Source organism: Leucopleurus acutus, assembly GCF_964270905.1.
Source record: "Leucopleurus acutus genome assembly, chromosome: 1".
Lineage (NCBI taxonomy): Eukaryota > Metazoa > Chordata > Mammalia > Artiodactyla > Delphinidae > Leucopleurus > Leucopleurus acutus.
Window position 1 is genome coordinate 26104359 of NC_139142.1, and position 144179 is coordinate 26248537.

The 144179-nt window shown below is 42.2% G+C and overlaps 2 protein-coding genes across 4 annotated transcripts; both read right to left on the reverse strand.

Moving 5' to 3' along the window:
* Positions 1-44755: 44755 nt before the first annotated feature.
* On the reverse strand, positions 44756-107439 carry GPATCH2L (G-patch domain containing 2 like). Of its 3 annotated transcripts, none has more exons than XM_082846003.1 (10): positions 107388-107439; positions 104310-104981; positions 88800-88864; positions 84209-84385; positions 82588-82667; positions 79235-79302; positions 78187-78241; positions 75964-76049; positions 59143-59249; positions 44756-46814 (listed from the first exon to the last, which is right to left on the reverse strand). In XM_082846003.1, exons 2-10 carry the CDS (start codon positions 104969-104971, stop codon positions 46654-46656), a joined length of 1461 nt encoding a protein of 486 aa, XP_082702129.1. In that variant the 5' UTR covers positions 104972-104981; positions 107388-107439; the 3' UTR covers positions 44756-46653. The 3 variants fall into 3 exon arrangements, with proteins under 3 accessions (XP_082702129.1, XP_082702130.1, XP_082702128.1); XM_082846004.1 differs by having other exon boundaries at positions 59155-59249; positions 107372-107423; XM_082846002.1 differs by having other exon boundaries at positions 107372-107423.
* Positions 96984-98784, reverse strand: LOC309958035 (small integral membrane protein 7-like; the record flags this gene model as incomplete). Its single annotated transcript, XM_082833644.1, has 2 exons — positions 96984-98317; positions 98696-98784. The coding sequence occupies 2 exons, from the start codon at positions 98782-98784 to the stop codon at positions 98137-98139; spliced, it is 270 nt and encodes an 89-aa protein (XP_082689770.1). The 3' UTR covers positions 96984-98136.
* Positions 107440-144179: the final 36740 nt, after the last annotated feature.

Genomic DNA, 144179 nt, shown 5'->3' on the forward strand with positions numbered 1-144179 from the left:
TTTCCTCTCGCTTTAGAAAATTACTGGACTCTGTGAGATGAACTGCTCACCCCTTTAGGAAGTCAATAACACTAATTAATTCATCATCTTTCTTGGATTCTTTGCCACTAAAGTGTGGTTAGAAACAAGTAGAAAGCTCCAACTGCAAGAAGCAAGAAGATAAAGATCTTCCGTGAAACACACTTTACAAAAACAAAAGGAGTCACTCAGATGATGGGAATAGAGATAGTATTAGGACTTTCAGAGTGAATATAGAAATGGTGACACTCCCCCTTCTTATTTCCCTTTCTCCAACTATAACTAACTCTGAGCGGTGAGCTCCAAGAAAACATAAAGCCAGCTATCTTCCTTCAGGTAGAGAAGTCCTTTTAGAGGAGGAGACAGTGACGCTAATTGCTTAATTGATGCTCTATCTTTTCCCTAGACTGCAAAGGCACCCTTGCCATTGAGTATGTGAGAAGTGGACATGCACAGTTAAGGTGAAGGCTTTGACCAAGGGCTCTTAGTCCCAGCACCCTCTCTGCCTCAAGGTGTGTCAGTCCATCGGTGCTGGTTCTCTGAGCTATAGGCTTTCTCCACTTCTCTGAGGACTTGACTCTATCAAGACAGCTGCAACCTCTACTCAATTCTCTGCCTTCTCCCTCCAACTCCAAACGTTCTGATTCCCCATAGACTCTCACACCTCACCAGGTTTCTTCCAATCAAGCTTTGGGAGACCCCAAGCTCTTGGGAGGGTAGACGACATCAGAGTAGCAATTATAGCAAAGTTCACATTTCCCCCTGCCTGTGTAAGAAGTGGTTCTGTGTAAAAGTTCCATTTCTAGGGGAAGAAAGTATAACGGTGAGGTATTTGACAACTTCTAATGCTGTCATAACAGGTTGGGATGCTAAAATCTGCAGTTTGATAGAATATTCTTTAGCATTTCAGGGCAAAGAATAAAGACATGCCAACCACAGAAATAAAGCGGACTTTCTAAATTTGTCTATTTTTGTTCTAAGACCAAACTAGGTATGTCGACAAGTCAGTCACAGATCTGTCCATGCACTAAGCGTTTCCTCAGGTCCCGGTGGCCTTCCATTGCTTACTAGCGTGACAGGTTCCTGACACCTAGTTAACACATTAGGCAGGAAATCCTAAGCCTACTGGTAGCTAACATAGGATAACCACAGGTACACCTACCTTTCTAAAACTCAGTCAATAAACACATTTGTAAAAAATATTCCACAAAATGTAGACTGATCTGCAGGTTCCAGTGGAAAAACCCAACTACAAAGGTGTGTGCTCTTGTGCCTTCCTCGTGCTTCTAGCCTATTTAATATTTTCATGGTGAGCACAGAGGGGAAACTCATGTCTAATTCTGTCTTTTGATGTCCTGCAGGAGCTCAGGATGTGCAACTATCTTTCTAAGCCACCTTCACAAGCATACTCGTTTAAAAAATAATCAACTGGGAATCTGGTTAGAGTAACGTTTAGCAGTTGAGGGCTGAGAAAGGCAAACTGGAGATTAATACAAAATATATTAGGTAGCTAAAAAGGAGAGCAGTTGGACACCTGGGTATCTGAAGACCTCCTTTATTTTGAGAAATACATAAGACTTGTAGGATAACACACTTTCAAGTGGTGATTCAAATGGTATAATTCACCAAATTCACAAATGACAAGATCTGATCTGTGTTATGTTTTCTGATCTCTGTATGGTTCTGTATATCATACAGAGCTTTGAAATATATATATTTGGAACCAAACAACATAGAAACTGACTTCAGCTATAAATCAATTCCTGGCTTGCTGATTGCTTTTTAAGGAAATTATTTGACGATTAAGTGTATATATGAGCTATGAGAGGTGATTGAAAATCACCTAGAGAAGATGAGAAATAATCAGACAACGCGCTGACCTGGCCTCTCCCAACCTAGGCTACCTCTATCATCCCCGCTCACTCCACCGTAACACGCATGGTAACTGATCACCTCATACCTAAGTCTCAACCAAACTCACTCGGCTGCTGATACTGGGGTCTGCGGAGCCATAGCTAGCACTGCACTCCGAGCTCCTTTAGGGCGTGCCTCTTAACTCATCCCATATCACCCAAGTCCTGCAGGAAGATCTAAACATCTGCGCGAAGAGGACTGGGGCCTCCATTCCTATTTGCCGTATTAGTATAGGACCCTGGTTCTCAGAAGGTCTACGTCCCACTGTTGGGTTTTGTGGGGTCCCCTGTTGGGCTGAGAACTAGCATGAGTTCTTTCTTGGTTCTTTTCAGGGCAAATGATGAACAATTACAAAGACTTTTCTTTTTCATATGACTAAGGGGTTCTTACTAGTAACCTCTTAAGGAGGTTATTAAGGATTACTGAAACTTCACATTCATAAGCTTACATTAGCACATTCCCTGGGTTCACCAGGGACTTGCAGTCCTGGGTCTGCTATGCCATCTGGCATCTATGCAGTCCTGGGCCACACGGAGCAACTCCTGAACATGCATGCATAGACTCCAGGTTCCCACAGCTTTTGAAAAGGACAATTTATTATCAGTGTACTGTCAATCATCAGTGTTATCCTAAGTTGGTCAGGGTTTTTTTGTTTTTTCGTCCATACCATGCGGGATCTTAGTTCCCCGACCAGGGATCGAACCCATGCCCCCTGCATTGGGAGCATGGAATCTTAACCACTGCACCGTCAGGGAAGTCCCAAGTCAGGGTTTTTAATAGTCATCATTCTTTCCTTTAAATTATTAATGACTGTTTGTTTCGCTTCAACTTTATGAATTCTGTAGCATTTTCTGATACATATGTGCAGATCTACTTGGAATCTGTAGTTTTTTACTTGACTTCAATTACTTGACTTAAAGACCTGTAATTTTGCCATTCAATGTGAATCACCCATATTGCTTATGATAAAAGATAGATGGATAAATCCCCACCACACACACAATTTCATTGTAAGGGATCCTGGATTGCAATCACTGACTTTTTTTTTTACATTAGAAACTGAGAACAGGTAGGTGGTTAGCCAAAGTCACAGACTCTGGCCCTTTTCACGAGCACACAGGGTTCCTGGATACTAATAGCTTAATAAAGAAATTTAACATCTGTGGGAAATTATATGTTTCTTAGTGACATTAAATTTGCACGAGACCAATCAATATTGAAGCAAATCACAGTACACATCTTAGAGCTTTCCCGTGATTAAAAAAAAAAAAAAAATCACCCAACACCGTAATGTTTCCATTTATAGAAATTCTGAAAGTTGTTCCCAGTTTTGGGAGACAGTTCACAGAAGAGCCATACTAATATCACTGTGCAAACCAAGTCCTTTCTAAAGGTTGAATCAGAAAAAACATTCAGGAAAAGGTAGCTTGTTGAAACGAAAATGATTCTAAGAACATCAATAGGACCTCTAAGAGTCTTGGCCTGGCAACTTTTACTGGACTGTTCCCACACCAAAGATCTCGTTCCTCTTCTCCAAGTATCCTAACATGGCCCATTCTTCCCCATTCCAGCACTGCGGAAGAAAGATAAACTTTTTCTTCATTAACTCCCCTTCCTTACAAAGGCTTGATTCCATTTTGTCAACTACCACAAGAAAGAAGTTGTACCAACTTCTAGAATTCAGACAAAGGGCAACTGCAATACACTGATGGATGAATCCTTTGTTGACCCAAATTTCAAATGGGAATGGGTGCTCCCCAGCCACCCCCAGCTGACCTCACACCCTTTGTGATCCCAGCATAGCATAGCATGTATGACTGTTGGCTTACTAGGGTTATTATTACATTTAACTCTGTTATATACAGCATGGAGAGATGTAGATATAGATATACACATATATGTAATATATAATATTATATAATGATGCTTTGTTAAGTATCCATTATGTGCAAAGTAGGTTCTTTGAAGGTAGAAAGACAAGAGGGTGAGGAATGTGAGTAGATGACTAAGAAGACAACATCTGAAAAACCATTTGGCATTAGATATATATCAAAACTGAACACACACCTACTCTATGACCCATCAATTCAGTCCCTAGGTATGTGTACATACATTCACCAAAAGAATGTAGAAGAATATTCATAGCAACCCTATTTGTAACAGCTCCAAACTGGAAACAACTTAGATATCCATCAACAATAGAGTGAATGCATAAATTGTGGTATATTTAAACAATGGAATACTATCACAATGAGAATGAACAAGACTACTGATAGATATTACAACAAGTCGGATGAATCTCACAGATGTAATAATAAGCAAAAGAAGCCAGACCAAAACAGTAGCACTGTACGCTTCCATTTGCATGAAATTTAAAAACAGGCAAAACTGATCCATGTCATGAGAAGTAAGGATAGCGGTTACCCTTGAGAGGGGCTGATGATTAAAAGTGGGTAGGGAAAAGAATGAGAAACGGAAAGAGAAAAGTAAAAATGTTACTTTTATTTACTTTAAAAAAATAGGATATATTTAAGATGTACAGCATGATGTTTTGATATGCATGTACATAGTGAAATTATTACTATAGTCAAGCTAATTAACATATTCATCTCTTCACAAAGTTACCATTTTTTTTGGTACTGTATATGGCGAAAGCACCTGAAATCTACTCTCTTAGCAAATTTCTAGTATACAATGCAGTATTATTAACTGTAGTCATCATGTTGTACATTAAATCTCTAGACTTATTCATCTTACATAACTGCAACTTCGTACCCTTTAACCATCTCCCCTGTTTCCCCTACCTTCCCACCCCTGGTAACGATGTTTCTACTCTCTGCTTCTACGTATTCAACTTTTTAAGATTCCATATATGTGAGATCATGCAGTATTTTTCTTTCTGTCTCTGGCTTACTTAAATTAGCAAAATGTCCTCAAGTTTCACCCATGATGTAGCAAATGGATATGTATACATTTCTTTATCCACTCATCTGTTGATAGACACTAAGTTGTTTCCATGTCTTGGCTACTATGAATAATGCTGCAATGAACATGGGAGTGCACATATCTTTTTAAGGTACTGATTTCAGTTCCTTTTGGTATATACTCAGAAGAGGGATTGCTGGATCATCCGGCAGTTCTATTTTTAATTTTTTTGAGGAACCTCCATACTGTTTGCCATAATGACTGTACCAATTTATATTCCTATCAAGAATGTACAAGGACTCCATTTTCTTCACATCCTCACCAACACTTATCTTTTGTCTTTTTGATAATAGCCATCCTTACAGGTGTGAGGTGATAGTTCATTGTGGTTTTGATTTGCATTTCCCTGATGATTAGTGATGTTGAGCATTTTTCATATACCTGTTGGCCATTTGTAAGTCTTCTTCGTAAAAATGTCTATTAAGATCCTGTATGGTCAGGCCACTCAAGATGGCTGTTCTCTTGCTCTTTGTACATCCCCTGCTGGACCAGTCCTTGCTTCACCTATACCCTACCTACATAAACGCACTTGCCCCCTGCCCGAGCTAGTGATAGTTCTAATCCTTAGGCCAGAACGGCTCCACCGGCTAGTTTATTAAAGAGAAACATCTGACCTTGTGATGGTCGTTAACCTGAGGGGTTGTGAGGGATGGGCCCCAGCTGCTGGTTTCCCTGGTAACTGATGAGCCAACGTGATGTCAATTCCCCCTATAAATGGTAGCCTCTTTCCCCACCAAGTAGCAAAGATGGCTGCCATGGTCTGCTTGTCAGCTGCCGTTCACAGTGGGGTGTCACTCCAGGACCTTTTGCTGTGGACCAGTAAGATCCCCTGTCCAATAAACCGTTAATGTCTCATGTTCCTGTCTCCGGGCTCTTTCTTCAGTCTCCAGACTGGGCAGTTACAAGGCTTGCAGGCCCTCGGGTGCAGCCCAACAGTTGAAGAGCCAGCCAGGAGGCTGAGAAAACTCCTGTGAGCGCCAAGATGTCAGGAAATAAGGATGGGGAATGGAAAATTGCAGGGGTGATCCCGAGGTGGCCGTCCACTAGCCTGAGGGGCCCCGTGGCAGCCGACTGCCATGGGAGATGTCTTTCTCTTCCATTAGATTGATGATATCCTGTTAACCTTGGAATCTCTTACCAGTTTAAAAGTAACAGCCCCGTGCTTGTGGTTCCTCTGACCGCACGGGGATCCCTGGTGAATACAGGAAAAAACGCAAGGACCTGGATTATCTATCAGATACTTGGGTGTTGTCTGATCCTCCACCCCTAAACAGTTACAGACACAGGTTTTAGGGGTATTAACTCAGGGACAGACTTGTGACTTGGACGTGGCCAGTTACCTGGAAGGGTTTGCTTGGGGCCCGTGGCAACGGCAAACTAGTGAGAGTGTCCTTGGGCTCCTGATCCCAGCTACGGAAGCGGGCAGAGCAACCATATAGTGGGATGGACCAGCAGCCACATGCATCTACACAGCGTTACAGCAGGTGGGAGACCTTACAAGAGGCCTACCCGAGGCCTCGAGCAGCGCCCAACATCACCATTCAGGGTCTAGAACAGCTGTGCGTGATGTACAGGACCCCCACGGACATTGGACAGTGACCCAGGGATCCACTTTACCGGCCATGAAGTTCAGGAGTGGGCCGATAAAAATGACATACGCTGGCATTTCCACCTGCCCTACAACCCCGCTGCTGCCCGGCTAATTGGAAGGATGAACAGGCTACTTAAACAACAGCTGAGACGGGAAACCGCTCTCTCAACACAAGGACCAGGAAGCTAACTCGAGCCCTACGAACTATAACTGAATATCCCAGGAGCAATGGTCCCAGTGCCTACGCCGCGTTAACCCATTGGGGTGAGGTGTCACTCCAGGACCTTTTGCCTCGGACGTGTAAGATTCCCTGTCCAATAAATCGTTGATGCCTCTGTCGCTGTCTCTGGGTTCTTTCTTTGGTCTCAAGCCTGGGCAACTACAAGGCTTGCAGGCCCATGGGTGCAGCCCAACAAGTCCTTTGACAGTTTTTTAAATTGGGTTAGGGTTTTTTGCTATTGTTGTATGAGTTCCTTGTATTTTTTTGTATATTAACTCCTTATTAGATACATGGTTTGCAAATATTTTCTCCCAATACATAGGTTGCTTTTTCATTGTGTTGATTGTTTGCTGTGCAGATGTTTTTTAGTTTGATGCAGTCTCACTTGTTTATATTTGCTTTTGTTGCCTGAGCTTTTGATGTCATATTCAACAAATCATCACCAAGGCAATGTCAAGAAGCTTTTCCCCTATGTTTTCTTCTAGGAGTTTCACGGTTTCAGGTCTTTAATCCATTTTAAGTTGATCTGTTTATGATGCAAGATGAGTCTGATTTCATTCTCTTGCATGTAAATATCCAGTTTTCCCAGTACCATTTATTGAAGACATTATCCTTTCACCATTCTGTATTCTTGGTGCCCTTGTCAAAAATCCTTTGTATATGTTTGGGTTTATTTCTGGACTCTCAATTCTGTTCCATTGATCTACGTATCTGATTTTATGCAGTCCCATACTGTGTTTTGGTTTTGGTACAGTGATGGGTATGTATTTCTTTAGAAATCAGTACCTTTCATCAATGCAAATGAGACTATGTAGAAAGATATAAAGAGGGGGAAATATCAACAGAAATGATAAAATACTTAGGAATAAGATTACAAATGTTGTGTATGATCCTATAAAAGATGTAATACACTAGAAAGACACAATGACTGGAACCGGAATGATCTACCATTGTTGGGGAGGAAGAAATTTTCCTCTACCCTTCTAGGTTCTTCTGGCTGGTCTAAGAATTGACATGAGACAGATTAACAGAGAAAATCAAACTTTTACTAACATGTATACATGGGAGAAACCCAGAAAAACTGAGTAACTCACCAAAATGGCCTAAAACCTCACCTTTTAAATATCCTCTTCAGCTAAAGACAAAAGAGGATGTTGGGGGTAGTGATTTGGGACTTCAAAGTGGAGGAAGACAATTCACCTGGAGATGGAAAAGCAAGTGTTTGGTAAACATTTGCTGGGCCATGCCGAAGCAATAGGACAGAGTGGACCCTTAGCTATGAGTTTCCCCACCACACCTAGCCCGTATTTATTGCAGATATCTCTGGTGATAGAGGCTCTATTATAGGAATAGAGCTATCTAAATTCTTTAGGCACTTACAGGGAAAGTCAAAGTTTCTGAGTCTTTTGGGGGCTTGATTATTATTTTTTTAAGCTCAAAATAATCCACATGTCAAAGATATTTTGGGGTGGCAAACTTTGTTCCCCTACAGTCCCATCTTTGAAACCTCTTTAAGTTTCACTGTCCAGAAGATGAAATTGTTAGACTGTTCCATCTCATCAAATGGTCTGAATGCTGATAATAGGTCAGTACTGTTAAATTCATTTCAAGAGGCAGTACCATATTGGTTTTTTTTGGGGGGGGGGTATGCGGGCCTCTCACAGTTGTGGCCTCTCCCGTCGCGGAGCACAGGCTCCGGACGCGCAGGCTCAGCGGCCATGGCTCACGGGCCCAGCCGCTCTGCGACATGTGGGATCTTCCCGGACTGGGGCACGAACCCGTGTCCCCTGCATCAGCAGGCGTACTCTCAACCACTGCGCCACCAGGGAAGCCCCCATATTGTTTTGATTACTATATCTTTGTAATATAATTTGAAATCAGGAAGTATGATGCTAATCTAACCTTCTCAAGATTGCTTTTGGCTATTTGGGGTCTTTGTGGTTCCATACAAATTTTAGAATTGTTTTTTCCTACTTCTTTGACAAATGCTATTGGAATTTTGATAGGCATTGCATTGAATGTGTATGGACATGGGTAGTATGGACATTTTAAAAATATTCTTCCAATCCTTAAACCTGGGATATATTTTCATTTATTTGTACCTTCGATTTCTTTCAATGTTTTCTAATTTTCAGTGTACAGATTATTCCCCTCAGTTAACTTTATTCCTAAGTATTCTTTTTGATGCAGTTGTAAATGGGATTTTTTTTCCCCTTCTGGGAGAGATCATTGTTGGTGTAAAGAAACACAACTGATTTCTGTACTTTTTTATATCCTATAATTTTCCTGAATTCATTTATCCTAACAGTTTAATGGGATCCTTAGGGTTTTCTATATAAAGGATCATGTCATCTGCAGACAGGTAATTTCACTGCCTGATTTAGATGCACTTTATTTTTCTAGTCTGATTCCTCTTGCTAGTACTTCCAGTCTGATGTTGCTTAGAAGTGGCAAGAGTGGGCATCCCTGCTTTATACTGGACCTTACAGGAAAAGCTTTCAGTTTTCCCCATTGATTATGCATTTAGCTGTTCATAAATGGCCTTTTTTTGTGTTGAGGAAATTTCCTTCTGTATCTATTTTGTTGACAGTTTTTATCATGAACTTTGTTAAATGGTTCTTAATCTATTGAGATGACCATGTGGTTTTTCTTTCAGTCTGTTTATATAGTGTATCATATTGTTTAATTTGCATACATTAAACCAAACTTACATCCCAGGAATAAATCCCACTTTGTCATGGTGTATAATCTTTTTGATGTGGTGTTGAATTTAGTTTGCTAGTATTTTACTGAGGCTTTTTGCATCTATGTTCATCAGATATTGGTCTGTAGTTCTTGTGGTGTCTGTCTGGCTTTGGTATCAGAGTGATGTTTGCCTCATAAAATGAGTTTGGAAGTATTCCTTCTACCATCCCTTGTTTAAGAGTTTAAGAGTCTTAAACTATCTCTTAAACTCTCTTAAACTATCTCTTAAACTAACTCTTAAACTATCCCTTGTTTAAGAGTTTAAGAGGGATTGGTATTAATTCTTTGAATGTTTGGTAGAATTCAGCCATGAAGCTATCTGGTCCTGGGTTTTTTGAGAGTTTTTTGATTTCTACAATCTCCTTCTTTGTTGGTGTGTTCAGGCTTTCTATTTCTTCTTGATTCAGTTTATGTTTCTAGGAATTTATCCATTTCTTCTAAGTTAGCCAATTTGTTAGCATATAATTGTTCATAATAGTCCCTTGTACTCTTTATTTCTGAGGCATCTATTGTAATGTCTCCTCTTTCATTATGGATTGAGTCTTCTTTTTTTCTTAGTTAGATTAAAGGTTTTTCAATTTTGTTTTCAAAAAACCAACTTAGTTTTGTTCTATTACATTCTCTATTTGAGGATGCAAGGATAGTTTAAAGATGGAAATGAGATCTAGGGAATATTTTCAGGCTGGTGGGCAAAGGCGTGAAAGTGTGAAGAGTGTTCAGAGCAAAGCCAATAGTCCAACTGAGACTGTTTAGGGAAGTTATGGGAGATGACGTAGGAGGGTCTTGGTCACCTAACTGAAGAGTGAGCACCTAATCTGAGGTAATGAAGAGTCACTGAAAGTGTCTCAGAAGGAACGTGACAGGATCAGAGTCTCTGCAGCAGTGGTGTAAATGTTTGTCTTGTTGTGTATTCTCTATTACTATGTAACAAATTATCCCCAAACTTAGTGCCTCAAAACAACAAACTTTTCTTTTAATTGAAGTATAGTTGATTTACAACATTGTATTAGTTTCGGGTATACAGCAAAGTGATTCAGTTATATATTCTTTTTCACATTTGTCATGATGGTTTATTGCAGGATATTGAATATAGTTCACTGTGCTATACCCTGTAGAACCCTGTTATTTTATATACAGCAGTTTGTATCTGCTAATCCCAGACTCCTAATTTATCCCTCCCACCCCCTTTCCCCTTTGGTAACCATAAGTTTGTTTTCTATGTCTGTGAGTCTGTTTTCTGTTTCATAAATAAGTTCATTTGTGTCATATTTTAGATTCCATATATAAGTGATATATGGTATTTATCGTTCTCTTTTTGACTAAACTTCACTTAGTATGATAAACTCCAGTTGCATCCATGTTGCTGCAAATGGCATTATTTCATTCTTTTTTATGGCTGAGTAGTATTCCATTGTATATATACCACATCTTTATCCATTCATCTGTCGATGGACATTTAGGTTGCTTCCATGTCTTGGCTATTGTAAATAGTGCTGCAATGAACATTGGGGTACATGTATCTTTTTGAATTATGGTTTTCTCCAGATATATGCCCGGGAGTGGGATTGCTGGATCATATGGTAGCTCTATTTTTAGTTTTTTAAGGGACCTCCATGATGATTTACACAGAGGCTGCACCAATTCTCACCAACAGTGTAGGAGGGTTCCCTTTTCTCCACACCTTCTCCAACATTTATTATTTGTAGACTTTTTAATGCTGGCCATTCTGACCAGTATGAGGTGGTGCCTCATTGCAGTTTTTTTTTTTTTTTGCGGTACGCGGGCCTCTCACTAATGTGGCCTCTCCCGTTGGGGAGCACAGGTTCCGGATGTGCAGGCTCAGCGGCCATGGCTCACGGGCCCAGCCACTCCGCGGCATGTGGGATCTTCCCAGACTGGGGCATGAACCCGTGTCCCCTGCATCGGCAGGCGGACTCTCAACCACTGTGCCACCAGGGAAGCCCAAGAGCCTGGATCTTAACTCAGCAAGTTAAATCTTTTAGACTGCCACCTCTATTGACATATTTTCCACACATGTGGATAATGTTTATCTCATTTTCAGAACATTCTCAGGATCTGAGCGGCACCACACGGTGTTTTGCCCAAATGAGAACTGTGGAAAAGCCCAGTACTAGTCTGTAGAGAGCATGCATGCGCATGAAGTCTAAATTTGCTTCTCTGTGACTTCAGCAGGAGCTACTCTTAAACTTGCCCAGCCGAGGTCCTAGTTTGGGTCAAGAACAAAGCCAAAAGACAGAGGCTATTTTGGGCTAGTTTTGACTTTTTCATTTTGAAGATGAAAAAATGAGATGGGAACTCCCAGATGTACATGAACTGACTGTCCAACCTAGGATGGTTTAGGGGCAAGGAAGTTATTCTACAATAGTGGTTCTCAAAGCATGATCCTTAGACAAACAGTAACAGCACCACCTGGTAAAAACGCAAATTCTCAGACCCACCCAGACCTCCTGAGTCAAACTCTGGAGATGGGGCCCAGCAATCTGTGATCTAACAAGCCTTTTAGGAGATTCTGATACATGCTCAAGCTCTGGAAAAATTCTACCCCCAACTCACTGCATGTAATTTAACAATAACTTGGTAAAGAAGCGGACTAGACACTTGCATTCACTCTTGTGCAGGAGCACACAATGGCAGAAACACACCAGATCATGACACGTGGCACAGTGATACAGATAACCACTTAGAGTTAGCATCAGAGCCCAGGTTCCTTGATCCCAGAAAGTAGGAAATGTCTAGTCTTTCAAGAAGAATAAAGAGGTGTGGGGGAGGAAGAGAAAGAAGAAAAGGAGAGAGAGGAGGAAAGAAAATCATTATTTTAAACTTGATTCCATAAGACATCAATTCTTAAGACAGTCACAGAATTCAAACACTGGTGATCTTCAGACAGCCTTAAAGTTAAACATTTTCAATAATTGCTCCATGACACTCAGCATTATTGAGGGCATTGTTCACCTCTTTGAAAGAACAAACATCCCACCAGAGATGTGTCTGGTACTTCAGAACTTTCCCCCAAACAACTAGTTTGCTTTTATCTCATAGACACTGAGGAGGGAATCGTTGATTATGTTTCCTTCTTCCAGAAAACCCAGAATCAAATTAGCAAGTGCACATCAATCAGCCTCTGGTATAAGAGACTTGCATGGCTGCTTTATTTTCCCTGCCTTTATTTCTCCCACCTGATGCTCCTCCCTTACCTTCTACTTTGCTGTACTATTTGTATTTTTGTCAGACATCTCAAATCCTTTTAGGAACAAGACTGGCAATAAGAATTCAAAAGGCAGAGGGAGTCTTTTCCCAAGCAAACTGAAAACCTAGGAGGAGTGGCTGGGTGACAGCCATCGGCACAACAGGACCTTCCCTGATCCCTTTTGGCAGCGGTGGCCGCAGGCACTGCACTCGAGGTCAGCCTTTGAAAAAGCAGGAGCGAAGGGAGGGAAGAACAGCTGTTAGCAGCGGAAAAGCTCTGTGCAAGTTGTTTTCTAGGGTTAAGAAAGGGGGATAAGGAGAGGAAATCGAGGTCTGGCTTCTCCATCTTATGAAATGGACCTATTTCTGTCTTCCTTAGTCTTAAGGCTAAGTCAGCATTCACACAAGACTGGCACACCTGATGCTGGCCCCCCAGATCACAAGCATTTCTCCCTTTGGGTATAAGGAACCAGCTACAGATACAGACCACCTGACTCCACTCTGCACAGAGTTCCCAGGGAGACAGGCTGGCTTCAGGACAGGAAAGCAGAGACAATTAAGGGGATCTGGTTCAGGCTTATTGCAAAACTGAAAGAATGTTGTTTTGATTTCCTATCTAGTTTGGAACAGGTCAAGGGTATTTTCCCTGGGTAGCTACCTTGGAGGGACTTATTTTAGCTTCAAGGCAGGCTGACTGGAAAGGATTCAGGAGTCAGCCCCAGAACAGGGCAGTGGGGGCCGTCTGGAGCTGCCCACTCCACCAGCCAGCAGCGGCCCCCAGGAAAATTTCCATCAACCGCTCCATCAGAACTGCAGCGTCAACCTTGACCAGTCCCTTCTGAGCCCAGTTACATCCATAATGACACCTCTCCACCTTCCCCTTCCCCCAGGAGCGTGACAGATGAGAGGCTTCATGGAACAAGTCCCTGAGCTGTGATGGGAATCCGTCTCGCTCCACTGCAGGAAAAATATATATCCCTGAACAGCTGGGAGGGATTCTTTCATTATTCATCTGCGGTCTTACTGGTAGTCCTGACTTCCTCATTTTACAGGAAAAAATGAAACCAGATTGAATGGCATATTCTGACAACGCTTTTTTTAAACACCAGGCTGAATGGAATCTGGGAGGTGGCAGAGAGAGCACTAAGAACAGAGGGTTTGTGAAGCCCTGGGCTGGGCCGTGGAGACAAAGAGGAGAGCTGCCCCTGCAGGTGGAAGGCGAGGGAGCTTCCCAGGGTGGCCTGCGTGCACCATGAGCACACAGGGTCAGCTCAGGGCTGCATGTTTATGTCCCACTCAAAAGCTTTTTGTTGGGAGCAATTCACAGTCATCCAGAAATCAGACTGGGGAAGCTGTGTAGAGAGAAGGTAAATTATATCAAAGGCAGAGATATTCACAGGGTGAAGAAAGTGCAGGGCAGACACCCAAGGACCATACGCTCAGTGCTGTCCACATTAGAGCAAGCACCGGGCATACTGGGAAGGCGTAAACCCTTGGAGAGCTCTCATGAGGGTGCTTAGCCTCCAGAAGCTCACCCTAAGGTCACCGTAAGCGGGCTGAGAAGCGATCATGGGGGAAGGATGGCGGTGGTGGGGTAGGGCAGGGAGGCAAAGTTGTTGGAGTATAGTACAGTCGGCCTGGCTAGAAGGAGGACCTGGCCAGCTCAATCAGTGCCAATGTGGGTCACGAACCACCTCAAAGGCCATGGCAGTGGTGGTGATGTTCAACCACCTGGTCAATGGCTGGAAGACTCATTCAGCTAAAAGCAGAGTGTCTGACCAGTTCTTAACTAGCCTTCTGTATTATGCATAGGCTTAGCAAACACCCTCTGTATTCATTTTCTATGCCACTTAACTACCACAAAGTTAGCATCTTTAAAGACACATTTACGATCTATAGAGTAAATGTGCTCCTGCCTTTATTTCTCCCACCTGATGCCAGAGTGAGGGTTTTAGTTTCTTGCTGGAATCTGATGCCAGAGTGAAGCCTGCACACAGCTTAGCTGAGTTTCCTGCTGAAGGGTCTCACGCAGCTGCAATTCAGGTGTCAGCTGTGGCTGTGCTCTCACCAGAGGCTCAACTAAGAGACCTGCTTCCAAGCTCCTTCAGATTGTTAGCAGGTATCATTTCCTTGTAGGTGCCAGAGAGAGGGTTTTAGTTTCTTGCTGGAATCTACCCTCAGCTCCTAGAGACTGCCCACAGTCGCTTGCCACCTGAGCTGCTTCATGCAGGTTGCTTCTCCAAAGGCAGCAACAGGGAAGGAGTGGCAGGGGCAGAGGGAGACGGAGGGAGAGAGAAAGGAGTCTTACATAACATAGTCATGGGTGTGACATCCCATTGCCTTTGCCATATTCTAATTGTTAGAAGGAAGTCAGTCAAGAGGAGGGGGTTACCCAAAGGTGTAGACACCAGGAATACAGCCGTGAACAAGTCATGTCTTAGAGGGAGGTGGTGAAGGAGAGGAGGAAGAACAAAGTCATCTCTACGGGGGAGGCAGAGAGGGAGGAGGGTAAGAGAGAGCATTCATAAATTAAAGAACATATGTTAGATTAAAAAATGTATCTACAAATCTCAGTATCTGGACTTCATTTGGATCCTGGTGTTTCTAATGTTTTTTAAAAAAAACCCTGATAATTATGAAACAATTGGAAATTTGAATATCAACTGGATATTTGAAGACATTAAGAAATTATTAATTTTTGAAGTATAGTAATTGTATTTGTGGACTTTTAGTCGAGTCCTAGAAATTCATACTGAAATATGAAAGATAAAATGATACGGCTAAGAGGTTTTCTTTAAAAAACGATGAGAGTGAGAAGGTAGAGCTCTGAATGAGGTAGAAGACCCAGAGGCTGATGGTTGTGCTGGGATGATGGGCGCATGGGAATTCATTAAGCTGTTCTGTCAACATTTGTGTGTGCTCAAAATCCTGTATAATAAAAGCTTTAAAAATGAACATGAGGAGGGCTTCCGGGAAGATGGCGGAAGAGTAAGACGCGGAGATCACCTTCCTCCCCACAGATACACCAGAAATACGTCTACACGTGGAACAACTCCTACAGGACACCTACTGAACGCTGGCAGAAGACCTCAGACCTCCCAAAAGGCAAGGAACCCCCCACGTACCTTGGAAGGGCAAAAGAAAAAAGAAACAACAGAGACAAAAGAACAAGGACGGGACCCGCACCAGTGGGAGCGAGCTGTGAAGGAGGAAAGGTCTCCACACGCTAGAAGCCCCTTCGCGGGCGGAGACTGCGGGTGGCGGAGGGGGGAAGCTTTGGAGCCGCGGAGGAGAGCGCAGCAACAGGGGTGCGGAGGGCAAAGCGGAGAGATTCCCGCACAGTCAGGGCCGACCGGCACTCACCAGGCCGAGAGGCTTGTCTGCTCCCCCGCCGGGGCGGGCGGGCCTGGAGCTGAGGCTCGGGCTTCGGTCGGAGCGCCGGGAGAGGACTGGGGTTGGCGGCGTGAGCACAGCCTGCAGGGGGTTCGTGCACCACGGCTAGCCGGGAGGGAGTCCGGGGAAAAGTCTGGACCTGCCGAAGAGGCAAGAGACTTTTCTTCCCTCTTTGTTTCCTGGTGCGCGAGGAGGGGATTAACAGCGCTGCTTAAAGGAGCTCCAGAGACGGGGCACGAGCCGCGGCCATCAGCGCGGACCCCAGAGACGGGCATGAGACGCTAAGGCTGCTGCTGCCGCCACCAAGGGGCCTGTGTGCGAGCACAGGTCACTATCCACACCCCGCTTCCAGGGAGCCTGTGCAGCCCGCCAGTGCCAGGTTCCCGGGATCCAGGGACAACTCCCCCGGAAGAACGCACGGCGCGCCTCAGGCTGGTGCAACGTCACGCCGGCCTCTGCCGCCGCAGGCCCGCCCCGCACTCCGTGCCCCGCCCCCCCGGCCTGAGTGAGCCAGAGCCCCCGAATCAGCGGCTCCTTTAACCCCGTCTTGTCTGAGCGAAGAACAGGTGCCCTCCGGCGACCTACAGGCAAAGGCGGGGCCAGATCCAAAGCTGAACCCCGGGAGCTGTGAGAACAAAGAAGAGAAAGGGAAATCTCTCCCAGCAGCCTCAGAAGCAGCGGATTAAAGCTCCACAATCAACTTGATGTACCCTGCAGCTGTGGAATACATGAAGAGACAACGAATCATCCCAAATTGAGGAGGTGGACTTGAGAGCAAGATTTATGATTTTTTCCCCTTTTCCTCTTTTTGTGAGTGTGTATGTGTATGCTTCTGTGTGAGATTTTGTCTGTATAGCTTTGCTTCCACCATTTGTCCTAGGGTTCTATCCGTCCGTTTTTTTTGGTTGTTGTTTTTTTTGTTTTTTTTAAAACTTTTTTTCTCTTAATAATTATTTTTTGTTTTAATAACTTTATTATATTTTATCTTACTTTATTTTATTTTACCTTATCTTTTTTCCTTCCTTCCTTCCCTCCTTCCTTCCTTCCTCCCTCCCTCCCTCCTTTCTTTCTTCCTTTCTTTCTTTCTTTCTTTCTACGTCTACTAATTCTTTCTACTTTTTCTCCCTTTAATTCTGAGCCGTGTGGATGAAATGCTTTTGGTGCTGCAGCCAGGAGTCAGTGCTGTGCCTCTGAGGTGGGAGAACCAACTTCAGCACACTGGTCCACAAGAGACCTCCCAGCTCCACATAATATCAAATGGCGAAAATCTCCCAGAGATCTCCATCTCAACACCAGCACCCAGCTTCACTCAACGACCAGCAAGCTATAGTGCTGGACATCCTGTGCCAAACAACTAGCAAGACATGAACACAACCCCACCCATTAGCAGAGAGGCTGCCTATAATCATAATAAGGCCACAGACACCCCAAAATACACCACCAGACGTGGACCTGCCCACCAGAAAGACAAGATCCAGCCTCATCCACCAGAACACAGGAACTAGTCACCTCCACCAGGAAGCCTACACAACCCACTGAACCAACCTTAGCCACTGGGGACAGACATCAAAAACAAAGGGAACTACGAATGTGCAGCCTGCAAAAAGGAGACCCCAAACACAGTAAGATAAGCAAAATGAAAAGACAGAAAAACACACAGCAGATGAAGGAGCAAGATAAAAACCCACCAGACCTAACAAATGAAGAGGAAATAGGCAGTCAACCTGAAAAAGAATTCAGAATAATGATAGTAAAGATGATCCAAAATCTTGGAACTAGAATAGACAAAATGCAAGAAACATTTAACAAGGACCTAGAAGAACTAAAGATGAAACAAACAATGATGAACAACACAATAAATGAAATTAAAAATACTCTAGATGGGATCAATAGCAGAATAACTGAGGCAGAAGAACGGATAAGTGACCTGGAAGATAAAATAGTGGAAATAACTACTGCAGAGCAAAATAAAGAAAAAAGAATGAAAAGAACTGAGGACAGTCTCAGAGACCTCTAGGACAACATTAAATGCACCAACATTCAACTTATAGGTGTTCCAGAAGAAGAAGAGAAAAAGAAAGGGACTGAGAAAATATTTGAAGAGATTATAGTTGAAAACTTCCCTAATATGGGAAAGGAAATAGTTAATCAAGTCCAGGAAGCACAGAGAGTCCCATACAGGATAAATCCAAGGAGAAATATGCCAAGACACATATTAATCAAACTGTCAAAAATTAAATACAAAGAAAACATATTAAAAGCAGCAAGGGAAAAACAACAAATAACACACAGGGGAATCCCCATAAGGTTAACAGCTGATCTTTCAGCAGAAAGTCTGCAAGCCAGAAGGGACTGGCAGGACATATTTAAAGTGATGAAGGAGAAAAACCTGCAACCAAGATTACTCTACCCAGCAAGGATCTCATTCAGATTTGATGGAGAAATTAAAACCTTTACGGACAAGCAAAAGCTGAGAGAGTTCAGCACCACCAAACCAGCTTTACAACAACTGCTAAAGGAACTTCTCTAGGCAAGGAACACAAGAGAAGGAAAAGACCTACAATAACGAACCCAAAACAATTAAGAAAATGGGAATAGGAACATATATATCGATAATTACCTTAAATGTAAAGGGACTAAGTGCTCCCCCCAAAAGACACAGATTGGCTGAATGGATACAAAAACAAGACCCATATATTTGCTGTCTACAAGAGACCCACTTCAGACCTAGAGACACATACAGACTGAAAGTAAGGGGATGGAAAAAGATATTTCATGCAAATGGAAACCAAAAGAAAGCTGGAGTAGCAATTCTCATATCAGACAAAATAGACTTTAAAATAAAGACTATTAGAAGAGACAAAGAAGGACACTACATAATGATCAAGGGATCGATCCAAGAAGAAGATATAACAATTGTAAATATTTATGCACCCAACATAGGAGCACCTCAATACATAAGGCAAATACTAACAGCCATAAAAGGGGAAATTGACAGTAACACATTAATAGTAGGGGACTTTAACACCCCACTTTCACCAATGGACAGATCATCCAAAATGAAAATAAATAAGGAAACACAAGCTTTAAATGATACATTAAACAAGATGGACTTAATTGATATTTATAGGACATTCCATCCAAAAACAACAGAATACACATTTTTCTCAAGTGTTCATGGAACATTCTCCAGGGTAGAGCATATCTTGGGTCACAAATCAAGCCTTGGTAAATTTAAGAAAATTGAAATCGTATCAAGTATCTTTTCCAACCGCAACGCTATGAGACTAGATATCAATTACAGGAAAAGATCTGTAAAATATACAAACACATGGAGGCTAAACAATACACTACTTAAGAATGAAGTGATCACTGAAGAAATCAAAGAGGAAATCAAAAAATACCTAGAAACAAATGACAATGGAGACACGATGACCCAAAACCTATGGGATGCAGCAAAAGCAGTTCTAAGAGGGAAGTTTATAGCAATACAATCCTACCTTAAGAAACAGGAAACATCTCGAATAAACAACCTAACCTTGCACATAAAACAATTAGAGAAAGAAGAACAAAAATCCCCAAAGTTAGCAGAAGGAAAGAAATGATAAAAATCAGATCAGAAATAAATGAAAAAGAAATGAAGGAAACAATAGCAAATATCAATAAAACTAAAAGCTGGTTCTTTGAGAAGATAAACAAAATTGATAAACCATTAGCCAGATTCATCAAGAAAAAAAGGGAGAAGACTCAAATCAATAGAATTAGAAATGAAAAAGGAGAAGTAACAACTGACACTGCAGAAATACAAAAGATCATGAGAGATTACTACAAGCAACTCTATGTCAATAAAATGGACAACCTGGAAGAAATGGACAAATTCTTAGAAATGCACAACCTGCCAAGACTGAATCAGGAAGAAATAGAAAAGATGAACAGACCAATCAAAAGCACTGAAATTGAAACTACGATTAAAAATCTTCCAACAAACAAAAGCCCAGGACCAGATGTCTTCACAGGCGAATTCTATCAAACATTTAGAGAATAGCTAACACCTATCCTTCTCAAACTCTTCCAAAATACAGCAGAGGGAGGAACACTCCCAAACTCATTCTACGAGGCCACCATCACCCTGATACCAAAACCAGACAAGGATGTCACAAAGAAAGAAAACTACAGGCCAATATCACTGATGAACATAGATGCAAAAATCCTCAACAAAATACTAGCAAACAGAATCCAACAGCACATTAAATGGATCATACACCATGATCAAGTGGGGTTTATTCCAGGAATGCAAGGATTCTTCAATATACGCAAATCAATCAACGTGATACACCATATTAACAAATTGAAGGAGAAAAACCATATGAGCGTCTCAATAGATGCAGAGAAAGCTTTTGACAAAATTCAACACCCATTTATGATAAAAACCCTGCAGAAAGTAGGCATAGAGGGAACTTTCCTCAACATAATAAAGGCCATATATGACAAACCCACAGCCAACATCATCCTCAATGGTGAAAAACTGAAAGCATTTCCACTAAGATCAGGAACAAGACAAGGTTGCCCACTCTCACCACTCTTATTCAACATAGTTTTGGAAGTTTTAGCTGCAGCAATCAGAGAAGAAAAGGAAATAAAAGGAATCCAAATCAGAAAAGAAGAAGTAAAGCTGTCACTGTTTGCAGATGACATGATACTATACATAGAGAATCCTAAAGATGCTACCAGAAAACTACTAGAGCTAATCAATGAATTTGGTAAAGTAACAGGATACAAAATTAATGCACAGAAATCTCTGGCATTCCTATACACTAATGATGAGAAATCTGAAAGTGAAGTCAAGAAAACACTCCCATTTACCACTGCAACAAAACGAATAAAATATCTAGGAATAAACCTACCTACAGAGACAAAAGACCTGTATGCAGAAAATTATAAGACACTGATGAAAGAAATTAAAGATGATACAAAGAGATGGAGAGATATACCATGTTCTTGGATTGGAAGAATCAACATTGTGAAAATGACTCTACTACCCAAAGCAATCTACAGATTCAATGCAATCCCTATCAAACTACCACTGGCATTTTTCACAGAACTAGAACAAAAAATTTCACAATTTGTATGGAAACACAAAAGACCCCGAATAGCCAAAGCAATCTTGAGAAAGAAAAATGGAGCTGGAGGAATCAGGCTCCCTGACTTCAGACTATACTACAAAGCTACAGTAATCAAGACAGTATGGTACTGGCACAAAAACAGAAAGATCAATGGAACAGGATAGAAAGCCCAGAGATAAACCCACACACATATTGTCACCTTATCTTTGATAAAGGAGGCAGGAATGTACAGTGGAGAAAGGACAGCCTCTTAAATAAGTGGTGCTGGAAAAACTGGACAGGTACATGTAAAAGTATGAGATTAGAAAACTCCCTAACACCATACACAAAAATAAGCTCCAAATGGATTAAAGACCTAAATGTAAGGCCAGAAACTATCAAACTCTTAGAGGAAAACATAGGCAGAACACTCTATGACATAAATCACAGCAAGATCCTTTTTGACCCACCTCCTAGAGAAATGGAAATAAAAACAAAAATAAACAAATGGGACCTAATGAAACTTCAAAACTTTTGCACAGCAAAGGAAACCATAAACAAGACCAAAAGACAACCCTCAGAATGGGAGAAAGTATTTGCAAATGAAGCAACTGACAAGGGATTAATCTCCAAAATTTGTAAGCAGCTCATGCAGCTCAATAACAAAAAAACAAACAACCCATTCCAAAAATGGGCAGAAGAACTAAATACACATTTCTCCAAAGAAGATATACAGACTGCCAACAAACACATGAAAGAATGCTCAACATCATTAATCATTAGAGAAATGCAAATCAAAACTACAATGAGGTATCACCTCACAACGGTCAGAATGGCCATCATCAAAAAATCTAGAAACAATAAATGCTGGAGAGGGTGTGGAGCAAAGGGAACCCTCTTGCACTGTTGGTGGGAATGTAAATTGATACAGCCACTGTGGAGAACAGTATGGAGGTTCCTTAAAAAACTACAAATAGAACTACCATATGACCCTACAATCCCACTACTGGGCATATACTCTGAGAAAACCATAATTCAAAAAGAGTCATGTACCAAAATGTTCATTGCAGCTCTATTTACGATAGCCCAGAGATGGAAACAACCTAAGGGTCCATCATCGGATGAATGGATAAAGAAGATGTGGCACATATATACAATGGAATATTACTCAGCCATAAAAAGAAATGAAATTGAGCTATTTGTAATGAGGTGGATAGACCTAGAGTCTGTCATACAGAGTGAAGTAAGTGAGAAAGAGAAAGACAAATACCATATGCTAACACATATATTTGGAATTTAAGAAAAAAAAATGGCATGAAGAACCTAGGGGTAAGACAGGAATAAAGATGCAGACCTACTAGAGAATGGACTTGAGGATATGGGGAGGGGGAAGGGTAAGCTGTGACAAAGCGAGAGAGAGGCATGGACATATATACACTACCAAACGTAAGGTAGATAGCTAGTGGGAAGCAGCCGCATAGCACAGCGAGATCACCTTGGTGCTTTGTGACAGCCTGGAGGGGTGGGATAGGGAGGGTGGGAGGGAGGGAGACGCAAGAGGGAAGAGATATGGGAACATATGTATATGTATAACTGATTCACTTTGTTATAAAGCAGAAACTAACACACCATTGTAAAGCAATTATACTCCAATAAAGATGTAAAAAAAAAAAAAAGAAAAAAAAAAAGAAATATTATTAAAGACAGTTTATCTTCTATCACTTATCATATAATTCAGTTTTTAAACATAAAATTATAATTTAAATGAAAACTACAGTATTGAGAAGCATTATGAGGCAAACCACATTTCACAAGTTCTTTCAAGGAAATTAAAAATAAACCAGCTGTAAAAGTTTCAAAAAAAAAAAATGAACATGAGTATATACCCTTAGTAGTAATCTTAGATAAGCAAAAACCACGTGATACCACTTTGTGTCTATCTGATTGCCAGAAATATTTTTAAGTGACGATAGCCACTGCAAGTGAGGGTGTGATAAAACAGATACTCTGGTGTGTTCCTGGGTGGGGATGGAGAGGAGTGGAGTATAAATTGGTTCACTCTTCCAGAGTCATTTTGATAATATGTATCAAGTCTTATCCTTTGATCCAATTATTCCATTTCCAGGAATCTACCCTAAAGAAATAGCCCTCAAAATGGACAAAACTTATGCACAAAGATAGTCATTACAAGATGTATACCAAAGAGCAGTCCAGCCTTGGCCCTCAGCTATTGGGGGTGATCTCTAGGCCCTTAGAATGTCCCACCTGATAAGAGTGTCTTTGTTTACCTGTGGGCCTTGGCCACTGAACAGAGTCTAACACTATGATTTATGATGCGGGCTTTGGGCCATTGGTATCCACTCTGTGTCTGGATGGGCTGGAGACTAAAGGGGCAGTCACCCAGGGAGCCCTTGGATACGGCATATCTGTAATCTCTAGACATCAAGGCTCATGTGAGCTTCCCTGGTTGGCAGTGCTGGTGTCTGTTGTCACACATTGTTGCCAGAAAAGTAACCCTGTCTGTGACTCCATGGGAAGAGGACTGCTGGAAGCTCTTCCCTTGGCTGGTTTTAATCTGTATTCTTGAGCTGTAATAAACCATGACCACGAGTGTAATAGCTCCCAGTGAGTTCTGTGAGTCCTTCTAGTGAATTACAGAAACTCAAGGTGGTCTTGGGAACCCCTAAACTTACAATGGTGTCACAAGTGAGGGTGTTCATGTAAACTGTTTCCTAACTTTGCGGTTGGTGTCAGAAATTAGGATAGTCTTGTGGATTGCGCCCCTCCTCCAACCTCACATGGGATTATTTATAAAAGAAAAATTCCTGGGAATGACTTCAGTGTTCAATAATAGAAGACCTATGTTTCATGTATGCAATATTATGCAGGCATTAAATATAGCACTTATCAAGAACTCATATTGATAAGGGGGGGCGAATGTAACATGTCCAAAACTTTTGATGTACAGTATTTTTACTATACACATGTAGATTTTGAAATACAGGTAGAATAATGTGTACATGAATTATACCAAAATGCCAATGGGTAGCTGTTCTGGGGTGGTAAGATTGTGATTTTTTTTCTACTTCTCTAAACTTTTCAAATGGTCCACAGTATGCCAATAAGTATAACTTACTTTGATAATTAGAAATGTGTGTGTGTTTAGTCTCTAAATTTTAGCCATATTAGCAATGATTCCATAGCATGAGAAAGGTAGTTCATGACTGGGAAACTCTCAAAAGCTCAAACCTGACTATGTAACGAAAAATGTCACCAAAAGGAAAGAAAGGGAAATGGACTGTAAGAAAATCTAAGTAGCTGCAGGAGGAGCTCTGACAAGCTCAAATATAAACGGTAGAAAGAAGAAACACGATGGGGCTTCCCTGGTGGCGCAGTGGTTGGGAGTCTGCCTGCAGATGCAGGGAACACGGGTTCGTGCTCCGGTCCAGGAAGATCCCACATGCCGCGGAGCAACTAAGCCCGTGAGCCAGTGAGAGGCCCGCGTACCGCAAAAAAAAAAAAAAAAAAGAAGAAGAAGAAACACGAAACCAGGGACCTACATAACTCTGAGAACAGTGATGGGCAGAGTGCTATAGAAGAGAAGTTTGTGATGACAGGGTGATGTGTGTCTATAATGGGGGCTGTGGCCTGGTGAACCCTTAGGATCACTTCCAGATTAACACCAACAGCAGAGGCTTCAGTCCTTGAGTGGGGCAACAGGATCTTGAACTGACACAGTGCTCAAAACACTTTCCCCAATAACGCTTCTATCTTCATGCGCTTCTGTTCTTCATAATCTTGGCAGAGCAGAATGTGGAAAAAAAGTTAATAAGCAGATGGCTTTTGGCTAAAGAGTCAGAAGGCTGAAGCCAACAATGAGTGGAGACTTGTGAAACGAGTCAAGGGCATCAAAAATGGCTTCTGCTTTTTAAAGTTAAGTTTAGGGCAAGTCAAAGAAAAAGATGCCATGGGCACTGTTTAGGAATGGTAGTGATTTTTATCAGAAAGAAAGCAGAACTTCTACACCCCCTAATTTGCTTCCATCTTTTCTGTCAAATAAAATCTTTTACCATGAAATGGGTAACACAAATGTTTGATAAGAAAGAATTAAAGCCCTGAGTGAAGAGACTCACCTGTTTTCTAGCTACTCTAATGAATTAAAGTCGCTTACTTTGATGAATTACCCTCCTGGGTGCTGATAACTCTTGCAAATGGGATTGCTAAATTATTGTCAAGGATCTTGGAAGCAACCGGGAGAATAGAAGATTCTAGAAGATGAAGGTTGGAGCTTTTATAACAAACTGCCGCCTAGATATAATGCATTACATTTCACTCAGTATTTTCAGACGAATTATTGTTGGTCCTTTGCAACAAACAAGTGTAGTTGGATCAAATGAGAGAATAAATGGTAAATGATAAAGCCACATACAGAAGCTTGGAATCATAAGTGGGATGGCATCCATTTTACAGATGAGGATGCTGAGGTTCAAACAGATCTGCCAAGGGTCCCACTGATAGTTTATTTTGCAAATAAAGGGGATTATCACTGACACCCAAACAAGAGCATCAAATTCTAAATAAACTCCAAGCACTTAAAATACAAAATGGTGAACTGAGGGATGCTGTGTGGCTTCGTTTATAAATGCACATGCGTAACATCAGATTGACATCATTTCTATCTTTGCCATGATTAGTAGGCTCTTGGATATGGTATATCTGTAATTCAGCGAAAGATTTCCTGATCCCCTCCCTTCAGGCACAAGGCTGGGCTGTCCCTTAATGGATGTGGACGCATGTCAGAGCCATCGCCCAGGAAACCTGGAAAGTTGTGTTAATGGGGCCAGAAGCTGAATCAGGGAAAGCGGCGTCAGACCCTGGTAACAATCAAAGCCTGCACTTTATTTTTCTTAGTTATATTGCTATAAGCAATAGACTCCCTCATACATTTAAGGGGAACAGTGGGCTTCCCTGGGAAAGTAGTGGAGAACTCGCAGAATTGGTAGGAAGGTGGAGAGGCAGGGCAAGTACGCGCAGAACTCTCTTGTCAGGGCACTCCCACTGGCACGCATGGATCCGGTGTTGTCTCTGGGGGATGGGAGGCTGTCCTTGCTTCACTCACTTAAGATGGTTAGCAGTGGGACTCACTGTACCAAACTTCTATTTAGTAGTATGCCCATCCCTTGAGCTTAGGGAAGGGAAGGAGAGATTTCATCTAAACGTCATGAAGTGAGAGGAGGACAGATCCCCCTAAGGAGATCAGAGCTGTTGCTGGAAATACGGTGAATGAACTATGTTTGGACCCCTGGGGTAATCTGTTTCCAGGGTCTATGTTAACATGTGGAAGTACTTCAGCGAGGAAAGTATAAAAGAACTATACTTTATACCTCCACCTATAAAAGAGTTTAGGTAGGATTGAATGAGAGAATGCATAGCAAAGTGATTCATAAATGGAAAGGCACCATAAAAGGCTTAATATTATTAACAGGACGGGAGGAGCAAAAACTTCTCTGGTGCATTTTGAGAAGGAACAGAGCGTGTCCACCAGCCCCTTCTGGGCTCTCTTAAAGCCTGCCTGCCCACTGGGAGTCACCACCCTGTTATGTAGTAATTTGGTGGGGTGGGCTCTGTCCCTGCACTCCATTCTGTTAGAGAGTTGACATCTTGGTCTCCATCTCTCTGACAACTGGGTCTATCTCTCAGTTGGTTCCCAACTTGGGAAGGCAAATAGATCTTATCTCTATGCTTCCAACCCCATCAAACCCAATCTCAGTGAAATCAGAGGAGCCAGTGAGCAAGAAATATTGAAAGGGGCTGGTGGAAGGCAAGCTGGAACAGGTCCCCAGGGTGGGACACTCATGCTCATGGTGGCTTTATCCAGCTCTCACACTGGCTTGCATGAGCATGCAGCTGCTGAATGTTCCAGAATACACAGACACATGACAAGGAATTTCACAGTGCAGTGGATGAGATATCAGTATAAGAGTGGGTAACAGGGACTTCCCTGCTGGCACAGTGGTAAAGAATCTGCCTGCCAATGCAGGGGACACGGGTTCGAGCCCTGGTCTGGGAAGATCCCACATGCCACAGAGCAACTAAGCCCGTGCACCACAACTACTGAGCCTGTGCTCTAGAGCCCGAGAGGCACAACTACTGAGCCCACGTGCCTAGAGCCTGTGCTCCGCAACAAGAGAAGCCACCGCAGCAGGAAACCCGCACACTGCAACGAAGAGTAGCCCCCGCTCACTGCAACTAGAGAAAGCCCACGCACAGCAACGAAGACCCAACGCAGGCAAAATAAATAAATAAATAAATTTATTAAAAGAGTGGTTAACAGTATGGACTCAGTCAGAACACTTGGGTTCAAATCTTGGCTCTGCTCTGTGGTCTCAGGCAAGCTGACTAACCTCTTTGTGCCTCATCTGTTTAATGGGAATAATGACAGTACCTACCTCAGTAGGTTATTATGCAGATTAAATGAAACAAGTCTGGCACATAGTAAGGCTCAATAAGTAATCATCATCATTAAGAATATAGCATGTGCAACTAAGATTATCATACTGAGTGAAGTAAGTGAGAAAGAGAAAGACAAATACCATATGATGTCACTTACGTGTGGAATCTAAAGTATGACACAAACGAAACAAACAGAATCACAGACATAGAGAACAGACTGGTGGTTGCCAAAGGGGAGGGGGTTGGGGGAAAGAGGGGTTCCAAGGTCCTACTGTAGAGCACAGAGAACTATATTCAATATCCTATGATAAACCATAATGGAAAAGAATATTTTTTAAAAAAGAATGTATATATGTGTGTGTGTGTGTGTGTGTGTGTGTATAACTGAGTCACTTTGCTGTACAGCAGTAATTACCACAACATTGTGAATCAACTATACTTCAATTAAAAAATTAAATTTAAAAATACAGCATAGGGCTTCCCTGGTGGTGCAGTGGTTGAGAGTCCACCTGCCGATGCAGGGGACACGGGTTCGTGCCCCGGTCTGGGAGGATCCCACATGCCGCGGAGCGGCTGGGCCCATGAGCCATGGCCGCTGAGCCTGCGCGTCCGGAGCCTGTGTTCCGCAACGGGAGAGGCCACGACAGTGAGAGGCCCACGTAACCGCCAAAAAAAAAAAAAAAAAAAAAAAATACAGCATAGGTGCTAGTTTAATTAGCAGGATTAGCAACTACCACACCCAATGAGATTGCCTCAGAGATACTAATTAAAGAGAGGTTTTAAAAGGTTATTCAAGGACCCTGTCCTGGACCCCATCCTCTCATTTTTGCCAGTGTTGTAGACCAAGACAGAAAAGGTATGCTTATCATATTTCAGATTAACCAAAGCTGAGAATGAAGGTGCATGCTTGCAATGGCAGAATCTGATTCCAATTTTAAAGATCTTAAAAAGGTGGAGCAACAAACCAATCTAACAAGATAAAATGTAATAGTAATAGTGGTATTGTTCTTCATGTAGGTCCAAGTAAAATCAAGCCATACAGGTATAAGATAGAGAAGTGGCTTTGTAGCATGCATTAAAAATGCAAAGAGAGTTGAGTTTAGAGCTATCTTAACACAAGTCCAAAGGATGTCTTCCAAAGCCAGCTAAGTGACCCCAAGTATAGAAAATGGAAGGGGATGCTTCCCACTTATCTCTGGGCCGATGGTGGGGGATTAGGTGGGAGCAGGAAGGCTACCCAAGGAGTCTGAAAGGAGAAAGACTACTGGCATGCTTCCAAGCCAGAGTCTTTGATGAATAACCAGATATAAGGGTTAGATCTAAAGGAACTTAACAGGATTACTGGTGGGAAAGAATCAGAAGAGGTTGGGAACCAAGTGGGAACTGGATCTAAGTGAAAGCGGAGGGGCATCTGGAGAGGAAACTTTGAGTGCTGTCCACAAGCACCACAAAACAGATTTTGGTTAGTGTGAGAAAATACTTTCCAAGAGCTGAGCTTTCTGACAATGGATGGGCAACGCTGGGAGGCAGTAGTGTTCAGGCAACCATTGGGTTTATCAGGAAATTTATAGCAAATTCATACATCAGATGGGGAATAGGGCTGGAACGTAGATTTAAGTCCCTGTCAATTCTGAATTTCTGTGATTCTATCATGAAACGGTGAATACACAGCCTTGTTTTGACTGCAAGAACAACATCTATCATATTAGGGAACATCAATCCATTATGTAACCCAGAAATTAAAGTTCAGTAAAGTCACTCCTTAGCTGCCATGTTTGATAGTTAGCCAAGCTCCTGACACAAGAGTTCAAAGAAATTGAAGTCATGTTTTTTCTTGATGCCCACACAGAGTTTGCAATCACCTGGCTGCGAGCTGCAGCCCTCTGGATGGAAAGCATGTCTGAGTCAGTGCCTGTGACAGGAGACAGATGGGAGCTGGCCACATTACCCGTGGTCCCACATCCATTCCACCAAATGGAGAGACATGACAAGCCTTTTATTTTCAGGACAGAGCGCCATTGATTATTCCCTGTTAATGCTTCCCTGTTGATGGCGGGCAGGGACTAGAGGGAAATGGAAGGATGTGATATCCGGGCCCCCCAAAGGGAAAATCAATGTGATATGGTTTGCATTTCATCCTAGGATAACCTCTTTCTCTGAGTCCCAACCCACAGGCCACTGTTTCTCTCCACCAACTCCTCCAGACACTGTCATGTCCTTTCACACTCACCAAAGGACAGGGAGGCGGGGGAGAGGAGATAAGGAACGGGGCACCAGGAATTATTAAACTCTGCTTTCACTTTCTTTTAGGAATTTACACTCACTAAACAGGCTACAGGATACACGGAAACTTCCTCAGCAGGTTCAGATCAGAGGGGAAAAGCCAACTAAGTCGAAGAAACCCTTCTCTGACTTGTTACAGATGCATCCAGCAGTCAGCTAATCTCAAAAGATGACCTTGGAAAACTGACAACCTAGAAACTGCATATGCCCCCTGGCACAATGCTGAAACTTACAAGTTCAGAGAAAGAGGCAGAGACTTGTAATGTGGGGAGGTGAGAGGGAAGAAGCAACCTTTCTTTGTGTACACACACACACACACACACACACACACACAAATCAAACACCAAAGGTGTTTATGTTCCTGCCTCCCCAAAAGGAACTCAACATTTGAAACAAAATGCTTGAGAATCTTGGATTTAACAGAGGGGAATTTTTGTTCCTGTGGGGTCCAGGGGGAAGAGAAAGCAATACTACTTTATTATCTTTTTAAGTGGTAATGCAAACCAGTAATATCCTGATACCTAGCACTTGTACTCGCCTTCTGGTTCCAGACAGGGCTTTCTATTAGCATTTAACCTCCTCAGTGTTGCAGCCACATAGACCTATAAGGCAGTGTTGCTTCTGGAAAGCTCCAGGATTATCTACTGCTATTTTTCCCTTTCATGTAGGAATTGCCCCAGGAGATGTGAATAGACATTTTTACTCCACTTACTTTATTTCCCAGGGCCAGGAATCTTGGACCAAGCCCTCTGGCTGGGGGAGGCTGGACCAGGTGACCTCCAATGAGCTTTCCAACTCTCAGACTCTGTGTAGGGTCCCTGCGGTGATGACCGGAGTGTCCAGGACTAGGAGGCTGTTTTCTGCTTGTAGGTAGAATTGAGGAACTCATGTTTTACATACCTACACAATGTGGATACCAATTCCACTAGTTACATACAGTACTTTTCCCAATGCCTTTCTACATGTAGAGGATTATATCTGTGTTACAAAGATGAGCTACTTCTAAGTCTCTTAGAATAAAAGCATGTGTCCTAGCAGGAACATGATTCATTTTATGTTACTCAATTCACAAATGACTTGCAAGCGATCCACACCAGAGAGGCTGTGGATCACGCACCTCCTAGAATGGTCTTGAGGCAGCGTCTCCTCACATCCCTGGATTCACTCCCTACAGGAGTTCAGCTTCATGCCTTGGGTTCTACCCCCATTGGCTGGTCACCGTCACTTCTGCCTGAGTCCTTCTCCCCTGGGCTCTGGGGCTCTATCAGTCTCACTTCCCTGTTGCCTGGGCTCTTTCCTCTACTCCACACCGACCAGGCAGGTACTCAGGCCCTTTGAAGCTGGAGGGGGACGGTGGTAAAGACATCTGTGGGCAGCTGCTTAGTCCCACACCAGGGATATCCTACAGGGACAGCGACTATCCTAATCAGAAGAGATGATGGCCAGAAGACTGGGGACTGAGTCCCAGCATGGCCTTCGCTGTGGAAGATCTTTTTAAAACAACATGGAGGCGGCTTCCCTGGTGGCGCAGTGGTTGAGAGTCCGCCTGCCGATGCAGGGGACACGGGTTCATGCCCTGGTCCAGGAAGATCCCACATGCCATGGAGCGGCTGGGCCCGTGAGCCATGGCCGCTGAGCCTGCGCGTCCGGAGCCTGTGCTCCGCAATGGGAGAGGCCACAACAGTGAGAGGCCCGCGTACTGCAAAACAAAACAAAACAAAACAAAACATGGAGAATTATATATGGCCCCATGACCTATTCTGAAAGGAAATGCCAGGGCCTCTCAAGAATCCCCAGATGGCAGGGTGGGAGGACCCCTCAAGGCAGTCTAGGAGGGAGGGCCTCTGGGTAGTACTTCCTGCCCAGGTCCTGAGCTTCAAGGGAAAGTGGGGTCTACACATGCCCTGCCATGGCTCTCAGACGTGACCCTACACTCAAAAATACCCCTGCTCACAAACATTGTTTTTTGTTTTATTTTGTGTTGTTTTTATTGACTACAGCATACTTCCAGAAAAATGCACAATTGTAAGTCTACGGCTCAGTGAATCTTCACAAAGAGATCACACCCTCTAAACAAAGGCAAGAACACTGCTGAAACTTCCAGAGGCCTTCTGTCTCCTTCAGTTATACTCACACCTACAGGAAAGATTTCTAACAGCAAAGTTCGGTTTTGCTTGTTCTTAACCTTATGTAAATGGAATCATACAACACGTCCTCATGTACCTGGCTGCTTTGTTCAACATTACGTTTTCGAGCTTCATTCATGTTGCTGCGTGTAGTTTGTTAATCCTTGTTTCTATGTAGTATTCCACCGTATGACTATATCACAATATATGGATTCATTCTGTTGATGGACTTTTGTGTCATTTTCAGTTTTGCCTATGCTGTATAGGGCTGCTATGTGCGTGTGTTTTGGTGCACATATGTACACATTTCTATTTTGTATATACCTAAGAATGGTACTTCCGGGTGGCCAGGTTTGCATATGTTTAGCTTTAGTGGATATTGTCAAATAACTATCCAAGGCGGCTGTATATACACCCTTACCAGCAGTTTAGGGGAGTGTCTGTTGCTCCACATCCGTACCAGTACTCAGTGTTGTTAGTCTCTTTAACTTTAGCCAGTCTGTTGCGTGTGTATGTCTTTGTGGTTTTGATTTACATTTCATGAATGACTAATGATGTTTAACCCTCTGTCATACACTTATTGGCCATTTGGATATCTTCTTTTGTGATGTTTTGTACGAGTCATTTGCCTAGTATTAGATTATCTGTTTTAATTGATTTGTAGCCATTTCTAAAATAGATTCTGGATGCAAGTCTTGTCAGATGTTTGTATTGCAAGTATAATCGCCTACCCTGTGGCTGACTTTTTTACTCTTAATGAGGTTTTTGAATAGAAAATTTTAATTTTAATATAAACTAATGCATCGGTCTTTATTTTTCTGGGTAGTACTTTTTATTTTGCATAAGAAATATTTACCTACTTCAAGGTAATGAAGGTGTTTTCCTGTTTGTTTGATTTGTTTCTGATTTTAAGGAAATTGCTTCTCTAATTCTCAATTAAGCAGAATTTGGACTGAGATAAACATATTTTATCATATTAAGGAAACACCCAGTTAGTCTTAATATTAAATGATCCTGTGTTCCTGAAATAAGCATCACTTAGTCATGGTGAACTACTCTTAGCCAGAGCCCGCCTGACTGGATTCAAATCCTAGCACCATTACTTATTAGTTGAGTTCAGGCAGGACACTTTATCTCTTTTTGACTCCGCTTTCTTGTCTGTAAAATAGGGATGATAAGAATATCCACCTCACCAGGTTGTTGTAAAAATCAAACAACTGTGGAAAGTTGAGCATCTTTTCATGTTTAAGGGGCATTTGCATTTTTTTCTGTGAACTGCTCCTATCATTTCTCTATTTTTCTATAAGACTGACTCAGTTTTTAAAAGCTCTTTATAAACTAGACATATTAGCCCTTAATCTGTGATATAAATTGAAAATGTTTTCCCAGTTATCACTTGTATTCTACTTTACTTTGGTATGTTTGAGATGCAAAAGGAATTTTTTTGTTTGTTTTTTGGGTTTTTAGCATAGCCAAATATATCTCTGCTGTATCTGGATTTTTAAGTCATACTTAGTCTGGAGGATTACATTATTGGCCCCAATTCTTCACCCTTCTCTGTATCCCCATGCTTTACCATGTGAATTACAATTCCTTCCACCAAATGGGTGAATATTTTCCTACTGATCCAAGGAGACTGAAAGACATGTGGCATCATTATGCAATAATTAACCAATACTGTTAGGAAAGTTTCCTCACTCCCATGTTACACAGCAGGGGTTGACAACCTTTAAAAAACTATTTAAAATATTTTAGGGTTTATAACCAGATATGATCCTGTCTTTTTCCTCCTTCTCCTTGTTTATTAAACCCTTCAAAATTGAAAAAAACATTCTTACTTAGCTCTCAGTAGCCCAAAAATAGACTCACAGATTTAGACCAGCCAGTCTACTGAGGAATTCATCTTATTTTTTCTAGTAGTTGTATGGTTTAATATTGTACAATTAAATCTCTGATCAATTTGAAAATTATCCTGGCACATAGTGTGAGGAACAGATCAATTTTCATTTTCCGTATGGCTATCCAGTTATCCCAATACTATTCACTTTTATAGTCCATCTTTTCCCCCCACTGACTTAAGGCACCACCTTTTATTTTATTTTTTATTGAAGTATAGTTGTTTAAAATATTATATTTCAGGTGTACAGCACAGTGATAATATTTTTATAGATTATATTCCATTTAAAGTTATTATAAAATAAGGGCTATACTTCCCTGTGCTGTACAATATATCCTTGTTGCTTATCTATTTTATACATAGTAATTTGTATCTCTTAATCCCCTACCCCTATTGTGCCCCTTCCCACTTCCCTCTCCCCACTGGTATCCACTAGTTTGTTTTCTGTATCTGTGAGTCTGTTTATTTTGTTATATACATTTATTAATTTTTTCAGATGCCACATCTAAGTGATAACATACAATATTTGTCTCTAACTTATTTCACTAAGCATAATACTCTCTAGGTCCATCCACATTTTTGCAAATGGCAGAATTTCATTCCTTCTCATGGCTGAGTAACACTCCATTGTGTATATATAGAGAGCTATAGATATAGATTTATGCTACATTTTCTTTATCCATTCATCTGAATCCATTTCATCTGAATGGATTCATCTTCATCCATTCAACACAATGGGTCCGTCCATTGATGGATCCTTGTGTTGCTTCCACATCTTGGCTATTGTAAATAATGCTGCTATGAACTTTGGGGTGCATGTATCTTTTCAAATTAGTGTTTTCAGTTTTTTATGGTGAGTTGTAGAGGTGTTTTACATATTTTGGATATTAACTCTATCGGTCATCTCATTTGCAAATATTTTCTCCCACTCAGTAGGTTGTCTTTTCATATTTCTGATGGGTTTCCTTTGCTGTGCAAAAGCTTCTAAATTTAATTATGTCCCACTTGTTTATTTTTGCTTTTATTTATTTTGCCTTAGGGGACACATCCAAAAAAATATTGGTACGATTTATGTCAAAGAGTGTTCTGCTCATTTTCTCTTCTAGGAGTTTTATGGCTTCAGGTCTTACATTTCAGTCTTTAATCTACCTTGAGTTTATTTTTGTATGGTGTGAGGAAATGTTCTAATCTTATTGTTTTACATGTAGCTATCTAGTTTCCCAGCGCCACTTATTGAAGAAACTGTCTTTCCTCCATTGTATATCTCTGCCTCCTTTGTGGTAGATTAAACGACCTTAGTTATGTGGGTTTATTTTTGGGTTGTCTATTCTGTTCCACTGATTTATGTATCTGTTTTTGAACTAACCACCTTTATTGTACCTTGAATTTTCATATGCATTTGGGTCTATTTCTGAATTTTCTATTGTGTTCCACTGGTCTATGCATGTGTCTATACCTCATTTTCAGTTTTTGAGACTTTATGTTTTAATACCCTCCCTTCCCAAATGCTCTTTTTTAAGGGTTTTCTTGGGTTAGTCTTGCACATTTGTTCTTCCAAATGAACTTTATAATTAACATACCTAGCTCCAGAAAGAGCTAGACATTTCCAGCATTTTCAGTGGATCACACAAAATCTTTCTACAAAGAACATACAGTCTCAGCTTTTAAAGTATTGACTAGATTTGTCTAATGTTACAGGACTAACCAAGCTTTCTATTTCTCCCAGCTGAGTTTTGGTAAATCATATCTTTCTAGATATCTGTCCATTTTGTCTAAGCTTTCAAATTTATTGGCTAAAGTTGTTCATAGCACTACCTTATTAACTTTTAAATCTCTGAATCTCTAATTATATACCCCTTTGATTCCTAATATTTTTGTGCCTTCCCTAGTTTTTCTTAATTAATGATATTAGAGATTTGCTTATATTATTTGTCTTAATTTCTGGCTTTGTTGATCTCTCAATTACATGTTCATTTTCTATAGCATTAAGTTCTGATCTCACAACTTTTATTACTTTTGACTTCTCTATTATTCTTTTCTAGAAGAATAATGTTCTTCTAGTAAGTGTAAATGTAGAATGCTTACCCCATAAATTTTCAGTCCTTTCTTCTTCTCTAACTCAAAACATTTCAGACCATAAATTTTCCTCTATCCCTTTAGCTGTATCTGAAGAGTGTTAATGCATAGGATTTTTATATAATTAGTTATAAGTATTTTCTTCTTTTTTTTTTTTGCAGTACGCGGGCCTCTCACTGTTGTGGCCTCTCCCGCTGCGGAGCACAGGCTCCGGACGCACAGGCTCAGCGGCCATGGCTCACGGGCCCAGCCGCTCCGCGGCATGTGGGATCTTCCCGGACCGGGGCACGAACCTGTGTCCCCTGCATCGGCAGGCAGACTCTCAACCACTACGCCACCAGGGAAGCCCAGTTATAAGTATTTTCTAATACCCATTAGGATTTTTTCATTGATTCATTGGTTTAGATATGTTATTAAATTTCTAAATGCATTAGAAAATCACACCTCCCCCCCTTTTGGCTATTGTCTTTTAAATTTACTTTCGTTGTGATTAGAGTGTGATCTATGTGACTCTAATCTTTGGAATTTACTAAGGTTTGCTTTATGGCCTAAGAGTCAATTTTTATAAATGTTCAATCTGTGCTTGAAAATAATGTGTAATTCTTCATATTCTTGGGTGTGATTCCATTCATGTCCATTACACTAAGCGTATTTGTTATTTAAATATGCTATATTCATAACCATTTCTGTCCACTTGTTATATCAATTACTGAAAGAGTATATTTTAAACTTAGTTCTGCTTATGTATATTGAGGCTATATTATTAAGATTAGTTGAGAATTAGTATATCCCCCTGACAAATTGGACCATTTATCAGTAATTGAACCAATGTTTATTATTTTGTAGAGATTATCCTTACTTCCTCTGATATGTGCCTCGTATATTTTTTCCATCCTTTTCAATCTTTCTTTAAAGTTTTAGATATGTCTCTTATAAAGAGCATATAGCTGGATTTTAAAAATCCAGTATTATAGGCTTTATCTTTCAACTGGAGTAATTCATTTACACTTTACTACTATATTTGAATCCTTTTACCATCTTATTGTATACTTTTTATTTTTCTTAACTTTCTAATTTATTTTCTTATCATTCATTTTATCCATTATTAGTTTAAATGCTATATTCTTTATATTTATTCTTTTAAAAGTTACTCCAAATATTTTAACAGATCTACTTACCTAAAGTCCCTAACAAATAAGACTCTTTACTCTCCTCTTGAAAAATTAAAGGGCGGTAGGACATGTTAACTCTCATCAACCCCTTTCAAAAGTATATGCTTTTGTTGCCTGGTGTTTTGAAGCCTCTCTTTGACTTCTTGAAATATATTTAAAACATGTGTAACATGTTTATATTCTGTGCTAATAAGTACAATATCTAAGTTATTTGTGAGTCTGATTCTCCTGTATGTTGTTTCTGATGACTTGCACTCATGGTACTCATTTCCTTCTTTGGTTTGTGGTTTTTAACTGTGAGCTACCCATATTCTTTGTGACTTTATCTGTGGGAATTCTTTGATACCTAGATTGAAGTTTCATTCCTCCAGAGAGAATGTGTTTGCTTCTGCCAGTCATCTGGGGTTACCACCTACCTGGGTCCATTGTAAATTAAATTCCCACTTGCAGTATTTTGGACCACACGAGTAGTATAAATTTGGGCCATAAACCTCTATAAGGGGCAACTTGTTAAAAATTTTTAGGTTAAAATAAAAGCTTTTCCTCCATCCAGGGCCAAGGTCAAGAAAGGCATGTTCCCTTGCTGTTATTTCTGCTTGGTGGGTTTATTTAGTATCTACCCTTACACTGTAAGTGTAGCACTTTGAGGGTCCTCGCTCTGTGGGAGACCTCAGATCTCCCTGCCTTGAGCAGACCCTGCTTTACCTCCTGCACGCAGCATCACAGTCATCGTGACAGAGACTCAAGGAGACCAGCTCTCAGCAGATACCTTCAGGGTGAAAGCTGGCTTTCATCTTACTTGCCTCCCAAGTTTCGAGCTTTCACATCCCTTTTTGACCTCTACAGATTCTTTCATTTCTTTCCACTGCTTTGTGCATTTAGAAAGATGTTTTTTGACCCTCAATGATCAATGATAAAACTAAACCCAAAAGTAAAAGTATTCAGTAAGTTATCAGGATAAAAAATTAGCATATAAAAATCAACAGCCTTCACATATAAGAACAATAACAAAGTAGAAGACATAATGGCAGAGAAAACCCCATTTACTAGCAACAAAGATTAAATACTTAGGGATAAACTTAACAAGAAACACAAACCTATACAAAGAAAATTTTAAAACAGTCTTTAAAAGGCACAAAAATAGACTTGAACAGTAGAAATACATCCCCTGTTCTTGGATAGGATGACTCAACACTGTAAAGATGCCATTTTTCTCTAAGTTAGTTAATAAATGTAATACGATCTCAATAAAAATATCAACACACTTTTTTAAAATGGAGTTACGCCAGTTGACACTAAAGTTTATATAGAAAAACAAACATGTAAGAATAGCCAGAAAAACACTGAAAAAGAGAAATTATGAGGGGACTAGCTCTCCCAGACATTAAAACATACTGTGTTTAAGGAGTTCATCTCTCCCCAGTAGAAGCTAAACTTTCCAGATAACCTCATTCTCACTTCCTGCAGTTAGGACATAGGCACCTGACAATCAGATCCACCTATCCCAGATTTTAAATCAGAAACTAGTGATGTAAAGAAGCCAGAAACACACAGTCCCTTATGGTGAGGGTGGAGCCCCTACATAGAGTTCCAAAGGCAGCATGCAGTGATGTGGAAAATCAAGTTCCACTTTATTATTAGTGGGGAGAATGCCTGAGACTCCAACGAAGTTTTCTGATAAAGTAAGCTCCGACATGGCACCCAAGGTCAAATAGAGGTGAGGAAATGGGTCTGTCTCTCCCCTAAACTCAAACTAAAATCTTACCAACAGCAGCAAGTAAAAAAACTGAAGTACTACATGGCGGGTCGCCTTCTTATATGTAGAAGTGGGCCCAGGCCTCCTTACCAGCCCAAGACCCTGGAAAGGAGAAAGCAGAAAAGGGACCACAGTTCAGCCTGACTCTTCCTGAAGAACAATTCCACCCACTAGTAAATAGGGGCTATCCATCATAGAAACTGACTAGTGTGGTTAGCAATTCTTCCTACTTCAGTGGGCTTGAAGGAGGAGCAAAGAGAAGTGAGGAAAGGAGCAGACACCTTGAGTTGGCTTTCCTAGTTTACGGTAATTATCAATGAATGGAAGTGCTTCACTCCCATCTGTGCTTTAAGCCAGCACATTAAGGCGGCATGGCAAAGGAACTCACTAGCACATGGTATTGATGAAGTAATGGAAGGGAGGGCAGAGGCAGACATTCAGTCTGCATTGGACTGACCTACTGACCACTCTGCCTGAGAGGCTGAGAAAGCAGGAGAAAGAGCAGGAGAGCAGGGTCAGAAGAGTCAGAATTCCAGAAAGGAAGCAGTTATATGGTATCAAGACATAAAAATCAACCTAAGGACTAAATTTTGGCAACCAGAAGTCACTGGTGAACCGAGCAAGGACAATCTTAATGGCGGCGAGCGTAGCGGCCAGGTTTTAGCATATCGGCTCTCAGCCTCGGCTGCACGTTGGCTGAATGTCTTTGCTTTAAAAAGATTGTCCCACTACCCCATTCTCCTGTAATTGGCTTGTGGTTCAGTCAAGGGAATTAGGGTTTTTAAAACTCTCCCCAGATGATCCTAGTGTGCAGCCAGGGTTAAAAACTACTGCTTCAGTGAACTGAGAATTAAAAGACAAAGTATAGGAAAGAACAGTATTTAGTGCTAGTCAAGGGGTTCAAAGGGTGGAGGAAAGGCATTTTTGTTTGAAGAGGGAGTCTGTGTGTTTAAATGCAAAGCCATATGTGTCAGGAGTGAGAAGCTGTATTGAGCAAGGCATCTGATCAAGGGAGGGGACCTTGAGTGTAAGAGAAGGGATTTGTTAGGGGGAGGACAGGAATTTTCAAGACAAAGAGGTGAGGAAGGGTGTATGTGAAGGTGTGTAAGCGGAGTTTCCCCATCTAATGCTCTATTATCTGTTAGGGGAGAGGTGAGATTAGCTGCCGGGGTTGAGAGAAGGTGGGGACTGAAAGGGTTTAAAATGGCCAGTTTGCAATAGCTGCTGACAATAGGTGGGAGGTTGAGCGAGATAAATATTTAGAGCAATTCAAATTGTCACCATGATTTTGGGGTAGCAGATTTTCATGGAGAAATATATGGCCCACTGGGAGGAGCAAGGTGTAGAATCTATATGTAGTGAAACGGGTTGATTTAAGTCAGTCACCAAGGCTACTTATAAGTTCTCTGATATTTTCTTCCCTTTTTCAGTTAAACATTTGAATGAGGGATCTGCAAGGGTCAGAACTCACTTCTAGCGAAAGAAAACATTACTTTCATAATTTACATCTTAAAATTTTTTATATTCCCACACCTTGATAATATCTAGTAACGCTAACATTTTTGGCCAGAGGTACTTTTAAATGGTTTTCAAGACGGAAAAGAAAAATTATGTGGTGCTTTAAAAGACTACAAAAATTGAAAGGAGAGCTAAACAGTCTACACATGTGTATTAATCATGTTTTATATTTCCAATATATTATGATGTTTTGACATCTTAAAAAAACTTTCTGGATGGGGAAAGATGACCCGTCTCAGGGCTGGCCGGTTCTTAGAGACGGCAAAGGACTCAGCCTGCAGCATGCTTTTGATGTGCAAACTAACCACGTCTGATGCAGCCACACCTCCTCCATCTGGCCTGCACACCCCAGGACACAGTCATCCCAGGGCCAGGCACCAGGCAACTGGAGCCCACACTGGAGCCCTAAGGCCCTGGAATTATTCACTAGCCATGCCTAAACTGTTCTCCCTGCCCTGCTTTGCCTTTCCCAAGAAAATCCTGATCATGGCTCTGGCCTAAACCTATCACTTGTTCCCGTCTTCTGCCTCCTGACCCAAACTTGGTGTTTGTCCTGTGGCCCTGCATGGCAAACCGTGCCTCCTGTTTCTAGGGGAACTGTAACATTAGACTTTTCTTTCAATGGCACTGACCTTTCCGCGTCATCAGTCACCTTTATAAATAAAAATCCAGGCACGAAACATGAGCATCTGAGGAAATGATACTAGAGAACTCCTCCGTAGCCACACATATTCCCAGAAAGAGAAATTTGGTTCATAGGCTTTAGTAATAAAGTAGGGCCTAGGCCAATTCACACAAATAAAATCTAAAGAAAAAATGACCATACCACCACTTCAAAGCTTTAAGATTAGAGTACTGTCTTCTGAAACACTGAATCGTAAGTCAGACGATGAAAAAATATAACATGCTGTTACTACTGGTTCCCAACCCCTGCGGAATCACTAGCTGAAAATGTAAAACAAAGACAGTAAGGTGTGATTAAGTGGGATCACTGAAAATTGATTTTTACATGCTCTGAAGTACTGAGATTAATTCCCAGCAAAAGATTACCAATAATTCAACAGGTATTTATTACACAATAGCTATGTACTCAGGGTGTTTTTTTCTTCCAATTATTTTTTTCATTTTTGTGAGCCATACTTAAAGACTTCATCATTATGAAAATATATGACATTTTCCCATGAAACTAAGATGTAATGAACAGGTATCATAAAATCATGGATGGCAGTATCTTACACAAATGTTTTACTGTCGGTTATGAAAATCAATGATCACTCACAGACTAAAAATCCATTGTTATACTTTAATCCACTTTTAAAAGGTTGTTTCTATCCATCTAAAAATGGCCTCAATGGCATTTTTCTCCACATCATCCTTTCTCAATATTTCCAGGAGATCTTTCAGGAACTTGAGGGAAAAAGTATGGGAAATAAAGACATTTAACAGTTTCTGCAAAGAACCATATACAAAACATCTCCATACTTATGGAGGAAAGTATAAGAGCACCTCAGAGCTTGGGGGGGACACCAGTATATTAAAACACTTCTTTTTAACTGTGGCAAAGCCTGCGGTTCTTAAACATCATTGTGCATCGTTCTTAAACATCAAGTCCCCTGGAGGGCTGGTAAGAGACCCCTGGGCCTCACCCTCAGAGTTTCTGATTCAGCAGATCTGGAGGTGGGGGAGAATGTATGCATGCTGTTGATCTCGGGGCCCTAGCAGCCCTGCTCTAAGCATCTCCTTCTCTGCCCCTTGCCTTCCCAGTCTGAACCTTGCCAAGATTCCTTTCCTTGGTGAACATCTTCAGGATCTGCCCCATTCTTCAATACTGTGCTTGGAAAAAATTTTTTCCCCCACATTTGACAATTTTACCAAGTGCAGTGCAGGGCAGTGGCAGGAAAACAACTTCTTTTGGCCATAAGTTTGTTTTGCTGGGCTTGTTAAAAACCTTCTAATCCACACTCTTCGGCAAGATCACTCAATTTCCTTTGTTTCTTTTCCATGTTGCTATTTCCAGGCATTTGATGTTCATCTGTTTCGTGATCTTGATGTTCATCTGTTTCGTGATCTTAATGAAAGCATGTGTGGGCCACTTGTGTTTAGTGCTAATAGCAGAACCCACCAATTTCCTCACCTTTTTTCCTCTGTGCCAGTTTTCTCATAGGGTAGGAACCCAACCTGATTGCTGTCACTATCAGTAACTACACTAACTGTCACAACTGGAGAGGGAGATAAGGAAATACTGACAAGTAAAATGGGCAGCTGAAACATTAGCAAAGGAAGCAGCTGACAGCAAGAGCAAACCGCTTCTGCCACCCCTCCCACCATCCCATGAACCATGATACAGCCTATAAGCTATGCCCCCAACTAGACTGTATCCACTGCTGCTAGAGAAAGCCACTCTGTTCTCATCCCAGCTCAGATAAGGTTCACCAAATATACAGAATGCTGAATACGGCTAATGCTGTATTTTTACACAGCTTAATCCCCAGGAAATACAAAAGCTTGTGGCTCAGAATCATGGTAGTGAAGCCAAAATAAAGCAAAGGCTTGAAATGAATCAGGCATCCCCAGGAGCCTTTTCCTGGAGCCCAAGTGGAGAACCCATCACACCAGCAATGACAGTGCCACCTAGCTCCTTCCTCACGTGACACTCTGAGACTCGTTCATCTCTAAATGACTCACTGCTATGATAACTCTGTTCCTGTACTTTTAGCATCAGAACTTGCTATGCTGTGATCTAGACTGCATTTCTGGTTCCAAAGTAGAGATATGTCAGATTCACCTATTTGGGATTCACAAGTAGTTTAAATTACCTCTCCTAGGTATTGAGCTTTACTTAGCAAAGGATGCCATAAGCATCACAGATTAAGAAGCTTTATTTCAGCTTTTGGTCATTTTGCTGCCAAAATGGCCTCATTTGCAGCCTGTTTCTATAGCCCAGCAAAACTTTGTCACCTGAAATTTCCAATTGCATTTGATTTCTAAAGAATTCAAGGCTAAATGAGGCCTATTTATCGAGAACACACCACTCAATAAAGATCATACTCTGCCCCTCCAAACTTGGCACCATGTAAACAGCTATTAATTAACTCTTCTGAACAGTTCTTACCAAAAAGCAACACAAGTTTTGATGCAAATGAAGTTGTTCCCTTTAAAATACTGCACCTGAAAAATAATCTCAAATTCCCTTAAACCCATAAGCAAAACTATCCTTTATGAATGATGCTCATGCAAGTACATAATGTTTTCGCCCATTGTGAAAAATACCCAAGATTAGGATTTAGACAAGTAGACTGGACAGCAAGCTGGGATAAATCAGAATCCTGAAATTAGGAAGAACTGTGGAACTCTGCTTCGGTTATTACTTTTGAGCAGATCAAACACAAGTGAGCTCAATGATTATCCTCAAAAGAAGCCAAGCTATAATTTTTTTTCAACAGATTTCAAAACCCGATTTTGAAATTATACCTTTTGTTGAAAGGTAACAGATTTGTCTTAATTTATGACATTATACACTTTGCCATATAAAAAGGAAATTTAAAATTTAAGATTCAAAATACACTTGATTCTAAGAGTATTCCTCTGGAATTGACTCATATAAAAAACAAGCAGAATAAGTCGGTGAATAATTCTGTAAGCATGCTCATGCAGCAGCTTAAAATAAGGAGCACAATTTACAACCCTGTATTGGAAGAATATTTGTGTGCTTAATGGCTATTCTCTTAGGCAATTAATTTTCTCTCCTAATTATTACAGATATGGCATTTTGGGTTGCTCCCCATTGAAAGTATTCAAAATATGTAGGAAAGCTTGATCAAGAAAGATGATAAACATTCTGTTTATCTGGCATACTGTTTCAAAAATATGAGTCTCAGAGTGACTCAGGTCTATCAATGACAACCCAAAGATTATAACCCAGGGCCAAGAAAGTCTGTAAGTCTGGGATTTTAGTCTTGACTTGATTATGAGATTTGGGGCAAGTCACTAAGACTGTTCTTGACTCTATAAAATGGTAGCAATCACCTACCTTTACATCATAGATGTTTAAAAGGTAAATAAAGTTGTACATATAAGTGATTTTTTTTTTTTTTTTTTTTTTGCGGTACGCGGGCCTCTCACTGCTGTGGCCTCTCCCGTTGCGGAGCACAGGCTCCGGACGCGCAGGCTCAGCGGCCATGGCTCACGGGCCCAGCTGCTCCGCGGCACGTGGGATCCTCCCGGACCGGGGCACGAACCCGCTTCCCCTGCATCGGCAGGCGGACTCTCAACAACTGCGCCACCAGGGAAGCCCATATAAGTGATTTTTAATCGCAGGTAGAAAGGAGAATTATTAGGCTACATGTCATGAAGAAAAAGATGCTACCCGAACTACAGAGGTCTTAACAGGCGATGATCACAGGACTGATCTCTGAATGAGCCATGGAGCTTAGTGCAAAGAAAATAAAATTATTATGTTCATGAATTTCACCCTTAAATCCAACAAATTATGTTAGAAATGTGTGCCTCAGGACACTACTGGGACTAGGTAAGAATGCACATATTACAACAAAAAGATACCTTCATCACTAAAACAACTGAGTAGAACCACTTTATATTCAACAGACATTATGTTTTCTATTCTGCTACGGGTGCAGCCATAGGAAGGGAAGTACACTGGCGACTGCACAAGAATCTGGGTGGCTCCCAGGGATGCTGGGCTGGCTTTAGCACTACTCCTCATGCCGTAATCTCCACCCGCCCCTCCCTCCACCATATTCCTTGTTGTGGACAACTGCCATGTTCTCAGTCTTACATTAAGTACTATGTAAACTTAGCTTCCAGTACCCCTTTCCCACCAGATTCACACCCACACCACTGACAAGGACATTCTGGCGCTACCACTGATAAGGACAACAATTTTTAAAGGAATACGACAGAGCGGCCCACCATTAAATTGTGTGTGAGAAAGGACAACTGTGCTTCAGGGAAAGAAAGGAGGCTCTGTCCTAGCAGGTGCAGGGGTGGGAGTTCCTCTAGAATGTCACAAGAGAGGCGGACACTTGAGAATGGCTTCTGTGTATCTCAGAGTAAAAGCATTCAATTTGTACAAAAAAGGGCCCTTCTGCCAACCAGGTCCCTCAACGACAGACAATCTTGATAATACTTTTTTAGAAAGAGTGGCTTTTCTTCAGAAGCTCTAGGCAGTCACTTATTCCTCATTTTGACAAAGGAGCATCCAACTTGAGGCATGGCTGTATATATAACTCTTCATGCAGCTGAGCCGTCATAAACATACCAAGTATAAAGGCATGTCAAAAAGACATTTTTCCTCCCCAAAGTATGGCCTCAAAAAGCCATTATTATAATAGAGTATGAATTTCTGCTACAGGTTATTGACCTATAATACTAACAATAAAAGTCTTGTTTAGTACATAAAGGCTTACACCGCAACATGAAGTATTAAGACACAATCCACTGTTTTTAAGTTTGCTGTACACCTAAAGCACCTTCTTCATGACACCGATCTGTATGTATATATATATAGGTCCTCTTTCAGTAGAACACAGACTTTGGAGATGAGGCAAAGTACAACACAGCTGCTGGCGATTCCAACAGGACATCTAGAAAACTGGAGTAAGCTTCCAAGGCCCATGCTGCTGGTAGTCTTTTCTGAGGCTCCAAATTGAGTACTTGGTGGCTTTATCTTATTGGCACTCTGCTTGAATCAAGACCAGGCTCAAAGGCAAGCCTTATCTCCTGCAAACAATTCCACACACAGATCTTAAATCTGTGTTTAACTTTGTCTGGAACTGGCTGCAAATTTGGAACTTCCTCAAATGGTATTAAAAGCTCTACACAAAAAATATGCAAAAGCAGTTACTAGTTCTTCAAGAAAAAAGACATACCTGCAAAACAGCAACAGCTCTGTAAACAGAGCTGTAGGTAACTGTTGGGACAGCAATAGCAATGTAACAAATATAGCATAGGATGACCTTCTTTAAAAAAATTGCTGTCCTAATATTTTACAATTAAAAAAAAAAAGATTTTCACAATATGATTTTCTAAGAGAAAGAGTCCACTTCTTTGAAGAGGAGTCAGTCCTGGTGGCGAAAGGACTGGGAACGTCAATTAAGATATGCAAGACAATATAATACAAAGTCTAATATTTGTTTCAGCAACATCTAGTCGGCTCTTGGTGGGTGAAATTCTGCTGTCTAGCCGTATCCAGGGCTCTTTTCTTGTGGCATTTTAAAAAATGTAGCTGCAGTTGAGTCAGTGGTTTTCTCTGCAGCAGAGGTCCTGACCAACCACTCAGAGTTCGGAGATTCGGGGGCCTGTGATGCTGGTATGGTTGGCTCCACTGCATCCATGTGAACTGGTAAGGGTGTTACAATAAAAGTAAAGAGGAAAAAAGTCAAAAGGAGACAAATTAGAATGAGAGAGATGTCAACACAAAACTTTCTTAATTCTTATACTTTATGTCCTATTAAACCAAGTGGCCACATAAAGTTTCTTTTTTTTTTTAAACCAAAAAATAAAGGCAAGATTTAAGTAAGATAAGTATTGTATTTCTCCACCTCAGAAAATGGGTTTAACTGAACAAATGAATAAATTCAGTAGTACAAATTCATAATGTAGTAATAATCACTTATTAAGCATTTATGTGCCAGGCACTGTACTGTGTAAACAACGTATACTTATAATCTTATTTCTTAATGCAAACTCTTAGAAGTAGGTATCGTCATCTCCATTTCCTGGATCAGAAAACTGAGGCATAGAGAAAGCGGATAATTTGTTCAGGGACACAACCGGGCTGGTTAAGTAGCAAGACTCAAACTCATATACTGGACTCCAAGCCCTCTGCTCTTTCTACAACATCCTATGCCTCCAATACGACGGTGTCACCAATAAATACTGAATAATAAGGCAAATGGTAGAAAAATCACACACCAAGCCCATGGTTTTTCGACAAGCACATTAAGACATTCTGGACAGGATAATCATTGCTTGTGCAGGGCTGTCCTATTTTTTTTAGGACACTTACCATTCTGGACCCTGTCCCTGAATGCCAAAAGCATTCCCCAGTCATTGTGACAACGAAACACTGTCCTCACATCTCCAAATGCCCCCTGAGCAGAGCAGTACAAACCACCATCATACCCCCACTGTTGAAAACAAATATAGACACTAAAATAGAGCAAAATCTTAAAAAGTTTCGCTTTTATCCTGTTACAATAATTCCATTCCCAGGAATATAACCTAGAAAAGTAATTTTCAAATTATGTGTCACAAAATCAATGTAGTGGGTCATGACCAATACTTTTTTTTTTCTTAATGAAAAAGATTAGATTATATCATAGTGCACCCAAGGGTTTATTTCAGATTTACAGGTACACCCAACATTCAAACATAAATTTCAGAAAGAAAAAAAAAAAACACCTTGAAAGCTATTAACTCCATGGCACATATACAAGAGTTTTTAGAGGGTAGTGGCTTTCAAACATTTTGGAAACTCAACCATAGCAGCAAGAAATACATCTGACATCACCACCCAAATCTCTCTCTCTCTATTTCTCACACACATGTGCTCATTCACTCCTATTTAAGTGAAAATAAATTTCATAAAACTATAACTACCATTACTAGATGCTCATCAACCATGGTGAAAAAACTGTCCTAGATTCTTGGCTTGTTACCTTTTTGAGGAGTCCTATCCAAAGAAGAGGAATTAGACTATGGAAATCGTGCAATCTGCTTCTCTGGATACATTTCCTTCAGAAAATGAGAACTTTCTTTGTGATCTCATGGACACAGCAGTTACAAAGAAACCCTGCTCCTTAGAAATTGCAAGGGACCCTTCTCCAAGAACTGGGTCTTGGTGCTCCAGCCGGGTGTCAGGCCTGAGCCTCTGAGGTGGGAGAGCTGAGTTCAGGACAACGGTCCACCAGAGACTTCCCGGCCCCTTGTAATATCAATCGGCGAGAGCTCTCCCAGAGATCTCCGTCTCAACTCTAAGAACCAGCTCCACTCAACGACCAGCAAGCTCCAGTGCTGGATACCCCATGCCAAACAACTAGCAAGACAGGAACACAACCCCACCCATTAGCAGAGAGGCTGCCTAAAATCATAATAAGGTCACAAACACCTCAAAACACACGACCAGACATGGTCCTGCCCACCAGAAAGACAAGATCCAGCCTCATCCATCAGAACACAGGCACCAGTCCCCTCCAACAGGAAGCCTACACATCCCACGGAGCCAACATTACCCACTGAGGGCAGACACCAAAAACAATGGAAAATACAAACCTGCAGCCTGTGAAGAGGAGACCCAAAAAACACAGTAAGTTAAGCAAAATAAGAAGACAGAAAAATACACAGCAGATGAAGAAGCAAGGTAAAAACCCACCAGACCAAACAAATGAAGAGGAAATAGGCAGTCTACCTGAAAAACAATTCAGAGTAATGACAGTAAAGATGATAGAAAATCTGGGAAACAGAATGGAGAAAATAAAAGAAATGTTTAACAAGAACCTAGAAGAACTAAAGAGCAAACAAACAATGATAAACAACACAATAAATGAAATTAAAAATTCTCTAGAAGAAATCAATAGCAGAATAACTGAGGCCAAAGAACGGATAAGTGACCTGGAAGATAAAATAGTGGAAATAACTACCGCAGAGGAGAATAAAGAAAAAAGAATGAAAAGAATTGAGGACAGTCTCAGAGACCTCTGGGACAACATTAAATGCACCAACATTTGAATTATAGGGGGTCCCAGAAGAAGAGAAAAAGAAAGGGACTGAGAAAATACTTGAAAAGATTATAGTTGAAAACTCCTCTAATATGGGAAAGGAAATAGTCAATCAAGTCCAGGAAGTGCAGAGAGTCCCATACAGGATAAATCGAAGGAGAAACATGCCAAGACACATATAAATCAAACTATCAAAAATTAAATACAAAGAAAAAATATTAAAAGCAGCAAGGGAAAAGCAACAAATAACATACAAGGGAATCCCCATAAGGTTAACAGCTTATCGTTCAGCAGAAACTCTACAAGGCAGAAGGGTGTGGTAGGACATATTTAAAGTGATGAAAGGGAAAAACCTACAACCAAGATTACTCTACCCAGAAAGGATCTCATTCAGATTCGATGGAGAAATTAAAACCTTTACAGACACGCAGAAGCTAAGAATTCAGCACCACCAAACCAGCTCTACAACAAATGCTAAAGGAACTTCTCTAGGCAGGAAACACAAGAGAATGGAAAGACCTACAATAACAAACCCAAAACAATTCAGAAAATGGTAACAGGAACATACATATTGATAATTACTTTAAATGTAAATGGATTAAATGTTCCAACTAAAAGACAAAGACTTGCTGAATGGATACAAAAACAAGACCCATATATACGCTGTCTACAAGAAACCCACTTCAGACCTAGGGACACATACAGACTGAAAATGAAAGGATGGAAAAAGATATTCCATGCAAATGGAAATCAAAAGAAAGCTAGGGGGCTTCCCTGATGGCGCAGGGGCTGAGAGTCCGCCTGTCGATGCAGGGGACACAGGTTCGTGCCCCGGTCTGAGAAGATCCCACATGCCGCGGAGCGGCTGGGCCCGTGAGCCATGGCCGCTGAGCCTATGTGTCCAGAGCCTGTGCTCCACAGCAGGAGAAGCCACAACAGTGGGAGGCCTGTGTACCGCAAAAAAAACAAAACAAAACAAAAACCAAAAAAACAAACAAAAAAAAGAAAGCTAGAGTAGCAATTCTCATATCAGACAAACTAGAGTTTAAAATAAAGACTATTACAAGAGACAAAGAAGAACACTACATAATGATCAAGGAATCAATCCAAGAAGAAGATATAAAAATTGTAAATATTTACGCACCCAACATAGGAGCACCTCAATACATAAGGCAAATGCTAACAGCCATAAAAGGGGAAAGCAACAGTAACACAATCACAGTAGGGGACTTTAACACCCCACTTTCACGAATGGGCAGATCATCCAAAATGAAAATAAATAATTAAACACAAGCTTTAAATGACACATTAAACAAGATGGACTTAATTGATATTTATAGGACATTCCATCCAAAAACAGAATACACTTTCTTCTCAAGTGCTCATGGAACATTCTCCAGGATAGATCATATCTTGGGTCACAAATAAAGCCTTGGTAAATTTAAGAAAATTGAAATCGTATCAAGTATCTTTTCCGACCACAAAGCTATGAGACTAGATATCAATTACAGGAAAAAAATTTTAAAAATGCAAACACAAGGAAGCTAAACAATACGCTACTAAATAACCAAGAGATGACTAAAGAAATCAAAGAGGAAATCAAAAAAACTTAGAAACAAATGACAATGAAAACACGACAACCCAAAACCTATGGGATGCAGCAAAAGCAGTTCTAAGAGAGAAGTTTATAGCAATACAATCCTACATCAAGAAACAAGAAACATCTCAAATAAACAACCTAACCTTACACCTATAGCAATTAGAGAAAGAAGAACAAAAAAACCCCAAAGTTAGCAGAAGGAAAGAAATCATAAAGATCAGTTCAGAAATAAATGAAAAAGAAATGAAGGAAATGAGAGCAAAGATCAATAAAACTAAAAGCTGGTTCTTTAAGAAGATAAAATTGATAAACCATTAGCCAGATTCATCAAGAAAAAAAGGGAAAAGACTCAAATCAACAGAATTAGAAATAAAAAAGGAGAAGTACCAACTGACATGGCAGAAATACAAAGGTTCATGAGAGATTACTGCAAGCAACTCTATGACAAAAAAATGGACAACCTGGAAGAAATGGACAAATTCTTAGAAAAGCACAACTTTCCAAGACTGAACCAGGAAGAAATAGAAAATATAAACAGACCAATCACAAGCACTGAAATTGAAACTGTGATTAAAAATCTTCCAACAAAAAAAGTCCCAGGAGCAGATGGCTTCACAGGCGAATTCTATCAAACATTTAGAGAATAGCTAACACCTATCCTTCTCAAACTCTTCCAAAATATAGCAGAGGGAGGAACACTCCCAAACTCATTCTACGAGGCCACCATCACCCTGAGACCAAAACCAGACAAAGATGTCACAAAAAAAGAAAACTACAGGCCGCTAACACTGATGAACATAGATGTAAAAATCCTCAACAAAATACTAGCAAATAGAATCCAACAACACATTAAAAGGATCATACACCGTGATCAAGTGGTGTTTATCCCAGGAATGCAAGGATTCTTCAATATACGCAAATCAATCAATGTGATAAACCATATTAACAAGCTGAAGGATAAAAACTATATGATCATCTCAATAGATGCAGAAAAAGCTTTTGACAAAATTCAACACCAATTTATGATAAAAACCCTGCAGAAAGTAGGCATAGAGGGAACTTACCTCAACATAATAAAGGGCATATATGACAAACCCACAGCCAACATCGTTTTTAATGGTGAAAAACTGAAAGCATTTCCACTAAGATCAGGAACAAGACAAGGTTGCCCACTCTCACCACTCTTATTCAACATAGTTTTGGAAGTTTTAGCCCTAGCAATCAGAGAAGAAAAAGAAATAAAAGGAATCCAAATCGGAAAAGAAAAAGTAAAACTGTCACTGTTTGCAGATGACATGATACTACACATAGAGAATCCTAAAGATACTACCAGAAAACTACTAGAGCTAATCAATGAATTTGGTAAAGTAGCAGGATACAAAATTAATGCACAGAAATCTCTTGCATTCCTATACACTAATTATGAAAAATCTGAAAAAGAAATTAAGGAAACACTCCCATTTACCACTGCAACAAAAAGAATAAAATACCTAGGAATAAACCTACCTAAGGAGGCAATAGACCTGTATGCAGATAACTGTAAGACACTGATGAAAGAAATTAAAGATGATACAAACAGATGGTGAGATATATCATGTTCTTGGATTGGAAGAATCAACACTGTGAAAATGACAACACGACCCAAAGCAATCTACAGATTCAATGCAATTCCTATCAAATTACCAATGGCATTTTTCACAGAACTAGAACAAGAGTTTTTACAGTTTGTATGGAAAGACAAAAGACCCCTAATAGCCAAAACAATCTTGAGAATGAAAAACGGAGCTGGAGGAATGAGGCTCCCTGACTGGAGACTATATTACAAAGCTACAGTAATCAAGACAGTATGGTACTGGCACAAAAACAGAAATATAGATCAATGGGACAGGATAGAAAGCCCAGAGATAAACCCACACACATAGGGTAACCTTATCTTTGACAAAGGAGGCAAGAATATACAAGGGAGAAAAGACAGCCTCTTCAATAAGTGGTGTTGGGAAAACTGGACGGCTACATGTAGAAGAATGAAATTAGAACACTTCCTAACACCATACACAAAAGTAAACTCAAAATGGATTAAAGACCTAAATGTAAGGCCAGAAACTATCAAACTCTTAGAGGAAAACATAGGCAGAACGCTATGACATAAATCACAGCAAGATCCTTCTTGACCCACCTCCTACAATAATGGAAATAAAATAAAAAATAAACAAATGGGACCTAATGCAACTTAAAAATCTTTGCACAGCCAAGGAAACCATAAAGAAGACAAAAAGACAACCCTCAGAATGGGAGAAGATATTTGCAAATGAAGCAACTGACAAAGGATTAATCTCCTAAATATACAAGCAGCTCATGCAGCTTTATATCAAAAAAACCAAACAATCCAAAAATGGGCAGTAGACCAAAATAGACATTTCTCCAAAGAAGATATACAGATTGCCAACAAACACATGAAAGGATGCTCAAGATCACTAATCATTAGAGAAATGTAAATCAAAACTACAATGAGGTATCATCTCACACCAGTCAGAATGGCCATCATCAAAAAGTCTTCAAATAATAAATGTTGGAGAAGGTGTCAAGAAAAGGGAACCCTCTTTCACTGTTGGTCGGAATGTAAATTGATACAGCCAATATGGAGAACAGTATGGAGGTTCCTTAAAAAACTAAAAATAGAACTACCATACGACACAGCAATCCCACTATTGGGCATATACCCGGAGAAAACCATAATTCAAAAGGAGTCATGGGGCCTCCCTGGTGGCACAGTGGTTGAGAGTCCGCCTGCCGATGCAGGGGACGCGGGTTTGTGCCCTGGTCCGGGAGGATCCCACGTGCCGCGGAGCGGCTGGGCCTGTGAGCCATGGTCGCTGAGCCTGCGCGTCCGGAGCCTGTGCTCCGCAACGGGAGAGGCCACAACAGTGAGAGGCCCGCGTACCGCAAAAAAAAAAAAAAAAAAAAAAAAAGAGTCATGTACCACAATGTTCATTGCAGCACTATTTACAATAGCCAGGACATGGAAGCAACCTAAGTGTCCATTGACAGATGAATGGATAAAGAAGATGTGGCACATATATACAGTGGAATATTACTCAGCCATAAAAAGAAACGAAATTGAGTTATTTGTAGTGAGGTGGATGGACCTAGAGTCTGCAGACTCTAAGTCAGAAAGAGAAAAACAAATACCGTATGCTAACACATATATATGGAATCTAAAAAAAAAAAAAGGTTCTGAAGAATCTAGGGGCAGGACAGGAATAAAGATGCAGACGTAGAGAATGGACTTGAAGACATGGGGAAGGGGAAGGGGAAGCTGGGACGAAGTGAGAGAGTGGCACGGACACATATACACCACCAAAAGTAAAATAGATAGCTAGTGGGAAGCAGCTGCATAGCACAGGGAGATCAGCTCGGTGCTTTATGACCACCTAGAGGGGTGGGATAGGGAGGGCTGGAAGGAGATGCAAGAGGGAGGGGATATATGGATATATGTATACGTATAGCTAGCTGATTCACTTTGTGATACAGCAGAAACTAACACACCACTGTAAAGCAATTATACTCCAATAAAGATGTTAAAAAAACCAAACCAAAACAAAAAAACTCTGTCCTAGAAAAACTTTGTTTTGCTACATATTTTTTATTATGGTAAAATATATATAAAATGTACCATTCTAATAATTTCTAAGCATACTGTTCAGTAGCATTTAGTATATTCACATTGTTGCACAACCATTACCACCATCCATGTCCAGAACTTTCTCATCATCCCAAATGGAATCTGTCTACCCATTAAACAATAACTCCACATTCTCTTCCTCCTGCAGCCCCCGGCAACCAGCATTCTAGTTTCTGTTTCTACAAATTGGATTGTTTTAGGTACCTCTTATAAGTGGAATCATACAGTATTCATCCTTTTGTGTTTGGCTTATTTCACTTAACATGTTGCCTTCATCCATGTTGTAACATTCATAATTTCATTCTTATAATGAAGGCTTTCAGACTGAGTAATAACCTACTGAATGTATATACCACATTTTATTTATCCATTCATCCAGTGATGAACATTTGGGTTGTTTCTACTTTTTGGCTACTGTCAATAATGCTGCTATGAACATGGGTGTACAAATATCTATTTGAATCTTTGCTTTCAATTCTTTTGGGTATATATCCAGAAGCAGAACTACCATGGATCACATGGCAGTTTTATGTTTAAATTTTTGAGGAACTACCGTATCTTTTTCCACAGTGGCTGCATTATTTTACATTCCCACCAGCAATGCACAAGGTTTCCAATTTCTCCACATCCTTCAAACAACAACTTTTTTTCTTTTTTTTTGATATAGCTATCCTAAGAACTGTGAAATGGCCAAGAGAAACTTTTGCATATGTTCACCTGAAGAATGGTGCAGTACTTTTCACAATAGCGTAAAACAGCATAAGAATATGACTGAAATGTTCATCAAGAACAGTTAATTGTATTATATCTGTCAACTGATAAAATGGAATACCATACATATGGCAGTAAGAAAATGAATGGATTCTGGTAGGATAAGACCTGAATGAATCTCAAGAACATAAATGGGTGAAACTTGTAACTTATAAAATACAACATTCCATTACACAAGGTTCAAAAACATGCAAAACTAGACAATATACTGCTTAGAGATACATATGTCTGTCAAAACTAGTTGAAAAAAACAAAGAATGACAAATGATTAACCAAAACTATACATCAGGATAACGGTTACCTCTGAGGAGAGTGGGAAGAAAAATTTAAAGGTGATGTTCCTTTTCTTAAAGTGGATGGTGGGTATATGGATAGTTGCTGTACTGGTTTTCTTTATATCTTATAAATTTTCTATAAATGTTCTTTTGTGGCCATTCAATATTTATTTTAAAAAACATTTTTAACTTCAGAAAACATTTAAACTTAATTAAAAGGCACAGTAGGCAATAAGAATCTGCCCTATGACTCCTGAGACAAGGGCCAACCTGAAATGGAACTACTACTGAATCCAATCACAGGATTAGAATAATATTGAGAATAACTGTTTCATCTTTAAGATTCTATTCATTTATTCATACAACAAATATCTAGAGACTGTTCTATGTGTGGAGCATCATTTTTTAGATGCTGTGGGGTACAGCAGTGAGCAAGACAGGTAAAAATTCCTGCCCTTGTGAATGCATCGCTAGCATTGCTGGCCTGGTATTTGAAATCTTATGTAACTAATGAACAGGTTAACTGTTGGGTACCCTTCTAAGGACACATATCTTATCCCAGGGTGAAGAAGGTCAGAAATGGCTCTTGGATGGCCAAAACAGTCAGGGCTCGTGGGAACTCCCTGCCGGTCCAGTGGTTAGGACTCCGCGCCTCCACTGCAGAGGGCACGGATTCAATCCCTGGTCAGGGAAGTAAGATCCCGCCAAAAAAAAAAAAAAAAAAAGTCAGGGCTCTTAACAGAATATCTTATTATCCCAATTCTCCTTCACCTACAGCCATGTGTTTACTTTTTTTTTTTTTTAATTTTTTAAATTTTTTTGCGGTATGCGGGCCTCTCACTGCTGCGGCCCCTCCCGCCGCAGAGCACAGGCTCCGGACGCGCAGGCTCAGCGGCCATGGCTCACGGGCCCAGCCGCCCCGCGGCATGTGGGATCCTCTCGGACCGGGGCACGAACCTGCGTCCCCCACATCGGCAGGCAGACTCTCAACCACTGCGCCACCAGGGAAGCCCCATGTGTTTACTTTATGAAGGAACGGGATTTGCCCACCCAAAGCTCTGATTTGCCATTCTAATGAAGAAAATCATCTCAAGGAAAAGAAGTCATGTTTTCATCTGAGTTCCTTATGTTTCTTATAACTACTTAAGTCTCTCAAATTTTAGAGAAAATAACCCTTTTTTCTCTTCCAGTTACAATCTTTAAGAAAATATATGACAGCTGGTACACTTCAGCATGAGGGAGACATTGGTGGGCATTCCCTGTTCTGGTGTATCGACCTGAAAAGCAGGTTAACACAGTTACTCACTAGGATCCAGGGGTGGATCTGTACACCAGGCACCTGCATGTTATAAAGCCACAGAGGGAAGGGGAGTGGAGATAAAATGAAGAAAATAGAGGTGCTACACTTTCAAGATGGATCTACCTAATGACCCTATGAAAAGGTCCTTTTCCCTGGCCTTTGTTAATATTAGTACAAAAAGACAGGAAGGCATGCTATTCCCTTTTGCTCTTCACCTTTCTAGCCTTATTAATATCTTTAAATGCAGTCAACTTAAAACTTTCCACTAGTGGGGGAGGGGAAAAGGGAAAAGATTTGTGGCTGCATGTTTAAGAAAGAAGCTGAATTCATCACAGTGACAGGAGAGAGTGTTGGCAGAGATCTGAGCTATTTATTCTTTTAGGAAAATCCTATAAAGAATGACACAAGGAAGCCTCTATCTGCAGTCTTGTTCATCACACTGGTGAGGAGTCCGATAACAGATGTATGCAGGAGCATGATTTAATGGCAGGAGCTGGCCCCTGATGTGTATTAATACAGCGGCAAAGAGGAACGCACCTCTCTTCATCACTCATTTCTATAAAAGAGGTGGAATCCGAGATGGCCCGACGTTAGGCAGAGCAAGCCCATTTGTTCTACTGACTGATGGCGTGGGCTTGGGCTATGTCCTTCACCTCCATGGGGCACTCAGGTTGTGGATAGAAAACAAAAAAAATGTTCAGTGAAGCAGGTCTGAGTCAACAAGTGAGAGGAGTTGGGCTCAGTAGGGGAAATGCTGAATGCTCAAGTCTTGTTTAATACCTCCCAGTACATTTCCTGATTTGAATATGGAATAAGGATTATAAACTTCTCAACAGCTCTTCTCTTATAAACAACTAAAAGCTAAAAATAGAGCTAGATATTAAGGGGGAAAAAAAGAACAAAAAGATAAAGACTGTGTTTTATTGCTTCCAATTCCACAGACTGGATGAGGATCTGGGTTTTGACATGGAGTCATGGTTTGGAACCAATTCTGTCGTATACAAGACCAAACACCTGCAGTGTTTAAGAGGGCAGCTCAAGAGTCATAGGGAAATTGGTCTGATCTTGGCTCTACAATTTATTAACCATATAACCTCAGTGAGTGATTTAACCTCTCTAAGCCTTAATTTTCCCATGTGTAAACTGGGAATAAAAACAGCATCTGCCTTATAAAGTTGTTGCAAAGGTTAAGTGAAATAATTCATGTAAAATGTTCAGCTCAGAGCACAGCCATGTGAAAATCCCTAAGAAAAACTTACTACAATCATCAGACCCATGGTTAAGAATGTTCAGTATGAACCACTGTCAAGCAACCATTCCAAACAGAAGCTCAAACAGGTCAATTTCAGAGTATGCTGAAACTTACTAAGTAAAGTTAGAGAAATACGAGTTCCTATCTGTCTGAGGTCTACTCTTTACTCAGGCATCAATTACTCTGATCTATATAACATATAGTATTTTCTGAAGAAAATAAAATAATTTATGATATGCTCAATTCCCTCAGAGTGAATTCACCATCATCAAGAAAATAACCGTAGGTATTTCTGATAGGTCCTACAAGTAGATATGCCCTTTTTAACCAGAGCAATTCACCCCAAAATGTATTGAAATACACGAAGTATTATTTCCTATGATTAATAATTACATTTAATTATCTTCTCTTAACTTCAAAGAAAAATATCTATAGACATCCAGTATTCTTGTTGATATAAATACGTAATTATTCCCCTTTTTTCATTTAAGGATAACATACCTGTATGTATGTAGATGTGCAGCTCAGTGAATCTTTACATGTATACACACTCATGTAATCCCCACCTAGTTCTTGATATAAAGTATTTCCAGCATCCCAGAAGACTTTTTTATGTCCTCCTCTGGTCACTACCTCCCACTGAAGATAACCATTATTTTGGTTTCTATGAACCAGTTTTGCCTAGAAAACCTTAAGTTTTAACGTGAAAACTTAACTAGAAATTTCTTGAATGGTAGAATATTAGCACTCTACTAGACATTAAAACAGTGATAATGTATTGTGCTGTATACCAAACATGAAAGTAAATAAATCCATATGGCTCCTTCGCTATTGACTAAACTGCCACCCTACCAGGATTTTCATTACCACACACCTAATTTCCTGTCTGTGCTAGAGCAAAAGTACAGATGACTAAAGACTGTTGATAGTGGAATATAGGGATTCAAACTCAAGAAAGCTGTAAGACACAGTGGAAAAGCACAGACTTCAGGGTCAGAGATGAAAAGGTATATAAAACATATAATTTAGTGCCTGACACACAGTAGGTGGTCAATAAAGGATAACTACATATATAATTACTGGCACTTGGGCTGGACAGAGATGCTGTAGCCACAGGTTTCCGTTTCCTCTTGATGTCACGTGAACATGGCGGTCCTAGGTGTATGTTTGCCTGTCTGCAGATATGAGAAAGAAAAAATACTGTTTTAACTTCGTAATTCTTATTGTAAGAGAATATGTTCAGCCCAGATGAAACCCCTGACCCATTATAGACATAGACTAACAAAATGGGCACCATCCTTTGCCATCAAGTGTCAGTACAAGTTTATTCAGAATTAATCATAACTTATTCTTTATATACTATATATACCCACCGTAAACTTCTTATCTGAATTCATGATTAATTTCAATAAGTATGTATTTCATTACATGCTCTTTTTTGTACAATTATTTTTCATAAAAACTATAACCGAAATTGTTCTAAACTCACTAATGAAATACCTATTCCCAACTGGTAATATATTGAAAAGTTTAACATTACATGAACACAGATATTTGCACAGAATTTTAATAGGAAGTTTAACCCTTCTATCACTATAAATCTGGATTTTTAATAGTCTATATTACATAATAAGTAAGTTTAGTTTCTGTGATTTTTAAAAACATTATGTGGCAAAAATATGTTCCCTCAACTGAATATTCAGCTTATTTAAAAAAAAAGGGGGGGGGGACTTCCCTGGCAGTCCAGTGGTTAAGACTCTGCGCTTCCACTGCAGGGGGTGTGCGTTTGATCCCTGGTCAGGGAACTAAGATCTCACATGCCACACGTCGCGGCCAGAAGAAAAAAAAAGAGTGAGAGCTTCAAAGCTAGAAAAGCAAAAGATTCTCTGAAAGGCAATGGACTTAACAATGAAATAGCTGGTAAGCTATTTTTTTTAATTTTTATATTGGAGTATAGTTGATTTACAATATTGTGTTAGTTTCACGTGTACAGCAAAGTGATTCAGTTAAACATATACATATATCCATTCTTTTTCAGATTCTTTTCCTATACAGGTTATTACAGAATACTGAGTAGAGTTCCCTGTGCCATACAGTAGGTCCCTGTTGATTATCTATTTTATATATAATAGTGTATACATGTTAATCCCAAACTCCTAATTTATCCCTCCCACAACCTTTCCCATTCAGTAACCATAACTTTGCTTTCTACGTGTTTGTGTTTTGTAAGTAAGTTCATTTGTATAGCTTTTTAGATTCCACACAAAAGTGATATCGTATGGTATTTGTCTTTCTCTGACTTACTTCACTTAGTATGATAATCTCTAGGTCCATCCATGTTGCTGTAAACGGCATTATTTCATTCCTTTTTATGGCTGAGTAATATACCACTGTATATACGTACCACATCTTCTTTATCCATTCTTCTGTCAATGGACATTTAGGTTGCTTCTATACCTTGGCTATTGTAAATAGTGCTGCAATGAACATCGGGGTGCATGTATCTTTTTTTTTAACATCTTTATTGGAGTATAATTGCTCCACAATGGTGTGTTAGTTTCTGCTTTATAACAAAGTGAATCAGTTATATATATACATATATCCCCATATCTCCTCCCTCTTGTATCTCCCTCCCACCCTCCCTATCCCACCCTCTAGGTGGTCACAAAGCACCGAGCTGATCTCCCTGTGCTATGTGGTTGCTTCCCACCAGCTATCCACTTTACACTTGGTAGTGTATATATGTCCATGCCACTCTCTCACTTTGTCCCAGCTTACCCTTCCCCCTCCCCGTGTCCTCAAGTCCATTCTCTATGTCTGCGTCTTTATTCCTGTCCTACCCCTAGGTTCTTCAGAAACCTTTTATTTCCCCTAGATTCCATATATATGTGTTAGCATATGGTATTTGTTTTTCTCTTTCTGACTTACTTCACTCTGTGTGACAGACTCATTTTCTCTGGATATATGCTCAGGAGTGGACTGCTGGATCATATGATAATTCTATTTTTAGTTTTCTGAGGAACCTCCACACTGTTTTCTACAGTGGATGCACTAACTTACATTCCCACCAACAATGTAGGAGGGTTCCCTTTTCTCCACATCCTCTCCAGCATTTCTTATTTGTAGACTTTTTAATGATGGCCATTCTGACTGGCATGAGGTGGTACCTCACTGTAGTTTTGATTTGCATTTCTCTAATGATTAGTGATGTTGAGCATCTTTTCATGTGCATTGTGGCCATCTGTATGTCTTCTTTGGAGAAATGTCTTTTTAGATCTTCTGCCCACTTTTTGACTGGGTTGTTTATTTTTTTTGCCATTGAGCTGCATGAGCTGTTTGTATATTTTGGAGATTGATCCCTTGTCAGTTGATTCATTTGCAAATATTTTCTCCCATTCTGTGGGTTGTCTTTTTGTTTTGTTTATGGTTTCCTTTGCTGTGCAAAAGCTTTTAAGTTTAATCAGGTCCCATTTGTTTATTTTTGTTTTTATTTTCATTACTCTAGGAGGTGGATCCAAAAAGATATTGCTGTGATTTATGTCAAAGAGTGTTCTACCTATGTTTTCCTCTAAGAATTTTATAGTATCTGGTCTTACATTTAGGTCTTTAATCCACTTTGAGTTTATTTTTGTGTATGGTGTTAAGAGAATATTCTAATTTCATTCTTTTACAAGTAGCTGTCCAGTGTTCCCAGCTCCACTTATGGAAGAGACTGTCTTTTCTCCATTGTACATTCTTGCCTCCTTTTGTCGTAGATTAATTGACCACAGATGCATGGATTTATCTCTGGACTTTCTATCCTGTTCCATTGATCTGTATTTCTGTTTTTGTGCCAGTACCAATACTGTTTTGATGACTGTAGCTTTGTAGCATAGTCTGAAGTCAGGAAGCCTGATTCCTCCATCTCTGTTTTTCTTTCTCAAGATTGCTTTGGCTATTCCGGGTCTTTTGTGTCTCCATACAAATTTTAATATGTTTTGTTCTAGTTCTGTGAAAAATGCCATTGGTAATTTGATGGGGATTGCACTGAATCTGCAGATTGCCTTGGGTAGTACAGTCATTTTGACAATACTGATTCTTCCAATCCAAGAATATATTTTTCCATCTGTGTGTCTCATCTTCGATTTCTTTCATCAGTGTCTTATAGTTTTCGGCATACAGGTCTTCTGCCTCTTTAGGTAGGTTTACTCCTGGTATTATATTCTTTTTGATGCAATGGTAAAAGGGATTGTTTCCTTAATTTCTCTTTCTGATCTTTTGTTGTTAGTGTACAGAAATCAAAGAAATTCCTGTGTATTAATTTTGTATCCTGCAACTTTACAGAATTCACTGATGAGCTCTAGTAGTTTTCTGGTAGCATCTTTAGAATTTTCTATGTATAGTATCATGTCATCTGCAAACAGTGACGGTTTTACTTCTTCTTTTCCAATTTGGATTTCTTTCATTTCTTTTTCTTCTCTGATTGCCATAGCTAGGACGCTGGTATGCTATTTTAGTTCCCTACTTCCTCCTTCCTCTCAACCTAGATAGATCCTACCCCTGACTAAGGACCAAGCTGAGCCTCACGTTTATAGAAAGCTTTCCTTGAACATCTTAGGCCTTATCTACCATGAATCATTATTTAACCGGTGTATACATATCTTTTTTCCCTAATGAGGCTAATCTCCTTGAGAACAGGGACTATATTTACATTTCTTTCATAATTTTCCAGTGACCTACCAACTTCCGCACAAGGCATATAGCTGATCCCCACTAAATATCTGTTGAATAAAACTGATACGAATGACTACAAGTTCTAAAAACAAAATACTCAACTGTACACTTATAGGTGGTTAAAATGGTAAAAAAATTTTTTTTTTGGCCATGTCGCACAGCTTACAGGATCTTAGTTGCCCACCAGGATTGAACCCGGGCCCACAGCAGTGAAAGTGTCAAGTCCTAACCACTGGACTGCCAGGGAATTCCCTAAAATGGTAAATTTTATGTTATGATATTTTACCACAATTTTAAAAACATAGCCAGAGTACAAAACATATAAAAAGGACTCTAATAAAATTATATCAGATGAACTCCTAATTCGTAGTCCTAGTTGGGGATTCAATCTCATGGCTTAATAGTCTTAAAACTGAAACCTCAGTCAAATCTAAAAGAACCTAGTTGGCAAGGCAACAAGACTACTGTTGAATGGACAAATTTTCCTATTCAGAGGTCCCCAATCTGGCAACTTCCACAGTTTAAAAGCATATGGAGGGCTTCCCTGGTGGTGCAGTGGTTAGGAATCCGCCTGCCAATGCAGGCGACACAGCTTCGAGCCCTGGTCCTGGAAGATCCCACATGCCGCGGAGCAACTAAGCCCACGTGCCCCACAGCTACTGAAGCCTGCACGCCTAGAGCCCATGCTCCACAACAAGACAGGCCACCACCAATGAGAAGCTCATGCACCACAACGAAGAGTAGACCCCACTCGCCGCAACCAGACAAAAGCCTGAGCACAGCAACGAAGACCCAACGCAGCCAAAAATAAATAAATAAAAAAAATAAATTTTAAAAAAGCATATGGGCCTGTGTATGCACGTGGGTTCTCTCTCTCTCTCTCTCTCTCACACACACACACACACAGACACACACACACTCTTTAAAGAGCAAATGCTTAGGAGTCAATTCAATTTATAAATAAGAAAACAAAAGAATTTGACTGAAATCATAAGAAAACTTTTAGAATGCAAAGAACACTACAACAGGTAGATATTTACAATATAAAGCCTGTGGTTTGGAAAATTCCACCAAATCACCTTATATTGATCATTTACATCTATACGGCAAAAGAGTTAACTGTAAGTTAGGTACTCCATGAATAGTTAATTCTGAAACCCCAAAGTGAAATGTAAGTATAAACATGTAAAATAGGGAAATAATCCATTTTTCATATCCTACAGAGTCCTGGGAATAAGTCTAAATCAGCATGCTGATTTAATAATTAGAAACGGAGGACAGAACATCAAAGGTAGACAGGTCTAAATGCAGAGGTGATAATTCCCTTTGAAGCCAAAGACACAGGCAGAAAAGAAAGTGACACTACAAATTTTGTTTCTCCTCAAAACAGAAAAATGTACAGAATAGAACTTCCATCTTTTCCACAAACAAGGTACTTGAGTATAAACTATCCAAGCTCTTTGCTCTAATTCAATCATGCTTCTCCTAAAGACCTTCAGAAAGAGAAACAAGTCAAACAAAGGGTAACAGTTTACAGCCATGCTCCTTTCTTCTTTACCTTAAGCTCACTAAAGGACTCTCCAAAACTTTTCAGATTAAATGTTAACACCATTTCTTCAAACTAAACTATGTTATTAGACAAGACAGTGGTTACCCTTGAGCTGTGGGTAGTGGGGGAAGAGGGACAGTGACTAGAAAAGGCACAGGGAACTTTTGGGATTCTTTCTGCTAATGTTCTGTTTCTGGATCTAGATGCTAGGTTACTTGGATATGGCTTCATGAAAATTCATCAGGTGTATATTTCTTTGTACACTTCTCTGTATGTGTATTATCCTTCAATAAAAAGTTTAATTAAAAAATATTGCTCTTTGGGCTTCCCTGGTGGTGCAGTGGTTGAGAGTCTGCCTGCCAATGCAGGGGACACGGGTTTGAGCCCTGGTCTGGGAAGATCCCACATGCTGTGGAGCAGCTAAGCCTGTGCACCACAACTACTAAGCCTGTGTTCTAGAGCCCGTGAGCCACAACTACTGAGCCCACATGCCACAACTACTGAAGCCCGCGTGCCTAGACCCTGTGCTCCACAACAAGAGAAGCCACCGCAATGAGAAGCCTGCGCACCGCAACAAAGAGTAGCCCTGGCTCGCCGCAACCAGAGAAAAGCCTGCGCAGCAACGAAGACCTAACGCAGCCAAAAGTAAATAAATAAAATAAAATAAATAAATTTATATATAAAAAAATATTGCTCTTCAAGGTCAATCAATGTTTATAAAATGCTAAGTTTTGACAGATGCAAAATAACAAGCAGAAGAAAAGCACTCAAAAGGGTTTTAAGATAGTAATTCTCAAAGTATCAACTTGAGCTAAATGAAATAAATACTGCCTTTTATTTACACACCATCCATCATTTCACAGCTCTGCATGTTTGATGTATGCCAGTAAGACGGTTGAAGGCACATATTATCACTCCTTTATGGACCTAGTAAGTAACATTTATCTCACATTTTCCAGGAATGACACATTTTGGAGTAAAAAGATGAAGCCATTTATGTACCAAAATGTTTACATTTTTAACCGCTTTAAATGGAAATATGGTAGTTTTTAAATGCTTATCTATTTCAGTAAAATGAAAATAAGTATTACTTACCTACTATTCTGCACATAGTCATTCACTGCACTATATTCTGCAATGTCCTTAGAAGGCTGCTGTGGACTCAAAGGTTTAGGTGGCCCTTGCACTACCAGCCCCTCTAGGCCTTGCTTCTTGGATCCCCACTCGTCCCTGCTCGGTGATGTTGAGGGCTTCAGGGTTAACTGTCCCTACGTTAAACGACCCCCCACCCCGACTGCTAAGCCTTCAGCCTGTAACTTCTCTGCAGCAAACGATCTACTTCTACCACCCCATTCCCACTCCTAATTGTTACGCCTTCAAATTTTGTAAATTCCTCTGGTTATAACTTAGGAAAGAACTGAAGGCTTTCTGAAACCAGGTAACACAGTTTATTAAGTCAATAACCTTATTTTGTTGTAAAAGTATATATTTCTGTGTGGACTATTGCCTTTCTACTCAGGAGGGGTTTTTCTTGCTCCTTTCATCGTTTACTGAGTTTTTACTGAGCACTGGGTGGGTTCGGTGGTGAACAAAACAGACAGTCTCTTCCCTAATGGGCTTGTAGCCTAGTCCCATTTCCAGCTGCACAGCTTTCCTAGTTACAGAATCTGCATAAGAGAGAAACTGAGGCAGAGATAAAGAGAAGTCATGCTCATTCCTAAAATTCAGCTTAGTGCTCCTTCCCTCTTAAAACATTTCTCTTAAGATCATTTCCAGGTTGGAGAGCTATTTCAAAAGAAGTAGAATAACTTCACAACTTAGGGCTGAGTACAGAAGGTATATCTTCTCTGTGTGCCTTCCTAGTAAAGATATGGGGAAGGAGGATGAGACACAGCCGAACTGTTACAGTAGGACAGGTCCAAGTGAACCCTAGTAATGGTAGAGTTTACAGCTTGGGGAAATCTAATTTTCCTTACTTGGGAAAAACCTTAGAGCAGGGGTCCCCAACCCCTGGGCCACGGACAGCTACCAGTCCGCAGCCTGTTAGGAACCGGGCTGCACAGCAGGAGGTGAGTGGCGGGCAAGCGAGTGAAGCTTCATCTGCCGCTCCCCATCGCTCACATTACTGCCTGAACCATCCTCCATCCCCCCACCCTGTCTGTGGAAACACTGTCTTCCATGAAACTGGTGCCAAAAAGGTTGGGAACCGCTGCCTTAGAGGACAAAGAAGGACGAGAACTCAGAACGAGCCAGGGGAAAGTCAAGAGGAAGCTGGGTGCTCGGAGCAGGAGGGTTAAAGGAGACAGGAGATGAACCTGCCGTGCTGTGCAGCACATTAAGAACGTTAGGAGAGGCCTGCACAGGAGTGGAGAGCACTCTGTGTGGGCTGGAAGGGCCCCTTGTGTTCTTTGGGGACCTGTGCGTGGCGGCAGGCAACTGCTGCAGCTCAGCTTCCTATTCAAGAGGCAGTTCCAATTTTGTTTATCCCCCAAAATTCCATATCTATAAATTGTAGACATAAAGCATTAAGGAAGGGAAAGAAAAATAGACTGAACTATCCCCACCCCCATTTTCACTTAGAAGTATTTAACCACTTGGCTCCCTTTCTGTTTAATGTGTTATTTCTTTAATTCGTGTTGTTTTATTTTTGTATCATGTTACTTTTTTTTTCACGGTACGTGGGCCTCTCACTCCTGTGGCCTCTCCCGTTGTGGAGTACAGGCTCCGGACGCACAGGCTCAGCGGCCATGGCTCACGGGCCCAGCCGCTCTGCGGCATGTGGGATCCTCCCGGACCGGGGCACGAACCTGTGTCCCCTGCATCGGCAGGCAGACTCTCAACCACTGCACCACCAGGGAAGCCCAAAATAAACTGGGTTTTTTTTGTTTGTTTGTTTGTTTTGTTTTTTTGCGATACGTGGGCCTCTCACTGTTGTGGCCTCTCCCGTTGCGGAGCACAGGCTCCAGAAGTGCAGGCCCAGCCGCCATGGCTCACGGGCCCAGCCGCTCCGAGGCGTGTGGGATTTTCCCGGACCGGGGCACGAATGTATCATGTTACTTTTTTGTAGACCTTTTATATTTTGGTTATTATAAACTACTACATTATTTTCGTTATTAAACTACTTTTTTGTATTCTGAAGAACAAAAAGAAAATTGTGTTCTTTTACTCTGTGTTGCTGTCTCACAAGACAGAAACTGAAAAGGGACAACACACAGGCGAGGCATCACAAAGGACAGGAGAAGAGTGTGAGCTTCCCCTTCTCACCAACACACAAACCCCCATCCTTATAGGTTGAACGGCAGAAGATTTAACTAGATTTTTTAAAACTCTTTTTAAGAGCAGTACACAGTTGCTTTTGTGTTGAACCATGTACTGTGTGAGGAGGGACAGGACCTTTTAATTATGCAGGGGCAAAAAAGGCTAAGTATTAGTTAAGCTAAAATCTCTACCAAGTTAAAACTTCCTTCTCAGTTGAAGTGGCATATGGTTATCAGAATCATGTAAGGAACTTTCACAAAATACACATCTCCCACCATGCTGGGATGGGAGAAGAATCTGTAATGTTTATTTTGAAATTCTTCCTCAGGTAATTCTCATAAGCTTCTACCTACTGTGAAAATTACTGAGCTAAAAAAAATAGACCAAATTCCCAAAGCCAAGCTAGTCCATAAAACAAATCTAAATATTTAACTTAAAGAATAACAGAATGACTAAATGAATATAAATGTAGGTAAAAGTATTGTTCCCCAGTATGCAAGCAATGAACCCAGAGAAAAGACAGACAGCGAAGCTCACTCTTTTTCTGTTTCATCTGATCTGGGCCTCAGTACTCTTTGGGCACTACTTCTTTCACAGCATGAATGCCAGGTCAGTACTCCCCCTAAAAGCATCACATTCAGCAGCACTTCCCGAAAAGAACTTAGGGAGGTGGAAGTGGAATGAACATTAAAAATAATAAATACACTCTTTAAAAATTCTTACTTCAGGAAAAATCAGTAAATTCACTTCATAAATGTGAAGGTGAATGCTGAAGATTAACAATTAATTGAAAGAGTATTCTGTATATCCACACATAAACAAAACAAATCTATTTCATTTTTTACTGCAGGTAACTGAAAAGATCAGGTGAGTTGTTAAAACTGCAGTGTTACTTAGGAAACTAGGCAGATCACTATGTCCCTGGGGCAGGAATGTACTTTTAGGGAAAAACAAAAACAAAAAAAAAACTTACTTTGAGAAATACATGCATGTTTAATAGAACCAATGTTGGCAAAAAAATAACTGAAGTGACTGCTTTAGATTTAGAACAAGGATGTTTAGAGTCACTCCTAAGGAAAGAAAACAATCTTCATCTGCCGATGGCAAGCGAATTTAAGGAATGGTTCACCTTCAAAAATCACTCATTTCAAAAACTCATTGAAAAGTTCAGTTTTTGGTATGAAATAAAAATAAAATTTATTGGGAAAAGGTATTTATTTGCTGTACTTTTCCCTAAGCACACACAAATAAGTAACATCAGGAAAAAATTACTGATATTTCTAAGGACCATAGGTCATATACATCATATATTCCAATTATTCTCCTTAATTACTAATCTATTCACCTCAATTTTTTTTTTTTTTTTTTTTTTTTTTTTGTGGTACACGGGCCTCTCACTGTTGTGGCCCCTCCCGTTGCTGAGCACAGGCTCCGGACGCGCAGGCTCAGCGGCCATGGCTCACGGGCCTAGCCGCTCTGCGGCATGTGGGATCTTCCCGGACCGGGGCACGAACCCGTGTCCCCTGCATCGGCAGGCGGACTCCCAACCACTGTGCCACCAGGGAAGCCCCACCTCAATTATTTTTAACAAAAATTTATGGAAGCCTACACTATGCTGGATGTGGAGAGGTTATATACAAGATGACTGAGCCAAGGGCCCGTCCACCAGGAGCTGACAACATAGTGAGGGAGGCCGATGCATAAAGAACTAACAGATACAAGACACTGAGCTGTAATCAAGGAACAAGGGAAGTGTGAAGGTAAATTGTGGTAAAAGAGGATTAAATCTAAGGATGTAGAAATCCCTTCCTCGCATATGATTTTTACCTTCAGGGTTAACTGACATTTATTAAACACCCAGTAGGGGAAATGTATTTTCACAGACTTGCACGTATGAGAGGATCCAGGCCTTCTGACACTAGAAGCAGCCAGAGAGAGAAAACAACCTCACAATTAGAGGACACAAAGGAGCTTTATCTAATAGGAAGAGATCCTAGCAATCCCACTAGTGTTTTCACTCAAACCTAACTAACCCTCAGCAGTCTACGACAAACTGCTCACTAGCACCTGAAAATTCTCCGTAATCTACTTCCCTTGGCTGGGCCAAGGTTAGCATATCATGAAGCTGTTTCATGTCACCCACAGGAGCAGAATAGCTTCACATCAGTTGGAAGGATGGGTATATTACAATAGCAAAACAGAGAGAGAGAAAATGCTTTCATCATTCCACTCTGGCAGTAAGATGCCAGCTGGCTGAGAGCTGCTATAAACAAGACTGTCCAGCAGCGGACAAAAGATTCCAGAACTGTGTACTATATAATGGGAATTCCAGTAGGATTGGGCAGCCTTATGGACAACATTAGAGCAGAAACATTTTCTAACACATGACCAAAACCAAGGCACTAAAGAGGTGAGCAAGAGCTGCTGTGCATCACAGCATCCCAACAGATAGCGGACTAATAAAAGGTTCTTTCCCCCAAGCCCTGAGGTAAAACCTGAGGCTGTTTACTATGGCTCCAAAGGTCAAAATAAACAGTATGAATTGAGTCTTCTTTTTGCTCTTTGAAACTCCTTGTCAAGTGGCACAGCCAGCTGGGCACACAACTCTGATATGCAGATCACAACGTTTGTGAACAGATAAAATGAATTACAATGAGTGCAGCCTATCACATTTCAACTCTCTATCGGGCAGGAAGGTCTCTCTTTTTCACCCAGCACTGTCCAAATGACTCCTCTTATAGTCCACCTGAGGTCATTTTAAGCACCTCAGGAAGCTGTACTACTTCTCATTAGCAAACAACTCTGGAAGCCAACTCAAGGTTTGTAAAACTGCAATTATCCTAAGAACAGTGTAGGGTGGTAACTATATAACAAAAATAATAATTTTAGCTACCAGTATGCTAAATATTCAAATATATTATTTCATTTTGAGCCCCACTAGCCCCCCAAATATTAATATTTTCATTTTCAAGGTGAGGAAATTGAGGTATGGGGAGGTTAAGTCTTTCACCCAGGTAAAGCCAAGATTCTTACCTGAGTCTGCCTCACACTAATATGAGATTAAGAAGGAATAAATGGAAATGGTGATACATTACCAAGTCACCACGCAAAATAGAGGAAAGGTCAGGAAAGTTGGAGAAAACTCAAAACTGCCGCAAGATACTCAAAAACTACAACTGGTAACTTGTGTATCACACAAAGAGATGTAGCAATTGATAAGTTCCAGTTATGGTTTTCTAAGACAACAATGGTTAAAAAAGAAAAAAAAAAGCTATCCTTCACAATCAATAAATGTCTCATTTTGGGAAAAGCTGCCTACAGCACTAGTTCCTTATTACCATTCCATGACTGTGTCCTTGACAGCAATACCACCGCCTCTACCAGAACACCAATCACACCATCTGCTGTTGGAGCAGCAGCAATCCTTAATACCGGAACCAAGTCTTACTACTTTAATAGCAACAGCCCAATACCAGCAACCAAAACAACCAAACCAAAACAGCTGGTTTACGAATTTCATCTGGGTACCCTGCCCACTACCCACACACCCACCCACCAACTCTGCCCATTTGTTAATCACTATGTGCTGGGCACTGCGCTAGACCCTAGCACTCTCTTCCTCACCTGCAGCAGTTCTCCAAAGCTACATGAAGCCCAGGGTTCTACCTCCCGTATAGAACTGTGCTCAGAACAGCAAAGCACAGAGCTCATACCAATTATGAAATGGGATTTCCTGCTAAGCAAATTACAAAGCACCAGTCATAAAACCACATGCATTTAGGGTGATAGTTCCCAACGCTGGCTGTATATTAGAGATACCTGGGAGCTTCAAAATACTGCTAATGCCTGGGCCTCATCCCAGGCCGATTAAATCAGAATCTTGGGACCTGGTGGCCCAGCATGGATATATTTTTTAAAGCTTCTCAGGTGATTCAAGAGTACAGCCAGGGATGAAAACCACCAAACTTACTTATTTCTAGAGTGGCACTTCTGAAAACCGCTTAGCCCCACAAATCGATTAGGTGGTACAAAGACTCGCTCTCATTGCACTTGCCATGTGGGCTGTATTAAAATGACACATCAATCAAATGTTCTCTTAAAATCAAGGTCCTGTTATTTCTTTGTTTATAGCAATGAAATTCTAAACAAGAGAGTACCTTGAGGTCACTCATCGCCCCCCAGCGGTCCCCAGGCCTCACTCAGAGAACCAGAGCTGTGTTAAGGCTCCAGCAGTGAGGAAGGAGGTTGTTGAGGAGCACTCCCTCTCACACAGCTGAGGGTTTGGGGGAGTGGAACTGGCCATGTCCAGGCAGCAGGCAGCCTCAGCTCAGTAACCCGAAAGGAGGAAATCTTCACCGTTCAGGCATGATTATCAAACTCTTTGTGCTCTTACAGGAGAGTAATTATAGGCACGTGAAAAAAGGGAAGCACTCCCCAAGGAACTCTTCCTCACATGCTTCCCAAGAGGCAGTGGGGCCATTAAAAATTCCATGATGAAGAGGAAAAACAGCCTGGGAACAGCCAGGAGGCAATACAGCAAATTAATACACCAGCCCTCCTCGGGGAAAGCTGTGATAAAACAGGAAACACTTCTCTCTTCGCAAAATAAAATTATACCCCTAATGATAACATAGTCACCACACACACACACACACACACAGGCGTGCACACACACACACACAAATCGTTCTAATAATGGGTATGAAGTTCCCAATGCTGCCCAGATGCTTTGAAAGAAATCTTTTCCTACTACAAATAAAATAGAATAAGAAAAAGATAAAATTTCCATTCGAAACAGTTTTTCATACGGTCATTCACCTGCCTCTTCCCTACCACCAGCACTCTTTAACATTCCTTCCTAGGTGCCAGGCTTTGTTAAACAGTCCACTCTTTACAAAGCCCACCATCCACTTGTGAATCTGATCTCATCAGTCAGCCACACTGGAGCTAGACTGCTCCTTCTCTACTGACTACTTAGCGGGCAGGGACCCTGCTATTAGGGAAAACAGGGAGCCCCGAGGGCTAAGTGAGACCATCATCCACATTTCCTAAAACCTGCATAGGTCACTTGTGCTGACCATTTCCCACAGATCAGGGGTTGCCAAACCATTGATTGTGCACCCTCACCAGGAAAAAATCTGAACAAACCCTCCTTATATATGTAATACACACACATAAAACAAAAATATGTGCTGCTAGACTAATATATGTACAACTGAAAGCAAAAAAAAAATTTTAAGGATGATAATAAGTAACTGTATTTATTTAAAATACATTTAAAAATTTTTTAAATTTCTTCCCTCTACCCCAAAGAACCTTCATGTTTGCAACCTACTTTGTATCCACTGGCCCAGGAATGATGTCAGGCAGGACAAGGATGAGCTATAATTGCCCACATTCTCTCATCTTGCTTTCAGCAATGGTCTGAAGCAATAAGCAATATTTCCCTAGAGCTGAGTGCACCAGAAACACAGCCTAGGCTTCCTTATGTTTCCAAGTCCAGCCACCAGCACTGCTGGTAAAAGAACGAAGATAATGATGTGGGTAATGAGATACACAAAGAAACAAGAAGCTCACACCCACTCCAACCAGGATAAGGCCTTAAAGGCAATAGGAAACCTGATAAAAGCATGGATACCAATCTCAGCACAGCACAGTTCTAGGCAGCAAAGGTAAAGGGAGAAAGGCAAATAATACACTTTCAGCATCTGACATGACATGGTGTTACTTATACAGTCCTTCCAAAGACCACACACAGCCATGATTTTATTTGGTATTAAGACAAACAGCTGTGTTGGTGGGAATGTAAATTGATACAGCCACAATGGAGAACAGTATGGAGGTTCCTTAAAGAACTAAAAACAGAACTACCGTATGACCCAGCAATCCCACTACTGGGCATATAGGCTGAGAAAACCGTAATTCAAAAAGATGGGGCTTCCCTGGTGGCGCAGTGGTTAAAAATCCACCTGCTAATGCAGAGGACACAGGTTTGAGCCTTGGTCCTGGAAGATCCCATGTGCCGTGGAGCAACTAAGCCCGCAAGCCACAACTACTGAGCCCAACTAGAGAAAGCCTGCATGCAGCAATGAAGGGCCAACGCAGCCAAAAATAAAAATAAAATTTAAAAATTTATTAAAAAAACAAACAAAACAAAACCAAAAAGGGGCTTGTAACACAATGTTCACTGCAGCACTATCTACAATAGCCAGGACATGGAAGCAACCTAAGTGTCCATCGACAGATGAATGGATAAAGAAGATGTGGCACATATATACAGTGGAATATTACTCAGCCATAAAAAGAAACGAAATTGAGTTATTTGTAGTGAGGTGGATGGACCTAGAGTCTGCAGACTCTAAGTCAGAAAGAGAAAAACAAATACCGTATGCTAACACATATATATGGAATCTAAAAAAAAGAAAAAAAAAGGTTCTGAAGAACCTAGGGGCAGGACAGGAATAAAGATGCAGATGTAGAGAATGGACATGAGGACACAGGGAAGGGGAAGGGTAAGCTGGGATGAAGTGAGAGAGTGGCATGGACTTATATACACTACCAAATGTAAAATAGCTAGCTAGTGGGAAGCAGCCGCATAGCACAGGGAGATCAGCTCGGTGCTTTGTGACCACCTGTAGGGGTGGGATAGGGAGGGTGGGAGGGAGACGCAAGAGGGAGGAGATATGGGGATATATGTATACGTATAGCTGATTCACTGTGTTATACAGCAGAAACTAACACAACATTGTAAAGCAATTATACTCCAATAAAGACGTTAAAAAAAAAAGACAAATAGCTGGAGGACTGCTTTCGTATGGATTGAAATCTCTTCTTCCAAGACAGCCTGAGCACCACCACCTCTAAGAAAAGCTCCCTGAGCCTGAGTGAGGAGCTGCTCCTCTGTGCTGCTATCACTCTGGTGCACACCTTTAGGCACTTGTCACTACAAATCGTAGTTCTCCATTTCCACACCTGACCTTCCCATGAGGATAGAAGCTCATGAGGATAGATAGGGGCAGTACCTAAACAAAGTGCCTGGCACACAGTAGGGAGTCAGCAAATGATGAATGAATGATGACTAAACAGCATGCAACTAAAGAAAAGGCCTTACAGCAATTTATTAATATCCCCTAATCCTCCAAGTTCTAGTTAACACCATGTGTGATAGTCTCTCTTTTCAAATGACTTTCCCTATTGAAATACTACTTTTCCAGTAGAAGGCTAGGCAGTAGGTTATAGTGCAGAGTTTATTATTACAGCCCACAGCAAAAGTTCTAACTGTATCCATGAAAGAATAATTTCTTTGTGCAGCCTGCACCCCAAATCTATGAACATATCCACTTAAGAATGTGTTAGGAAGAAGAACAGAAAAAAAAAATCATCAGAACCTTGGAAAAAAATTCTTTGTGCCACTAGAAGTAATAAAATTTCTATGGTTCAGCCTATTAGTTGCTCCTTGTGCACAAAAACCTGCTAGGGCATGCCATCACTGAAACCATATTTACTCTGCATGTCACCCAACTTAAGAGAATTTATATTCAGAGGCACTGGTTTCATTCTGCTATGCAGGTGCAGGATTCTTTCTGACAAATATATACTGAATGCTCAGTAAGTGCCAGACACTGTATTAGGTACTGGGGACATATCAGGGAACAAGACAAGGTCCCAGAACCTAGAAGCTTATATTCTAATGAGAAACCGGGGGGGAAGTAGGAAGAAAAAAAAAAACAATAAACAAAGTCATTTCAGACTGTGACTAAAGCTCTAAAGGAAAGAGATAATGAATGGTGAGTGGCACAGGTGGCCCCTTTAGACAGGGCGGTCTGAGAGGTCCTCCCTGAGGAGGTGGCCTGAGCTGAGGTGAGAAGGAGCCAATCATGGGAAGAGCTCTAAGATGGCAGTCCAGGCAAAGGGAACACGTGTGAAGGTTCAGCGGCAGGAAAGGGCTGCAATTTTTGAAGAACAAAATGGAGCTCCCTGGCGCAGCTGGATCTCTTCCCCACGAGGAGGACAAAGTCTATGAAAGGAGGCTGGACATGAAGGCAGGAGTCAGATCATGCAGGGTTTTGCAGGTCATGGCAAGGACTATTAATAATGTTCTTTGAGGAAGGGGCTTCTAGGAGAAGGAATACAGAATAGGAGCCAGAACTTAGGTCAAAGTTGAGATTTAAATCACATCCTAGCCATGTGACCAAAGGAAAGAACTTCAACACTCTGCCTCAGTTTCTGCACCTATAAAACAACTACTGACCTCAAAAGGTTGTTGAAAAGATCAAATTGGATAGTATACACTAACATACTCTAATTTGCAAAGTGTTATAAAAAGGAAATAGTATCATCTAGAAAAGAAGTCACTCGAAGACAATTACCTGGCAGAGCAGTGTGCTGGTGAACATCTTCGGTGAGAAGCATCAGCAAGAACATCCAGGGAGTAAAGGGGAGAAAGAGGATTAAACTGCAGGAATAAATGAGATTATTTCAGTATGGCTTATATGAAACAGACCTGATCCTAAAGGGCTACCTGCTACTTGCTTACTTTTGCCCTTTCACTGTTCAACTCTCTTGCCATACACAGACACCATTCAATAAAGTTGTGCATATTCAACAGTGTACCCAAGAATGTAGCATAACTGATCTAGCACGCCTCAAAAAACAGACTATTCCTTGGTAAGCAACAATTTTTCAAAAACTTCTGATACACAATAATTACTTAAATGGCAAAAGATAGTACTTTCTAACTAACATAAAGGGAACTCATGCCTACTGATTATCAGCCCTTGTTCCCAAGAATACTAGCATGAAATTACCTTTTCATTTCCTTATCCTGGCAGATGTTTCCAGTGAATAACTGGTTAGCACATACCAGCAGCAGTGTAGTGGAAACAGAACTAGATTAAGAATTAGAATACCCAACGTTTAGTTCCAGCCTACAACTGAGTTGCCATATATTAAAAAACCACAAAATCTCTTTGACCTTTACTATCCTCATCTGTAAAATAGACGTATCACTATCTGTCTTACGTATTTTATGGGATTATTGTGAGGGCTACATAAAATATTACTTTCGGTTTAACAAGTAATTTCAGTTTCTCATCTGTAAAACACCTATTCACCTCAAAAGGGGGCTGTAAGGATCAACTAGGAGACTGTAATAAAAGTACCTCACTTTATGTTGACTACCTTTCTTTGGATTTTTTCCACAATAAGTACTCCTTCCCCAAAATTTGAGAAGTAAATATATATCAACACTAGAAGAACACTGAAATGGTAATTTCAAAGGGACTTAAAAAGTATACAAACTAAGCAACTGTTCTGTCATAGAGGTTCCAGTCTCAATGTTGTATGACTTTGGGCAAATAGCTTAAACCTCATTTGTAAATAACACATCTCATTTGTAAATAACAGATCTGGACTAGGTGATCATCACAGGTCTCTTTGCCTTTAGATCCTCTGATGCAAACACAATTAATACCCTAGCTTAGTGTTCCCCAAACTGCAATCTCTCACATCCCACCTTAATGACTTTCTCTTTATCTGCCCACCACCTGCTCTACTTCTTATTTAATATTTTTCTTCATATCAATTATCTTTACTCACCCTTGTCCTTACTATATTTCTATGAAATAACAAGTTTGATAGAATGATCACGTTTCTAAAGTAAATTATTGGAACTTAAAGTAAAAATTCTGTATCCACAAGCCATCTAAAATCATATAATAAATACACACCAGTTAGGTGTACCACTGTTCTAGTTCATTTTGAAACAGTAACTTCAAGATGAAAGTTCCAAGTCTAAAATGTTTATCAACTTAACAAGCTAATAAGCAGTCAAACAAAACAAAACAAAACAAAAAAACGATGGAGCGATAGAAAGCCTGAGAATTTTTACCTATCAGTCTTCACCTATTTTACAACTAATCATCAAGGTAAAGCAACCTCTCTCCCAGCAAAACTCAAAAGCCTCAAACGTTAAAGGAACATATTGAGAGTCATTGTCAGTAATTTTTTTTTTTTTTTTTTTTTTTTTTGCGGTACGCGGGCCTCTCCCTGTTGTGGCCTCTGCTCCCGTTGCAGAGCGCAGGCTCAGCGGCCATGGCTCACGGGCCCAGCCGCTCCGCGGCATGTGGGATCTTCCCGGACTGGGGCACGAACCCATGTCCCCTGCATCGGCAGGCGGACTCTCAACCACTGCGCCACCAGGGAAGCCCAGTAATTTTAAAATTATGACCCCTATAAAGGATTAGACATGCCAAGGGCCCCCTCAGGGGTAGCTAGGGTAAAAGAGTAAGAGGCTCTAGGCCTCGATCCCACTTTACCCAAAGTAGCTCTACCTTCTTCTGCTTCATATGTTTAGGATTCAACACTGTACTTCTCAGCACAGGATGCTGATGCCTTCTGATTTCTTACTGCAAAGTTCGAAACCAGAATGACAACTGCATTCCTATGAAATATGTGTTATAAGTAATAAACTGAAGGTCACAAGTTGAAACTAAAAAGGGGAATTAGCTACAGTTCTTATCAGTGAATACTAGATATTCTTGGAAAACAGTCCTCCAAGAAAATCAGAATAACATAAGGAACAAGAACCTTACCTCATGTGCACAAGCAGAAATGTGAGGAAAATCAGAAGCCAACGCTTTATTCTTTCTAAAGAAAAGGAAATCAAATGATAAAATAAAGATGACAAAGAAAAGCAATCTCACCTGATTTCGTTCTCTTTTCCCAGCTGATGGTAACCAGAAACTAAAGAGAGGGAGAGAATAAGAGCAAAGAAAACAATAAAAGAAGTGGTAGGAACATTATTAGAGAGAAGATAAAAAGATGTTGGGTTAATGAAGACAAAGAAATGAGGAAAAAAATGGAGTTGGAAGAGAAAAGGAGAGAGATGTTAAATGTGTATGAACTTTTTTGCAGAAAATAACTCTTCAAAGTAAAAAGCCTTTTAATGGAATGTAGAAGACTAGACACTTTTAAAAAAACTCAAGATGGTGGTGTGACACCCATGCACTCTCAGCTGTGCAATAAGAACAGGATCCCCAATTCAACAAAGGCATAAACCATATCTTGCCTATTTTATAGATTAAAACTTCAACCAGGCTGGATGGGTATAGGAGTATAACTGGATACTGACCATGACATGTAGTGGAGACACCAAAGAGCCAATCATGTTAGGGGACAAGGCTGTCACAAGAAAGGGTGGAATGATTTTCCTATAGCTACACATAGGCTTTCCAGTGGCACTTATCACAGTAGTTAGAACAAAAAGATATCTCTCTGTCTAGAGGTCTAAAAATGGGAAGACCATATAGGAGAATACAGAGGCAATCAGCCATTTTGAACAAAAAAATTTTTAAGAGACAGAAAAATGAATTTAAAATATAATATCCTTATTGGAGGCTACTTTTATAATGCAGCACCTATAGACATAAATAGCAAAGAAATAAAAACTAGTCTAGAAAGGAAAAAAAATCACTCTCGTGAGTTTAGGGTGTTAGCCATTTTAACTGTTATAAAGTACCCATCTTTAAAACCTTCTTTTTCAGCTCTACAATCGAATTTTTAGGTTCTTTCATAAAACGTTCCCCTGCTGCCTCCTTCAAGGAAAAGGCTAAGATAGCCAGTAAATACATAAGTACTTACTCTTTCTGCCGAGGGTCACTAATGAGGTGGCCTATCCTCTCAGTACCCAAATTACTCATGCTGGACTCCTGAAAAGGCAAAGAAGATAACAGTGTCATCTAACCACAGAAACAAATATGTAAGTATGATCTGTCATCAAGCTCATGTTTTCCCATAATTATACCAGCAACCCCAAAGCACAAGTCAGATTGTCAATCTTAAAATCCAACAGCGCCTTTTTGTGGGACTCTACTGTTAAAGTACTGTATGTTATTATAAACTTATTTTTCTCTAGTGATCCAAAAAAAGTCATTATAAACTTTTTTTTTTACTATATACAGTATTTTAATATAGTGAGTAATACCTCTTAGAGTTATTAAAGTGTATCAAAATAGAAACACTTGGGGCTTCCCTGGTGGCGCAGTGGTTGAGAGTCTGCCTGCCAATGCAGGGGACACGGGTTCGAGCCCTGGTCTGGGAAGATCCCACATGCCGTGGAGCAACTAGCCCCGTGAGCCACAATTACCAAGCCTGCGAGTCTGGAGCCTGTGCTCCACAACAAGAGAGGCCCACGCACTGCGATGAAGAGTGGCCCCTGCTTGCCGCAACTAGAGAAAGCCCTCGCACAGAAATGAAGACCCAACACAGCCATAAATAAATAAATAAATAAAATTTAAAAAAAAAAAAAGAAACACTTTAAAAAAAATCCAACAGCAGCCAATTTTTTTTTTTTTTTTTTTGGTACTCGGGCCTCTCACTGTTGTGGCCTCTCCCGTTGCGGAGCACAGGCTCCGGACGCGCAGGCTCAGCGGCCATGGCTCACGGGCCCAGCCGCTCCGTGGCATGTGGGATCTTCCCGGACTGGGGCACGAACTCGTGTCCCCTGCATCGGCAGGTGGACTCTCAACCACTGCGCCACCAGGGAAGCCCAGCAGCCAATTTTTAACAGGCCAGCACACCAATATCCCTAGAGTCATATGGTTTTAGCCTCAAGAGCCTTCATAATGGTATATTTACTGAGTCCTCACTGGTAACACCTAAGTATCTACTAACTAAATGTATACATGTCAAAGGACTTTTGTAACTTACAAAAATCGTCACCCTGCATTTTGCCTGTTAAACATGTCCTAAAGTAAAAATAGAAGTCTGTATAAATTGCTTCTTAAATTTCTGGTTCTCAAGATTGTAATATGAAATCATATCCAGAACACCACAAGCAATTCAGAAACTAATCATATCCAAAAAACTGGAAAATGGCAGAAGGCACTCACCCTACATTTAATGTGAGTACACTTACAGTGAACATCTATCACAGAACCTTGGGATGCGTACCAACAGTACAGGAGCAAGAGTTACACGCATATGAGCAAGTGTTAAGATGCGAGAGCGTAAGTCATAGACGTGAATGTCAAAAATGTCAAGCCTGGTACTCAAACACATTTGTTTCTGAGCAAACATTATTATCTGCATTTGTCTATGTGTGTGGATTAGCCTAAATATTAGGGTACACATTTTAGCAGAACTGGCTATAGAAAAATTATTTTGAGGTCAGATTTCAGGTGGGATTGGAGCTAAATGAAAAGGCTTCACATACTGTATTCTTCATATTCTTCACTCCTTACACCTATGCCTCCTGGTCACAGACAAAGCCACGGTAATGGGGCCAAAGGAAAAGATGGGTGAAAAATGAGCTATTTGTTACAGCAGAAAAATTATTAACTTAAAGTGCCATAATGTTTAAATTTACAGTTTATTACTGTGTAAATTACAAGCAGTACTTTGCGTAATTAGCAGCTCGCTGGCAGGGAGCTGTGAATGAAACTCATTATTTATGATTACAATTTAGAAAAAGAGAAGAGAGATGGGGGAGGGAGAAGAAGGGGGGCAGAACAGTGACCTCTGGTAGAAATGACAAATATCCCTTTAAGGTGATGAAGATGAATTAAACAAGTAAATATTATCCTATTCATTTGAAATCATTAAAGACACATCCAATAGGCCCTACTTTCCTTCCATGCAAGCTAAAGGGAGCCTCCAGGATGAAATGATTTACCTCCATAGAAGCGGAAGGCTCTTATTTTATAGGAGCTGAAACAAAGTAAGGTAGGTGGTAGGGAGATCATCATCTGTCAAGCCTAACCAATAAAGAGAAAAAGTCAAACCAGCGCTCTGCTCCCCACTCCCAATCTCCTGCCTCCCTCATGTATTCCTACCCTGCTAGCTGTCCTCATAAGAATAAGCTCTCAGAATAGCAAATGCAGCATTTTATCACCTATAAAATGAGTAATCCAAAAGAAGAGGTATCATTCTTCCAATAAGCAAATGTCTTTCTAATTAGAGAGTTGAAGTTGAATTGAAAGATAAAAAGAATATGAATTCATCTGAAAATAAACAGCCTCATTTCTTCTGCAGAAAACAGTTCCCTGATTAATCTATGAAACAGTAGCTTCCTGAGGGCAGGCAGACTGTGGGTCTGACCACTGTATACCTGGCTGGGCATAGAGCCTGACACACATAGGCACTCTAGATGCTTACTGAGTGAACACACACATTAATGATCTAGAATGCCTCTCCTGTCCTTATTCTTTGTCCACCACAATCCTCTCTGACTGGGTATGAACCCCAGCCTTAACCTATTTTCAATCTCAAAGCCAGAGTAAAAAATAAATAAAATAATTAATTAAATTTAAATTGAAAAAGATAAAAAAGAAGTAGACCTGGGTTCAATTTCCTATATTTTGCCACTTCTATCTGGGTAACATCAGACATTCTTTAACATCTTTGAACCCATTTTCCTCATCCTCTAAAGAGAATATCACATTTTTTACAAGATTTTTGGGAGGATTAAGTGAACTGAGTGCCTAGCACAGTCCCTGGCAAAGGCAGAACTGAGTAAATGGTAGATATCCCTCCCTCATGGCCAAGGAGGGGCTTTTGAAATTTGATAACAGGTTTTTTCCCCCAGTTTTCTTTTTAAATGAATTCTAGAATAAAAGACCAAAGTTAGAACAAAAGAAGCATTCATGAATTCAAGGAGTCATAAAGAAGCCAAAAGCATTTCAACTTATATAATAATAATATAAGATTAATCAAAACAGTAGAAGAGACAGAGATCAGGCCTGTAGATTTACAGACAGCAGACACTGTCATGACAGTGTTCGCTTTGTCAGAACTTCTGTATGAATCAAGCTTCATCTTTTATGTGTGCATCCATTCATGCCCTATATAATGTTCACTCTTGTGAGCTTGCAAAATACACCTGGCTTAATTAACCCCAGGGAGTTCTGCAGCACCTTTGATTATCAACAATGTACACAAATCTTATAGGGAATATTATCTTCCCAGTGAGCCTAGAAAACAATGACAGCTATCACCTTCCCAACAAGCCTTCTTCGCCCCTTTCTGAGGCATCGAGCTGCAGCTCCAGGCAGACGATTAAAGCGAGCATGGTACCCTAAATAAAAAAGAAGAAAGACCTCAGTAACTGAATGCAGAAGATTCATTAGCAATGATATGCTTCTAGTACACCAAAAACCTTCCTCCCCAAGATCTTACTAAAATGACCCTTAAACTAGTATCACTAGGCTATTTGCCAATGATTTACTATTCCCATGTCTTTGTCACCAGTAGTATGATCTTAGGCATGTCATTTACCTCTGACCTAGGCATCCTCATCTATAAAAAAAGAATAATCACTGGCTCAGTCCTCTTTTACAGGACTGTTTTGAAGACTCAATGAAATAGCACATGGAATGTACTTTATAAACTGAAAACACTACACAAATATAAGGTATTATCAACAATTTCTAATTGCAAATTAAATGTTAGCTATTATCTTAAAAAATTCTAAAAATAGCATGTATAGTATAATCCCATTTTTCTAATTGCTGTATATGTTCTACACATAGAAGAGACAACTGGAAGAATCCACACCAAGATGTTATCAATGACTCTGGGTGTGGGATTATAGAAGTTTCTTCTTCCTATTCTTGCTTATTTGCATATACTTTAAGTGGTCCATAAAGAACTTTTAGAAATGGTCACTGAAATGTTTATGAAAGTTTTAAGGTAGCAAACAACGTGCCTCAGCCAAGCATCATTACCAAGAACCAACTGCTTTCAGAAGGACTTTCAATCACCCAAATTTATCACAACGAAATGCTACAGAATAGGAATTTACAGTTCTATTGTAATTCTGATCACCAATAGATGCTCAACATATACTTGGTAACTGACTAACTGGTTGATTATTGATTACTGGGAATCCTCACATCATAAATTTATAGAGCTAAAGGAAACCTCTGAAACAGTTTTGTTCCATGTCACGATATCCTAAGTGATGACCCTGATGTCCCTAGGAAATGAAGTGACTCTGCCACAGTCACAGAGCTAGGGAGACAGTACCAGACAGTATTACCACAGAGTATTACCACATTTCCTTCCCCGTCCTAGGCTCTTTCCATTTCACTTTGCTACATCATAATTGATGGAAAGCAAAGGGAAAGGATACGTATTTGCGTTACAGTCCACAATAATAGAATTATTAAAATATTTTTAAAAATATTTTTAAATCATCCATTTTTAAAATGTCATTATACCTTGTACGTGAGTGTTGTTACTGAAATCTGTTCTCTTCCAAGATCCACTACTTCAGGCTTCCACTGAGCACTCAGTGGCCCATCAGTTTCACAGCAGGATAAGCAGCAGTGACAGGCTGCTAGGTTTCTTAAATCTGGCACAAATGGCAATAGCAAGCTGAAGGAACACCCTGCTAATATATATCCCAAGAGTCTCCATGGATTGATTTAGGTAAGAATGGAGAGAACCTCAAGCTTTGAGACTCACCCTTGAATCTTCTAGAAAAATCCCTGGACTAGTTCTAAAATTCAGATAGGTAATGCATGCTTACAGGCATGAGTATGCTTGCCATGGGGAGACTCTCCCCAGAAAGAATCATGTAAGTGTGAAGTGTATTTTGGTCTCCTCAGAACTCACCTCTTTGAGCTGGCCGAGAAGGTAAAAGGAACGTGGAATCTGAAAGTTTATCCAGCCCAGAATCCATTCTCTCTACTTCAGAGCAATGGTCAGGAGCCCACTTGGGCAGAAGATTAGGGACAGTGAATCCTGGGACACATTCTCCTTCATAGAACCAATCACTCTGCTCGTCATCCCCTAAAGTAAAGAGATCCTATCATAAGCTGGAATTTTAACATGCTCTATGAAAAACCAAATAGGAAGATGACTTCTCAGTGCTATAGGTTTGATTATACTTTTTAAATAAAGCCAAAATACAAAAAAATTGTTTTGATACTTCTTCTTGATCCATATTTTGATGAAAACTGGGACATCAAACTAGTTCCACATAAATGTCATACTGTGGTACACTGGACTGCTTTTGATAGTAAAAACTAATAAAGCTACCATTTACTAAGTCCTTACCACCTACCAGAATCTATGCTAAAAATCTGTAAATTTGTTGTCTCTTCCAAACCTTACACTAACTCCAACTTATCAATTAGGCAACTAAAGCCCAGAGAAGTCAAGGTCAAGTTAGTAAATGATGAAGCCATGGTTTCAACCCCAAACCTGACTAACTCCAAAGCCTTCAACACAAAAATAAACTGCCTCCCATGTACCATTCTAAGTGGTAAAAATGAACCTGGAGGTTCAAAGCCCACAAATGTTTCTCAATTCAAAACTAGCTATTCCTGAAGAATTTCTTGCGATATTTGTATTTCTCATAATAGGTGAATGAAGAATGTGTATCCATACCTTGTTTCTTCCTTGATGTCTCATTAATGGGACACAAAATCATCTTGACAGTAGCAATTTGAGCTACCAGGAAAAAACTAACCACAAAGACAATATAAGCCCCAAGGCTTGTCAAGAAGTTATACTATTTGCCCAAGGCCATACTTTTGATTATTGACAAAGTCAAGACTAGACCCATATAGCCCAGACTCTTGGTTCAAACTTCTTTCTACTGGCTACAATGATAGCATCTCAATTTCCCAAAGAGCTTATTCTTGCCCACAAAGAGTAAGATGGGTAACTTTATGTGTGCTACCCCACACCCCTTTCAAAACAGCAAGGATGAAGGAAATTATTACTAGAACATCTAAAGAGTTCATATTGCATTCATTTTCTAATGGGTACTGGATCTCAAGGAAGCTGCTCAGGCCATGCTAATCTCATGAAGTATCAGTTTCATGGACCACTAACACCCAGGAGAATGATAAGTCTTAAATCACTGCAGAGATCTCTAAAAGGGGAAAGAAGCCACTAAAGAAGTTGCTCCAAGTGTTCCCTTATAAAAACACACATCAACAGGCTGTTTTTCTAAAACAGTGGTTCTCAACCTTTAGTGTGCGTCAAAAGGACTGGGAAGGGTTGCTGGAACACAGACTGTTGGGCCCTACCCGCAAAGTTTCTGATTCTGGCCTACACAGGACCAAAAATGTTCATTTCTAACAAGTTCCCTAGTGATGCTAAACTGGTCTGGAGACCATACTTTGAGAACCACTACTCTAAAAGCATCTCACCAAACCAGGTACAAGGATGAATTAAAGACAGACATCAGAATTAACCATGATTAGTTTCACTGCAAGTCAATATATTAATTCCTTCCTATTCATAAGCATTCCTCAGGCCATTTATTAAAATAGTATTATTTAGCTAGATCATATTTTCTGATGACAAATGTCAGACTATACAGGAATTTTCTTTTTTTTGGTTCTCAAGCATTCACTCAAGATTTTTGAGAATACAGAAAGGGACTCACTGAACTGGAAGGAACCTCGTGAGATCTCATCTAGACCAGTAGTCTTCAACCTGGGTTCACTAGGATGCCTAATGCAGGAGCTCCTCAAAAGAGTGCTGCCAGAGAATAAGGAAGAGGCTGAGTGGATCAGGCTCCAGACCTCCTGCTCCTCTAGGATCTTGCTTTAACCAAAATAAGTTTAGTTGTTTTATAATTTGAGGTTCTATGTACACTTCTGTTTGAGGGAGAAAAAGGAGAATTTTCCCCTTATCTGGGTTCCCCAATAATTATTTATTAAGAGTTTACTATATGCCAGGCAATGTGTTACTTATTGTGGTAGAAAATTTAAAAAAACTCCTGCCTTTGAAAAGCTTCAATGGAAAAGACATGCATCTATAAACAACAGTGTAATATGGTAAGTGATAAGAAAGCAGTAAGTACAGGGAAAGAAGAGTCGAGGGTTCTAGGAGATGACGCCTACACTAAGTGTATCAGTCAGAATCCCTTTAGGAAACATGTACATTTGAATGGGGTATTTGAGACTTTAGTGATTATTTACAAAGGTATAGACAGTACTAAGAGAAGCCAAAGGGATGTTGAAGCATTCGGAGCCAGCAGAGCAGGGAGTCTTTACCATTCCTAGATCTGAAGAAGCAAGGGGATAGAATGGTTACCAGAGCACAGAGAGAGAACTGTGGTTATAGGAGAAGGGCCCAAAGAGGAGAGGTAGCCTTCAGCAGGAGAACACAACCCCTACCAACCAGCAGTCCAACAGAAAGGGAGTCAGGGACAGCTCTAATCCAACACTGCATTACTGTTTCCAACTCTTTATTACCTCACTATAATAGAATGATACATCCACACCCTTTTCCTTTGCCCTGGGATTCCAGAGCCTTCCCCTTGAGGCAGAGCACACTTCCTCATTCCACGGACACAGACATGGAGCTCAGTCATCTGATTTGCTTTAGGTAGTAAAGCACTAGCAGATGTGATTCAAGCAAAAGCTTTCAATATTCATGCATGGTCTGGTTTGGTCACTTGGCATTTATGTCCTCTGCCATAAGAAGTCCATGCCACACAGAGCCATTGCTCCTTTAGCCTAGGTCCCAGAATAAGAAAACAATGAGTAGATACAAACCTAACTTGAAGCCTGGAGACAGGCTGAGCCCAGGCAAGATCAGCTGACCCACAGCCATCCCACAGCCCCATAGCAAGAAATAAATGTAGTAAACCACTGAAATCTGGGGGTTGTTAAGCAGTATTAGCATAATAAAAACTTGACTAATACACCCAATCTCTTTCACCTTCCTCCCTCCATACTTCTGCTGTTGCCTCCTATTGGCCAAACCCAACAAGAAACTGAGAGCAAGAAAACTCACAGATGTAGTCCATAAATATGCCCCAGAGGAGCAAAATGAGAACTGTCTTGGAGGATGACCAGCCATTCAAGGAAAGGTGAAGATGAGATTTCAGGCACAGAGACCAACATAAACAAAGACATAGAAGCAGGAAGTAACATAGCTTTGTGCTGAGAACTCTAAGTATCTAAATATCACCAAAATGTGTGAAGTTGAGGCAGAGACAAAGAGGAAAGCTGGGGCTATAAAACATTCTACAACCTTCCATAATATACCAAGGATTCCTTATCAGTGGAAGGCTTTCCAAAGGCCCAAAACTTAATTGGTTGTAATAGGTTCACACTTTCTTACACCCCTGTATACACATCATAAACTTTAAGAGATGCATTAGGATACTGTAGTAAAAGCAAAGAAAAAGTAATTCTGAAAGTATGCTCCAGTTCATCCATGGAAAGACAACCAGACTTTCCTGGTACGAGATAAGAGAATCAAGACCCTAGCTAGAGCCCACCGGGGAGTATATACACACAGCTTCTAATGACATCTAGCTCCCTCGGAATCAGAAAGGAACAGAAATGTACTCACAACAGCCTCCATTATAGTAGGAAGCTCAAGAACTCCATCTATGCCCACAACTCTGAGGCATGGGTGAGACACCTCCCCACCGTCTCTTTCCAAAATTAGGACTTGGAACCTAAGTCTCACTGTCCCAGGATCCCTTCAGTTACTAAGGAGCCTATCTGGATCAACCTAGACATGTAGCCATGTCTCTGTCCTTCAATCACTTAACCCTTGGAGAAAAATCACTGGATTTCAGAAGATCTACAAACCCCTTATTTAGATTAAGAAAACTACAGTCCAAAGAAGCTCTAAGAAATTCTTATTAGTACACACTTACTGTGGCACTAAGCAAGTGTACAGGACAGGATCAAATTACTGTTTAAATAGTAAAAATAAAAAACTGATAATTAACATACACCAGCCTTATTCACAGTGCTCTCTACTAAACTTCAGAAAGAATTTCTATAATATATTCACCTAGAACACTATGGGCACTTATAAATAAGGTTAAAAAAATAAATCCTCCATATGTGAAAATAAGAATGTCTTAACATCCAGTAATACATAAGGTTATTTTTTGGTTTTAATAAAAAGCAACTTCCCAAAGTTCCATCTTTGACACTATAACCCCCTGGATCAATGATTCTCAAAGTCTGAACTACCTGCACAAAAATCACCACAGGTGCTTGTGGAAAATGCAGATTCCAGGGGCCAACTCTAGACCAGTTTGATTTCCAGGAGCTCAGCAACTTGCAGTTTTAACAGTTCCCCCATGTGGCTTTTATGCCCTAAAGTTTGAAAACCACTTTCATAGACAACCATCATATTCCCTGTGAGGCACTCCTAGAACCACTAGAATCTTCCCAGAAACACTGAACCAATGTCCCAAAGCTGGAATCAAGATTACCTTGCCGTCCTTCATCGTTGGTAAAGAGCCCTGTGTCACTGCTGCTACACACACTGCTGGTTTCACTGAAAAAAGAGTAAAACACAAGAGAATGCATCAGCTCCAGTCAAAAACAAAGCACTGTCCATTATGTCTTCTGGTTTTCATATTGAAAGATTCCAAGTTTCCCTAATTTCACTCTAGCTCATTAGCCAATCAGAAATGTAAATTTCATAGTTAAGTCACAGAGGTAAGTTTATTTTCCCCCAAAATGAAAGAAATGTAAGAAGAGGAGAACTGTAAAACTTTTACTTATATTTTAAGGTACTTTTTTTTTTTTTTTTTTGCGGTACGCGAGCCTCTCACTGTTGTGGCCTCTCTCGTTGCGGAGCACAGGCTCCAGGTGCGCAGGTTCCGCGGCATGTGGGATCTTCCCGGACTGGGGCACGAACCCGTGTCCCCTGCATCGGCAGGTGGACTCTCAACCACTGCGCCACCAGAGAAGCCCCTAAAGTACTTTTAAAAGATCTCAAGTCACTTTGTTAGTTTAGCATTAGAAAGTTATTTATTAAGGCTCACAGAAGTAATGTCAACCTGCTTTGGTATATCAAACAACACAAATTTACCAACCAATTTTATTTTAAAATATTGTCTACTATTGGTTTCAAATGAAGCCATGCAACTTTAAGACATCCAGCATCTTTCAAGTTTTCCCATTTATAAAGCAGCAAACAAAAATCCATGAACAGGAAAAAAAGAAAATCAGTATGACAAAAGTTGTATTTTCTAAAATTAATGTCTCTCTTGATAGCAAATGGATACAGCAAAATTCATCTTCAAAAAAGGAGCTTTAAAATTAAAAAACAAACTCCATTTGAACTCACTGAAATAAAACTTTTAGGGACTTCCCTGGTGATCCAGTAGTTAAGCCTCTTGTGCTCCCAATGCAGGGGGCCCGGGTTCGATCCCTGGTCAGGGAACTAGATTTCACATGCTGCAACTAAAGATCGCACACTCGGCAACAAAGATCCCACGTGCCACAACTAAGATGTGGCACAGCCAAATAAATAAATAAATATTTTTTAAAAAATTGTAGAGTAAACCATCATATACCCCCCACGTAAATTCTGCAATTAGCACAGTGCTCTATTTCCTTTATCACACGTCTCTCCATCTATCCATCCATCAATCCATCTTGTTTATATGCATGGAAAAAAATAAACGGAAATAAAACTTTTGCCCCATAGAATTCTGTCCAAGTCAGCTTCATTTTGAGCTACTTCCAACAATTGATTCTGCCTCTTCTGATGCTGCATTTCTCCCACCTAATCATCAAATTTGATTTATCTGGTTCAAGAAAAATTTCTCTGTTCTTTACAATATTAGCGATTTCCTTGATTGGGATGTTTCCTTCTAAGCTAGTCAATTTTGTTCACGTGCTCTAGAAGACGGAAGAAGCATTCTCACCATGCTGCATAAAGAACAGGCTTGGCAAAATCCCAGTCTACATTTCTGGATCAAATATCTGAAAATATTTTGTATTTTGCAACATTTCCAAATATCTTGCCAATACTAAATCCTAAAAATGCTGGTTAAATTAAGTAGCAATGTTTCCTCACTTAAGCTTGTCTCTGGGTAACAGATCCAAGAAATTTGTCTCAGCAAGAGCCAATAAAACATACCTGGTTTCTTTAAAGGTTCTTTCATTTTATTTTCCTCTATACTTATAAGTGGGAACATTCTCAGATGTCAATATAAGAAATGTCTCACAAAATTATACCGCTGGATTCTGATGGATTTAGAATCTTCAAAGAGCTCTGCAGTTAAATCCGGAAGACATCCTCACTGGGTACTGTATTCTTCCTACTTCTGAATCCAAGGAACTGTGCCTGCTGAACTTTATGGTGTTGTTTTTATGTTTTTAGCAAATTCCTAAGAATAGTAGTGGTCTAACTCTAACTCCATTGAGTCTTAATACACATTCTCTCATATCAACTACTTTATTTCTCTCATCTTGCCTCGAAGGTAAAGCATATTTTATATTTTTTAGTTCCTCTTGATATTAAGGAGGGCTTAAAAAGCACATCAGGCCATAAGACAGACATTCTACTCCACCACTGTTACATGCTTTCTTGGTTAGCATATCAGTAACTGAGATGTAGGGGTCAGCAAACAGCCGCCCGTCAACCATTTTTGTATAGCCTGTGAGCTAAGAATAGCTTTTATAGTTTTAAATCACAGGGGGTGGGGGTGGTGGTGATCAAAAGAGGAATACTTTGTGACATATGGATATGACACGAAATTCAAATTTCAGTAACCATAAATAAAGATTTACTGGAACACAGCCAGGCTCATTCATTGACCTGTCAATTCTGGCTTCTTTCACACTACAACTGCAGAGTTGAGGAGTTGCAACAGAGAACGACTCACCCACAAAGCCCCAAAATATTTACTATCTGGCTTTTTACAGAGGAAATTTGCTGATCTCTGCTCTAAGTGTATTACAAGGTCTACTCTGCAATGTCTATTGAATATTTATTTGAATATTTCCTCTATTTGAATATTTCCAAGTAAGAAATTAAAACCATTGCTTTATTACGAAGTCTATGGATTCTTCTCCTCATTCATTTCCAGCCACCTGTAAGCACTACAAGATACAGTGCTTCTCTGATCCTTTTTTGCATGGATTCCATTCTCTCCTCATATTTACTCTAAATAAAGGGGGTAAGCGCAAAGAAACCTGCTGGATCGAGAAAGGTATTGGTAACCTAAAACCTTCCTGTCCCTGTACATTTTCTACTTCTGTCAACAGTATTTAAAGAGACTCACTGTTCTTTAAAGAGATTGGACTAAACTTGTAAGTTTTCTATAAAGTTAATTAGAGTAATGGCAATGATGTCACAGAAATATCACCAGGATTTTAAGACTGTGTTCAAGGGAGATACATATTTTCTTCACTGAGAAAATAATTTATGCCTTAAAGAACACTTATTACATAAAAGTATCATTATTCCATCAATATCTGGAAATGACTATTTCATCTGATAGCATCTTATTCCCTCAGAAGAACTTGCATTGTGGAAATCTAATTATATGTAAGAAACTGTTAGCATAATTTTCTGAGGAAAAAAATGGGAACTTCATGGCATATTTGCACATAAACACCATGCAAATATGTAGTGCTAGCTATGAAGCAGAAGTAAATATTTCCCCTTACAATTTACAGGCCAAAGCTATCCAGTCCTGTAGCTTTCATTCACTTCTGACTCAGAGATTATGATTTTTTAAAAAAAATCAGATTCATAGGATTTTAATAGTGATTTAGTCAACTATAAAATGTTAATATAGCTAATTAAACATAATGTTTAATACTCTGTTAAAAATAAGCTATCTTTCAATAAAAAATATTTTCTTTTAGTACCCTTGTAGATCACAAGGTCAAAAAGTTAAAAGATGTCAGGCTACTACACATTTTTCCTATGCCAAAACCGTCAAATTTGTTTATAACTTTTTTGCTATGAGCATTTTTATTAGGCAAGGAAAAAAAGCTCTGTTACTCATTTTTATAAGGAAAAAGAAATGTGATCCTATCCTTACTGTCCATTCCACTATGGTCCTCTGAAACTTAGTCAGGAATACAGAAACTCAACCTTTATTAATCTTCAGAAAAAGTAAAAGCCCACAAAGATAGACAAAGCCCACAAAGATAGTAGGTAATGAAATCCTGTCTTTTCGTAAAATGACAGCAACTCCTAGAGGCATCAATGCCTCCTGTCTTTGCCTTGGGAACTGTTCTATACTCCCTGTTCTCACATGATTCTAATCTATAAATAGTTTGCATATAAAAGTCTTCATAGGGCTTCCCTGGTGGCGCAGTGGTTGAGAGTCCGCCTGCCGATGAAGGGGACACGGGTTCGTGCCCCGGTCTGGGAAGATCCCACATGCCACGGAGCGGCTGGGCCCGTGAGCCATGGCGGCTGAGCCTGCGCGTCCGGAGCCTGTGTTCCGCAACGGGAGAGGCCACAACAGTGAGAGGCCCGCGTACCGCAAAAAAAAAAAAAAAAAAAAGAAGTCTTCATAGAATATTTCTAAAATATTTTTGAGTAGAAATGTATTAACCCTACAAATAATTTATATGTCATTCAAAAATACTTAATTCTAGGGGCTTGCCTGGTGGCGCAGCGGTTGAGAGTCTGCCTGCCGATGCAGGGGACACGGGTTCATGCCCCGGTCCGGGAGGATCCCACATGCCGCGGAGCAGCTGGGCCCGTGAGCCATGGCCGCTGAGCCTGCGCATCCGGAGCCTGTGCTCCGCAACGGGAGAGGCCACAGCAGTGAGAGGCCCGCGTACAGCAAAAAAAAAAAAAAAGAAAAAACTCAATTCTACTTTGGGGCAATAAAAAGTCTCTAACAGGAGAAGGAGGAGGAAGGATTTCCCCTACTATTTCCCCTATATTTTCACTCATTCACTTAGTAAGCATTTATTAAGTTTTACTATATTCCAGTCCCTGCTATAACCGGCACTAAAACTAACAAAGAAGCATGTCAACCACAATTTAACTGCATGCATTTTATAAAAAAACTTAGACTATGGGAGAAGAGTGTGAAAACATAGAAAGAAGAATGCTTTCCAACGAAGAAAATTCTCCAAATAAGGGGTGGGGCAAGCCTAGAATTTAACCTTATAATACTGAGAAAGTCACCCCATTTTAGAAGCCAGAAAACGTCTCAAAAATATTCATATGTGAGTAAAAATAATAATAACACATCGCACTTCTCTATATAGTTTTCAATTAAAAAATGTTTCCACAATTCAGCAGCAGAGCCATCATTTAAAATAAGACAAACAAAATTAATGCCTAGATTTTGGACTACCAATTAATTGTATTATCTAATTATTATAACATTGTTAGAAGCAACTGAACCACATCCAACTGAAATAACGTAAATGTAAAGAAGAAAGTCAACCTAACCAGCAGTTCCAGCGGCTTTCCTCTCCCAACATTTTTTTTTTTTTTTTTTTTTTTGCTGTACGTGGGCCTCTCACTGTTGTGGCCTCTCCCTTTGCAGAGCACAGGCTCCGGACGCGCAGGCTCAGCGGCCATGGCTCACGGGCCCAGCTGCTCCGCGGCATGTGGGATCCTCCCGGACCGAGGCACGAACCCCTGTCCCCTGCATCGGCAGGCGGACTCTCAACCACTGCGCCACCAGGGAAGCCCCTCCCAACATTTTATTATGAAGACTTTCAAGCATACAGAAAAGTTGAAAGTTACCACTCACACTCCATCACCTAGACATTGCAATTAACATTTTGCTTTGTTTTTGTTTAGTCACACATGCATCCATCTAACCTCACCTGAGCATCTTTGTAATTCAGGGCACTCTGGGTAGACCAGATGACTGGGTATCACATTCATTTTCAGAGGGGTAGATTATCTTAGGAATCAAACCTAATAAAACACGATTGATACCTCTTGTCCATTTAAATAATTAATTCCAGGGCAAAGAGTTAGCTAAACATTGTAAACTGATATAAAGTTTTAAATGCTTTCATCTGAACTGCTCTTATTTACAAGTTCTGAAAACGAACTGTCTGCCCTTTTCAGAGCAATTAAAGGTACTGTTTTCAAATTAGCAAAAACTCTTTTTTTTTTTTTTTTTTCAGTACGCGGGCCTCTCACTGTTGTGGCCTCTCCCGTTGTGGAGCACAGGCTCCGGACGCGCAGGCTCAGCGGCCATGGCTCACGGGCCCGGCCGCTCCGCGGCATGTGGGATCTTCCCGGACCGGGGCACGAACCCGTGTCCCCTTCATCGGCAGGCGGACTCTCAACCACTGCGCCACCAGGGAAGCCCAAAACTCTCCATTTTAAAATCACAGTATTTTTATTCTATAGAAGAGATCAATGTTTTGGTCTTACTGAGTTCTCTAATTTGAAACTCATACTTGTTGGTAAAAGCAGAGTCAATGAGGTAAAAACCCAATCTCAATACCAGAAACATCTAGAGCAGTGGTTCTCAACTGGAGGCAATTTTGTCCCCCTCCTCCTACCTTCCTGCCCCACCCCAGCCCTCGGGGTCATTTGGCAATATCTGGAAAAGTTTTTGTTTGTCAGGACTTGGAGGGGGGAAGAGGCAACTGGTATTCTATTGGCATCTTGCGAGTGGAGGACAGGGTTGCTGCTAAACATCTTACAATGCGCAGGATCGGCCTCACAGCAGAGAATTATCTGGCCCAAAAGGTGAGAACCTTCATCTAGAGTGATGAACAAAGTGGAGGGATGAAGGGGGTGGGACATCATGGTTAAGGGAAACCACTTCAGAGGAGGAGAGGAGCCTGTGTACTTCTGCTGGATAGGGCCAGCCTTCAGGAGCTCATCAGCTAAAAATGTATCATATGTGCTGAACATCAAGAAAGTGGATTACAAACTCACTTCAGAAAGAAGCTCTCTCCCTTAATGCCATATCTTAAATTTAAAAAGTAAACATTCATCTTCAGTATACTTACTGAAAATACATTCTCAGGGATCTATACCTTGCTTGCCTTTATAGTTCCTGAATGCCCTTCCTTTGAAATCACAGTAAAAACACTCTCTCAGTATGTTCTGAGGAAATAATTAGTTTGAGAATACTATTCCTGAATTTAGCTCCACACTAAGTTAGGAAAAATTTTCAGAAGACCAGTGGTCACCTGTGGTAACCAGACTCCCAGATGACTCCCAGTGATCCCAGCCTCCTGGTATTTCACACCCTGGCTGGGCTGTGTAACCAGTAGCACAGGCAGATGTAACTAAAGGTATGTCACTTCTGAGACTAGGTTATAAAACACTAGGGTTCTACCTTGGGTACTTGAGTGAGAGCTCGCTCTCTCCCTCTCTCAGACAGTTTGCTCTAGGGGAAGCTAACTACCATATCTTAAGAATGCTAACAGCCCTGTAGAGGGGCCCACGTGGAAAGGAACTGAGACTCTCTTGATCCTGCAGCCAATAAGAAAATGAGATCTGCCAACAGCCCTGTGAGTGAGCTTGGAAGTGGACTCCTCAGCCCCACCCAAGCCTTGAGACAACTGCAGCCCCGACCAACAGTTTGATTGCAAAAGTATGAGAGACTCTGGACCAGAATCACATAGCTAAACTGTTCCCAGATTCCTGACTTCAGGAACTGTAAGGCTATAAATGTTTTATAAAGCTACTAAGTTTTAGGGCAACTTTTTCTTCAGCAACAGATAATACAGCATCTTTATGAATGCTTTTTTGAAAATAATTCCCTCCTTTCTAGCCCTAACAAGAAGTTTCTAACTTCTATAAGTTAAATCTCTGAATTCCCACAGCTGAGAAGGGGAAAACACAGCTTGTCCTCTGACCCGAGAGCTTGCTAATTCTTTCATATTCCTAACCACATAAGACTGTAAACTTAGAACTGAATCAAAGTAGTTTATACTTGTCACACTTTCAGTAAGGAGGTATAGAATTAGTTTACCATTTATATTCAAAAGTTGGTATCACTAACTTTACCACCTGGGTTTCTCATCCATTTAAGATTATTAAATATGAGGTGTCTTTTACATCTAATTTTAAAAGAAACAAGCAGGATAGAGTTAATGTCTTACTTTATCATGCTAAAAACTAAGGGGTTTTCATTTTAATTTTTTTATTAAATAGTAATACACTTAACAAAAATTTTTAATTGTCTTAGAATTTACAAAAAACGGAAAGGTCACTCCTAGACCTATCACCCAAAACATTTCTACTCAATTCTTTTTCCTTCTTTTTTCTGGACTGAGGTGGTACACTTGTAACTATATGTAATCAGACTTCTGATTCTGAAAGTAAAGAGGACTGAGGGACAGGTTTTTCAGAGAAATATCTCACACCAACCGCAAAATTACTCTCACAGTAAGTTATGAGAATGCATAACGAAGGAGTTTGTTTTTCAGCTTCATTCAGATGGCACCACAAAAGAAGGCAGCAACCTCTCTAGTTTCACAGGTTCATTAGCGTGGCCACTGCAATCAGGTATACTTTGCAGAGATAATGATTTTTGTCAGGACTCTGCTACTGAGCCGCGGGCTGTGCCTTAGAGAAGTCCACCCATCCTTTTAAGACTCACCTTTTCTTAGAACTAACAGTTTCATCCTCAGTTAGATGAAATATCTTTTCAGAGTAAATTTTTTTTTTTGACAGTTAACTTCTACAGTAGAAATTAATACAACATTTTACATCAACTATATTCAATAATTAAAAAAAAAACCTGATGAAAGTATCAAAAATAAAAAAAATTTACAAAGGACTTCTTGGTTAAAAAATGTATAAACAAAAGGTCCTTTTTAGAAATGAGCTTTATTTTCAATGCTCTTTAGTTCTAAGAGCCTGCATATTTATTCTTTCCTCCTACCAGGTTACCTGCAAGTTAGGATTTCAAAAACCACAACAAACAAATCAAACACCTGTAGGATCCAGGCACTGACCACCCAAGTGGTCATGTTGGCGATTAAACCAGGAATCCCTTTCAAAGAAGCTTCTATGCAAAATGCTGTATTTCCTCCAATGAGGCTTGTTTTTCAACCTTGAAATCATCCACTTGAAAAGCAGACCCCAAAACCCAAGCTTTCAGAACTGGGTCCCAATATCACCACATAAATCACTCTCATTCTAAAAACTATACAATTAATGGTCCCAAAAGTTACTTTAATAGAGGGCTTCAAGTCAAGGCAAAGTTTCTCATAAAACCGCCATCCGCCCTGCCAACTGCTCTGCACCTCTCTTCCACAGGAACCCATAACACTTCACCCTTCAAGTCCTGGGGACAACCTCAGCAGCATGGAGTGGCCAAGCAGAGCCCATTGGGATGGGGAAGGAATTTGGACACAGACCCAGCAACAATGAACTTGTTCATTCCTCACAAATGCAGTCCAATAAGAGGCTGCATCAAACTTAAAAGCCAACCTTTCTGCTTCAGATCCCTGGATACAAAAGATTTTTAAAAATCTGTATAATTTGAACCGAAAAAGGATGGTTATTAAAAATAAACCAATAAATACCCAGATGGGTGAAAGTTTGGTAGAAGAGGGATTCTGATCTGATTAAACAATCTAGATACCACAGCCCCTCACATAAACACGCTTCAAACTCTTTTAAGTAGACAGCATTTCAAGGCAGAGATCAAAGTGAAAATATCTTTGAAAAGAAAACAGTGACGTGGCTGGGAAACTGTTCATCTTGGTGAACATTTTTTCCACCCACCACAAGCTTGGACTTTCTGGGAAGGTCACCGGTCTTCTGGTCAGAAACATTCTTGAAGTCGTCAGGAATGGAGGAAGAGACACTCTGAGAAGGTGTGTTTCCGGTTCTGTACCTGGAGCTCAGGAGCCAAAGAGCACGATCATGCAGAACATCATGAAGACATTCCATAGGGCGATGAAGATTCGAAAATATCTGAGGCTCAGCAAGAACTCCCGGATGTTGTCACCTGTGCTGGGCTCCCTCGACTCCTCCCCAAAGCCTTGCGTGTCCTTCTTTTTCCGTTGGTTTGCTGTGTGACCTCTTTTGCGCGGTTCAGCGATGTTCCCTGGGCCACCCCTTGCCCAGCCAATCACAGCCATGCCTGCAGCCACCGACGGGGTGGAGAGAGTGGTTCGAGGCAGCCAGGTGCGGGGCTGCGGGTACAGATTAGGGCTAAGAGATTCTCGGGGGATGGGTCTGAGGCTCTCATGGGTGCGAGCAGAGGGATCCCGGGGGAACTGAGAGTCCGGAGTTCAAATGTCGACGGCGCGGAGAGTCACAAAAGGATGGACCCGGTTGGAGGCGGAACTTGGGGCTAGGACCTGGGGGCGGGGCCGGCGGCGTAGGCCGTGCTCACGCTCGCGAAGGCGGGGCTACGGGTCCCCCGGATGGAGCCACGGTCCAACGCGGCCTACTCACAGCTTAAAGTTGAGCACCGCCCCGGCGTTCATCAACAGCGTCCCGAACAGCAGGATGTCCCCGATCATTGTTACTGCCGGAGCGTCCATCCGAACAGGAAGCCCAGAGTAAATTTTTAAAGAGCATATATTTTGAGACTTGATATCTGAAAATGTCTTTCTAGTGCCTTTCCATATGAAATCTATCTTAGCGATATATAAATTCACGGTGGGAAGGTGGGAGACTTTTGCCATCAAAATTCTACAGGCAAGTCGATAGCCCCTCACATTTAGTACTGTAGGGATCAACATCAACCTTATTTTCATCCCTTTAAAGATTTTTCTTTATAACTGCTCCCCTCCCACCACCAATGCACAATGCAAAAATACTGCCAGGATATGTCTAGGTAGAGGTCTCTTTTCATTAGTTTTCCCTTTTAATCTGTATACTTAATTTTTTCAACACAGGAACATGTTTTCCCTTCAGTTATATTTTTAAAATCACTCTTCTATCGCTATGCTTTGGTTTCTTCCTTGGGAGTATTTACATACTTGCAGACTGGGCCTCTATCCCTGTGCTCCAGATCTATCACCTTCTCTCTCATTTTTATCTCCTCTCTGTGCATTTTGGGAGGGCTTCCAAAGTTTTCCACATCATCAACTCAATTTTCTGCAGAAAGAATTGTCCTTCATTTTAACATTACAATTACATTTCAAATTTCCCTACACTTTTTCCTCCCATACTACTGGGCTTCAAATAGCTATCTTTCTGTCCTTATGACTTACTACTCCTGTTTCAAAGTGATTATATCTCCTTGCATCCTAATGAAGATTTTCTAAAATGTTCTTCTGGTTTCCACTGGCAGTCATTTTCAAAGATGTGTTCTTCCACTGAACATTCAGGATGATGTTCCCTTTCCCTCATTCTGCATAACTTGTCCAAAAGCCTCTTGTTGAGAACCGGTTTACCTAAAATTTGGTATTTGCCAACAGAAAGGGTATGTAAATTACCCGTGGTTCCATCCTCTACTTCCTTGGATACAGGTAACAAGCTCTTGTCACATCTACAACTGGCCAAGAGGATGTGCAGAGCCCCTAGCCTAATCCCCAGTGTCACTGGTAGGCTTTTGTCTCATGTAGCTATGTGGGACTGAGAAAGGATCTTCTTCTGACCCTCACTGCCTGATTCTGGGCCCATTCCAGGAGTCTACAATAAATGAAGTTATATAAAACACTCCAGTTTCCAGGATGCACTACTACTAAGAGTGTTTTTTCCTTCTCTGTCCATGCCAACAGTAAACTACTCTTGGAGACTGTATTTCCCAGAACTCAATATGCTATGACTGCCTCCTATCCCTCAAAACAAATACACACACAGAAAACACTACGATTCCCTATCCAAGTATATTCTGGGAGTTACAGCCTCCCAAGAGAAACTGAAAAATAACTGATTGCAAGTAAAGGGTGGAACAACACTCTGGCTCAAACTGTAGCTGCCCAATTTTCTGACTGAACCGGACCCTGCCTTTCTGAACCAAGGGCAGACTATAGAGAAAGAATGCAGGGCCTCACTACCAACCTTCAGGGCAGGTTCAGCACTGCTGTGGGCTTCCAACTGCACTCTCTAGCGCAGTTCTATCAGCCTCGGACTTTGAGAAAATCTTGGCAGTAAGCCAGCTGTAAGTCCTGATCTCTGGTGATGTGAGTTTGCAATGTTTTATGTCTTCATAAATATTTTAGGGGCAGTTGAGGCTGCTTATCAGATGCTTTTTAAAATATGAAATTACAATGATGGGAAGGAGGTTGTGACTGAAAAGAATTACAGAATCTCAGTGTTGCAAGGGACCTTAGAAGTCATTCAGTTCAAACTCTCCAACTCTACAACTCAGTAAGTGGTCACCAAGCCCAGGCTTGAATCCCTCCCGTGACACAGAACTCATCACCTGGTAAAACAACTCAGTTCATTTTTATAGAGTCCTAATTTTTAGAATGTTATATTTTATACTGAGGCAACACTTCACACACTGTACTTTTTACCTATGAGTCCTAGTTCCTTCCTCTGGAGTCACAGAATAATCCTAACATTTCTTTCAAGAGACAGATCTTCAAATACAATAGTATCAAATCTATCTCCCAAGTTGTTTTTTTTTCCTCAGTTGTTCCTAAGGATATAGTAGCAGAGCTTTGAATAAATCTACAGAAGCACTCTATGCTAGCTACTCAGTACTCTCAAATGCAATGGTACAATCTTCAACAATGGTAAATATCCTCTTGGTCAGCATCCCTATTTACAGAATAGAAAACAGAACATCCTCAACCTACCACACAGAGTCTTTTCCACAGCTCCAGTAACCCCTGATTAATGACCTCCACTTGCAAAGGAGGCTACTTACCTTAACCATGAAATAATGAACGCTATTGATCCAACAAGCTACTGCTATAAAGTGTTATTGATCACCCAATCTTTGGTTAAAATGGTCCTCATTTAGCAATTTTACTGTTGCAAACACCTGGAGCAAAGCACCCTCATAATTAAAGAGTTTGGGGGATTTAAAGTGAGAGGTGATGGACAGAGATCTCAGCTTTCTACCATTTATTCTTGCTTCTGAGCTATTGTTTGTGTCAGAAAGGATATTGATTTTCTATAAAAATAAGAAAACAAGAGGCACCAAGGGGCGCAGAAGGTCAGCTTGGGCTAGAGAAGGAGGGGGAAGGTTTAGCACTCTATCTCTGTCACTCGGCTTCCAACAGAAGGGAATATTTTCTTTCCTGTGAGATCGGCTTCTAATACATCACCTTAGGAAGGCTCCTGACTGTGACTTCAGGCCATCACCAAACCAATTCACTTATGAAAGAAAAGAAGCTAAATTATATTCAAGGGGAACAAATGAATGATGTATTAGTGAAGAATAAAGCAAAATTAGGCTATAACTCACCTAATTAATAGCTGCTATATAGACAATTTGAATAAAGATCAGTAGAAAGTAATCTTACAAAAGAGTTGATCCATTTTAGAATAGAACACACATGCAAAGAAAAATATTAAAATAATAACTGAGCTTTTTGAAGGCTTTAAAAAACTATTACATCATAACCACTTTCAGTTCCTCAGAACGCCTGAGGGATTGATTGGTATAGAATGGAAGGAAGAACAGAAACAGAAAAGCGAAAAGAATTATCGGTTAAGCTTAAAATTACTCTATGTTTAGTTAGCAGAATAAATTTAAGGAAAGTAGAAATAAAGCTCTCTGATTGAGACACAGATTTTCAAACCTAAAACACCTAACATATGCTTTTTTTTTTTTCTTTTTCCCCGGTACGCGGGCCTCTCACTGTTGTGGCCACTCGCGTTGCGGAGCACAGGCTCCGGACGCGCAGGCTCAGCGGCCATGGCTCACGGGCCCAGCCGCTCCGTGGCATGTGGGATCTTCCCGGACCAGGGCACGAACCCGTGTCCCCTGCATCAGCAGGCGGACTCTCAACCACTGCGCCACCAGGGAAGCCCAACTATGCTTTTTAAAAGAACTCTATCTATTGACTAGGCTAAGTAAAGCTTAATGATCAACTTCATCTTAATAATTTCACAAGTTGGATCATATACTCTGACAACCCTCAATACCTCTGATATAAAGTTCTACACTTTGATCTGTATGCAAACAAACTGGCACATCCAAGCAGATTTTTGAAAGAGTAAATTGCTGCCTACGTCAATTTCTCCAAGCTCTAGATGTATATTATCACAACCTGACTATAATGTGCAACAGATGTATCTGGGGTAAGAAGGACCTAGAAAGACTGAAGTGCCTCACTGCAAGGTTACAGGCTCTGCATTTGGAACCACACTTGGGCTGTGATCTTAGAGAAGACAGAGTTAACAGTCACTCACACACACAATTAAGTCATAGCTTAGCAAGAAATTCTGGGGAATACATACATCCAAAAATATCATCCCAAAACATTCTTAACAGTACGATGATTACTATTTGGTATGTAAGCTTGACGTTGAAACAAACTTGAACACCTCAATTGAGGGTTTCAACAGTGTGAAGGATACAAGTTAACTAGGCATTTCTTGTTTGATTAAAAATAGCATGATAAGGAAAAAAGCTTTATAATCCAAAATTATACATATAAATTGGGTAAATAGGCCTTAGAATATACATTAGAGGAAAATCAGGAAAGCCAAATTATAAGCCTACCTAGTTGCACAGCCTGGCAAATATAAAGTTAGTTAAGAAAAATTTTAAAAACTTGATTAAAACCACCCATGATAAGTACAGGCATACAAACCTGAACAGCTCTTCCTGTTACTGACAAAACCTCACCTCCAAGTCTGTAAGATTTATGCCTTTGTTTTTCAGACAAACGTCAGAAGAAGCCAAGTCCTAAGAAAGGTCATCTGTTCTGCAGTTGTAAAAGTTCAGATGAGACAGAAATCGTGCCATGGCAAAGGCAAGCTCAAAGCATAGCAAAACATAGTGGTTAACTATGAGCTTTGGAATCAGGTTTGATTCCCAGTTTTGCTACTAGGTGACCTTGGGCAAATTATCTCCACACTCATAACCTCTATTTCCTCTTCTATAAAATACAAATAGTGGTACCTACCAGACAGGGGAGTTATGAACATTAAAGAATATATGTTCTACACAATAGTACAGTGCCTGGCACACAGTTAGTGCTTAATAAATGCTAACTAATATTAACAATAATAGAATACACTGGTTCTCAATTGGCACTACTCAACCCACTTAGGGAGCACCCATGGAGGCATTTGTTTTGATACTGTGAAGGGTGATGGGAACAATGTAGGGATGGCAACTATCCTACAAGGCATGGGACATCCCTCACCACAAAGAACTGCCCCATCCAAAACACCAACAGCATCCACACTGAGAAACAGATATCACACATTAATATTAATAATAATATTAAAGTATCAAGCTGGGGAGTATCAGTGTCCCTAGGACTATCTATTTGAGATGTAAAAAATTAAAAGTCACCAAAAACTATACTGACGTTTTAAACATGCACCCATTCAAGACAGATTTTTCTGGCTCGATGACATTTGGTGTAAGACTGATGGGATTTAGCCCTGTTATTTTCAAAGCCTACCATGTGTTCAGACAACTTGAATGTTAAACTCAATACAGTCAAACTGTAAGTAGCAGAGAACAGAATTATAGTCCAGAAACATCTCAAGCCATGATTCTTAATGGGTAAAGGCAGCTTACCAAGAACATTTACAAACTCCATATGCCTGGCACCCGCGTTTTCTCTTTCTCATACATACATATACACACCAGCCTCTACTGAGGCCCTGGTTCTAAAGAACAGTATCTGTGTATGAACTACGTGGCACAAAGAGCAGCAAAATGTTTTTTAAAATAAGAGGTACACGTTTTAGATGATTTTTAGAAACAAATGTGTTTCTATAAAATATAGCCTTCTTGATGTAGGGAAACAGGATCATGAGTGTACTTTAAGAAGCTACACACAACCTGACTGGTTAAAGCAGAGCTACAAAGTCAGTATTACAAAGGCTGGTTTGAAAGAAAGTTGAACTCATCAAGACTGTGGATTTGTGCTTTAGGTAAAGTTAACCAGGAAAATCTATGACTTAGTAAGGGAGATCTCACCATTCTGACATATTCTCATCAGAGCCCTGTTTTTGTTCATCTGCTTCACACTCCATCCTTTCTTTCCTTCCCGTTTTGCTTAGGAAAGTCCTATTTTCTGCTGCTTCGCACAACCCGTGACCTGATGAGGTCCAGGGAGTATTCTCCTTCCAGCGGGACAGACGCTGCTTCTTAGCAGACTTGAACCTGCAGCCTCTCTCATAGCTCCAATCTGACACCTTGAGCTTCTGCTGAAGGCTGGCAGCCACCTCTGATGTTACGCGCTTCACCTTCCGTCGGCGCCTCAGCGGTCGACAAGGTGCATTTTCAGTAAAGGAGTCAGATTCATGCCAAGAATGTTGCTTACTCTTAACAATGGCGTTAAGAGCTGGGTGCCGTTTGGCTACCATAGTGTCATCAGAGTCACTAAAATTGGTGACTGGGGCCATTTCTCGACAGTCCTTGATGGCCTCATCCAGACTTGACTCAGAGGCCTCACTGTAGCAGCAGGTATGCTCTGCCAGGTGAGTGAAGTCTGAACGGCGCTTCCGGCCTCTCCGTTTGCGAAGCTGCCGCCTCTGCTGCCGAGGGCTCAGCGCCATCTCCTCCCACAGCTCACCAAGCTTATTCTGCTCAGATGTCTGCTCCAAGGCTGAGGCTAAGTCATGTACCAGCTCATCCATGAGGCCACATCTGCCAAAAGGAGGTTCAAAAAAGAGAAAAAAGAAGAAGAAAGACTGAATAGGATCTGTTGTTTTTGAATAATTTTTCAAACAGATCATGGCACTGCAGAGTCCACCCTGTCTACAGAAAATAAAGTCACCTTTCACCTGGCTACCCTTAGACTCTATTCCTACCATCCATACTCCCTTAAGCCATTAAGAATAGGTATGTGGCCCTTGTTAAATGCCTGAAGTCAGCATGTTCTTAAAGCACAAAAACTCAAAATACTCACCAGATGACAACTGGGTTATTAGTAAAAACAAGCAAACTCAGGGGAATAAATCAGTCATTCCCCTTTTCCCCCAATTAAACTTGCTAAACTAAATTACCTGATGATCAGATCTAAAAAGATTAGAGAAGGTCTCATCTGTCCAAACAGGAGCAGAAAAACACTCAACTTCAAAACCATGGATGAAAAGACCGTTCTATGGTCTGGGGTCACTAATAAGAATGTGTGTGGCAGGAAGAGAAAGACAACTTAGTGACACACTTTACGGAAGGCTGCTTGCAGTTTTAGTGTTCCAAGAATCTGTAGTGACGCAGGTTTGTACTCTGCATGGAAAAAAAAGACCAAGTTTGCACCCATTCTGGTCCCAACTACCACCCAGAAGCTACCAGGTAAAGAGCCTTAAAGAGTATGTCATATATTTGTGAATAATTAGCAACTTTTAAGTCTTCTTGCCATCCTTCAGAAAATAAATTGTTATCCAAGTTTTGCGCTTTAGTGCCAGACAGTCACACAAAAACACATTATAACTGAGGTTGAAATGACAAGGATAAGAGGAGTCTCTAAGATTTCTAGCTAACAGCTTTCCAAAATTTCCTGTTTTTCAACTCATTCTTGTCAAACCATCATACTTCAGGGATCACTTCATAGGCAAACCTTCCAGAGGCTGAGCGCAGGAGGAGCGATTTTCAAAAGGCCTTTTTAAAGTGAAACGTTTAATATACTTCGTACATCTAATTAAATACGTTTTAGGGCTTCCCTGGTGGCGCAGTGGTTGAGAGTCCGCCTGCCGATGCAGGGGACACGGGTTCGTGCCCCGGTCCGGGAGGATCCCACATGCCGCCGAGCGGCTGGGCCCATGAGCCATGGCCGCTGAGCCTGCGCGTCCGGAGCCTGTGCTCCACAGCGGGAGAGGCCACAACAGTGAGAGGCCCGCGTACGGCAAAAAAAAAACAAAAAAAAAAACCATTTTAAATTAGCACCTTTTCCCTAGCCCTTGTTAAGTCCAACGTATTTCAAGACCATAATTAGAGCTTAAAACTCTGTGGCACCACTCTCAGACCATAGTTCCCTTCACACAGTTTACATTTTGCAAAGGACTTTCTAAAATCTATTTTCATGCTATCCTTATGCCAAGCAATTTAAAGGCAGGAGGAGCAACGGGGACACCTAGTCCCAAACTACCAACCAAACAAAACTCGAAGTGTCAAAAGCCACACTCATTTAAGCAATAAGTAGTTTAAAACACCATGGCTGGGGTTTGGGAAACAACTGTCTCTAAAACCAAAATAGATAAGTGGGGACGCACTTATCTAAATCTATTTCCCTAATAAAGAACTACTGCTTTAAAAGCTCAAGCAGAACTGTACAAACTTTAACGTGAAACGAAGTTACCAAACAACTTGCAGTTGGCTGTGCAGTCGAATGCCAGGCTCAAAGGCTGCAATTCGAACAGGAGGTGACAGAAGAACCCTGGAACTCCCACCCTCCCTGGAGGCACAGTCCGAGAGGGTCCCGGGGCCAGGCAAGCACTCGGGGAGACAAAGGCTGTCCGAGGCACGCAACGGAAGGAACGAGAAACTAGCAGAAGTAAAAAGAGAGGCAGGCAGGCGCACGGTCGGGTGGGGTGGGGGGACCGGGTTGGGGGAGGGGCTGGGGGAGGCAGGAGGCAACTTCTCAATTTGGGTGACCAGGGGCAGGGGGTCAGCCCTTCCAGGGCAGAAACTGCCAAAACGCAAGTCCTGGCGACTAAACTCCCTCAGTGCTCAAGGGTCGCAACGTGGCCACATCCGTGAGAAAAAGCGTGTTTCGAAGGACTCCCCCACGCCCGGGCCCGCCCCCGAGGACTAGGACGACCACGACTCGGGACACCAAGCCCTCACGCTGTCGCCAGCTCAAAAGAGCCAGACACTAGAGAAGAGAGAAGGTGACTGTCGCCCTGGAAATGGCCCGACCCTCATCCCCCGGATCGGGGAGATGGGCCCTGAAAAAACAAGGCCCCGCCACCCTCTCCCCTCCCGCCAGCCTCCGGGGCCCCATGGCGCCCGTGGCCGCTCCGCCGCGGCCCGGAGCGCCGATCCCCGCTGGCGCGGGCCCCCTGGGCCCCGACCCCCTCACTCCCCGTCCCCCTCACCCGCTGCCGCAGTCACCTCCGACGGCCGCGGCTTTTGGGGCCGAGTCTCCCCGCCGGGGCTTCCCTCTGTGACCTCATTTCCGGTCTGAGGCGGTGGGGTGGGGCGGTGGTGGAATGGGAGGGACAGGCTGCGCGAGAGGGCCCGCCCCGGCCCAGCGCTTCCTGCTCGCGGCCGCTCCCACTTCCGCCCCCTGGGGGCGGGGCCGCGAGAACCCGGAAGAAAAGCAAGGGGGTAAGGAGGGGCGGTGTTTAGGGGCTGACTGGAGCGGGGGTTCCCGTGGGGCTGAGGTGCCCATCTTGGTGAAGGGCCTACCCATGCAGGCCTCATCTGCCTTGGAGGCGTCAGGAAATTGGGCGCTAGGGAGGGGCGTCGGCCTTGCCCTTGATCGCTGACCTACTTTATACACGGTGTGTGAAATTGGGGAAATGGGTCCTCATTCTTAACCATGCGAATTGTACAACCTTTGGGGGGGGAGCACGAGTGAGTTGCTCAGACTATTAAAGATACACATGCTTGAGTAACAAAACAAAGTAGTGTTGGATTATAACTTGAAGTGTAAAAGTAATATCCATAGTCAAACTGGTATAAATCAATTACTGATACAAATAAATTTATAAATGGGAAAGAAGAGCTAAGTCTCTGGTGCAGAATTCCAAACAATTTTTATAGATACTCCACCCTGAGGCATAACTCCTGATTCTAAATGTGGACTGTGCAGTGACTTCCTTCCAAAGAGTACAATATGGAAAGTGGGGGGAAGTGAGTAACTTTTAGAGTGGAGAAACAACTACAGTGGAGTAACATTTCCAGTGGAGAAACTAGCACTACCTCAGCCGGGTGATCAAGGTTAACATCAACGGTGATAAATCATGTTGACAGTATGTGGACTAGATATGATATGATGAGAATGGCATTTTATCTCTATGGTACTTTCCTTCTAAAACTCATAACCCCAGTCTAATCAAAAGGGAAAAAGTGGACAACCCCCAAGTGAGGGGCATTCTGCAAAATGTCTGACCAGTATTCCTCAAAATTGTCAAGATTTTCAAAGACAAGGAAAGTCTGAGAAACTGTCACAGCCAAGAGGAAGGAGCCTATGGAGACATGACAACTAAATGTAATATGGTATCCTGATGAGATACTGGAATAGAGAAAGGACGTTAGGTAAAAACTAAAGAAATCTGGATAAATTATGTACTTCAGTTAATGTTGATAATAATGTCTGTACACTGGTTCATTAATTGTGACAAATGTGCTCTACTAATGTGAGATGTTAAGAACAGAAGAAACTGAATACGGGGTATGTGGGGACTATCTGTAGTACTTTCGGATTTTTCTGGAAACCTAAAACTATTCTGAAATAAAAAGTTTATTTTTAAATATGCACATACCTTTTGACCCAGAAATTCTGCCTCTATGAATTTTATCTAAAGAAAAAATTGGAAATGGGCACAGAAATGTTAAATACAGGTAAATTCATCTTTGTAGCATCGTGGAGGAAGGAGTGAGAAGACTAGAAAAACGCCAGACATCCTACAACGGGGGTTAGTTATCAAATTACGTCTATGGGATGGAATACCTTGCAGCCTTTTGAAATTGACTGTGGAAGAATATTTAATGACATGAAAAGTCATCAATTTCTTGTGTACATTTCTGTATGATGGTTGTATCTTAATAAAAAGGTTAGTCTAAAAATGTAGCTTATGACTCTATTCATACATAAAGGAAACTAAATCTATGCTTGCACAGGAATATGACCCGAATGATACACTACCTATCATCCAAAATAGTTCCATTATAAGGGACTGTCTCTGCTACCTGTTGCTTTTGTGGATTTTCAGAATTTTCTGTAGGTGAAACATTGTGTAAAGAATTAAGGGAGGAGGCAAAGACTGAGGTTTTGAGCCAGAGTGACTAACAGAGTGGTTGGTGCCATTTGCACAGCGAGAGACGACGAGAGAAAAAGGTTCACTTTGGACATGCTGAATTTGCGACTCCCACAGGACAAAAAGATGGAAATGTTCAAGAGGTGTCCACAGCCATCAGCCCTCTTTTCTGCTTAAGTGAAGTTCTCTCCCACAAATCATATCCACTCCCATGGTGTCAGTTGCCTCCATCAGCACTGAAAGCTCCCAAATTTCTTGAAATCCAGCTTTTGTTTTCAGATTTATGCTATATATTTCCACTTATTTTCTGGACCAGCATCTCTAATTTAAGATGTCAAAAGAAATCTTAGTTTCTCCCATAGTCTCTATCATATTTGCCCCTCCTCCACTATTCCCAGTTTGGGAAATGTCAGCACCATCATGCAGTTACCCAGGTGAATTAGCCATTAGTTCCTGCTTTTTCCTTCATACCTCTTCATCTAATTAAATGCCAAGCTTTGAGGATTCTATTTCGATAGTATTCTTGCATCCACCCTCCCTCCTTTGCTTTCTGTCTGCCACTAGCCACATCTGGGTAGGCAACCACTCTTCTGGATGGTACAGCAGCCTCCTTACTGGTCTTGCCACTTCCAGTCTCTCCCCCAAAAGTCATTCTCTACACTGGCACCAGAGTGAGATTCCTGAAGCACCATTTCACGTCATCCGTCTTCCACTACTTCCTGTATCATGCTTGGCACACCAGACCACTTGCTCTTTCTTGAACACCCCTGGGACTTGAGGGGATTTAAAGGCTCAATGCTGGGAGGAGATATGGGGATATATGTATACGTATAGCTGATTCACTGTGTTACACAGCAGAAACTAACACACCGTTGTAAAGCAATTATACTCCAATAAAGATGTTTAAAAATAAATTAATTTAAAAAATAAAGGCTCAATGCCAATGTCACCTCCATGAAGACTTCCCCTTGCTTGTCTACTCTGTTGGGCTCTCTCAGCACTTGCTGGTATCTTTATTACATCATCTTCTTCATTCAGCCTTGAATCTGAGCCATTTATGTGCAAGTTTGCCTTCCCAGCTAAACTACTCATATAACAAATATCTACTGACTACCTACGACATGTGTGGCCCTACACTAACTAAGCTCTGGAGACATAGCTATGTGAACAAAAATGAAGCCTACACTCCATTGCCCCAGAGACCCCGTCCTAGCCATTGTATTCTCACCAATTCCTAGCACAGTTCTTTGCACGTGCTAGGTGCTCAGAAACTATTGTCAGTTGAAAAAACAGTTATTTGTTTACTATGCTGGAACAGGAAATTAGAAGTGCTTGTCTCAATCTTAAGAGAAAATGTAAATGAAAGCTAGTGATGGTGGGATCTGTGGGCAGGGCCATTCTAGGAAAAAGGGTGCAAGAGAAGAAGCCTGTGGAGAACAAGGTGGCAAGCTCAAAGGACAGAGAGCACTGGAAGAGAACCAGTGTACAGAAGCCAGAGAAGGGTGACATTTAAGAAAAAGAGGACCGAAAGGAAAATTGGGGAGGAATAGTTCTCAGGAAAGGCCATCGCACTTGCTGATTGAAGCAGGCACTGATGATAGCGGATGATGCGAGTTGTGAGCAGACTTGGAGCAGGTAACATGGAGGCGGGAGAGAAGCCAAGGGCGAAGCTCCGTATGTGCCTAGCTGTGTCCGGCGCTGACGGCTGAACTTCCTCATCTGTACAATGAGACAGTGACAGAACGCACTCATCTCCTGGGTGGAGGTTAAATGAAATAATGGATGCAAAGCATTTCATACAGAGCCCGACACAAAGTAAGCACTCCAAAAACATTAATAATTACCAAGAAGAGGAAGACAGTCTCGTCAACAAGTTTCCCTCAATTGACCATCAGGGTGGAACTGTAAGTTGAATGAGCAAATCACCAGCTGAAAAGGATCTGCACACAGTAAGCGTCTCCCTCCTTTGTCCTTCCCACCAAAAAAAAAGTACCTCTGCTGATTCATGAGATTCCCTGCGGTTATAATAAGCTGAAAGTCCTCATCATGGTCTGCACAGCCTGGGATCTGGTCCCTGCCCCATGCTCCTAGTACGAACCCACTAAGCTGTCCCTCCCTGCCTCCCCACTCCCACCCCAGGGCCTTGGCATATGCTTTCCTGCAACCAAGAATACCTGTCTATAGGGATTTGCAGGTGAGGGTCAAGGAATCTCCTCATCTTTGAAGTCTTGGCTAAAATGTCACTTCCATAAAGAGGGCTTTTGTAACACCATCTGAAGAAATCCTACTCCCCTAGCCATTTTCTATCTTATCACCTTCTTTATTTCCTTTATGGCCTATATCATAATCCAACATTACCTTGTTTATTTGGTGTGTACTTATTTATATTCTGTCACCTCCCACTAGAATATAAATATCGTAAGAACAGGGACGTTGTCTTTCTTTTTGCCTTCGTGTCCCTCCACAATTCTTTTCCTTGCTCAGAGCTTCTCTTTAAACTGATCCAAGACATTCTGGAATCTTTCCAGAAATTTTTCCAATAGTCACTGAAGAGATGTTCCTAATAGAAGCAGTGTCCACCAAGGAGGGCAGGAAGTGTCTGCATTTACCTGAAAAAATGAGTGACTCCCTGAAACTTGCCCTCCTCCCTGGCCCCAGACACCTGATGCCTTTTCTTTTGCAGGTGGCAGATGGCAGAAGTTTGCCAAACTCCACCTCTGCCACAGCTCTCGTACTCTCTCACGTACCCGCCTCAACTCTATAGAACTGGGGGGGGGGGGTCGTTGAGGTAACATTTATTGAAGGCTTACTATGGGCCAGGCATCATGCTAAAGACTTTAAATTCATTATTTCATCTCATCTTCTCCAGAACCTTTTTGACATTGGTGTACGTATTAGTTTCCTGTTGATTCAATACCAAATTATCACATATTTAGTGACTTAAAACAACACAAATTTACTATCTTACAGTTCTGTAGGTCAGACGTCCCACATGGATCTCACTAGGCTAAAATCAAGGTGCCAGTATGGCTTGTTCCTTTCTGAAGCCTCTAGGGGAGAGTCCATTTCTTTCCTTTTTCTAGCTTCAAGAGGCCCCCCACATTCCTCAGCTCGTGGCCCCTTCTTCCATCTTCAAAGCCAGCAATGGCGAATCTCTCTTATCCTCCTTCTGCCATCACATCATTCTCTGACCACAACTGGGAAAGGTTCTCTGTTTTTAGGAACCCATGTGCACCCACATGGATAATCCAGGATAATCATCCCATCTCAAGGTCCTTAACTTCAATCATACCTGCAGAGTCCCTTTTGCTATGTAAGATAACATATTCACAGATTCCAGGGGGCCATTATTCTGCCTATCACAGTGTTATATGATCCTCATTTTATAGATGACAAAACTGAAGCTTTGAGAGGCTAATAAACTTGCCTAAATTCACACAACCAGTAAAGGACAGAGTCAGGACCAAAATCCAGCTCTGCCTGACTCCAAAGCTTGTACACACTATCTCTGAGCTGTGTTCACCTATTCCTACCCCTTCCTTTCCTCTCACTACTACTGCAGTGAATGCTACTGGCTGCCTACCAGACAACCCCCTTCCTTTTTTTAATGGAGCCTTCCCCCTTATATTAGTCTACTAGGGCTGCCATAACAAAATACCTCAGACTGAGTGGCTTAAACAACAGACATTTATTTTCTCACAGTTCTGGAGGCTGGAAGTCCAAGATCAAGGTGCCAGCAGTATTGGTTTCTTCTGAGGCTTCTCTCCTTAGCTTGCAGGTGGCAACGCTCTTGCTGCTTCTTCATACCCCTAATGGCTCTCTGCATGTCCCAATTTCTTATTATAAGGACACCAGTCAGATTGGATTAGGACCCTACGCTAACAGCCTTATTTTAACTTAATCACTTCTAAAGGCCCTACCTCCAAATACAGTCACATTCTGAGGTCCTGGGCTCAGGGCTTCAACTTATGAACTTGCGTGGAGACATAAGTTAGCCCACAGCTCCCCACTAATCCATGTGCTCGGAAAATGCTGACCACACCCCCATCTCAAGGGTTGTTGAATCCCATTCCCCATGCAGATTGTTTCAGGAGCAGGCGTATCACCACCCAACTACGAGCAAGGAGACATGAAGGGAAAATTGTTGGGGATGCCTTCTGAGACAAGTTTCTACTCTAGAGAGAATCGTAGGAAGACATCATGTCTCTTCCTTTTCTGGAAATTGTTATGTCTAGATATGACATCTAGAATTGTTACAACCTTCTTGCTAACATCCCAAGGATGAAGCCAAAACTGAGGATAAAAGGGCAGAGAGAGGAAAAGAACCTGGACCTCAGGTAACAACCAACCCTGAAGGATCTATTCCAGAACTTATGTGTTCTGTTATGTGACATACCAAATGTCCATGTATTTTAAGCAACTTTGGGTTGCTTGCAGCCAAGAGCATCCTAGCTTTTTACCTGCCCACCATTCAGGCCACGCTCTGTATCCACGACCATCTTGTTGCCCACCATTGGGACCAAAAGCTGCTCTACCACTTAAGGCTGGCAAAATGTGCAGCTCCTCTACTCATGTCTCTCTTGCATTCCCTTCACAGAAGTGACAGTGCAATGTGCACCCAACCTTCTGCCCTGACATGCATGAAAGTTGTTCAGCCATTGAGAGTTTAGACAATACAAATCCTTGGAGTTCTGTTCGAAAGGGGCTCACACAAGATGTAGGGCCTGTCTGGACAGGTAATGAGGGGCTGAAGTAACCAAGCATAGATGAGCTTACTTTGACATGGAAGGCATTGGAGGTAACAATAAGCAAGAAACCGGAGTGTTCAGAGGGCTGGGCCAAGACTGTTTAAGCTGCAGCTCGTTGGAGAGCATATGGGGAAATGTGCTGTAAAGGCAGCTCGAACTGAATTATGAAGGGGCCAGAAAGGGAAATTAGTGTTTATGGGGCACCAGTGTGCCAGAAACTGCCTCAGAAATGCATAGAAGATCAAGTTAGATGATAATATAATAGTAGTTAATATCTATTGAGTCCTCAGTAGGTGCCAGACACCATTCTAAATATTAACATGGATAAACCTAATAATCCTTACAGTACTATTCTTATTTCCATTTTACAGATGAGAAAACTAAGTCACAGAGAGGTTAAGTAGCTTGCCCAGGGCCACACACTGGTAAGCATGTAACCAGGCAGAGCCATGTCCTTAACCACTGAATTATATGCCCCTAAACTGAATAGCAGTGCTTAGCACACTGCATGACACATAGCAATATGTACACACAACCATGATATACATTAACTGTTAGACCTATGCTGATTATACAGAGATTTGTACCTCTATTATATATTAATAAAATCACTCAATTAATCCTCATAATAACCATTTAATGAAAGCGCTTTGTCCTAACTTACACAGAAGAGGAAACTGAACCTTAGAGAAGTTATCTGGAGTCACACAGCTGGCGTGTGAAATAACTGGTCAGAACGAGGCATCCGATTGCAAAGGCTACTCTTTGCACTACACTCTCTCCTCCCCTTTTGGGAGGCATTTGGCAGGTGCTGCCTGCACTGACATTCATTCGGCCAGTCAGGATATATTTAGTGAGTGCGTACCAAACCCTACATACTGAAGGTACATCTGTGAACAAAAGAGACCAAAGTCCCTGCCTTCAGTATTCTTCCCTTCCTGGGGGAGGAAGACAAACAATAGACAGATCCATATATGAACTGTAAGGTGGTGGAGGTGTTATGAGAATAACAAAGCAGGATGAGGGGAAAGGGATTGCTGGACTTGGGGCCTTGCTGCTATCTGTGATAGGTGCCTCTGACAAGGGCTCATCTGCGCAGACACCTCAAAGGAAGCAGGGAGTACGCCATCCAACCATCTCAGGGATGAACATTCCAGGCAGAGGGAACAGTTAGGGCAGGGGTCATGAGGTGGTATGTTAGTTTCCTAGTGCTGCTATAACAAAGTACCCAAAACTGGGTGGCTTGAAGCAGAAATTCATTCTCTTCCAGTTCTGAAGGCTAGACGTCCAAAATCAAAGTGTGAGTAGGGTCCCTCCCAAAGACTCTAGGGAAGTGTCCTTCCTTGTCTCCTACCTTCTCGTGTGGTTCTTGGCATTCCTTGGCTTGTAGATGCATCACTCCAATCTCATCCTCACAAGGCAGTCTTCGCTCAGTGGGTGGCTGTCACTATGTCTCTTCTCTTCTTGTGAGGACACTAGCTATTGGACTAGGGCCCACCCAGATCCAGTATGGCTTCATCTTAACTTGATCACATCTGCAAAGATTCTATTTTTAAATAAGTTAGCTGGAGGTTAGGACTTGAACGTATCTTTTTGGAGGACACATGAAAAATTGGAGTCATTAATGGCATCATCTTATCACAGTCCTCCTGAGGGTCACAATTATTCATGTCCCTCCCACATGCAAAATATTCACACCCCATCCCAGGACACCCAAAAGTCTCATCCAACCACGGCACTGGGCTAGGAGTCTAAGAGGTTGTGATCTACATTAGGACCAAATGCAGCTCCTTAAATGTGGCTCCTCTTCATCCAGAGATGTACTGATTAAAAGGACAATATGGGGGCTTCCCTGGTGGCGCGGTGGTTGAGAGTCCGCCTGCCGATGCAGGGGACATGGGTTCGTGCCCCGGTCCGGGAGGATCCCACATGCCGCGGAGCGGCTGGGCCCGTGAGCCATGGCCGCTGAGCCTGCGCGTCCGGAGCCTGTGCTCCGCAACGGGAGAGGCCACGACAGTGAGAGGCCCGCGTACCACCAAAAAAAAAAAAAAAAAAAAAAAAGGACAATATGGTCTGGCTGGGCTGGGGTGGTATGGTGGAGACAAGGGTTATTTAGAATATTTATATTTAATATGATTATTGATATGGTTAGTGTATTAGTTTGCCAGGGCTGTCATAACAGACTGGGTGGCTTGAACAGCAGAAATGTATTTTCTCACAATTCTGGAGACTTGAAGTCTAAGATCAAGGTGTCAGCAGGTTTGGTTTCTTCTGTGCCCTCTCTCCTTGGCTTGTAGTTGGCTGTCTTCCCTCTGTATCTTCACACTATCTTCGCTATGTGTGTGTCTGTGTCCCAAATTCCACTTCTTATAAGGACACCAGTCATATTGGATTAGGGCGCACACTAACAATCTCATTTTAACTTAATCACTTCTTTAAAGATCCTATTACCAAATATGGTCACTTTCTGAGGTACTGGGAGTTAATACATCAACATATGAATTTGGGGGGATATAATCAGCCCATAACAATTAGGTTTAAATCTATCATCATGCTATATATTTTCTATTTGTCCCATCTATTCTTTGTTCTTTTTCCCACTTTTTCTTCCTTCTTTTGATTGAGTGTTTTTTATTTCATTTTATGTCCTTAGTTAGCTTATTAGTTATATTTCTGTTTTATATTTTTAGTGTTTGCTTTAGACTTTATAGTATACATCTTTAACTTATCTTAGTCTGACTTCAAGTAATGCTGTAACACTTATACCTAGCATAAAAAGCTTACAACAGGGCTTCCCTGGTGGCGCAGTGGTTGAGAGTCCGCCTGCCGATGCAGGGGACGTGGGTTCGTGCCCCAGTTCAGGAAGATCCCACATGCTGCAGAGCAGCTGGGCCCGTGAGCCACGGCCACTGAGCCTGCGCTTCCGGAGCCTGTGCTTCGCAACGGGAGAGGCCACAGGAGTGGGAGGCCCGTGTACCACAAAAAAAAAAAAAAAAAAAAAAAAAGCTTACAACAATATCCCTCCATTTCCTCTCTCCTACCCTTTGTGATATTGTTGTCCCACATTTTACTTCTAAATATGGCAGAAATCCCACAATACATTCTTTTTGTTTGACTTAAGCAGACAATTATCATTTAAAGAGATTTTTTTTTTAATCAGAAAAAAAAATTATGATTTCACAAATACCACTTTTGGTGCTTTTCATTCCTTTGTGTAGATCCAGATTTTTATGTGGTATAATTTTGCTTCTGCCTAAATTATTTTCTTTAACATTTCTTGTAGTTCTGGTATGTTGTTGATGATTCCTTCAGGTTTGTCTGAAAAAAATTCTTTATATTATCTTCATTTTTGAAAGATATTTTGCTGGGTATAGAATCTTAGGTTGACGGTGCATTTCTTTTAGTACTTTTTAAAGATTTTGCTCCATTGTCTTCTGGCTCACATTACTTCTGAGATAAAGTCTCCTGTCACTCTTATCTTTTTATTTTTTTCTTTATATAGGCCATGCCTTTATACTGTTGTTGCTGTTAAGACTTTCTCTTTATCACTAGTTTTAAGCAATTTGACTATGATGTGTCTTAGTGTCATTTTTATCATGTTTCTTGTCCTTGGGATTCATTGAGCTTTTTGGTTCTGTGGGTTTATAATTTTCATTCAATTTGGAAAGTTTTTGGCTATTATTTTTTCAAATATTATTTTTCTCCTCTCACTTCCTCTCTACTTCTGGGACTCAAATTACACATATTTTAGATTGCCTTAAGTTGTTCTTTTGTTCTTTCTTTTTTTGTTGCTGCTGTCTTCTGGTTTGTTTTGTGTTTTTTTTTCTGTTTTATTTTGGATAGTTTATATTACTATGTCTTAAGAGTCATCATCTTTTCTTGTGTATTGTCTAATCTACTGTGAATCCCACCCAATATATTTTTTATCTCAGACACTGTATATTTATAGAAGTTAGATTTGGGGCTTTAAAAAATTTCCATGACTTTCTTTAATACGCTCATGTTTTTCTCTACCTTGTTAAACATGAAATGTAGTTATAGAAGCTGTTTAATACCCTCATCTAATAGTTCTGTCATCTGTGTAATTCTGAGTCTGTTTTTATTGATTGGTTTTTCTTTACATTATGGTTGCTTCTTTGTGCCTGGTAAATTTTTTTATTGTTTTCAGATATTTCTAATTTTACCTTGTTGGATACTGGAAAATTTTGTATTCCTTTAATTATTTAAGGTGGGAGAGTAAATACAGTCCCTATTACTCCATTAATGCCAGAAGCAGAAGTCCCAGGCCCTGTATTACACTGAGAATATTTTACTGGCTTGGGAGACTAGAGATTATTTTTCAGTCCAGGAAGTTCTGGCCCCTTTATATTCCCTCTAAATTCTGTTGACAAACTAGTTTCCTTTTTTAGTCCACCTCTTTCTCATAGTACCTTATAGTATTCAGCTAGTAAGAGCCAGCTGATCCTTTCAGGACTCTACCTGAAAATTACTCAAATTTATAAGTTGATTAAGTACTTTTTCTACTGTCCAGATTACCTCAGACAACAGTTTTACTGATTGTTTAAGCATACATAATATGGGCTACCTTTTTTCCAACCTGCTATAGCAATATCTTTATCATCTTTTCCAGCCTCTACTTCCTACTTGCTTTCCAATCCCAAAGCCAACGTTTGTATCTTAGGCTTGGGTTGTGATTTATTTTTTGTTTTTGGCAGCATCAAACTTCTAAGCACCGATTTGTGTATCAGTTATCTACTTCAGAATAATGCTGCATAACAAGCCACCCCAACATTTAGTTGTTAAAACAACATCCACTTATTTATTTCTCACAAGTCCATAGGCTGACTGGATAGCATTGCCCATCTGGGCTAGGATTGGCAGATCTCTAGGCTTGCTCATGTACCCGTAGTCAGCAAGGAGCTAGCTGCTCTAGTATATCTTTTTCTGGGACAAGTTGGCTATCTTCCACGTGCCTCCAGCAGGCTGGCACAGTCATGTTATCATGACCAGAGTCTAGCCCTGGTATACTCTCATGACTGTGGTAGTGTTCTGAGAGGTACACACAGAAGTACACATTCTAAGATGGAAAAATGCAGCGATGACTCTGCTCGAATCAAGCTTGTAATTAACTGAGCCACTGGCTAAAGCTAGCAATGTGGCGAAGCCCAGAGTCAGCATGAAAAGGCACTAACAAAGGGTATACGTACAGGGAGGCATGAAAAACCGGGCCAGTAATGCAATCAGTCTATCCTACCCTATGAAGTAGATATCAGTATTATTATCATTGTCCCCATTTAACAGATAGCAAACAGGTACAGAGAAGTTCAATAATTTGCCCAAGGTCTCAGCTCATGTGTGGTGGAATCTGTGTTTCTACCCAGGTAATTTGGCTGTGGAGTCCCTGTGCACAATGTTGTACTGCCCTCTGGGAACAGGCCCAGGGCATTGTGGAGCCTCTACCCCTCTCCCCATTTGGATAATGGGTCATCCAGCCTCCTCCTGGGGCCTTCCAGGGACAGATGGCAAGCTCATCCCTCCCTAGCTCAGCCACTGCCCCCAGAGATCAGCCAGAAGCCAGGGCTCTCCAAGGTCTGGCTACCAGTGCTCAGTAGGGTTTGGACCCTACCGGTCCCTGTTTCCTGGCCTCCAGTGCCTATGGCCACACAGTGAAGTCTTTCAGGGATTAAAGGCAAGGAAGAGAGAAACAAAAGAAGGAATAAAGTCAAGAAATGTGCCATGAAGCTTCTTGTAGCGCAAAGCAGAGAAAGTCATTTCCAACTTCTTTCATCTCCTAGATGAAACCACTAAATAAAGGGGCAGAGCGGCGAACACAAGGGCTTTTAATCTGTCTCATCTCCTTCATAATAACTGCAAATTTTCCCTGGGCCCCTGGGAGTGAGCCTCTTCCCTCCGCTCGGCCTTATCTCCCCCTCCACATTTCGCTGGCGCCCCGCCGCTCCCCGCGCGCGCCGCCCAGGCCGGCCCGGCGAGGCCTGGGGGAGCCGCTGCTCCCCGCCTCATTGTTCAGGGGGCCCGGGGCTCGGAGGAGGGATGAAGGCCAGTCAAAGGGAAGCGGGCTCGCCGCAGCTTCATTAACGGCGGCCTTTCAGCGGCGCACATAGCGGAGCGAGGCCTTTTCAGAGGCGCTAATTAGCAATTTGGATCCTTCCCCCCTCTGGAGAGGCGCCTTCAATCTAACAAGTGGGAACAGCGCTGCGCTCCCTTTTTTCTTGCACTTGGTATTTATTGTTTTCCATTTCTCCCTCGCCTTCTCTTCCCCTCCCCACCCGCCGCATTGTCCTGCTCACCGCCACCAGATAAGGGCTGTGGGGTGGGGGGAGGGGTGCATGATTAATCACTCTTTTAATTCTCTGCTAATGATAACTTTCTCGCACTGAGAGAAGTTAATCTTTCTTGGATGTTGAGAGAAGCGGGAGAGTTGGGACAGGTGGGGCTGGGTTGAGTGAACACGGAAGGGCGGAGATGACAGAAGGGACTATACTCTGCTCTAATCCCCTCTCCCCCACCCAATGTCCCAACTTTCCCACCTGACCAGTTGGCCGTACAACTTGATACTCTCATTCTTCTGGCCCCCTCTGCCCAGCAGCAACCTTTCCCAACCTATAGGAAATTCAACTTTTACTCTTCAAAGGTCAGCTTGGATGCCACCTCCTCTGTGAAGCCAACCCTGATTGCCCTGTCCTGCCCCAATTTCCCTCCCTTCTCCTTCTGAAATCCCATAGCAGTCTGCACACCACCTTTATGTGCTGAATTCTGCCCGTGCTGTTATGGTTGTTCACAACCAGAGTATAGAAGCCACCAATCTTTAAAATGTCTATATCCTCCATAGGATCAGTATGCAGTAAATGTTTGTTGAATGAATAGATCAACAAATTCCTGACTGCCACTAGAATATAGGTTTGTTTTTCTTTTTGTGTGTTTTTTTACTTCTTTCCCAAACATATAAATAGCACCTGCTACCTCCCAGGTACTATTCTAAGTAAATTACATTAAATTAAAATGTTATTAAATGACATTCAGTCATTTAATCCCTATACAACCCTATGAGGTAGATGTGATCCGCATTTTACAGATGAGGAAACCAAGGCACAGAGAGGTTAAGTAACTTGCCTATGATCACAGAGCTGTTAAGCAGCAGAGCTGGGATTCAAACCTAGGCTGTCTGGCTCCAGAGTCCGTGTTCTTAAAACCACCTTGCTAGGATATGATCTTGGCTTCCACGGAGGCCCCTGCCTCTCTGCCTGGATGGAGGGATGGACTGAGAGGGAGGCCCAAACCAAAAGTCCAGGCAGGCGCAGAAGGGATGGTAAAGGTGGCAAATGAGCAAGGCCTTCACCTGGAAAGCCCACGCAACAGCCAGATTTAACACCTGGTTGGTGTTTGGCGTTTGGCCACTAAGCCAGCACTATAGGTAATGGCCTAAGCCCTGGGCCCCTGGACCATGACCATGCCCCCAGCTAACCTGATCTCCCTTCTCACCCCAGGCCCATTCCACTCACGGAGGCAGCAGGAGTAAAATTCCCAACAAACTCTGGGTTCTGCTATTCCGAAGTGCGTGGAGTGGAGTGCCCCAGAGAGGGAGGGAGGGCAGGAGAGGCCCTGAAAATCCCCTCCGAATTATAAACATATCCTCTTTAAGTACATTTCTAAGGATAACATTTGTATTACTCTGTCCTGTGCCTGCAGATAGGGCCGTGCATATCTCCTCCATCTCCCCTCCTTTCTCTCCACTCTGCTGGGAGCAGTCCCTATCTGAAGCCACGCTGGCAATCCGCTTCCCTGCAATTGTTTCAATCGAGGGGAAAAATTAATTTCTGCCTATCGTTAATTGAGAGAATTGTGTGGAGGGCGAGGGAAGGGGAGGGGGAAGGAGAGGAAGGAAGAAGGTGGAGGGGAGCAGTCGTGTTATTAACCGTGTCTCTTTCATAAGCAAATATTCTGATTGCCATCAGTGAGATGAGAGGCTCATTAATGCAGGAAGCAGAGAGGTGATTAGAGAACTTTCAAGAGCTATTGAGCTAAGTGTGAGGGAAGGTTGCAGGGATCTGGAGGCCGAGGGAATTTGGGAAGGACTGGGCTGGGGGGAAAGCCACTGGCCTTTAGATGGGCCTTCCTTCTTCTGCCCCCTCCACCCCTCTCCCCACTACTCACTTCCAAACAGTTCCCAAAGCCAACAGCTAAAGTTGGGAAAAATGCTAAACAGTGAGTGAAAACTTTGCAAAAGTCATACCTTCTCCAAAGACTTCATCCATCCTGATGCTAAACTGATAGTCTACAGGTGAAATTTTCTAGCCCCCTTACAAGTTTGTCTAATAGCACAAACTTACGCTATTTTAAAATTATGTTATTGTCTTTACAAGATTGTCTCTACTCTCTGATTTGCCAGTTCCCACCAGTTCCTGTTTATTGTCCCCATCCTGCCTCACTTGTTTGCACCCCTGCCTGGCCTGTGATAGCATTTGTGTACTACTGGAGGTCCTGGGGGTTGGGGATTGAGAGGGAGGGGCTGTTGAGAGGAGGTGGGCATGTGGGATAGTGGCAGGAGTAGGTGTTATTCATGCCACCTCCCTCCTCCTGGCCCACCTCTGATTTCAGCGATAGCTGTGCTGGTCAGGTCCCTGTGAGCCCGTCCCAACCAAACCCATCTCAAGAAGGAGCCTCACATTTCTCTCCAGTTTTCTGCCCTAGGGATTTCTCCAAGAAGAAGGTGCTCAGCAGTACCTATCACCCACGCACAAGCATGGTGGAGAAGTATGGGAGAGTTTAAATGTATATATGTGTATAACTGAGTCACTTTGCTGTACAGCAGAAATTAGCACAATATTGTAAATCAACTTCAAAAAATTAAAAAAAAAAAGAAGTACAGGAGAGTTTATACCCTTGGGGGCAACCCTTAGCCAATGGGACACAGGGCCCTGTGAACAAATACCCCAGGCTTTCCAGAAGCACAATTCTGGAAGGCATTGTGTACCTGGCTCAGAGGGCCTGGTGGAGTCAAGCCCCACTGCCAGCAAACAGCTCCCTCATTGATTCATGCTTTTATTGTCTTTTCCTCTTTATCACCCTCACTTTCTCCACCCCTCACTCCTGCGTCCTGATGTCATCTCTCAAACTATCTATGCCCAAGTCTGTTCAAGCTCTGCTTTCACGGGAACACAAATTAAGACAGTGGCCAGGTGTGTCCCCAATACACGGCAGGAGATGGTCACCAGGGAGAAGTGGCAAGCACCACAAACAGCGACGGCTCCATGTGGCTCCGGGCAGCAGTGGTGTTAAAGATAAGGGCATGTGTGAGGCTAGAAGAGCCAAGACCAGGAGCCAGGGAAGACATGGAAGCTGTACGTTGTGCTCAGTTACTGAGACAAAGCCACATGGAGAGCCAGAGATGAGAACACCCAGAAACTGACACTCTGTCTGCCTTGGTCAGGGAGAACGTTGTATGCAGCCCTGTGGCAGCACAGCCCAATGGCCAACTTCCCAGGTGGTGGCCAGCCACTGCACTGGGGCTCAGCGTCCTTCAGACACTGTATGGCCATCTCTAGGTGCTTCCAACCCCCTCCCAACCATCTCTTCCAAATGTGGACATGATAAAGTCCCCATGACAAATAGGAACCCTGCCCAGTCCGTCCTCACATTCAGGTCCTTTAGCTCCCAGAATCAATCCCAATACCTGTTTTCAAAGTAAGATGCTCCCAGCTGAGGCACAAAGAGAGGCAGAGGCTGCCTCTGGCAAAGGAATCCCAGGGAGAGAAAGTCGATGCGGGCTCAAGGGATAAGCAGCTGTGGTGGTTCTGTCCCCAACCCCACACGTCCAAAGGACATTTGGATTCTCTTCCAGGAACCAAATGCTCCCTTCCATCAGATTCCGACCAAAAGTAGGAGAGCCACCAGCAAAGAGCCCAAGACCAAAAAGAGGCCAAAGAAAGAACTGGAAAGAAGAAAAGAAGAAAAGAAAAGAGAGAACAGAGAGAGGGAGAGGCACTTGGAGATTTTCAGAACAATCTCCATTCTCTACGGTGCTTTCTGTTTAAAAAAAAAAAATGAAAAAGGAATGATGGAGAAGGGGAGAGAGTCAGACAAGTTTAATGATGTGTGTTCAAAGCTCAGATTGGAAAAATGACAGAGAAAAGCAGCCTGTTTCGGCACTAATAAATTGTTCTCTGCCGTAAGAGGCGCCTGTCGCAGCATTAATACAGGCCCCTAATACACGGGTCAGGGTTAAGTAATTCTCTCCGGCAACTTAAGCGAATAATGAAGCTGGCAGCGGCTGGTGGTGCGGTGGGAGAGATGGTCTATGCCGCCGGCACTTTGTCTTCATTTATTATGCCAGCGGCGGCACGGACGGGAAGCCTCCGCAGAGGAGATATCGCTTCATTTCGGCAAGGTAATGAAAGCCGGGTTGGGGGGAGGATAAACCAATTTGCCGGCTGACACTGGAAGGAGTGATTTGCGGACTCAAGAAGGGGAGAGGAGGGCCCATGCACAAGGAGCCACAAGGCTAAACCAACGAGGGCCAAGGCCCTTCCAGCTGCGCAGGGACCAGGTAGAGGCACTGAGTGGGGAAAGTGCGCCAGACTGGGGGAAGGTGGGGGGTAAAGCCCGGGGCCCAGGCCGGTGGAAACGTGGCTGGAAGGACCCACTAGGAGTGAGGGGAAGGAACAGAGAACAGGCTAAGGAAAAGAAAGGTCACAGACATAGTGGGCTGAGGCTTGGGGATGAGGCATTGTAGGAAGAAAACAGACAGAAGCTGGAGGACAAGTAAAGGTCAAGGTCATCTGGCAGAGAAAGCCGGATGGGGATTGCAGGGGGAAAGTATATGTTGGCTGATAACAAACTTGAACTCTCTGGAGCTAAACTGCCTTTGAATGGCGAGTCTGAAGTTTCCCCAGAACACCCTGATGTGTGGTGATTGCTTCCTCTATGGGCAGCGCGGGCCAGCTTGGCCGTCAGAATCACCTTTGGCAGCTTCTGTCCTCCAGTGATAGCCTCAGGCGGCAATCCGAATCTGCGGACAGAGGGTCTGAGGTTGTTGTTAAGGGAGATAAGTTGGGGGTGTGATCTAAAGCCTGGAGTATCTCTTCAGTCTGGATGGGTCCAAGTCACAGCAGGACCCTCCTTCCCCCCTAGTTCTGTCTTAAAAGTGGGGGGAAACCCTCCCTTGGGTCAGGTGTTCTGGTGAATCTCCTTGCAGTTGAGTACCTCCCTCTAGCAGTCTGGCCCAATTACAAGTTGCCATTCTTCTCTGCCACATGGGAAATGGGCAAGCAAGCAGGGCAGAACTGGTAAAGGGACCCAGTCCTGCCAGTCCTCACAGAATGTTGGTAACTGCATCTTGTATGTGCTTCAAGGTCACATCTGAGCCAGAAGAAACACCTATAGGAGCAGGCATAACCCCAGGGGTCTAGAAAGGGTTATGTAACATTACCCTGTTATCTTCCCAGACATTATCAACTTTCCCTCTTCTTTTCAGCACCAAGGCCTTTGGACAGTTCCAGCCAGAGGTTCGACTTACTTAAACAGGCTTTCTGCCCCCAGCACTGCATTTTCAAGTTACCTAAGATCTATTCCTCCTCCCTTGCCCCAAGATTAAGGTGAGCAGATCTTCAGCAGTCAATAAATGGAGCAGAGTCTCAACTTCCCCATCCTCCCCTTGCCAACATGCACGCCTCTCCCTCTTGCCCTAACACCCAATCCTCCCACTCACACACTCCCAAGTAATGCTGCCACTTTTCTCCCCCTGATGTGGGTTAAGGATTTCCAATAAGGACCAAGTATTTGAAGCTTAACACTGCAGTCTCTGGAGGAGCCAGGCCAATTTCACACTAATCTAACCCATGAAGGGAGAGAGCAGCGGAAGTAAAAATTACATCAAAGAGAAGTTAATGCTGAGAAGCAGGAGACATAAAAAGGAGCTGCTTTCAGTTTCAAATGACTACACCAATCTGGATTAAGAGATCAGCCTGCCAAATGCCTGTATCACCATTTCTGTGCCCGGGCACCAAGCAGAATGAAGCCTTGTCCTCAGGCACCTCTCTGAATGGGAGTCAGGGGAGAAAATAAAGCTTCCAACCTAACTTCCACCTAACTCCGCATGACATAGGACATGCCCTGGAGTAGGTGCTTTTGAGAAAAAAAAAAAGTTAAAGAGATACAAGAAAAAAGACTAGAAGGAAGCACACACTACGATATATAAAATAGATCATCAACAAGGACCTACTGTAGAGCACAAGGAACTCTACGCAATACTCTGTAATAACCTTTAGTGGAAAAGAATCTGAAAAAGAACAGATACATGTATATATACAACTGAATCGCTTTGCTGTACACCTGAAACTAACACAACATTATAGATCAACTATACTCCGATATAAAATAATTTTTTTTAAAAGACTAGAAGGAAGCATATCAAAATGCTAGCTTTGTCTTTAGGTGATTTTTTCCCCCTCTCTATTTCTCCACATGCTCTGTAATGAAGTTATATTATTTTCATAGTGACAGAAATAAAATAGATGTTTAAACAGTAGTGGAGACCCAGTGTTCTTCTCTCCATCTGGAATTTATATCTCCAGGCATTCTCCTTGGTACAGCACTTGGCATAGTTATGTTTATATGTGAAAAGCACTTTATAAATGACTGCGCTGAGGATTATGACGGTGCGGTCAGTGATGGAGGGGGACTATAGGTTCATTCACTAAGACGGAAATGGCAACCCGAGAAGTCCTTAGCAGTTTAACTTTCCCCTTTCTCGCAGGATGGGGGGCTCTGTGTTGTTGAATTCCCAGCACTTCACACAGAGCCTGACTGAGTACCATTTATTAAATGAGTAAAGGAATGAGTGAAAGGAGAAATAAAGACCTTTTCCATTTCGTTGGACGACAATAGAATTGTCCCAAAGTAGGCAGCTTAAATCTATCCTTCATCCCCCACAAGGCCCCATGGCTCCCTCCCAAACACACAGCCTGGTGCCCAGGACAGAATTCTTTTCGCCCTCATGTGCTCCCAGCATGACAGAGTCGCTTGGGCAGCAATACCCCTGGCTCTGAGATGGCCCATCTGTCCTCATCTTCCCACTGTTGGGCTTCTTCCCACTCCTTTAGCCTGAAGTCCACTGACCCCCGGGAATGACCCACAGGATGAAGTAGAGGGGCAGCAAGAGCAAGTGGACCCAGCCTGCAGAGCACCACCCACCCCCTTCTCTTTGGGGGAGAAGCCGCCAAAGTCGCCAGTCCTCCCATTTTAAGTAAGTGGAGCTGAAGTGAGCCCAGTCTGCTGCCCACCCCTCCTCCTGCCCACCCCCAGGCGGCAGCCTGACAAGTGTAAATCCCAGAATGAATGAAGGCGCCCGGCCTCGAGGAACCGGTGTCTCCCCGCGAATCTCCGCGCTGATTGACTTGTCGCCTCCGTGAGGCTGACTCTATCAGCTCCTCGGCGCCTCCAATTCCAGGTGTGATTTAGTTTGGAGATGAGAGGTGACAGTTAACATTGGTACTCGTCACTGTAGATCAGACGCAGTCATGCCGTCTTCCCCCTCCCCTCCTCCCCAGCCCGCCCGGCCCTCCTCCGGGAGACGCGGGGGTCGGCACACTGGCTCCTGCCGCGCCCCCGCATCTCCCCGCGGGCTGGCGCGGTCCGCGGCTCCCGCCCGACCCCTTTCCGCCCTCCGTCTTCCCAAGGGTTTCCTCCAAGCCCAACGCCTTCCCCAGGCCTGACCGCGAACAGCCCAAGTGCCCTTGTCTCCCCTGGGAAGCTTGAGAGGCTCTGCCACCTCCTCGCCTTCTCTCTTTCCTGGCTACGCCAGCCTCTGGGTGTCCTCAGTCCCTGCTGGCACCTGGCCCAGGGTCCCCTGCAGGGACGGAAGGGTACTCACTGGGCTAGTGACTTCCTCAACAGGGGGAGCGTTTTGGTTGTGTTTCTTTTACTTTTCTTTGAGGCATAACACACACACAACGCACAATTCTTAGGTGTAGGGCACAGTGACTTACCTATATATAAAACCAGCCCTGTGGCCATCGGCCAGACCAGGCTATAGAACACTTCCAGCACCTGAGCCCCCTCCCTCATATGCTCCTGCTGCCCCCTGCCCACCCTCTACACCCCACCCCCACCCCCAGTTAGGGAGAGGTTTGAATATGTAAACTCTTGCTGAAAGGGTTAGATGTGAGTGAAATTCCTCAGGTCTGGAGGACCCAGAGGGGTCTAGAAGGTTTTTGTGGGGAGGGAGGGGAGTGTCTCTGTGTCAGGTTGCAGGAAGCACACAGCCCAGGGCAGCCAGCATGGCGGAGGACCTCTGACTTTCTGCACATTCTCACAGCCGTCTCCTCTGCCTTGAATAGTGGGAGCTCCAAGAGTGGCAAAGATCTCAAAAGGCTACTTGGTCAGCACCCCCACCACTGAGCAGGTTCACGTCCCAAACCACTCTGGCCTTTCCAGTTTCTGAAGGGTCACCGCTGTTTCAGCAATGTGTGACTTTGTCAGTGGGGAAGTTTATTCTTCCTCCAAACCTTCTCCCTCTTCTCTTGAAGCCCATTTCACTCATTCAACAGGCCCCTGTTAAGGCCTGGTGGTTGTAAACCCCACAGTCTTATCCATGCAGAGATGAGGGAGACATGGTCTTTATTAACCTCTAACCTTGCAGGGGAAACAGGCATGACCCCCAATCTCTGTATAACAGGGCTAAGTGAAGTGCTCTGTAGAGAGACAGGCAAAGAGCCAGAGAGGAAACAGCAGTTAATTCTATCTACAGGGTGTCGAAGAGGACTGAAGAAGGCGAATATTCCAATACGGCAGAGTAGTGGGGATAAGCAGTTATGCCAGCCTTGCAGTTCTAGGCTGCTGAGGCACCAGTGGCGGGCACTCCCATGGGGGCCTCAGCAGTATCAACCAAGGCAGGTCGTGGATAGGCGCACCCTTGGAATAGCCCAACCTGCATTAGCATCCTACAAATTCCTCATGGAACGTAGCGGTAGAAGACAATCAGTAAGACCATTTCAGGTTGCAACTATGGAACTAGGAGTCTGGAGACCCCAGATATTTTTTTGAGGTATAACACACATGCAGTGAAGTGCACAAATTTTGGTGTACATCTCATTGTATATTTATATATGTACACAACCAGCGCTGTGCTAGCAAACGTTTAACTGGCTCTTCAAGGGAAAAAAAACCCTGATTGTAACTTTGCCCATCACTGTAGTGTAAATACTCAGACCATGGCCAATGTCAAGTCACTAACATGACATCACTGAATGCAAGGTTGGGAAGAGATGCTGTGTGAGCCAATTTGAGCTGGATCCAGCACCACTCTGTATATTGTGCAATATACTCATATACTCAGATGAAGATATAGAACAGTTCCAGCACCCCAGAAGGGTCCATCATGTCCCCTCACCATCAAGGGGTAATATATAAGTTTAGAATTTACAAATTTAAAAATAAAAATTGCATATACTTAAGGTGTACAACATGATTTTATACACACACACACATATATATAAATGATTACTACAGTCAAGCTAATTGATGAGTGCACCTGAAATCTATCCTTTTACCATATTTCCAGTTTTCAACAAAGTATTATTAAGTATAGTTACCATGCCTATACCTTAGATCTCTAGACTGAATAAACCTATATAACTGCAACTTTTTACCCTTTGACCAACATCCCCCAAAGGGAAAGTCTGGACAGTAAAAATCTTGTTGGAAGAAGAGCTGGATGAAATTTGAGCAAAGTCCCTCAGGCCATGAAGGACCCAGAAGCATCAGGACTGTTGATAAGAGAGGGCATCCCTTGGAGGAGTCACTGCCCCTCTCTAGGCGTCTAGAAAGTGGAATGTTGAGTGAGATGAGGCTTTTTAACCCTGCAATCCTCAGAGTTCTAAGGGATCCCCAGAGATGCTTTAGGGACACTGATGAAGGGGCTCCAGGAACAGGAGTTGGTGGGCCTCCAGACCCCAACTCCTCTGATTCAACTTCAGTCTTATCTGGGTAATATACTGGGTTTCTGTGTAGGATTTCATTTGAAGAAAGAGTTCTGAAGCTAAAACTAGCCTGTGCTTTCCTTTTGGCTCCAGTCTCTGTAGCACTAGCATGCATTGATTCCCTGACCACTGTCTGTCCCCACAGAACTTTCTTCATTCTCTCCCACCTTCACTGAGCGCCACACTGGGCTGGGAGAAGGGGTCCCACCTTCTCAACAGAGAGTGTTCCTTACCTCCCCACCGCCCTCCGCTCCCATGCTAACTTCAGGCCTGTTTGCCTTGGCAGCTGCCGGGAGTACAAATTCCTGATCTCTGGGTATCACCTTGGGGACTGCCTGGGGGTGGGGTGGGCGGTACTTCAGAGTTCTCCTGGGCGAAGGTGGAGGAACAAGAAAGAGAGGGAAGCTTGGCTATGTTATCCTCTTCCTCCAGCCCAAGCCAGAATTAAAAGAAAGTTCCTTTCTTTTCATTGATCCAGGACCCTATAAATACTTTGACTGACCGCAAAGTTGTTCACATAGGAAAGGAGGAGAGCAGCTTCTGACATCAAAGAGCTGGGCTGGCACTCACAGCTAGACCGTGGTGCTTTCCTGGTGATTGTAAACAATTTCACAGAACACCAACATCAGACAAAGCCACTCCATGACCATCATGAATCAGGGTGAAAACAAGACCACTTCAAGATCACGTCTGAACACAGACAAAAGCAAGGACATTATCCAAAGCACAAAATGACCAACCACCCCCTCAGCTGGCCAATAGGATGACTGCTGCTTCTCAATCAATTACAGCTTTAGCCTAGATCTAGTCTTGTCTTCTTCTAGATAAGATCATGAAGATGCCCAGTCATACAATTAGCCCAACTTCCTGTCAGCATCCAACCCAGAGCAAAGCCCCACTTCCTTGAACCCTCCCTCATATCACCTGCCATGAGTCCCAATCCTATAATAATTCATTTCTAACACCCCCTTATCCAGACAGCCCATGGTGCCCCACGGTGTGCATTCGGCCTTGTTGCAGCAAGTCAGTGATCCAACTTTGCTCAACTAGTTACATTCCTGATGGCTTTGGCTTGGGGACGTTGGCACACACATTGTGTTTTCCCCCATTCACAAACCTTGATGCAGAGGCTCAACGGCAGGAAGTGGTGTGCATGAGTGAGGGAAGCTGTCAGGAGTATGTGTGTGCTGGGTCCAGAAGGGAAGCAGGGAACAGGGTTCAAGTCACCAGGAAAATGGGATTCACATGTATAGGTCTTACATTTCTCATACGGGTGTTTCAAAGCTCACCACATTCCAGTGAAGTGAAGGGTGTGAGCTCCATTTTTACAGCTGAGTAGACAGAGTTTGAGAGAATAATAATTTGCCAAAGCCACACGGTAAATGACTGGGATTCTAACTCAGGTGTTATAGAATGAATTGTTTGTGCCCCTCCAAAATTCATATGTTGAAGTTGTAACCCCCCATGTATTTGGAGGTGGGGCCCTTGGGGGAGAATTAGTTTAGATGAGGTCATGAACGTGGGACCCCCATGATGGGATTAGTGTCCTTATAAGAAGAGGAAGATAAAACAGAGCGCTCTCCCTCTCTCTTCCTTGTGAGGACACAGCAAGAACGTATCTCTGTACAAGCCAGGAATCGGGTCCTCATCAGGAACTGAATTAGTTGGCACCTTGAACTTGCACTTCCCAGCTTCCAGAACAATGAGAAATAAATGTCTGTTGTTTAAGCCACCCAGTCTGTGGTATTTTGTTATTGCAGCCTGAACAAACTAAGATAGCAGGTTTGTCTAAGTTCGAGGTCTACACCATAGAAAGCCACACTCCTTGATAGATTTTTTCCCACTTCCGTATTAAAATTTAATTATACAAGTAATACAAAAATAAATTATCATTCTAAAAAAATATATTATTGATAATGTTTGACCAAATTTAAGTCTTGGTCTCTTCTTGATCTTCCAGAGGTCATTGCCATTAGCAGTTTGGTATGTAAACTTTCAGTACTTTTTTAATGTACTTACATACATATATGAATACCCATGGAAAAGATGTGTCATTGTTCTGTGGTGTGGCTTTATTTTTACAGAAATAGCTTTCTATGTGTTGTTCTACAACTTGCTTTTAAAAAAATTTTTTTAACATCTTTATTGCAGTATAATTGCTTTACAATGGTGTGTTAGTTTCTGCTTTATAACAAAGTGAATCAGCTGTACGTATACATATATCCCCATATCTCCTCCCTCTTGCGTCTCCCTCCCACTCTCCCTATCCCACCCCTCTAGGTGGTCACAAAGCACCGAGCTGATCTCCCTGTGCTATGCAGCTGCTTCCCACTAGCTATCTATTTTACGTTTGGTAGTGTATATATGTCCATGCCACTCTCTCACTTCATCCCAGCTTACCCTTACCCCTCCCTGTGTCCTCATGTCCATTCTCTACATCTGTGTCTTTATTCCTGTCCTGCCTCTAGGTTCTTCAGAACCTTTTCTTTTTTTTAGATTCCATATATATGTGTTAGTATACAGTATTTGTTTTTCTCTTTCTGACTTACTCCACTCTGTATGACAGACTCTATGTCCATCCACCTCACTACAAATAACTCAGTTTCGTTTCTTTTTATGGCTGAAGCTCAGGGATTTTTCTCTGTCCTGTTCACAGCTGTGCCCCCAGGACCTAGAAGAGTGCCCGGCACATAGTAGGTGCTCAGTAAATGTTTGTTAATTGGATGAATGAGTGAACAAACATGAAATATTAGAAAGCCTTTCATGTGAGGGCCTACAGAACTACCACAGTATTTTCACCACCGCCTGGTGCTCCATAGTGGGCAGGGCAGGATGTGGTTCTGTTCTTTGTGTAGAGATCCCCTGTTGATGGACACTTAGGTTGTTCCTGGTTTGTCACTACCATAGTGCAGCACTGGACATCATGCCCATGTCACCTTATGCACATGTTTCTCTAAAATAGACACCAAGAAGTGGCATTGTGGATCGTAAGCAATGCATGTTTTTTTTCCCTGCGGTACGCAGGCCCCTCACCGCTGTGGCCTCTCCCGTTGTGGAGCACAGGCTCCGGACGCGCAGGACCAGCGGCCATGGCTCACGGGCCCAGCCGCTCCGCGGCATGTGGGATCCTCCCGGACCAGGGCACGAACCCGCGTCCCCTGCATTGGCAGGCGGACCCCCAACCACTGCGCCACTAGGGAAGCCCAGAATGCATGGTTTTAATTGTCTCTTCCAAACAATCCTTTCAAAGAGGCTTTACAATTTACCCTCCCACCAGCAGTATACGAAAATACCCATTTCCCCACATTCTTGATAATACTTGATATTACTACACTTTTAAATATTTACCTATTTGAAGGGTGGGAAATGGTACCTGCTTTAATTTTTCTTTCTCTCTTCATGTGATTACTTATACCAAAGGGGTCCCTAGTATAATTTCTGTGGAAGAAAAGTAGAGACAGAGATAGAGGAACCCCCAGAGTATTTTACTCAGGGAAACTGAGTAAAATTATAATAGCTGACATTTACTAAGCACACCCCTATGTAGATGTTAAATTCATATCTGGGAGGCAGACATACCTGGGTTTGAATCCTGGCCCTGCCACATGCTAGCTGTGTGATCCTGAGTGAGTCATTTAGCCTTTCTGGGACTTGGGTCTCCCATCTGTTAAATAGGAAAAATAATGGTACCCACCTTACAAGGTTGTAGGAAGAATTAAATGAGTTAATATTTGTAAAGTTCTTAATGTGCCTGCCCATAATGCTCTATTAGAGTTCATTAGATAATTAAAAATACATGCCAGAGTCTATGTTCTTTATATATATTGACTCATTTGGGTCTCGCATCAGTTTTAATGAGGCAACGCGATTGTTAATCCTGTTTTAAGGGCAAAGAGAGGTTGAGAAATTTGTCCAAGGTCACATAGTTCTGCTATTACAGGCAGAGCTAGGATCTGAGCCCAGGTTTCCAGCACCACTTAACCACTGCGCTATATGTCAATGTTGCAAAAGGAAAAGAGGCAGATTCCACTTCTTGGAGTAGCTGTGAAAAGTGGAGGAAAAACCCCAGAGGAATTGAGGAAGAGGCCACCATGTCAGAGAATACCCCAGCCTTGCCCAGGGCATCCCAGCCTGGGCTTGGTCCGTGGCTGCAATTTGGGCTGAGATGTACAAAACGGCCTCCCTCTCATGCCTGGCCCCTCAGTGGGTATGGCTAGACACTGCAACTTCTTCTCCTCCTGGCCTTTCATCCTCTAGGCCTTTCCCTGCGTGTGATTTTTCGAACAGGATGACCCAGAATTTTTTCCACTGTGGCTCAGAACTCCAGCAGATGAAAGTGGAAGCCATAAGGCCTCTTCGGTCCTGGGCCTAGAACTTGGACAACCTCCTTTTGGCCACAAGTCATGGGCCGGCTCAGGTTCAGTGGGAGAGGGAAGCACACCAGAGTGTGAATCAGAGAGGCACAGCACCCCACCCAGCAAGGCACCATCTGGAAGCTGTGACTGTCCTGCATTTAGGGAGTGGCCGAGCCTGGGTGACGCCGCTGTTCTGCTGAGGGTTGTCTCTGAAGCCTTCCACAGCCTCCGCCCAGTACCCAGTCTATGGGTAAGGCCTGGTCTCCCCAGGACCCTCCCAAACCCACCCTCCAGAATAACCCTTTCCAACTCCCACTAAAACTCACCATCAGGACTGACTGGCCCTACTGACCTGTGCTCACCCCGCAGGCAGCGTGCGAATAAGCCCCGGCCAGTCCTGGGCCTGGCCCTCCCACCTCCCAGGCCGCAGTGGTCTTCCGGAGCAGCTCCCTTGGTGAAACTTCCAGACGCTGCAGCAAGGGGGTCGGGGAGAGGTTCCTGAGCAGGTGGGGGCTTGACATCTCCTGGTCACCCGTGTTCCTTTGTGCCCCCGACTGACTATATGCCAGGGGGAACTGCCAAGCTGTCCAGAAAATTAGAGACCCCCTCAGTCCAGGCCATCTGGGGGAGTTTTCTTTTCAGTTACCTTCTTCGCTTGCTCTGCAGGTGCCTTTCCTTAATCATGTCCTTCAGAGCTAACAGCAATCACAATCACAATGGCAAGTACTGCTTCTTCTGCCCCAGGCTTTGCGCTGCGGACTTGGGGAACTACCTCACTGCAGGGAGGGGGCTGCTGTCTGGGGGACCCACTGATGCTCCTCCACCCCCAGTGCTCTAAGCGCACCTGTGAGGCCTGCTACACACGGCCCCTTCCAGCAGGCCCTCCCGGCATCTCTTAGCATCACACCCTCTCCCTCTCTGAGCTGCACCCAAGTGTGTATGTCTACTACAAGAAAGGGGAGAACATCCCAGCAGTATGTCACGGGAGTGATAATTACATCCCCAACTCCCATCATGCCGTCTGCTGCTGACCTTTCACCCTTCCTCTTTTTTAATCACCCCCCAGCATCACTCACTCTGACAGAGCAGCAGCACAGACCCTGTGACCTGTCAGCCCGGGGACATGACTTATAGGGCCTCGCAGGTGGACAAAGGGAAGGGAGATAGGCCACATAAATCTCCAGGGTGAATAAAAGAGAGTAATGGAGTGCGCTAGCAGATTCCCGTGGTCTTGTTATTCGGCACAGAGTTACGGTGATAAGAATGTGGCCCAGGCTGACATGTGGGTCCCAGTCAACCTTGCCAAAGCCAGCAGCCTCTACACGAGCCCCAATGTCACGTCTACCCCGAAGTCCCCAGAGAAGGCAGGACAGGCAAGGGCAGCTGGCTCCTAGGCTGGCTTATTGCATCCCTGAGCAGAGGGGAGGAAGGAGAACCAGCCTCAAGCCGAGCAACCCCTGGCCCAGCCCCTCCTTGGGTGGGGCTCCTTGAGCAACTTGGTCAGGAGCTTCTTCCAGGCAGGGGACAGGGCAGGAGCATCACTAGGCCTAGAGCTCTCCCCAGTTTCTAGAGAGAGCCTGGAGTGGTGCCCCCTACCTGGTGAGAAGTCCCCTGAACAGAGAACATCGAGGGGATGACTTCACAGGTTGTATGCAGGAATCATCAGGGCCTTTCCAAGCTTCACTAATTAGCATGAGGGGATCTGTCCCCACTAAAGCATCTGAGAAGGAATGGGCATCTGATGGCCTGGAACCCTGAGCCGGGCAGGAATGTCCCCCTTCCATGGGTGGACGCTGTAGTGCGGATGAGTTGGTAATTCTGAAACACGCTCATTCATAAGACTAGCTGCCTCCCAAGTCCTTCTTTACCTGTTCATTTAGCTGCAGGGCTGCAAACTGGGGCCCATAAGCCAAACACGGCCCACGGATGTCTTTTATTTGGTCTGTAGTTATTTTATCAAATTAGAATTTGCAATTCTTCAGACAGGGTAGGCTCACTTCAGTCCACACTCCACAGGCACCTGCCATCTCACTCCATCCCAGTTCTGGTCATTTATGTCACCTGCCTCTTCCCCATAGGGAGCATGACCCCCAAGGAAGCCCCTGCAGCCCAGGCCTGGATCCAGGTGGTCCCACTCAGACCCTCCATCCTGCTTGTGGCCCCTTTCCATCTCACCTCCCACATCTATCCGGACAGTGCATTAACTTCCTCAAAGCCTTTACAGCTTTTACTGCACCTGAGCCTCAGACAGCAGATAGCACCATACCCATTTGGACAGATAGAGAACATGAGTAAGAGGGGTAACTGGCTTGCTTTGGGCCACTCAACTGATCAGCGAAAGAGAGAGGAGGACCCAGCGTCCTCCTCTGGGAGGAGGGAGGACCCATCTGGTTGCAGATGTCTCTTTCCACCAGACCATAATTCTACTGAATTGTTGCCTCCACCACACCCAATCATACACATTTATAGTTGAATCATCATATCTCAGAGTTCAAGAGCTATTTGGTCCAATCCTCTGCCGTTCACAAAAAGAGCCTTCATGATAACCCCAACATAGATGGTCCCCTGCTGGCACCTTCTGTGGCCAAGGAACTCACCACCTCAGGGGGATGGTTTATTCCATCCTCAGGCAGCACTTGCCCTTAGAAAATTCTTCCTCATCTTCCTGGAGCCCAAACCTGTGAGGTCTTCTTACCACCACTATTGGCTCTTCTGCTCCTGTCAGGATCCACGTAGAAGAAGCTCGTCCCCTTGAAGAATTTGGAGACCTCTGTCAGGCTCAACAGGCTCAGTTGCTGTGTCAGTCAGAATGACACGGGACAAAATCTGACCCCGAAGGGAATTTATTGACATGTGAAACTGGCAAGATCCAGGGTTAGCCACTATGGGACCCAAGGGTTCAAACAATGTTTTGAGAAGCATGTCCCCATTTCTTGTCTCTGCCTTCCTCTGCACTGACATCGGTCTCAGGCAGGAGCTCCTGATGCAGCAGCCCTTGACACACTCAGCCTAAATCCCACCAGCTCATCAAATGTGACAGAATAAGACTTCCTCTTTCCCAATAATTCCAGAAAATGTCATGGGTAGGACTGTCTTTGGCTGAGCTTGGGTCACATGTCCACCCCTGAACCAGTCTCTGTGTCCAGAAAGATGCACATCTCTGAATGGTCAAGCCTGAGTCATAAAGCCACCTCCAGGGGTTGGCCTCACCTATATGACATGGCCAGTGAGGTGGGGTGCGTCCCCTAGGGAAAGTCATGGAGCACTTTCCAGAACAGGCAGGATGGAGATTGGGCCAAACCACCTCTGCTCACTGTAGTAGTCATGGTTTCAAGGTCTATCCCATCCTGGTCACTCTCTCTGTCTGCATTGTGTGTGTTTCTTTTCTTTGAAGGGTATAGTTCAAAGAGTAGAACCTAATCTCCCATATGTGGTGTCAACTGTGAAAAGTAGGTCCCAGGTCCACCCCACCCAACTCCTGGACACCCTACTTTCATCACACACGAAGTGTCCCATTTGCTATTATGTGACCACACTGAAGTTCTAGTCCCCTGAGCCTGCAGGCAACTGACATGCCCCAGTCTCCTGTCACATGTACTGCCACTTAGCCACCAATATCCACCTCTGTGTTAGTACAATGGGTTTTTTTTAAAATACAAAAGTGTAGTCCTATTCAACCAAGCTTAATAATTCCAGTCCCATCATTGCAGCCCACTGGAATCATCTAACATCCGTTAGCTCTGGCAGTCCTAAACTGTGTCCATGTGTTTTCTATCCAAGTCCTTGATTTCAAAAAAGGCTTAACAGGACAGGATTAAGAGAAGAGCCCTGTGGCCTGCCACTAGAGACTCCATCCAGTCTGACATCAATTCAATGATCAGATCTCTTTAGTGAGAATAATAATAGCACCGATCTCATAAGATTGTCATGATGATTAAATGAGCTAATATTTGTAAAGCTCTTAGAACAGGGCCTAGCACGTGGTAAGTAATACGAAAGTGTCCGCTAAACAGACAGCTGGGACTTTATTAATCAAGAGAGATGAACTAGAACTGTGCTATCATTCAACCCCCATTTTCTGTACCAGGCCCAAGTCTCTTGTGATCGGTTTTATCAAATGCCTTGACATACAAGAATGGATATCTCTGGCTTTCCCCTCATCAATATTATAAAACACAGAAAGTGAGCTTTGGCTGGTGTGAACAATGCTGGTCCCTTGTGATCCACATTCCTTTCAATGAGCTTCAAATCCATCACTCGATAAGCACCCTCTTCTAAAACTGGCGACTATCAATCTTTCTGATCAAGAATATGTGGGGCCGCCTATTGGAAATTTGGGACAACATGGTATTAGTGTCTCTGTTCCTGGAGTCAAAGTTATACTCAATGAAAAACAGTAAATTCAGTTTCCTTGAGGCCCAAAACAACAGTTCCCAAAGTCAGGACCCTTCCCTTGATCACTCTCTGAACCAAGCTAAGCAATAAAGAAGGCACTTGTATCAGTTAAAGATGCTATGACCTGCAAGTAACAGAACTCACAGTCACCATGGCTTAACCATAAGGATTGGTATAGCCTGCATACCAAGACGTCCGGAGGTGGCAGGTCTTGGCATTGGTTTAGCAGCTTAACCATGTATTAAGAACCCAGCTTCTTTTTGTTTCTGTTCTGCCATCCTTATCTGTTGGTATGTGCCTCATAGTTACAAGATTGCTGCTGCAGCTCTAGACGTCACGGCCTTCTAAGAGGCACAAAGAAAGTGGAAAGGTCAGCACCAGTGAATTCTCTTCCTTTTCCTATGGGGTAACAAAATATATTTTCTACGAGTCCCCAGTGTACTTCTCCCTTGTACATCATTAGTCACATGGCTACCCCTGTCTACAAGTGAGGCTAGGAACAAGAGTATCTATGTTGTACAGTGAGTGGTGGCAAGGGATAAGTGGGTTAGGAAAGGCTGCTGGGTAGCCAACAAACAAGGTCTACCACAACATCCTTGGCAAGATGGTAGTCCTATTTGTCCACTCACGCCCCCAGCCCAGATGTTAGCACTAGAATTAACCTTCAATTCATCTTGTCCAACTCCCTCACTTGGCTATGATAAAACAGAGGCCCAAAGAGAAAAAGATTTGTCCAAGGCCACATTGCCAGTTAGTAACTAGTTAGTAGCTGAACAGTGTCTTTATCCATACATGAGGATAATGATATGTTTTAGTGAAAGCTAGGCTCTCTCTCAGAGAGAGAGAGAGAGAGATTTTAAGGGTCATGTAATTGTGACAGCTGGCAAGTCTGAAATCTGTAGGGCAGGCCAGCAGCATAGAAATTCAGGTAAGAGTTGATATTGCATTCTTGAATTCCAACTCTTAAGGGCAGCAGGCTGGAGACTCAGGAAGGATTTCTACGTGGCTGTCCTGAAAATTTCTTCTTCAAGAACCCTCAGTCTTAAAGCCTTCAACTGATTAGATGGGGGCCCACCCACATTATAGAGGGTAATCTGCTTTACTCAAGGTCTCCTGATTTAAATGTTGATCGTATCTAAAAAAATACCTTCACAGCAACATCTACACTGGTGCTTAACCAAACAACTGGGCACTACAGCCTCACCAAGCTGATATATAAAATGAACCATCACAGAGTACTATCTATCCCATAAGGTTGTTAGGATGATTAAATGACTTAATACTTACAAAGTCCTTAGAACAGGGCCTGGTACAGAGTCAGTACTATGAAACTGTTTGCTAAATAAATAGATATGTAAACAAGCAAACAAACAAATTGGGACTTGAACCCAGGTCTTCTACCACCCTGGTTTCCAAACTGTGGACCAAGGTGCTCCTGGGCACTGAAGCACATGCACAGGGGCACAGTAGGATGTTTTCAACTTTCCGAACAAACACTCAACATCTGCCAGTGTTGAGGAAATGCTTGACATCTGTCAGACACCGTGTGAATTACCAGGCGGAAGTAGTTCACCGTTTCAACATTAGATCACTCTACGTTCTTTGCAATGGTAGCATATCTTTGAGAAGCTGTATTTTCAGTGGTTGCTGTGATAATAATCAAAGCAGAAGCGAATGAGGGGGGTGGTGGTGGTCCATCTTATTACAAAGTCTGAGAAGACGTGCAGTGTCCAAGAGGCACACACGTCCCATTGGATGTAATTGCAGTTAACAATGAAATAAAACCTTTTAAATTTACATTTACACGTACTGTTGTTTTTTTCAAATGGCTAATCAGTTGTGAAAACACAAATATTTAAGTTGTTTAGACCTAACTACTTAAGAAACAGAAGTTTTAGGTATTTCCTTTGACCAAAGGGTGTTGTGAAAAAATATTGAGACAGTAAGAGTGCCATGAACCGAGAAAGTTCGGGAACCTCTGTTCCTTCTGTTTCATCACACTTCTCATTATTGTGCCCCACACTTGTCCACATCCAAACATCCTGACAGATGACAGGAAGGGTAAGGGAGTCGGCGAGGCTTCATTTACTCAATGACTGAAAAAAGCTCTGGGTGGGGCGTTCCCGGCAAAGCCAGGAGTCTGGCAGGTGGGCCAACGGGTCGCCCTGCCTGGCCCTAGAGAGAAACCCAAACCCAGGTTCCCCTTTCCTCTCTAGGGCAGCACCTGGAGTGAGCAGCATTCCCTCCATCCTCCCTCCGCCAGCCCCGACCCATACCCCAAGCAGGGTCAGACTCAGCTGAATGGCTTCATTCTTTCTAGAAAAGGGGCTGCCATGCTGTGCTGGGGCAAGAGAGGAGAGAGAGGGATCCTCCCTCCCTAGCCTCACCAGCTGGGCCAGTGCCTCGGAAGAGCTGCAGTGCACAGCCCCCCTACCCTCCCCCCATCTGCTCTTTAACGATGATGGAAGCTGCTGTCAGTGCATGGCGACAGTAATAAACACTCTTCTTAATAACACAGGGTGTACCTCTTATTAAAATGAATGGACTCCCACAGCGCAGCCTGGGGCCGCACGGCTGGCAGCTAGCCGGGGACAGCAGCCCTCAACTGGAGCAGTTTATCTGCTGTAATTACTGGCAGGACAACGCAGTGGGGGCTTCTGGGGGCAGGCTGGGAATGGGTCCGGGCCCAGGCTCAGCTCAGAGTTACATTCACACACTCAGGGATACGCCACACAGAAGGAGCTCAGTCTCCCCCAGACCTCACACCCAAGAGTACCCCTTCCCACATCCAAGGGGGTATACACACCTATCCAGGTCACATGCGTACAGCTGGAGTTGAAACGGGAACCCTCTGATGGGATCCATGTACCTAATGTAGCAAAAAGCAGGAAGAGGAACTGCCATGCTCTCAGGGATGGCCCAAAACCACAGGTATGCAGGATAAATAGGGTTCTACACATAAATAAAGCTCAGAGAGAACCCACAGAGCTGCAAGGGGTGCCAGGAACCAGGTGGTAACCTACTTGGCAGTGTTTGGATCAGAGAGACCTACAGAGACCTCAGGGACTATGACAGCACAGAATCATGGGCATATGCTCTCATGGCACCACGGTATTTAACAGAATTATAATTCACCATTTTAAGACTCGTTACTTAGTTTGTTAAAGGAATGCATGACTGGATGAGTGAGTGAATTAGTGAAGTAATCAGAAGTTCTCCAGGGGAACATGATGAGCCTGAGGACCTTTCTGAGAATTCATGCACACATGCCCAGACACACACGTGAACACACACTCAGGCACGGATATATACACGCATATGCACACACAGACGCATAAACATGTAGATGGACACACATACACGGGCACACACAGTCACGCATGCATACACATGCACAGACACACAGAGACACATAAACATGTGGATGGACATACACGGGCACACACATGCACAGACACACACACATTCACTACTCACATCTGACACACCCCTTTCTCTGGCTCAGCCAGTGTTAGAGACATGCAGTGCCAGAAACAAACTCACTGTCAGCTCATGCAGATGAGACCTACTATCAGAGACCTTGTCTTTAAGCTACATTTCCCCTTGAGAAGTGAGGGAAAGGTGTTTTGTGAGGACCCAAGAGAAGGTGAGACAAAGGGACCCAGGGACCCACAGCATTGCTTCCTTGTGGCCCCAGTTAAGCCCGTGGCAGCCCAGTCTGCCCATGACTAGGTTGAGGCCCTATCAGGCAGAGGTCCTGTCCTGCCCCCCACTGAGCCCAGTATTTCCTTGTTCACAGGGACCTAGAGACCCCTCCAGGACTCTCCACAAGGAGGGACCTTCCCACAAAGTAGTGATTTCCAGCTCCATCCTTCCCAGGGCTTTACAGGAGTTCCATTGGAGGAGGCAGTGGGGAAGCTGAGAGAGAAAGAGAGAGACAGAGAGACAGAGAGAGAGTGTGTGTGTGTGTGTGTGTGTGTGTGTGTATGTGTGTGTGTGTACATGTGTGTAGGTGGCTGTGCCTGTGCCGGCACAGGGAGGGCCAGAATTTCTACTCCCCAGTTGGAGCAACCCTCCTTTTCCACCCTAGTATTGGGGCTACACAAAAGGATTTGCCCAAAGTGTTCTATTCTTTACAAATACACAAAAATTGAAAATCACGAAACTAGCCTGGGATCAACTACATTTTCCTTATCTCAGTCCAAGCTGGACAGTATCAGAAGCCATGGAGAGGAGGTTTTAACCTAACCCATGGACTGCTGGTCAAATCAGTCATTTCAAGCTTCCCGCCAAGCCTTTCCTCTGTGCCAGGCCTGGCTATGCACTTTAGAGAGGCCATCTCATCGAATCCCCACATCAACCCTGTCATCATCTCCCCTTTATAAACGAACAAGTAGATAGTAAGTAACAGTACCAGGATTCACACCCAGGTTGCCTGACCCCAGAACTCATGTTCCCCATCAGTGTACAACACTGTCCTTGGAGACAGCAAATGCATGGACTTGACCTCATGAGCCCACACTAAACCATCTGAGTTCACCAGCCTGGTGTTCTTGGAGCTACTCCTCACAAATGAGGTACTGAGTGGGAGGGAGTCTCTCACACTAGCCTCCTACAGGTGATGGTGGCTGCAGTGGGGGAGCTGGCCCCATGCCTCACGGCCATGGGGCTGCACTGCTTCTAGCTTTGGACAACTAGCTTGTATCTGGCCAACCCAGCTTCCGAGAACAACTAGTAAAGCTGGACTTAAAAACACAAAATATATAACATGGATGAACCTTGGGAACATTAGGCTAAGTGAAATAAACCAGTCACAAAAAGACAAATGCTGCATGATTTTACTCATACAATGTACCTAGAGTAGTCAGATTTTCAGAGTTTCAGTTCAGGGAGATAAAAAGGGTTCTGGAGATTGGTTGTAGAACAATGTGAATGTACTTAACACTACTAAATCATACACTTAAAATGGTTATATATTTTTATATTATGTTTATATATTTATATTTAGGAGTACCTAAATATAGAAAGCAAATATTAGCAGACCTAAAGGGAGAAATAGACAGCAATACAATAATAGTAGGGGACTTTAATACCCACTTACATCAATGGATAGATTGTCCAGACGGAAAATCAATAAGGAAGCATCAGCCCCAATGACATTAAATCAGATGGCCTTAATAGATATATACAGAATACTCTACCCAAAAGCAACAGAATACCTATTCTTCTCAAGTATACATGGAACATTCTCCAGGATAGTTCATATTAGGCCACCAAAAAGTCTTAACAAATTTAAGAAGATTGATATCACATCAAGCATCTTTTCTGACCACAATGTTATGAAACTAGAAATCAATTACAAGAAGAAAACTAGAAAATTCACCAATATGTGGAGATTAAACATGTTCTGAACATCTAATGGGTCAAT

Coding starts and splice junctions, on each gene's coding strand:
- GPATCH2L (XM_082846003.1), bottom strand. CDS start 104,971: ATGGATGAGCTGGTACATGACTTAGCCTCAGCCTTGGAGCAGACATCT. Junction 88,865..104,309: donor GATGAGAATATGTCAGAATG/GTGAGATCTCCC, acceptor CTCTTTTTTCAG/TGAAACCAGCAGTGTGTGTA. Junction 59,250..75,963: donor CCAGCACACTGCTCTGCCAG/GTAATTGTCTTC, acceptor TCATATCTGCAG/ACAGGCAAACATACACCTAG.